The sequence below is a fragment of the Vitis riparia genome, chromosome 12 (assembly GCF_004353265.1).
Source record: "Vitis riparia cultivar Riparia Gloire de Montpellier isolate 1030 chromosome 12, EGFV_Vit.rip_1.0, whole genome shotgun sequence".
NCBI lineage: Eukaryota > Viridiplantae > Streptophyta > Magnoliopsida > Vitales > Vitaceae > Vitis > Vitis riparia.
The window spans coordinates 4740064-4884242 of NC_048442.1; the positions used below are offsets into that span (position 1 = coordinate 4740064).

General features: G+C 34.8%; 6 protein-coding genes, 3 long non-coding RNA genes and 1 pseudogene across 10 annotated transcripts in view; 9 read left to right on the plus strand and 1 right to left on the minus strand.

The window, feature by feature from the left end:
- Positions 1–15463: 15463 nt before the first annotated feature.
- On the plus strand, positions 15464–17628 carry LOC117926376. Its single transcript, XR_004653121.1, has 4 exons — positions 15464–15540; positions 17217–17268; positions 17346–17454; positions 17533–17628. It is a non-coding gene; the product is annotated as an uncharacterized LOC117926376 (long non-coding RNA).
- A 5214-nt stretch (positions 17629–22842) lies between these two features.
- LOC117925906 (putative disease resistance RPP13-like protein 1) lies at positions 22843–24775 on the plus strand. The gene is made up of 2 exons (XM_034845016.1): positions 22843–24462; positions 24720–24775. The coding sequence occupies exons 1-2, from the start codon at positions 22941–22943 to the stop codon at positions 24773–24775; spliced, it is 1578 nt and encodes a 525-aa protein (XP_034700907.1). The 5' UTR covers positions 22843–22940.
- A 76-nt stretch (positions 24776–24851) lies between these two features.
- Positions 24852–33895, plus strand: LOC117925907 (putative disease resistance protein At3g14460). Its single transcript, XM_034845017.1, has 4 exons — positions 24852–25293; positions 25819–26397; positions 33747–33788; positions 33849–33895. The coding sequence occupies exons 1-4, from the start codon at positions 24852–24854 to the stop codon at positions 33893–33895; spliced, it is 1110 nt and encodes a 369-aa protein (XP_034700908.1).
- Positions 33896–47099: 13204 nt separating this feature from the next.
- On the plus strand, positions 47100–52400 carry LOC117925908 (putative disease resistance RPP13-like protein 1). Its single transcript, XM_034845018.1, has 5 exons — positions 47100–51200; positions 51323–51596; positions 51700–51730; positions 51843–51935; positions 52302–52400. Exon 1 carries the CDS (start codon positions 47133–47135, stop codon positions 51129–51131), a length of 3999 nt encoding a protein of 1332 aa, XP_034700909.1. The 5' UTR covers positions 47100–47132; the 3' UTR covers positions 51132–51200; positions 51323–51596; positions 51700–51730; positions 51843–51935; positions 52302–52400.
- A 12108-nt stretch (positions 52401–64508) lies between these two features.
- Positions 64509–68198, plus strand: LOC117925909 (annotated as a pseudogene).
- Positions 68199–68661: 463 nt separating this feature from the next.
- Positions 68662–69289, plus strand: LOC117926128. The gene is made up of 3 exons (XR_004653063.1): positions 68662–69003; positions 69114–69144; positions 69239–69289. It is a non-coding gene; the product is annotated as an uncharacterized LOC117926128 (long non-coding RNA).
- A 1486-nt stretch (positions 69290–70775) lies between these two features.
- Positions 70776–71656, plus strand: LOC117926127. The gene is made up of 3 exons (XR_004653062.1): positions 70776–71051; positions 71129–71237; positions 71316–71656. It is a non-coding gene; the product is annotated as an uncharacterized LOC117926127 (long non-coding RNA).
- A 13637-nt stretch (positions 71657–85293) lies between these two features.
- LOC117926672 (putative disease resistance RPP13-like protein 1) lies at positions 85294–90273 on the plus strand. Its single transcript, XM_034845879.1, has 3 exons — positions 85294–89460; positions 89573–90041; positions 90180–90273. Exon 1 carries the CDS (start codon positions 85413–85415, stop codon positions 89172–89174), a length of 3762 nt encoding a protein of 1253 aa, XP_034701770.1. The 5' UTR covers positions 85294–85412; the 3' UTR covers positions 89175–89460; positions 89573–90041; positions 90180–90273.
- A 4242-nt stretch (positions 90274–94515) lies between these two features.
- LOC117926673 lies at positions 94516–104996 on the minus strand. Its single transcript, XM_034845880.1, has 11 exons — positions 104642–104996; positions 103902–104026; positions 102077–102521; positions 101831–101946; positions 100523–101306; positions 99590–100054; positions 97839–98027; positions 97489–97716; positions 96399–96741; positions 96020–96203; positions 94516–95318 (listed from the first exon to the last, which is right to left on the minus strand). The coding sequence occupies exons 1-11, from the start codon at positions 104837–104839 to the stop codon at positions 94835–94837; spliced, it is 3561 nt and encodes a 1186-aa protein (XP_034701771.1). The 5' UTR covers positions 104840–104996; the 3' UTR covers positions 94516–94834.
- A 31703-nt stretch (positions 104997–136699) lies between these two features.
- Positions 136700–144179, plus strand: part of LOC117926711 (serine hydroxymethyltransferase 7-like) — a 13623-nt gene continuing 6143 nt past the window's right edge. For both annotated transcript variants that reach the window (XR_004653232.1, XM_034845962.1), the window contains exon 1: positions 136700–137958. Coding sequence is in view for 1 of the 2 variants with exons in the window: in XM_034845962.1 (XP_034701853.1) it covers positions 136957–137958 (1002 nt within the window). In the remaining variant the exon portion in view is untranslated. The remainder of the gene's footprint in view (positions 137959–144179) is intronic.

Below are 144179 nucleotides of genomic sequence, written 5' to 3' on the forward strand. Positions count from 1 at the left end.
TTTTGATTACAAGAAGTAGTGCAAAGCTTATTGGTGAGTTCAAGCTAGCTATGATGCAAGTTTTTGAAATGACAGATCTTGGTCTAATGACATACTTCCTTGGAATGGAGATCAAGCAAGGAAAAGATCAAGTTTTTATTTGCCAGAGAAAATACGTAAAGGAGATCTCAAGAAGTTCAAAATGGAAGATTGCAAAGAAATGAATACTCCCATGAACCAAAAAGAAAAGCTAAGCAAAGATGATGGAGCTGAAAAGGTGGAGAAGACATACTTCAGAAGTCTTATTGGCTGTTTGATGTATTTTACAACAACAAGGCCTGGTATATTGTATGTTGTAAGTGTTCTATCAAGGTTTATGCATTATGCTAGTGAGGTGCATCTAAAGGCAGCAAAAAGAGTTGTGCGGTACATCAAAGGAACCGTTGACTATGGAGTTAAGTTTCAAAACATTCCAAATATGAAGCTATTCGGGTATTCTGACAGTGATTGGGGTGGTTCCTTAGATGATATGAAGAGTACTTCAGGGTATTGTTTCAGTCTTGGCTCAGGAAGTTTCTCACGGTGTTCAAAAGAACAGGATATTGTGGCTCAATCTACTGCAAAAGCGGAATTTGTAGGAGCAATTGCGACAGTAAATCAAGCATTGTGGCTAAGGAAAATTTTGGTTGATTTGCATATGAAGCAAACACAAGGTACTGAAGTGTTCGTGGACAACCAAGCTACAATAGCAATTTCTCACAATCTTGTGTTTCATGGGAAAACCAAGCATTTCAATATCAAACTCTTCTTTTTCAGAGGTGTGCAGAAAGATAGAGACATTAATCTTCGCTACTGCAAAACGGAAGAGCAATTGGCTGACATATTCACAAAGCCTTTGTCAGTCACTAAGTTTGAGTTTCTCAGACAAAAGCTTGGAGTTTGCAGTTCCTAAAGCAAAGAGAAGTGTTAGAAGTTTGCTTTTTGGACTGCCACGTTATGTTTTAATTTTTCAAAGTTTGAATAAAACTGAGTCATTGTTAGTTCCTATTCTTTGGGAGATGTGAGTCCACTTCCATAAATTATGGATCATGTACTATCTGTTTTGAATTTGAGATTTTTTTCTCTTTTCAGTTATTTTCCAGTTCTATAAATGTATGCTGGATGGAGGAAATAAAAGAATTGACTTCTACTGATATATTTTCTCTATTTTCTATTGTGTCTTCTTTCCTTAGCTTGTCTTAAAACACCAACAAAGATCCATAGCTAGAAACAACCGAGCTGGGTCCCCAGACATCGGAATAAATTAATTCAAGAGGTTTTGAAACAAAATGAGTTGAAGCAATAAAAGGTAAATCATGGCTTTTAGCCATCTCACACTCAAGACAACATGTTGTCTATTATTAGAACCAACAGGTAATTTATTATTATTAAGCACCTGTCGAGTAGTGATATAGGAAGCATGACCAACACGACGATGTTGGTCACCAGCAGAGACCCAAGCACCAACAAAGACAGAAGAAAGACAGCGTGGATGTAGAGAAGTAGTAAAAGCCATCTGACATAGATCCATTATGAAGGACGTTCCCTGAGTAATGCTTAAGTAGAAAAAAAGAACTGTGAAACTCAAAATAAACATGATTATCATGAGCAAATTTTTTGTAATTTGTGGGACGACGAGAATTTTATCAAGAAGAAAGGTAGACAATGAATTAGAAATAGAAGCAGTTCCAATATGAGTAATTTTCAAACCTGTACCATTACCAATTTGAATTTGATCATTGCCAGAAAAGTCATCAGTTTGGATATTCAGATTACTCATGTTGTTGGTCAAATGGTGCGTTGCACTAGTGTCGGGATGTCATTCTTGTTCATGAGATTGCCATTGAGGTTGGTTGAAGGCTAAGTTGGCTTGTGGATTTGAGCGGGGTGGTGGAGTTTGGAAATGAGAATCAAATCTTTTGTAACAGCGGGAATCTATGTGGCCTTGCTTGTCACATAGTTGACACCATAAGTTGTTGGTGGATCAACCACCTCCACGGGTACCGTTGGATTGAGCACGCCCCCTGCCTTGAGGAGTGTATGAGTGACCACGACCTCGTCCTCCTAAAAATTATTGTTTGGTGGCAACATTTGCTAAAGCATTGGGCAAGGATAGAGGTTGATAATTATGTTGAATGTGGGCCTCACACGTCAGGAGCATGAAATAAAGATTTTTCAAGGTGATGGAGTTAGCACGGTGAGAAACCAAAGACACAAGGGAATCATACTCTGGACCTAGTCTAGCAAGTAAATAAGTGATAATACCATCAGAGTGCAAAGGTTGGCCAGCAATGGCCAACTCATCCGTGAGGCATTTGATCATCATGAAGTAATCAGTGCCAGATTGATTCTCTTTCTGTAGAGTAGAAAGTTGAGATCGAACATGTATCGCTTTGGCTCAAGACTATGATGCAAAGGCAGAGTTTAAAGCTGACCAAACTTCAGCAGATGTGTTGCGATGAGCAACCTGGGTTAGCACTTCCCCCGAGAGGGAAGAATTAATGTAGCTAAGGATAAGATTATCTTGGGTTTCCTAGAAATCATAGGCTGGGTTGGGTAGGGAGGAGGCATCAGAGGAAGAAATTGTTTTAGTAGGTTGTTGGTGGGTGCCATCGATATTGCTAAAGACTTTTTGGTCTTTGAGGTAGGGTAACATGGTGGCTTTCCATGTTGGATAATCGGTACGTGTGAGTTTGGTAAGATTCATGGAGGAAGAAGGGTTCAAGGTGGGAAGGGTGGTGTTTAGGGAGGAAGACATTTGGGAAAGGATCAGTTTAGACATGAGTCTTGTTGGCTCTAATACCATGTAAAACTTAACAGAGGAGAAAGTGAAAATATATTTCCATTCATACGTGAGTTAATTTTGAAACTTATTGATAGTTTCCTAGTAAAAGATATTCTTGGAAGTGGGTTTCCAATTATTATAGGAAATATCCTAATACGAGATCTTCTATTTAGGAAAAGGTATCTTTGACAATTATACACTTTGTTTCCTATATAGAAACTTCCTTTGTAATTAAGAAAAAATATAGGAAGAGATTTTTGACCAAAATAGTAAGTCTCTTTTCGGGTATAAATTGAGGCTTTGAGATTTGAGAACTTCAAGAATTGTAATCTCCTTTAACAATAGTAAAAGCTTTTCTTCATCTTTGCCCGTGGATGTAGGCTTAAGGCCGAACCACATAAATTGTTGTGTATTGTTTTCCTTTTTCTTATTCTTTTTTCCTTATTATTATTCTTTCTAGTGATTTGCACAACAAATTGGTATCAAAGCTAAGGTTATTAGACCTAGAATGGGGACAAAGTTTGAGGTTGGGAAGTTTGATGGAAGAAACGATTTCAATTTGTGGCGCATTAAGATGCGTGCCTTATTAGTTCAATAGGGGTTGTCCAAAGCATTTAAAGGTAGAGAGACTCTACCAACAACGATGTTTGATGAAGAGAATGATGAACTTATGGAGAAAGCACATAGTGCTATTCTATTGTGTTTGTGTAATGAGGTGCTTCGTGAGATTATAGAAGAAGATACAACTGCCAAGTTATGGTTGAAGCTAGAGAGTCTGCACATAACGAAGTCTTTGACAAATCGCTTGTATTTAAAGAAGCGATTGCACACTCTTCAGATGAAAGAAAGCATGTCCATTAAAGACCATTTTAATGAGTTTAATAAAACTATCATGGATTTGAGGAATATTGATGTTAAAATTGATTATGAAGACCAAACCATAATTTTAATTTGTTCCCCACCAAATTCTTATGAGCACTTCGTTGATATTATGATGTATGGTAGAGATACTCTCTTCATAGAGGACATTAGAGTAGCCTTGAACTTAAGGGAGTTGAAGAAAATGGTGTTCAAAAGTAAAATATGACACAGGTGAAGGTTTAGTGGCTAGAGGGAGAACAAGAAAGAAAAATAATGGTAGAAGAGGTCGATCTAGATCAAAGTCCAAGGGAAACAACAAATGTTTCAAGTGTAAAAAAGAAGGGCACTATGTGAAAAATTGTCCAGATCGTAAAGGAAAAGAAAATGAGAGAACGTATGATTCTGGTGATGCAACATTTGCAGAAGAAAATTCAATTACTATAAATGTTCTTTTAGTTATTGTTACAAACTCAGATGATGAGTGGATTCTTGATTCAGGGTGCTCCTATCATATGTCTCCCAATGGGGATTGGTTTAGTACCTACCAACCCATAGATGGTGGGAAAGTTCTCATGGGAAACAAGGTAGCTTGTAAGGTTGTTGGGATACACACAATTCGAATTAAGATGCATGATGGCATTATAAGGACATTAACTAATGTAAGGCATGTTCCGAAATTGAACAAAAATTTGATTTCTTTAAGGACACTTGACTCCAATGGATGCATATATAAAGCCGGAGGTGGAGTTTTGAGGGTTTCAAAGGGTGCTCTTGTTGTGATGAACGGAAAAAAAAATTAATGGTCTGTATACATAGTAGGGTAGCACGGTAATAGGTGCAGTTGTAGTTTCAACCTCAAAATCAATTATAAAGACTACTAGATTGTGGCATATGCGACTTATGCATATGAGTGAGAGAGGGTTGATAGAATGGATGAATAAAACTCTTTTAAAGAAAGCTCGATGCATGCTTTCAAATGTAGAGTTGTCAAAGGAATTTTGGGCTGAAGTAGTAAATTTAGCTTGCTATCTTGTGAATAGATCTCCTTTAATTCCTATTAATTGTAGGACTCCTGAAGAGGTATGGTGTGGTTCTCCTAATTATGCTAATTTAATAATTTCTTTTTTGTCCTGCTTATGCTCACATGAATGAAGGTAAGTTGGAACCAAGGGCAAGAAAGTGCATATTCTTAGGATATGTCGATGGAGTGAAAGGGTATAAGTAATGGTGCCCAGATCTAAATTTTTCCAAATTTCTTATTAATAGGGATGTGACTTTTAATGAGTCTGCAATGTTGAGTCCTAGGAAAGAACAACTTAATACAGAAAACGACCCTGGCGTGAGAAAAAAATGGTGAAGTTTGTGACTAAAGCTTTAGAAACCATAGAAAAAACGATTTCGATAAAGTCAAAGAAGGAAGAAGTGCAACATCTTAATGATAAAGAAAATGCACCATAAGAACATCAATATTATTTGGCTAAAGATAGAATAAGAAGGCATATGATACCACCACAAAGGTATGCTTATGCAGATTTGGTTGCTTATGCACTTAATGTGGAAGAGAGCATTGAAAATGAGGAACCTTAAACTTATCATGAAGCCATCATTAGTAGAGAGTCTACATAGTGGATTGTTGCTATGAATGAGAACATAGAATCTCTTCAAAAGAACCATACTTAGCAACTAGTTGAGAAACCTAAAAATCAAAAGATTGTTGGTTACAAATGGGTCTTCAAAAGAAAGGAAGGAATTCTAGGAGTGGAGGATGCTAGGTTTAAAGACATTTGGTGGCAAAGGGTTACACACAAAAAAAGGGTGTGGACTTCAATGAAGTGTTTTCTTCGATTGTGAAGCATAACTCAATCAGAGTGTTACTTGCTATGGTTACTTTATTTGATTTACAGTAAGAGCAACTTGATGTCAAGACTACTTTTCTACATGGTGAGTTGGAAGAACAAATTTATATGCATCAACCAGAAGGATTCATTATTTCAGGAAAGGAATACCATGTTTGTTTATTGAAGAAATCTCTTTATGGTTTGAAGAAATCTCTTTATGGTTTAAAGCAATCTCCTAGGAAATGGTATAAAAGGTTTGATACTTTTATACCATAGAAGTGAGTTTGATAATTGTGTTTATCATAAGTAAGTGTTTGATGGTTCTTTCATTTATTTATTATTATATGTTGATGACATGTTAATTGCTTGCAAGAATATGTTTGAGATAAACAGTTTGAAAACTTAACTTCAAGAAGAGTTTGAACTGAAAGACCTTAGAGCTATGAAGAAAATATTGGGTATGGATATTCATAGAGACCAAAAAGAAGGAAAATTGTACTTATCACATAAAAAGTACATTGAGAAAGTATTAAAACACTTTGGAATGCAAGGGTCAAAACTAGTGAGTACTCTATTCGCAGCTCACTTCAAACTTTCTAGTGCTTTATTACCACAGACTAAAGAAGAGAGAGAGTACATGTCACATGTTCCTTATGCTAGTGCAGTTTAGAGCATTATATATGTCATGGTTTGCACTAGGCTAGATGTTTCACATGCAGTTAGTGTGGTGAGTAGATATATGGATCACCCTGGAAATATCCATTGGCAAATAGTGAAATGGATATTTCGATACTTGAGAGAAACACATATGTTGGCACATGTTGGCTTAGTATATGATAAAAATATTGACATCTTTGGGGAAATTGTTGGTTATGTTGATTTTGATTATGATGAAGATTGGGACAAAAGAAGATCTTTAACAGGGTATGTATTTACTTTATGCGGTAGTGTTATTAGTTGGAAAGCAACTTTACAATCTATAATTGCTTTGTCAACCATTGAAGTAGAATACATGGGAGCCATGGAAGCAGTGAAAAAAGTTGTTTGGCTTAAAGATTTGGTTGGTGATTTAGACTTACAACAAGAGTTGATTGTTGTGTATTGTGATAGCCAAAGTGCCATACATTTGACTAAAAATTAGATGTTCCATGAGAGGACCAAACATATTGATGTCAGAATGCATTTTATTAGGGATGTGATTGCATAAGGTGCTATTGTAATGAAAAAAAAATCCCTACAACTAAGTCTATTCCTATAATTAAGTTCAAGAATTGCTTGGACTTAATTGGTGTTAGTAGTATCTGAAGACCCCTATAGGGTGTGGGAGCGAAGTAACTTGAAGATTTTCAAGTTTGTTTTAATCTTGGGAATTTGAGCCAAGATGGAGATTGTTGGAAAGTGTCTCAAATTGTATTTTGAGTCGATTTGGAAAGTTATTGATAGTTTCCTAATAGAAAATATTCTTGAAAGTGGGTTTCCTATTATTATAGGAAATATCCTAATATGAAATCTTCTATTTAGGAAAAGGTATCTTTGACAATTATACACTTTGTTTCTTATATAGAAACTTCCTTTGTAATTAGGAAAAAAATATAGGAAGAGATTTTTGACCAAAATTGTAAGTCTCTTTTAGGTATGAATTGGGCATTTGGGATTTGATAGCTTTAAGAGTTGTAATATCCTTTAACAATAGTAAAAGTCAATGTTTTCATAACTGGAAAAGTTACAAGTTCACGGTTCACTAGTCGGACCGACGATTGAACCGCGGTTGAATCGATGACATCATAAATATATAATTTATAAATTACTAAAATTTAAAATAATTATAAAAATAAAAATAATAATACATTATTTAAAAATTAAAATTTTATTTGAAAATAAAAAAAATTAGTCTCAAATTTAAAATTCATTTTTAAATAAAAAACTTATTTTAAAATCAGAAATTGATTTAAAATTGTAATTGATTTAAAACTGTAATTTTTTATTAATTTAAATTAAAATCATATGTTTGAAACATGAAATAAAAATTAATAAATATAAAAATAAATAAATAATATAGAGATGAGATAAAAAAAATAATTAAAAAAATAAAACAACCTAGAATAAGGGATGAGAGGGTCGGGCAACAAGGGAATACTTTTTCCAGTGTGGGGGTCACTGGGAGGAGGGGGGTTTTCCTCCAATAGCAGCAACACGAGGTTGGGGGTTTGGGGGGAGCAGGGAGAGGGGGGTTGGCTTTTCCTAGGGGTTCCTGGGAGTCGTGTGGGGGTGTTTTGAAGGGCAAAAAATGGAAGCTTTTCTAGCGGGGATGAGGGTGGGGGTTCCAATAGGGTCATGAAAAAATGGGGTTTCTAGCACAGGGGTGGGTTTTGACGGGCAAAAAGGGAAAGATTTTCTAGCACGGGGGTGTTGTCGGCAAGGGACGACGACAATGGGAGGAAAAAATTAATTTTAATCGAACCGGCCGGTTTAGATAGAACCAGACGGTTCGTCCAATTTACCAGTTGGACTGTCGGTTCAACCGATCCGACTCTGGTTCATACCATTCCGGTCCAATTGGCCAGACCGGACCAGAACCGTGACCAGTCGGCGGTCAGATCGACTGGTCCGATCTGGTTTTCTAAAACCATGGTAAAAGTTCTTCTTCGTTTTCGCCCATGAATGTAGGCTTAAGACCGAACCACATAAATCGTTGTGTGTTTTGTTTTCGTTTTTCTTATTCTTTTCTCCTTATTATTATTCTTTTTCATGATTTTCACAACATAATGTCCATTGATTTCTAATGTTTGTTAAACAAATCCACCACACTAATGAAATCCAAAGTTCAATAATTCAATAATACAACAAGTATGAACACCTTGTTATACAAAATGTCCTTCCAAATAACCAACAAACTACACTTTGCAATACTTGTACCTAATATTTCTATCATAAATATTTTTACTAAGAATCAAAATTAATATTTTGAATATAAATAAGAAAAAAAGCACCTTGAAAGTATTTTTAATAACAAAAAAATATTTTTTTAAAGAAATTTTTATCAAATATTAATTCAAAAATCACTTTAAATGACTTTTTGAATTTTGAGCAAAAATACTATATCTTAACAAAAAAAAAAAAAAAAAATCTCAAACTAAACCTTCTACCAAAATAATTCTCAAACTAATGCATCTTAGCTACTTAAATATCCACAAGACCTAAGAACTTTTTTTTTTTTTTAGTCACAAAACTATATTTACTAATTTTGAATTTTTTTTAAACATATATAAAACCGTAGTTAATGATTATGATTTTAAATTTAAGTTTAAAATCATAATCACCAACTACGATTTTGACCATTTTTAAAAAAATTTAAAACTATAGTTTTATGACACACTAATTTAAAAATAATTTTGACAATCAAATTACTTTGTGGAATTTTTGTTTTAAAGAAATCATTTTTGCCTAAAACTTTGATTTTTTAATTTTTTTTTTTTAAAGCTTTGTTTGATGCTTTATTTTTTAATGAATGCGTTTTCAAGTTTTAAAAGTGTCTTCAAGAATCTTTGGTCACAGTTGAATGAATATCCACAAGTGAAGCCTAGTCTAAACTTGAAGGGCAACCAAGGTCATAATGTGGGGCCGGATAAACCCCTCAACCAAAGTTTCCAAAGTGGCTCAGAAAAGATAAACTACATGAGTAGTAATGGGCCACCAAAGAACTACTGTGGAGCATTGGAAGTAAACTTAAAGACATGTGCTAAAGGGACAAAATGGAGGGTTTACAATTATGTATGTCATGGTCTGCACTAGATCGGATATTTCACATGCAGTTAGTGTGGTAAGTAGATATATGGATCACCCTAGAAAGATCCATTAGCAAGTAGTGAAATGGATACTTCGATACTTGAGAGGAACATCACTTGTTGGCTTAGTATATGATAAAAATATTGACATCTCTAGGGAAATTATTGGTTATGTTGATTTTGATTTTGCTGAAGATTTAGACAAAATAAGATCTCTAACAGGGTAAGTATTTACTTTAAGTGGTAGTGTTATTAGTTGGAAAACAACTTTACAATCTACAGTTGCTTTGTCAACCACTGAAGCAAAATACATGGCGCCACAAAAGTAGTGAAAGAAGTTGTTTGGCTTACAGGTTTGGTTGGTGATTTAGGCTTACAACAGAAGTTATCTATTGTGTATTGTGATAGCTAAAGTGCCATACATTTGAATAAATATAAGATGTTCCATAAGATGACCAAACATATTGATGTCCGAATGCATTTTATTAGGGATGTGATTGCACAGGGTGCTATTGTAATGAAAAAAAATCCCTACGGTGGACAATCCCATAGATATGATGACTACGTCTGTTCCTACAATTAAGTCCAAGCATTGCTTGGACTTAATTGGTGTTAGTAGTATCTGAAGGCCCCTATGGGGTGTGGGAGCGAAGTAACTTGAAGACTTTCGAATTTGTTTGAATGTTGGGAATTTGAGCCAAGGTGGAGTATATTGGAAAGTGTCTCAAATTGTATTTTGAGTCAATTTGGAAAGTTATTGATAGTTCCTTAATAGAAGATATTCTTTGAAAGAAGGTTACCTATTATTAGAGGAAATATCCTAATATAAGATCTTTTATTTAGGGAAAGGTATCTTTGACAATTATACACTTTGTTTCTTATATAGAAACTTCCTTTGTAATTAGGAAAAAAATATAGCAAGAGATTTTTTACCTAAATAATAAGTCTATTTTTGGGTATAAATTGGGGCTTTGGGATTTAAGAGCTTGAAAAGTTGTAATCTCCTTTAACAATAGTAAAAGTTCTTCATTTTTGACGTGGATGTAGGCTTAAGGCCAAACCACATAAATCGTTGTGTATTTTGTTTTCGTTTTTCTTATTCTTTTCTCCCTATTATTATTCTTTGTCATGATTTGCACTACATAAAGTCCATTGATTTCTAATGTTTGTTAAACAAATCCACCTCGATAATGAAATCCAAAGTTCAATAATTCAATAATACACTGCTATAGTGCAACAAGTATAAACACCTTTGTTATACAAAATGTCCTTCCAAATAACCAACAAACTACACTTTGCAACACTTCTATCTAATATTTTTATTAAGAATCAAAATTAATATTTTGAATATAAATAAGAACAAAAACACCTTGAAAGTATTTTTAATAACAAAAAAAATATTTCTTAAAAAAAATGTTTATCAAATATTAATTCAAAAATCACTTTAAATGATTTTTTGAGTTTTGAGCAAAAATACTGTATTTAAAAAAAAAATCTCAAACTAAACCTCAAAATAAATCTCAAATTAATGCATCTCAGCTACTTAAATATCCACCTAGCTTGAGAATTTTATTTTTTTTAAGTCACAAAATTGTATTTACTAATTTTGAAATTTTTTTTAAACATATATAAAACCGTAGTTAATGATTACGATTTTAAATTTAAGTTTAAAATCATAATCACCAACTATAATTTTGACCATTTTAAAAAAAATTTAAAACCACATTTACCAACTATGGTTTTTTGACACACTAATTTAAAAATGATTTTGAGAATCAAATTACTTTGTGCAATTTTTGTTTTAAAGAAATCATTTTTGCCTAAAACTTTGATTTTTTAATTTTTTTTAAAGCTTTGTCTGATGCTTTATTTTTTAATGAATGTGTTTTCAAGTTTTAAAAGTGTCTTAAACCCTATAACAATATTTATTGATTTGTTTTCAAGTTTTAGATTTGTGACTTATTTGAAACAGAAATAGAAAATGAGAATTTATGAAATTAAAAAAAGGGATCCCTCCAAAAAGCCTATTATTCAATTTGTTTTGGTTAACTTTTTAAGTCCTATTTGTGTTGATTTGGAATGGCTTGATGCCACTGTCTTCTACTTTGCCCCTTTCCTTCACCCTTACATTGTCATCATACAACATATTTAGGTCTTCTTCTATTTGTAGAAGTCAAAGCGCCTCTAAGTTCTAGTCATTGGGAATTGTTCCATTTCAATCTTGCCAACTAAGCTCCATCCTTGACAAAAGTGGATCTTCAACATCTTGTACTTCAAGACTAAGATTGGATTGTTGGTTTTGGTATCAAGTCTCCCTATACACAAACTTTTTAAGATGTCGTTGCCTATGGTCATAACACCGTGCCAATCAGCTCTCCGGGTATAATATGTGACTTGTCTTATTGTATATACTCATGAGGCTCTAATTCTGTTCCATAGACTAATCTATCAACATTTACTGCATCAGTCCATTTTCTGAGGGCACAACAGGGGAGACTCTTTTTAATCTGCAAATTACAAGTTGTTCATACATCATTTTGTAGGTTGTATGAGATTGAAGTGTGTGATAACTTATACGTAACCAAAAAGAAACAAGCATGTTTTCTTTGGGCTTATACTTTTCAATAAGTAAGGCATTTGTTGCTTTAATTTGTAATAAAATTATTTCAAAGGTTGTTGGGGATGGAAGATGGAGGGAGGAAGATTGCTGCTCTTTCAATGCCTGAAAACTTTAACTTGCATCAAATAGGGAGATGGCAAGTACACTACTACAATTTCTTCTATGTTTCTGGTACTGAATTGGTTAAGTCAGATCATACTTGATTGCGGTTGCTCTGTTCTGCTAGCATACAGGGAGAGCTCACCGATTAGTCCACATTTAACAGGCAAGGATATAGGAATATAAGATATTTTTTATGCATTTGCTGCATTTGTTTCTTTCCTAATTCTTATGTCATCTTGTTCTTGTTTTGGTTTTTCTTAAGTCTTCCATATACGTAGTGTTGCCATTGGGATGATCACGTAGATCACCGTCATGTACCCGTACATAGTGTTGCTGTTGGTATGATCACTCAGATCACTGCCTTGGGAGCTTTTGCAGCCCACATAGCAAATTATTGGCCACTGTCTGTTGGCTCCTCACAATTTTCAAGATGTGAAAGATGCCACATCAGTGGCAGTGAGGTGTTTGTATGCCAGGGCTTCTCACGATTTGCTTCCATTGGCAATTTTGGCCACACGAGCCTGGTTCAGCTTGATAAGAGAGCGCGGGAGGCCACCAAGGTTGCAGCAGCTGCAAATCCAGCTTCTAATTCTAACACACCTGTCAAAGCTAAGAAACTTGAAGTTATTTTGGTGGCAAAATGATATCTTACTTTGAAGCTAACATTTTTTTAATGGATGCATACATTCTTATGCACATTTTCTTGATGTGTAAGCTTGTGGCTTTACTTTGATTTTATTGCATTCAGTTTCTCTGCGGGGGAAAGAGTGTTGAAAGTGCAGAGGATGCGTTGCTATTGTTTTTCATATTCATATTGGTGAATGGTGATTTCCTCTGTACCCTTTAGAACAAATTGTTTATTGTTATGCTCTTAAATTGATTATTAGATTCTTTTTCTGTATAAACATTTGATTCATTCTTTAGTGGTTTAAGCTTTCCAGCTTGGGTAGGAGATCCTTCATTCTTCAATCTTGTTGACCTGGGGCTTCAGAATTGTAACAATTGCTCGTCATTGCCACCACTCGGACAGCTACCCTCTCTTAAACATCTTTCTATCTTACAAATGAAAGGAGTTAAAATGGTGGGTAGTGAATTTTATGGGAATGCTTCGTCCTCCAACACAGTTAAGCCCACCTTCACGTCCCTACAAACTGTAAGATTTGAGAAGATGTACAACTGGAAGAAATGGTTATGTTGTGGATGCAGACGTGGAGAATTCCCTCGTCTTCAGAAGCTTTGTATAAATGAATGTCCCAAACTCATTGGCAAATTACCAAAACAGCTTCGTTCATTGAAGAAACTTGAAATCATTGATTGTGAGTTGCTTTTGGGCTCCCTCCGAGCTCCTCAAATCCGTGAATGGAAAATGTCGTATCATGGTAAATTTCGCTTGAAAAGGCCAGCTTGTGGGTTCACTAATCTCCAGACTTCAGAAATTGAAATTTCACACATCTCTCAATGGGAGGAACTGCCACCACGAATACAGATACTAACAATCAGAGAATGTGATTCGATAGAGTGGGTATTGGAGGAGGGAATGCTACAAAGAAGCACATGTCTTCTCCAACATTTGCACATCACAAGTTGTCGTTTCTCCAGACCCTTGCACAGTGTTGGTTTGCCCACTACATTGAAGTCACTCCATATCTGTAAGTGTACCAAACTGGAGTTTCTCCTGCATGCGCTATTGAGATCTCACCATCCATTCCTTAAACGTTTATCCATATCTGATGTTAGCAGCTGTAATTCTTTCTCATTATCTTTCTCATTAAGCATCTTCCCATGGTTGAACAGTCTCAACATCTCTGATTTTGAAGGGTTTGAATTCCTCTCCATCTCCCTTTCTGAGAGGGATCCCACGTCTCTTAATTATTTAACTATCGAAGACTGTCCTGATCTGATATATATTGAATTGCCCGCTCTCGAGTGTGCACGCTATGAGATCTCCAGATGTAGGAAGCTGAAGTTGCTGGCGCATACACGCCCATCGTTGCAGGAATTGCGGTTAATAGATTGTCCAGAATTGTTGTTTCAGAGAGATGGTTTGCCCTCCGACCTACGTGAACTTGAAATTTCATCCTGCAACCAACTCACATCTCAGGTGGATTGGGGTTTGCAAAGACTGGCCTCTCTTACAATATTCACAATCAATGATGGATGCCGAGACATGGAATCATTTCCCAATGAGTCCCTACTGCCCTCCACACTTACCTCTCTTTACATATCTAATCTTCCAAATCTCAAGTCTCTGGACAGCAACGGGCTTCGACATCTTACCTCTCTAACAACATTATACATCTCCAAGTGCCCTAAGTTCCAATCCTTCGGAGAAGAGGGGCTTCAACATCTTACCTCTCTTGAAAATTTACAGATGTACTCACTCCCTATGCTTGAATCCTTGAGAGAAGTAGGTCTTCAACACCTCACCTCTCTTAAAGCATTGTCTATCTCCCGCTACCATAATCTCCAATACTTGACAAACGAGAGACTGCCAAACTCGCTCTCTTTCCTGGAAATCCAGAGTTGTCCTTTGTTGAGGCATAGGTGCCAATTTGAGAAAGGCCAAGATTGGGAATATATAGCTCACATTCCACGCATAGTAATAGATCGTGTGCTATACTAATGACTAATGAAGGTGGTGATTCCTCATACATTAAGACTTGGGTGTGCCATACAGTCAGTCAGGTACTTGTCCTACACTCCAAAAAAAAAAAGAAACACTGACGTGCCAATTTATTAAAGTAGCCAAACTTGTGCGTCTGAATTTCTAATCATTTCTATTGTGGTAACATATTGATGTTTCTCAGGTTAACACAAGTCTCCTTATACACAAACTTGTAAGATTCCATTGCCTATGGTGAGACAGACAAGGTGCCAAGTAGCCCTCCACGTATCAGAGACTTGTGTTCTTGATATATGACTATGATCTTTCCAATCAAACAATATTTCATGAGTCTCCCCCTGGAAAGGCAGCAGCAAACACACATCTGAGACTATTCCATTGGAAATTTACAATATGCCCTGCGTCAATATTTCCTGCCCTGTTGTTGGAGATTTGAGGGTGCAGAATACTCTGCCCTTTGACTTCAGATATTTTCTCTTATGCTACAAGCCTGAAAACAAAGAAGTGAAGAGGTGTGGAGGAAGACTGACAATAGGTGCTTGCATTTTAACATAGATGAGTGAAATATTTCAATGGCTTGGTCAATTTACCTTTATAATGGGCAGAGGTGATTGCTGAATTTATCCATATATTTCTGTGATACAGGCAAACATGGAGGAATTTCTGGTAGTTTATGGTCAGTTAAACATTTTAATTTCTTTATTTCTTTTTTGTGGCCTACTTTAGATTTGTACTTGTTGATCCTTTTTCCATCCTTAAAAATGGAGATTTAACTTTCTGCCAAACTTACAATCATTTACACATCATTCTACAGGTGCTATGAGGCTGGTGTATTTTTCACTTAAAAGGCCAATTTTGTAAGGACAATTGCAACATTTCCATATTGTAAGGCAATGCCTAACAAAAAGGTACCATTACCAAAGATTTAATTTGATGACATTATTAACCTTGTTTGGCCTCGAAGTTACATGAATATTAAGACTAAAAAGGTTTTGCAAGTTTATGTATTTGCTTTGGAATATCAGTGATTTAAACACTAGTACATCTTCAAATACCTTAGGTATGGCCTATTTGTATCTCTGGTCAAATGTGCTTGGAATTTTACCTGCATCACAAATACACTCTAGATCTAACCATTGCATGAAAACAATTTAGAATTATATGGGTGTTTATTTGGAGCCTTTTGCAAGTTATTTTTTCAAAGGAGTTGAATTAGAATCAAGATATTGTATCTTTTCTCCCTTCCATATCAAGTTAATCACCGTTTCTCCTCTCCCGTCTCATATTAAGTATCTAGGAAGAACATGAAAGATTTCTTATGAGAAACACATTTTTGTTTTGATAAGGAGAAATATATCAAGTGACTATAAATAATTTATATGAATTTATTTTACATTTCTGATTGTGAAACAGAATTAGAATATAAGAATTTATGAAATTAGAAAAAGGGGATCCCTCCAAAAGGCCTATTATTCAATTTGTTTTGGTCTCTATTTTAAGTCCAATTTGTGCTGATCTGGAATGGCCCATTGCCTCAAACTCAAAATTTCATCCTTTGACTTGATGCCACCATCTTCTACTGTGCCCCCTTCCTTCACTCTTACATTGTCATGATACAACATATTGAGGTCTTCTCGTATTTGTAGAAGAAAGACTTCAAAGCACCTCTTAGTTCTGGTCATTGGGAACTATTCCATTTCAATCTTGCCAAGTGCAGGTCAGTTGTGTGTGACATCTACTTGTCCTGAGCTCAATCCTTGAAAGAAGTGGATCTTCAACATCTTGTGCTGCAAGATTAAGATTGGATTTTTGGTTCTAGTATCAAGTCTCCTAATACACTAACTTTTAAAATGTTGTTGCATATGGTCATAGCACGTTGTGCCAATCAGCTCTCCTATAATAAGTAACTTGTCACATTATTTATACTCATGAGTCTCTAATTTTGTTCAATGGACTAATTTATCGATATTTACTACAGGCTTTCAATATGTTTTTCTCATTAGACATTTGGCAGTGATCTTTCTTTCCAATGAATCCCCATGAAAGACAGCAGCCAAGACACATACCCTCAACTCTTTCATTGGTAATTTTCAATGCCTAACGTCATCACTTTTCAACTCCCCATGGACAATCACAATAATTCTTACCACCTTTTGCACCCATAAGGCTTGTAACATCTTCACACACTTCTCAACTCTACTCAAGAATTGTACATTAACAAAAGTCGATTTTATGCTTTGTTTGTTAGGTTTAAGATTATTATTATTATTTTTTTATTTTTTTATTTTTATCACTCTACAAATCAAGAACAAAGATATCAACAGTGAAGAAAGATTTGAACTCAGGTAGCTCATACTAAAAAAAGTCACTTTTATATTCTCCAAGACTCAATTAAGTTACCTTCAAAATGGGAAAGTCTGATTTCTGATTTTCTCTTACCTAAGCATGCATGGATGCATTTTTGTTTAGCTAATTTATGGTTAGAGAAATAATTTAATTGCTTTGGTCCATTTTCTGAGGGTACAACAGAGGAGACTCTCTTTGTTATCTGCAAATTACAAGTTGTTCTTACATCACTTTGTAGGCTGTATGAGGTTGAAATGTGTGATATCTTATACCTAACCAGAAAGTAACAGGTATGTTTTCTTTTGGCTTCTACTTTTCGATAACTAAGGCATTTGTGGGTTTAATTTGTAATAAAATTATTTCAAAGGTTGTTGGGGATGGAAGGTGGAGTGAGGAAGATGCTGCTCTTTTAGTGCCTGAGAACTTAACTGGTATTGAACAGGGAGATGGCAAGTAGAAGATGGTGTTTGACTGAGGTTGCTTCTATCTTTCTGGTACTGAATTGGTCAAGTTAGGTCATGTTTGACTGAAGTTGCTCTGTTTTGGTTTTGCAGTCAGCATTTTACCAGAGATGGTGTTTACTGTGCTTCTGCTTGCATAAAGGGAGAGATCACCAATTAGCCACATTTGAAAGGGAAGGATACAGGAATATAGCATCTTTGTTATGATTTTACTGCATTTGTTTCTTTCCTAATTTTGATTTCATTTTGTTCTTGTTTTGGTTTTTCTTATGTCTTCTGTATACATTGTGTTGCTGTTGGGATGATCACTTAGATCACTGTCATGTACCCTATTCGAAAATAGGATCCTTTTCTTAAAATTGACAATGTTCCTGTTCTTCTCATTGGAGGAAGTCCCATTGCCATCTTGGCTCTCATTGTTTGTATCAGCAGAGTCAGATGTTTATTTGAAAAGAAAGACGAATACTGTAATTTGATTCATTCTCATTTAATTTCCTAATTTTGAATAGAAGGAATGAAGAATATGATGTTATGTTGAGCTTAGAAGGAATGAAGAATGATGTTATGTTGAGCTTCTTCACTCTCTTTATGCAATGGACAATTCTGATCAAGTTCTTAGTTAGAGTACCTAATATGCAAGATTTGGAATTTCCAGAACTCTGTTAGTGATGAATTACAGGGATCACACCAGCTTTTCCTCGTTTCCTTGTCCCACAATAACTATGTACTTTTGCTTATGGGTCATGAAGGATTAAGCAATAAAAGACAATAGGAGTCATCATCATCACAAGTCACAGCATATAATAAATAAGAAATAGAAAATTAAAGGTGAAAAATGAAATTGATTAACTTATACTCCAAATGATAGCAAAACATGCCTCTGACTAGTTATTCACAAACAATAATAAACATGTCTTCTGTTTCACATATCTCAGCCAGCCCTTTGATCATCCCTCATGAGTCACCTTCATTAACTGGTGCTCAGAGCTTCTGCAAATGCACCTGAAGATGCTGCTGTTTTAGTGCTAGGAACATGATTTGTATTAAACAAGGAGACGGCGGGTATGCTACTACCAAAGCTAAGAAACCCGAAATCCTTTTGGTTTTAAAATGAAGTCTTCCTTTCAATTAACCATTTGTTGATGGATACATACATTTTATGTGCATCTGTCCATGTCTTCGTGATTATTTTCTTTCAGGTGGTTATGACCTTTCCAATTCCAATCACGCTTTAACTCCATCTTCTTGAGTCAGGCACCCCCTCCAATGGAAAACAGATGTCTGACTCAGTAGTCCTTTTCTCTTTATTGTTTGGTGTCATTGTTTCATGCAAAGTTGTGTTTTGCAAATAATGATGAACTATTAGATTGATGGATATCCTTTTGGTTGAGATGGTTCAGAGCTTCATGATACAAAAAACTGTTGGGAAACTAGCATCTTATAATAGTCTTGATGTGTGTACGTGCTAGATCTTTAAAGTGGACGAACAAGGGGATTTTCTGGTTGGTGGGATTCAACTTACAACTTAGGGGATTTGTTGCTCTGGAAGGGGTATGTAAAATTTGTTTATCAGTGTTTTTTCTCCCCTTACTTTTCTAGAGACAGATTGGTTCCTCAAATTCAAAATCTTTGTCTGTTGAATGTCTTCTTGTACTTACCAATGATTATGTGGATTTTTAAATATTTTCTTCCTTATAAGGCAGGGACATAGAAGAAGTCAAAGCACCTCTAAATATATGTGTTGATCTAGCCAATTTCAGGTCAGTTGTGATTGAAATCTAACTGATCCTTTAAGGACATATCTACTTACCCTGAACTCCGATCCTTGACAGAAGTTGATGTTCAACATCTTGTTCTTTAATATTAAGATTGGTCTCAAATGTCCTTATACACAAATTAACTTTAAAGTTGTTGCCTATGGTCATAAGACATGGTGCCAGGCAGCACTCCAGCTATAATAAGTGACTTGTCCTCTTGTTATATACTCATGAGCCTCAAATTCTCTTCCATGGACCAATTTATTGATATTCACTGCAGGCTTTCAATTTGATTTTCTCACTAGACATTTGGAAATGATCTTTCTTCCCAATGAAACAGTACCCCATGGCTCTCCCCATGGAAGACAGTGGCAAAGACACAGACCATCTTGATATATGAACAATCAAAATAGTTCTAACCAACTTTGCACCTCGTAACTCCTAATATCTTCATACACTGCAATAATTTATATCCTAAATGTACAGCCACTACTATGTACAGGTGTGTTCATTATTTTCTTCTTTCCACCTTATAATTAACTTCATTCTTCTTCATGTCAAACCAATCACATGTTATCAGTCAGATATGTATACCATTGCCCATGAAAATTAACTGACACCGCTGCTGCCACCAATATTATAGTAGCTGCCACCACTCTTCTAATAGAAGTCCTTCTGTTTCAACTGTGACTATGAATTGAATGAATAAAGAAAAGGGATGAAATCAAGAAAAAGAGCGAAGAATTCAAAAAAAAGAATGGTTTGGAACAAAGAAATGGGGAAGAACTAAAGTCGTATGGATTCACAAAGATGCCATGTATAGGAACCAAAAAAGAAATATCGAAATAGTTCTGATGATTCAATAATATTATTACTTCAATTCAGAACCCTAATGAACCTAAAAAAAGGATAAAGGCACTGGTTTAGATCGATCTTAACCGGATGATTATGAATTACCCCCATTTTATTTAATTTAATGAAAATGAAACCCGGTAAGAAGATATCAGTCTGATCAACAGCTCCCATCCGCCATAGTGCCATTTCTGCTAATTTTCTTCCTTGAGGGCCATTCCCTGCAAGCACCACTCCTCTTGCGGCCAAATAAACAAGATGGGGTACTCTCTCAAACATGGGTGCAGGCTCTTCACCAACATCCTGCTCATAACTGCTTTCCTTGCTTGAAGCTTGTTGCTGTTGGAGGCTTCCTCACCATCTCTTGAAAATTTTCAACAATTTCTTCAATTCCTGCCTCTTCAGAACGGTCCAGGAGCTGTAAGAGTTGTTCGCCACACCTAACTACAATGTTTTCCATATCCACAGGGTTGGCTAGTGCTAGCTTACTCATGAGGATTTGTCTGGCAAACAAGAATGCTGCATGTACGTTATTTGAGATTAGCATCCATTAGTGCTTAGAAAATTAAGGAGAAAAAGAATGAACTCCAAAAGTGGAAAAATGAGCAAGCAAATATAAGGATGGGTCATTGGAACTTGACTAGGATAAATTTTCCTTTTCTTGGAAAATTCAACTGTTTCAAGGCAGGAGCCCATTTGTCTCAGTAATGTGGAGAGCTCTAATACCACCAGCTTATATATTCATGGCAGAAGTGTGTCGACAAATATTAACCCGTAAGGAATTTTGTACAACATGGCTTTGACATGTTGAAGATTTTGGTTGAGGCCAAATGATGGAACAGTGTGCCCACAAAATATTTCTCAAGGACCAAGCTAATAACAGTTCTACTTGTTATCCAAATCACTGAAAATATATGGAGAATAAATGTGTATAATAAATATACAAATAAAATGAAGTAGAAAATTGGAACCCACAAATAAGGTTAATCGAGGCTAGAATTTGACTTTATATCTTTTAAGACAAATTTGTCTCATTCAAGTGCTTACAGTTTATAGATAATCATCTCTCAGGATGGATACAACAATCACTTTCTTGTGATAGCAACGCTCCAAATCATAAAAAAATAGTGAATCACTTGGTAATTTATACTCTCTTGAATACAAAATATTATTGATTAGACTCAAAGCTAAGGAGGACTTGAATGACAAGAAAGGAGAAAGAGTGAAGAAAATGGATGAATGAATGTCATAAGGGGTCCCTTGATGGGGACCTATAGAGAGACCTCTTTAAAATACTACACACATCCTTTGATGGGTTGTGCCTTAAGACACCAAACACGTCCTTTGGAAGAACACGTGTCTTTTAAATACAAGACACATCCTTTGAAACAAGTTGTGTCTATTAAGAAACAACATATCTTCTAAAAAAAAAAAAAAAAAAAATCTTAATTTCCATTTACCTATATAAATTCCAACAATGGCTCGTTCTTTATCACTGTCCTTTTTCCCTTCGTGGCCCTCAAATCCTAAGTACTCTGAATTTATAGATAATCTATAAAGGGCCATCAAATGATGTGGAACGAATGTCTATATGTTAAACTATAGATTCAACAAATTGGGCTAACCCTGTGAACACCTAGCTGCACGAGCAACCTTCTTGCTTGCACATGGGTTTAATAATGGTTGTGATGTTAATAATAATTTGAATCTTGTTGGAGACTTAGATTTGCGAATGCATCATTTGATTGATTGAAGATATTTTCTTAAGTGACAACCCCAACAGTCAGTAACAAGGATTGATAGGATTCAGGATGACATTGGTCTACAGTCGCCCTAAGCTCCAGTACCTGATAAAAGTTATTGATAAGAGTCTTCCTACCACCACCACTTGCCTTTCACATTTGGCCTTTATTTTCCTTCATCTCTGGTAGGTGAATATGAGGTCCATATGGGTTGATGTGAATTCCCAAGTCAACAACCAAGTCTACGAAATAATTTCAATCAATGAAAATGGTGATGAATGACCAAATAAAAAGAAATTATTTATTTTAGAAGGCCTTGACCCATATATTGTATGCAAGGTTATGATATTTTTTATGATTTCAAATAGTATTAAAAATACCCTTTTTTTCTTTTTCTTTTTTTCTTATTTTGTCCAAAGCATCCATAGCAACATAGGCTTGCTTGGTAATGGTTCTTGAAAATAGTTTTTTATTTTCATAAAGCTTTTTTTGTTAAAAAAAAAAAAAAAATTTGAGAATTTATTCTAAACATAAGTTTTTATAACAAATTTGAGATGTTTTTAGTTATTTTTTATGCATGCTTGAGTTGTGAGTAACAATCGAAAAGATGTAAAATACTTTGAAAACTTTTGGAATTATAGAACTTTTATGAAAAATAAACCAATAAAACTATTTTTCATATTTTCATTTTCAAATAGAATTTTATCCCTCAAAATAACTTTTGAAAATGTTTTATAATATCTATATATAAAATTTTTTGATGCACTAACAATTCTATTGTACTTTAATACAAGAATCACAATCTATCTAGAAATTGCATGTGATTGCTTAATAGTCAAGGTTTTGAAAATAGAATCCAATTGAACAATTCAACTTCTTGGACTATTAACTAATCATCCTACCATTGAAAAATTGAACAATCTCATCATTTAAATTGACAGAGAACCACTTGAGCTATCAACCTTGTTAAACAACCAATTTTTCTAAAAGTTTAAACTTTTATGATTTAAATTCAATATGCATATTACAAGCAACAAGTTGCATTTTCTCTATACAAACCCATCTTTTTCTGGTTTGGGGGTTCCATTTTGGATCTGCTTACCTTCATTTTCCCTCATTCACCTTTCACTTCCTTTGCAAAGAAACAGACATGGCTGCGGCTTTGGTTGGAGGTGCTTTTCTCTCAGCTTCTCTACAAGTTCTATTTGACAGGTTGGCTTCTCGCGAGGTGGTGAAATTCATCAGGGGACACGAGCTCGATGATGCACTCCTCAAGAAGTTGAAGAGGAAACTGCGGACTGTCCATGCTGTGCTCAATGATGCGGAGGCCAAGCAAATTACAAACCCAGCAGTCAAAGAGTGGATGGATGAGCTCAAAGTTGTTGTCTATGATGCTGAGGATGTATTGGATGAGATCGCCACTGAAGATCTACGATGCAAGATAGAAGCTGCGGACACCCAGACCAGCATGTCTACCTGGGTTCATCCTCCACTTGATATTCAAAGCATAAACTCTAGGGTGGAGGAGATCATTGGTAGACTAGACGATATCGCACAAGACAGAGACGTCCTCGGGTTGAAAGAAGGCGTTGGTGAGAAATTGGCACAAAGGTGGCCTTCTACTTCTTTGGTAGATGAATCTCTAGTCTATGGCAGGGCTCAAATTAAGGAGGAGATGGTTCAACTGTTGCTGTCTGATAATGCAAGGAGTACTGATGCCATGGGTGCGATCTCCATAGTCGGCATGGGTGGCACGGGCAAAACCACACTTGCCCAGCTGCTCTACAATGACCAAAGGGTGAAGGAACACTTCGAAATCAAGGCATGGGTTTGTGTTTCCAAAGAATTTGATCCTATCAGAGTTACGAAAACAATTCTCGAGGCAATCAATTCATCCATGTCCAATACCACTGATCTAAATCTACTTCAGGCTCAACTGAAGGAAAGAATTAATATGAAGAATTTTTTACTTGTACTGGATGATGTTTGGAATGAAGACTCTTGTGACTGGGATACGCTACGAACTCCACTCATAGTCGGGGCAAAGGGAAGCAAGATTATTGTAACTACGCGAAGCACCAAGGTTGCATCTGCCATGCGTGCAGTCCATACTCATTGTTTAGGTGGGTTATCCTCTGAAGATGGTTGGTCCCTGTCCAGAAAACTTGCATTTGAAAATGGAGACTCAAGTGGGCATCCACAACTAGAAGCAATCGGGGAAAAGATTGTCCACAAGTGCCAAGGTCTACTGCTGGCTATAAAAGCAATGGGGAGTCTCCTACACTCCAAGGTTGAAGCAAGAGAATGGGATGATGTATTAAACAGTGAATTATGGGATTTGCCCACAGATACTGTTTTTCCTGCTCTAAGGTTGAGTTATTATTACCTTCGTTCACATCTAAAACGTTGGTTTTCTTATTGTTCAATCTTTCCAAAAGACTACAAATTCGAAAAGGAGAAGCTAGTTTTGTTATGGATGACAGAAGGTTTATTGGAACAATCAAAAAGCAAGAAAAGAATGGAAGAGGTAAGTAATTTGTACTTTCAAAAACTTCTATCAAAGTCATTTTTCCAAAATTCAATAAGAAATAAGTCATGTTTTGTAATGCACGACCTTGTTAATGACTTGGCACAATTGATATCCGGAGAATTTTCTACTTCTTTGGAGGATGGTAAGATATATAGAGTCTCGGAGAAAACTTGTCATTTATCATATTTGATTACTAAATATGATGTCTATAAGAGATTTGATCCACTTTCTCAAATTAAGTGTCTCCGGACATTTTTACCAAGAAACAAATATCGGTACTTTTCACTTCATTACTTAAGTAATAGAGTTCTACACCATCTATTGTCAGAAATAAAATGTTTACCAGTGTTGTGCTTGAATGATTATTGGATTACTGATTTGCTTCATTCAATTGAGAAGTTGAAACACTTGCGGTACCTAGATCTCTCCATGACAAGGATTCAAAAGTTGTCTGAATCAGTTTGTAATTTATACAATTTACAAACATTGATGTTATTGGGATGTCATTGTCTTGTTGAATTACCCTTAAAGATGGAAAAATTGATTAATTTGCGTTACCTTGATATTCGTTATACTTTGGTGAAGGAGATGCCAAGTGATATGTGTAAGCTAAATAATTTACAATCACTTTCTACATTTATTGTGGGCCAAAATGGTGGGTTAAGATTGGAAGCATTGAGGGAGCTTTCGGGAAGTCTTGTCATTTCAAAGGTGCAGAATGTTGTATGTGATAGGGATGCATTAGAAGCTAATATGAAGGATAAAAAGTACCTTGATGAGTTGGAGTTTGAGTGGGATTATGAGAACACTGATGTTGGTGGTGTTGTGCAAAGTAGAATGGATATACTCAGCAGCTTACAGCCACATACAAACCTCAAGAGACTCCATATTAATTCTTTTAGTGGTTTAAGCTTTCCAGCTTGGGTAGGAGATCCTTCATTCTTCAATCGTGTTGACCTGGGGCTTCAGAATTGTAACAATTGCTCGTCATTGCCACCACTCGGGCAGCTACCCTCTCTTAAACATCTTTCTATCTTAGAAATGAAAGGAGTTAAAATGGTGGGTAGTGAATTTTATGGGAAATGCTTCTTCCTCCAACACAATTAAGCCCTCCTTCCCGTCCCTACAAACTCTAAGATTCGGGAAGATGTACAACTGGGAGAAATGGTTATGTTGTGGATGCAGACGTGGAGAATTCCCTCGTCTTCAGGAGCTTTGTATAAATGAATGTCCCAAACTCACTGGGAAATTACCAAAATAGCTTCGTTCATTGAAGAAACTTGAAATCATTGATTGTGAGTTGCTTTTGGGCTCCCTCCGAGCTCCTCAAATCCGTGAATGGAAAATGTCGTATCATGGTAAATTTCGGTTGAAAAGGCCAGCTTGTGGGTTCACTGATCTCGAAACTTCAGAAATTGAAATTTCAGACATCTCTCAATTTGAAGAACTGCCACCACGAATACAGATGCTAACAATCAGAGAATGTGATTCGATAGAGTGGGTATTGGAGGAGGGAATGCTACAAAGAAGCACTTGTCTTCTCCAACATTTGCGCATCACAAGTTGTCGTTTCTCCAGACCCTTGCACAGTGTTGGTTTACCCACTACATTGAAGTCACTAATTATCTGGGAGTGTACCAAACGGGAGTGTACCAAGGAATGTCGTATCCATTCCTTGAACATTTATCCATTCTTGCTGTTAGCAGCCGTAATTCTTTCTCATTATCTTTCTCATTAAGCATCTTTCCACGGTTGAACAATCTCTACATCTCTGATTTCGAAGGGCTTGAATTCCTCTCCATCTCCGTTTCAGAGGGGGACCCCACGTCTCTAAATAGTTCGGAAATCAAAGAGTGCCCTGATGTTGAATATATTGAATTGCCTGCTCTGGAGTCTGCACGCTATAAGATCTCCAGTTGCAGGAAGCTGAAGTTGCTGGCGCACACACACTCATCGTTGCAGGAATTGAGGTTAATAGATTGTCCAGAATTGTTGTTTCAGAGAGATGGTTTGCCCTCCGACCTGCGTGAAGTTGCAATTTTATCCTGCAACCAACTCACATCTCAGGTGGACTGGGGTTTGCAAAGACTGGCCTCTCTTACAAAATTCACAATCAATGATGGATGCCAAGACATGGAATCATTTCCCAATGAGTCCCTACTGCCCTCCACACTTACCTCTCTTCACATATCTAATCTTCCGAATCTCAAGTCTCTGGGTAGCAACGAGCTTCGACATCTTACCTCTCTAACAACATTATCCATCTTCATTAAAAAACAGACTTATTTAAAACAAGTCTCGTATAAAAGATGGCAAGGATATGTACTCATCATTGGACCAGCGAAACAATATCCATGAATCTTACTTTGGCTCAATGCATACAAATATTATAGATCAAAAATAAACTTGATAATCCTAGTCAAATAAATAGATAAATAAATTAACTAGGCAAAACAAGCCTTAAACTCTAACAAATTGAAGTCTTTTGTACAAATCCTTTTCTGTCATTCAACTCTATCTAGAGTCAAATTAATGTCAAGTCTAGACTTCAAGAAAAGATAGGTCTCCTTGAAGGAAAGGAACAAAAATAAAGTAAATGCGCACATTAGTTGTTAAAGAAATGCAGTTGGCATTGATTACATTAGAAGTTGAAATCCAATAGTACTAAGCTATGTACCATCCTAATATTATTTGCTTTAATTAAAATAGTTTATGTGCTATCATAATAAAATCATGCGATTTGTCCAAAGGAGAGAAAAAAAAAAATAGAACAATTGGTCATTGACAAAAGCATCACAATATCTATGCTCTTGATCTGCCAACTCACTTGGGACTGGTTGAAATTTTTTTTAAAGAATGACATCAGGAATCAACAACTCTTAGAATTTAAAAGAGTTAAATCCAAAACAGAACTTTCAAAAATTTCCTGAAACAAAGTTTTACTAGATTCTTAATTTCTTTGAAGGAATCAATACAATATTATATTAAAACTAATCATTCCTCTTTCATTTGGTTCTTGGCAATGCAAAGTGAAAGAGAGAAAATTATGAATCTTAATTGCAACAACCAATCTATAGAGGAGAGTGCATCATCAAATTGAATACAAATGATAAACTACCACAGGAAGTGGGGAAAAAGAAAAACAGAGAAATGTATAAGTTGAATTATTATGCTTACAGTTGTGAAGTTCATGGGTTCCATTGGATTCCAAGAAATGGAATTAGTTCTTGCAACAAGAAAATATATGTTAGAGTTTGTATTAGAAAAGGAAAATACGTTAAAATTGATAAAACTACCAAATAATATTTTGGTTTCAACTAAGAAAATTAGCATATAAAATGCTCCATAAGAGAAACATAACAGTATTTGTGTGAAACCATGTTTATTTGTTTTTCCTTCTCTCTTTCTGATCATGAACAACAAAAACCATTAATTAATGATAAAAAAAGGACGTAAGGGATGACCATATCTTAAAGAAAGAAAACTAAAAATATAATTGAATCAACAAAATACAACTGAACCAGCAGAAGACAAGGACGACCAATTGCCCCAGTTCCAAGGGCCTAAATTTTCTAAGAAACTTGAGACATAACTATGGTTGAATCACCCACCACTGAGAAGTTGTTAAAATCCAAAGAAATGGTATAAATCCTCTAACTAATGCATGTTTTTTTAATAACAAAATTTTGTCTGGAGGCTATTCATGTAAAATGATAGAGTAGTTGTAAATTTCTTAATTAGAAAGAGTGATTCTTCAACATTTCCATGTCCATATTTGTGTGTGTTTCTAATATCTATCTATACATATGGATTCCCATATATATATATATATATATATATATATATATATATATATATATATATATATATATATATATATATATATATATATATATATATATTCAAAGTTTCAAACTCCTATGAATTTGAGTTACCAAGAATGAGCATTCTTCTTATTAGCATTGTAAAAATATTTGCTCCAGTCAGATACTGTTTGAGGTTTTGTTCTTTCACTTAATTCCAAGGTGAGGTAAGGTTGGATGCAGAAATTTATGTGAGAGGTTCTCAAGTGCTCCAGAGTCCTGTTTTGGGAAGTCCATACATCCAGGCTACCATAGTCAGAGCAAGCCTAAAGGCAGAAATTGATGTGAGAGGGTTTCAAACTAGTCTTATTTTGGGAATCCCATGCCCCCCAGCTATTGTTGTTAAGTTTTTATTTTTATTTATTATTATAGAGGATTCCTATGTTAGTTTTTTTTTTGTCAAAAAAAAAAAAATAGAGGGTAAGTTTTTTATTCAATCAAAGAACTTTGTCTATAGTGTGAAAATGAAGTAGAGCATATTGATTCAAAGGGGAAATTTGAGCTATGAATTATTTCCTTTATATTGGAATCATGATAATCAAGATGGGGAGAATACTTAGCTAGTTCAATTAGTAATCCTAAATTATATGGTCAATGTCTGTAGTTTATTAGCAAAAAAATTAAGATTCAGTTAGTAATTAGTACAACTGCAAGCTTAATGCAAAAGGTTTTCTGGTAATATTTACCTTACAGTAGCAGTGAAGGGCTGGTGATTATTATGAAATATGTAAGCCAAAGAGAAATGCTTAGTCTATTGAATCATAATTTCTTGCATGCATAGTTTCAAAGAGGCCTGAATAATAGGGTTCAGACACATGCTTATTGAGAGTAGATTCTTTAGTGGTCAATTCTTGGGCCACCTCAATTAATAAGGGTTCTTAATGGTATGTCATTACTTGAGAAAGGTTCTAGGGGTAAGTTACAGTTGAATTCCTAGGTAAGCCAATTAGGATGTTGAATTCTTGGCAAAAAGAGGTCAAATATTGGGAATTTTAGAGAAGATCATCTTCCCCCTTAAGTGGTTTTGGATGGCTCCTTTGTTTGCTTTGTATTATGTTTTTATTGAATTTATTCTTGGTTGCTTTGTTTTGAAGGCTTCCTATCTTTTCTTATAGTTGCTTTTCTAATTTATCAATTAACTTTCTCATTTCTTATCCCAAAACAATCAAGAAATAAGTAAATAAAGAAATAATAAAATAAAGAAACTAGTAATTGATTTGGAAGCTGCCAAGACATCTGGTTCTTTAGGATTAAATCGAATAGATATAACCTTGTCATTTTCCCATTGAGAAGTGTTGACAGGTTGAGACCTATTTATACAAGGCACATCAACATTAAAAAGATAAAATCACATTTATTTAAATAGTTTTTAAAGGATAGAGACAAACATAGAAAGATGATGAAGCTAATTGGGATAAGCATGTTTTCCTTTATGGCTTTTAAACTAGATTTTTGTAGTATGCTTCCTAGGAACATATCCCAAATAATTGCAGAACAAATATATGGCTAGGACAAAGTGGTTATGCTCGTGTACCTTTAAATCCATTCCAGAGACTTATGAATTAAATTAAGTCATGAAAAGCATATGACTTTCATGTGAGCACCCTTTTTTCAATCCTCTTACTACTTATAAACTGGGCAATGAAATACCTCAACTTTTTTCTCAAGCCTACTCTGTTTTTTCTCAAGCAATGAAATACCAGTTTAAAAGAACATACCTACCTTCTTTGTTTATTTTTCTCCAAGAAACAAAATATAAAGGAACATTTATAAATCTATATGAAAATCTTACCTGAAAATACACTTAACCTCAAGGAGGTGCTCGTACCAATTTTTGACAGCCTCGTGATATTCATGATGTTTCCATTCCCTTGGGAGAAGTTGTGCAACATATAAGATACACTAGCTTATTCAACATTTTAGGATGAATATAATGGAAACAATTTTAAACTAAGAGGTTTGTTGACATTACATGGGACTATCAAAGTCCTAAAAATAAACTAACTTAACAGCATCTAATTAAGTTAGGATGAAATGATAGAAAAGTTTTTAAAATAAGAAGTTAGCTGACAATACAGTGGAAATGATAGAAAAGATAGTTTGTAAGTGATTAACATGGTGAAGGCAAAGGAACTAGTACTAGTGGTCTGATGGTAGAGAGATGTTACCAGAATGTGCTATCTACCCAGGGTTACTGATCAAAACTAATAAACAGCCTGCTGCAGAGAAACTTAACTCTTGGAGCCCACTTTGAACTTGGCCAGGAAATGACAGAGAATCAGAACCATCTTCAAGCCTAGACATATTTTGAGACTCCAAAGGTTCACAACCATCATTTTGAGGGCTCACCTCTCTCCTACTAACCATAGATGTAGAAGAGCTAAAATCAAACCTAATGGTTCTTTTCTCCAACTTGCTATTGTAAGATAACTCATTGATTATGCAACTGCTATTATTTGATTCTTCAACTACAAAAACAAGAGCAAGGTTCTCCACTTAGGTTTTGTACTAAAACCATTACAACTTTCTAGTAGGCTTTTCTAAGAGAAAAATTCAACTTGGAAAAAGGCAAACACACTATTGAATAGGAATTGTTGAAATAACCAGAAATCAAAGTTCTAAAAAAAAACAACTTTAACCTTTTGCTTAGCTAACAAACTTTCATTTCTTTCCTATAATGAAATATGCATAAGACTGCAAGTACACAAACACAAAATGTGAAAGAGATTAAAAATAAAAATAACCAACTGTAAGCCTCCATGAGGGAAAAGAATATTTAAAAAATAATAATGAACAACATCAACCAAATTTTGTTATCTTATCAATCAAAGGAAAAAAAAATTTGAATTTATCATGTTACTTTAGAACTTGGCAAGTGTGAACCATTTTGTGAAAGTATTACAGTTGACCAACTGGTTCTAATGTATTCATAAACAAGGAGTAAGTCATGATTCCTCAACAATTGCAATTTCAAGTGGGTTCAACGCAAGTCATAAAAAAATTAAAAACAAAGATTTTTCCAATGAAGTTTTATAGCATGTTTTCATGGTTTGTGGGTAAACAAAGTGTGTGCCACTTGTTAATGTGCCTTGTAGAGTTGCTTGGGATTGTGATGCAGGGTTATTACCAAATTTAATGTTCTCACCCAAGTTGTGCATGTTTTCCACTACCTACCAATATTATTATGTATTCAGCAAGACCATTAATCTAAGAATTGTTCCCAATCATGTCAATCCATTCACAAATTTTAATATTCTCTACCCCACTTTTAGTAGCTTTTTGTAGATATTTTTTTTCTCTCAACAAAATTATATGATGAAGGCATGTTATCATTATATATTTCTTCTTAAACTAACATTATCTTTAATCAAATATTAAACATCTTAAGATTCATTTATTTTTCTAACTACTTAAATCCTTAGAATTTAAGATCATTTGGCAGGGTATCAAACTTTTCTTCTTAAAGATTCTTGATTTTAAGTGATCCAAGTTCTAAAATATAATAAAAATTATAGCTTGGTTGGTTTGGTTTAGCCAAAAATATACAAATTTTGAAGTGAACCCATTCACACCAAATCAATCCTTATCTAAATATAACCACACTTACAGAAAAATATCTATCCAGGATATATTAAAGTCAAGCCAACAAAGTTTCCATTGAACCACAAACCAACCTTGTAAACCACTGTCTTTATAGCATATGGGGCACCAAATGAAAATTTCAAACATCAGTTTCATGTCTGACTTCAGTTCTGAATATTAACAATCCAGCCGCTCAAAGTTAGTTTTTCTTGCTTCAAAAGTTAAAATAGGCATTAAATTCCTGCTATTGAAATCTTAAAAATGAATTAGGAGACCTTAGATAGGAAATTCAAGAATTTAAAGTAATACTGAGAAAACTATAAAATTCTTTCAAATCCTAAGATGTTTTATATGATATAGAGAAAAATAAGAGAAAATTTAGAGCATTAACCTGACATGTCATCTTTGGCATAAATATTCAAGCCAAATCGTATGTATAAAGTAAAATAGTTAGGGCTGAACAATAAAAAATAAATTAATTAATTAGTTGTAAAACAATAGTTAGGGTTGGACAGAAACTATAAGAATACTTCAATGCTTCAAGTGGAAAGGATGAGAAGAGAATATTTACTGACCTTAGACAAAGTTTGAAAGTCTTCACCATGAAGATGTGTTAAAAGAAAATGACCTTGGCAATGGTGGATTTGTTTCATACAGATTTTGCAAGGAATAATTTTGCTCACTGGCTACTCGTTGTAAGTTCGATTTCTAGTCGATTGCTGGAACCTTGAACTTTAAGAATGGGGCAATTTGTTGTCATAGGTGTTTCAAAGAAATTGCTAGTAGACTGCCCCTGGTGTGGGTGTCAGTGTGAAATACACTCTCCAGTAGGTCTTCAATATCTGGTTGTAGCATGAAAGTTCTTCTCAGAGTGAAAGAGAGCTCGATATGTCTTGGTGGGTTTGAAAGGGAACTCGATTTGTTCGGGGACATGTTCGGCGGTGTGATGAAATTTCAAAAAAGAGTACATATAATATGTTAACAAATGACACTTTACCAAGTGTCTTAGATATAAAAAAGTGAATTTTTTAAGGGCGCTTTTATAAAGCGCCAAGAATTTATACAATAAGCGCTATTATTACCCAACCTTCTAGCAAGCACCATTGTAGGTTGGAAATGTTGACACTTTTTAAAAGTGCCAAGAAAGTGAACGTCATTGTATACAATTTTTGTAGTAGTGAATGAGTGACTTGTCTTATTCCATATACTCATGAGCCTCTAATTCTATTCTAGGGACTAATTTATTGATATTTACCACAGGCTTTCAATATGTTCTCACTAGACATTTGGCAATGATCTTTCTTCAATGACTCCCCACGGAAGACAACACCCAAGATACATGCCCTCAACTCTTTCATTGGTAATTTTCAACACCCAAGGTCAACTCCCCTTGGACAATCACAATAGCTCTACTCATGGACAATCATAAGAATCTTTATACACTTCTCAACTCTATTCAAGAATTATAGATTAACAAAAGTCAATTTTATGCTCTGTTTGTTTGGTACAAGTCAGGAACAAAGATATCAAGAATGAACAAAGATTTCTTCCCAAGTAGCTCATACCAAACAAAGTCACTTATATTTTCTCCATGACTCAAGTACATTACCTTTCGAATGGGCAAGGCCGATTTCTGATTTTCTCTTACATAAGCATACATGGGCACATTTATGGTTAGAGAAATATTTTAATTGCTTTGGTCCATTTTCTGAGGGTAAAACAGAGGAGACGCTCTTCGTAATCTGCAAATTACAAGTTGTTCTTACATCATTTTGTGGATTGTATGAGGTCAAAATGTGTGATATCTTATACCTAACCAGAAAGAAACAGGTATGTTTTCTTTTGGCTTATGCTTTTCAATAAATAAGGATTTGTTGCTTGAATTTGTAACAAAATTATCTCGAAGGTTTTTGGGGATGGAAGGTGGAGTGAGGAAGGTTCTTCTTTTTCAGTGCCTAAAACCTTAACTGGTATTAAACAGGGAAATGGCAAGGACGCTACTACAATGGCTTCTATGTTTCTGGTACTGAATTGGTCAAGTCTGGTCATGTTTGAATGAGGTTGCTCTGTATTGGTTTGGCAGTCAGCATTTTACCAGAGATGGTGTTTGTTATGCTTCTGCTTGCATAAATTGAGAGATTAGCAATTAGTCACATTTGAAAGGCAAGGATACAAGAATATAACATCTTTGTCATGATTTTGATGCATTTGTTTCTTTCCTAATTTTGATGTCATTTTGTTCTTGTTTTGGTTTTTCTTAGATCTTCTGTATACATGGTGTTGCTGTTGGGATGATCACTTAGATCACTCTCATTTTCTTAGAATTGACAATGTTCCCGTGCTTCCCTCATTGGAGGAATTCCCATTGTTTGTATCAGCAGAGTCAGATGTTTAGAAAGACTTTGACATCCTGGCGAATACTGTAACTTGATTCGTTCTCATTCAATTTCCTAATTCTGAATAGAAGGAATGAAGCACGTTATGTTAAGCTTCATCACTTTCTTTATGCAATAGACAAGTCTGCTCAAGCTCTTAGTTCTAGGGCACCTAATCTGCAAGAATTGATCAAATATTACTTTAATTGGAATTTTCCAGAACATTGCCAGAGATGAATTACAAAGATCACACCAGCTTTTGCCTTTTTTTCCATGTCCCACAACAGCTATGTACTTTAGCTTATAGGTCATGAAGGATTAAGCAATTAAAGAAGATAGGAGTCATCATCATCACAAGTCACAGCATATAATAAATAAGAAATAGAAATTTAAAGGTGAAACATGAAATCCATTAACTTATACCCCAAATGATACCGAAACATGCCTCTGACTAGTTGTTGGTTTTAGAATCTAGAAGTGCTGGAAGCAACAACCAAAAGTTGTATATGAGACAACGAAAATGTCTACTCTTATTGAATGATAAATGTAACATTTATACACAAGTTTGCAATAGAAAACAATAGAAAAGCAGCAAAAATAGCTGGAACTAACAGCTATTTCTTATAAAATAGCAACAACAGCATAACAGCTCCATGAAACTCTATCAGGTTCATTGACTAAGTTGTTTTATGGTTGTAGCCTCAATTTCAGCATCTCTTGACACCTCAACAGCCTTCTTAACAGATTCCTAAGCTTCCTTAATTCAAAAACAACTTTCACACGTCTTCCAGCATGTTTGTAGCTACTAAGGCATTTTGCTCAACACTCCTCCTTGACTTGGGAGCTACAAACTCCAAGTCTTTCTCTGAGAAATTCAAACCTAGCTCTTGGTAGAGCTTTTGTTAGAATATCAGCATTTTGTACTTTTGTTTTACAATGTACCAAAGTTACTTCTCTATCATGTTGTATTTCCCTTAAGAAATAAAACTTGATTTTGAAGTGCTTTGTCTTGCCATGGAATACTAGATTACTTGCAATTGAAATTGCAACTTGACTGTCAACAAAGACTTGCGTGCTCCCAGTTTGCTCCATGTTTAAGTATGTTAGCAGTTTTCTTATCCAAAGTGCTTGATTTGCAGCAGTAGCAGCAGCAATGTACTCTGCTTCAGCTGTGGATTGTGCCACGATATCCTATTTTTTAGAGCACCAAGAGAAAAAACCTGAACCAAAACTAAAGCAATAACCTGATGTGCTTCTCAAATCATCAACGTAGCCAGCCCACTCACTATCAGAAAATCCATGAAAATGAAAATTCTGCACCTGCTTGAACTTAATGCCAAAGTCAATAGTGCCTTTTATATATCTCACAATACGTTTTGCTACCTGCAAGTGAATTTCACTAGCATAATGCATGTATTTTGAGAGTAGACCTGGCCTTGTTGGAATCAAATACATCAAGCATCCAATCATGCTTTTGTATAACTCTTCATTTACTTTTTTAGCACTATCTTCTTTGCAAAACTTTTCTTTTTGATTCATAGGAGTGGTTGTGGGCTTGCATTCCTCCATCTTAAACTTTTTTAGAATTTCCTTTGCATACTTCTATTGACAGATGAATATCTCGTGCTGATTCTGATGCACTTCCATTCCCAAGAAATAAGACATGTCTCCAAGATCTGTCATCTCAAAGACCTCCTCCATTTCAGTTTTGAATTTATCCATTAAACATTGATTGCTTCCTGTTACAAGCAAATCATCAACATATAATGAAATAATAAGTATGTCAACATCAATTTTTCTAATGTAGAGTGTGGATTCACTCTGACTTTTTTTAAACCCCAGACCAAGCAGATGTACATTAATCTTGTTGTACCAGGCTCTAGGGGCTTGCTTCAAGCCATACAAGGCTTTCTTTAGTTGATAAACCTTGTCTTCTTTGTCTTTTACTGCAAATCCTTCAGGTTGCTCCACAAATATTTCCTCCTTAAGGTAACCATTTAGAAAAGCTAATTTTACATCTAGCTGATAGATTTTCCAACCCTTTTGAGCAGCCAAAACTAGCAACATCCTTATTGTATCCAACCTTGCTACAGGTGCAAAGTTTTTGAAAAATCCACACCGAATATTTGAGCATAACCTTTGACAACCAACTTGGCTATATGTTTGTTTACAGAACCATCATAATTGAGTTTGGTTCTATTAACCCACTTGACACCAATGGCCTTTTTATGTGTTGGTCTGTCAACTAGCTCCCAAGTGTTGTTTTTCTCTATCATGCTGAGCTCCTCCTGCATTGCAACCCTCCCTTTTTTATTCTCAACGGCTTCATTAAAACCTGCAGGCTCAAACACAGCCACATTACACCTTTGATAAATATTAGAAAGTGATTTGGTGCCTCTTAAAGGAATGTCATCAATATTTTCATCAAGAAACTTAAAATTTTGATTTTTTTTAGCATCCCAACTCCATTTATCATTCTCCATGAATTTGACATCTCTGCTAACAATGACTTTGTCAGCATGAGGCATATAGACTCTATAAGTCTTTGATTGGCTGCTGTATCCTACAAAGATCCCAGCTTCTGCCTTTTTATCCAACTTGTCCCATTTAATCTGAGGCACATAACAAAAACAAAGGCAACCAAATATTTTTAAGTTTAACAATAGAGGTTTATATCCAAACCAAGCCTCGAAAAGAGTCTTTTTTTGCAAAGCTTTGGTTGGGAGTCTATTCAGTAGAAACACTATAGTGTTTGCGGCTTCAAGCTATAACTTTTTTGGTAGTCCTTTCTCATGCAAAAGGCATCTTGACATCTCCATTATAGTCCTATTCTTCCTCTCCGCCACTCCATTCTATTGTGGTGTGTAAGGTGCAGTCAATTTGTGCTGTATGCTTGCTTCTTCACAGAAATTGTTGAATCTTTCAGAAGTATATTCAGTGCCATTATTTGTCCTTATAACCTGTATGATGGCACCACTTTGGTTTTCTACTAGGGCCTTGTACTTCCAAAATACATCAGCAACCTCAGATTTAAAATTTAGGAAAAAAATCCAACAATATCTGGTATAATCATCTATAAAGGCAATGTAGTACTTACTACCCTTCAGAAATGGTGTTCTCTGAGGTCCTCCAACATCAGTGTGTACAAGTTGGAGCTTGTGTGATGATCTCCATGTAGATTTCTTTGCGAAAGGAAGTCTGGATTGTTTTCCATACTGACAGGCTATGCAAGTAGGAAGATTTTGCTTCAGGTTAGGTAAACCTATTGCAAGTTGATTCTTCTTCATGTAGAGCACTCCATTATGATGAAAATGCCCCAATCTCTTATGCCATAAAGCTGTGACATTATTTTCTTGAGAAACAGCAACCTACTCTTCCTTAAGCATATTCAAGGCAAAGTTTTTGCCTCTCATCTTGATCTTGAACACATCTTTTCCATTTCCATCCTTGATCATATAGAACTTGTCCTCAAATAGCACCTTGAAACCTTTCTCAAGTAGCTGCCCAACACTCAAGAGATTTTGATCAATATTAGGAACAAATAAAACATCAGGGATAAGTTTCAAACCTGAGAGACTTTCAATGGCAACAGTCCCTTTGCCCCTTGCTAAGATGTATTCCCCATTTCCAATTCTTACTTTGGAAACGGTTGTTTTGTCGAGTTCCTTGAAAAGCCATTGATCATAAGTCATGTGGTTTGTGCAACCATTGTCTATGAGCCAACTTTCAGACGCGTTTTTGCTGGAAAAATAGGTGGCAACAAACAACTGTTCTTCATGATATTGATCAACAGCTGCAACCTTGATCTCTCATTCTTGTTGTGTTTTGCATACCTTCTCCATATGGCCTAACTGACCACAATTGTTGCACTTGACATCTGGCCTCCACCAACACTTTTGTGGAGGATGATTTGTTTTTTTGCAATGAGGGCAAGGTGGATGGGCTTCTTTCTGATTCTTTTTATTATTGCTTGACTTGTTGTTCTTCTTGTTTTTCTTTCTGTCTTTGCTGAAATCATTGTTTTGTGATTTGGCTTGGAATGTTCCCTCAACAGATCCTTCTTGTCTCATCATTCTCCTTTGTTCTAAGGCCTGCAAAGCATTAACAATTTCTGCCAAAGATATACTTAACAGATCTTTAGAGTTTTCCAAGGAAGAGATTGTGGCTTCATATTTTTCAAGCAGAGTTACTAAGATTTTCTGAACAATTCTTTCATCAGAAAATTCCTTACCATACAATCTTACCTTGTTTGCTATGCTAAGTAGTTGTTCAACATAATCTTTGATAGTTTGAGACTCTTTCATTATGCTCATTTCAAATTCTCGGATTAAATTCATTACCTGCATATTCTGCACCCTTTCATTCCCCTGGTACTCATTTTTTAGATACTCCCAGATTGCTGCAGCAAACTCCATTTGCATGATTCTGGTGAGAATGGAAGGTGAAACTGCAGAGAAGAGGCAGGCCTTGGCTTTCGCTTTTCTTGTGTTTCTTTCCCTGTGAATCTTCATTTGATTGATACTTGGATTGTCTCCAAGTGTTGGTACTTCATAATCTTCTTCTACTGCCTCCCAAATATCCAAAGCTTCAAGGTGGATTGTCATTCTAACAGCCCATGCTTGATAATTATCACCATTGAAAACTAGTACGGACAGAAAGCTTGTATCTCCATCCATTTGAAGGTATTTTGGATTCACTCAATCCTCACAGGTCCCTTAAGATAGAAGGCTCTGATACCAATCGTTGGTTTTAGAATCTAGAAGTGCTGGAAGCAACAACCAAAATTTGTATATGAGACAACGAAAATGTCTACTCTTATTAAATGATAAATGCAACATTTATACACAAGTTTGCAACATAAAACAATAGAAAAGCAGCAAAAATAGCTGGAACTAACAACTATTTCTTATAAAATAGCAACAGCAGCATAACAGCTACATGAAACTCTATCAGGTTCATTGACTAAGTTGTTTTATGGTTGCAGCCTCAATTTCGGCATCTCTTCTCACCTCAACAGCCTTCTTAACAGATTCATAAGCTTCCTCAATTCAAAAACAACTTTCACACGTCTTCCAGCATTTTTGTAGCTACTAGGGCATTTTGCTCAACACTAGTTATTCACAGACAGATAATAAACATGTCTTCTATTTCAGATATCTCAGCTAGTCCTTTGACCATCCCTCATGAGTCACCTTCATTAACTGGTGCTAAGAGCTTCTGCAAAGGCGCCTGAAGATGCTGTTATTTTAGTTCTAGGAATATGATTTGTATTATACAAGGAGATATTGGGTGTGTTACTACCAAAGCTAAGAAAAATCCTTTTGGTTTCAAAAATGATGTCTTCCTCTCAATTAACCATTTGTTAGTGGATACATACATTTTATGTGCATCTGTCCATGTCTTTGCAATTGTTTTCTTTCAGGTGGTTATGACACTTCAAACTCTAATCACCCTTTAATCTTCTTGATTAGGGCATCATCTCCAATGGAAAACAGATGTCTGACTCAGTAGTCCTTTTTTCTCTGATAAACTAAACTGGCATCAATCTTTATTGTTTAGTGTCATTGTTGCATGCAAACCTGTGTTTTGAAAATCATGATGAACTATTAGATTGATGGATATCCTTTGGGTTGGGATGGTTCAAAGCTTCATAATACAAAAGACTGGCATGGGAAAGTAGCATCTTATGCTACTTTGCCCCCTTCCTTCAATTAGAGGGTTTTTTTTTTTCTTCTTCCAACACAGCAGTTGAAAACAGACACAGAATATTGGGGTCTTCTTGTACTTACCAATGATTATATGGATTTTTTGAAGTATTTTCTTCTTTGTAAGGCAGAGACATAGAAGAAGTCAAAGCACCTCTCAATATGTGTTTGAAGTACCATTTCAATCTAGCCCATTTCAGCTCAGTTGTGGTTGACATCTAAGTGTTCCTTTTAGGGCATATCTACTTGCCCTAAATTCCAATCCTTCACAGAAGTTGATGTTCAACATCTTGTGCTTCAATATACAAATTAACTTTGAAGTTGAATTGTCAATTCTGGTCTCAAATGTCCTTATACACAAATTAACTTTTAAGTTATTTCCATGGTCATAAGACATGGTGCCAAGTAGCTCTCCAGGTATAATAAGTGACTTGTCTTCTTTATATATACTCATGAGCCTCAGATTCTCCATGGGCTAATTTATTGATATTCACTGCAGGCTTTCAATTTGATTTTCTCACTGGACATTTAGAAATGATCTTTCTTTCCAATGAAACAGTACCCCATGGCTCTACCCATGGAAGACAGTAGCAAAGACACAGGCCATCTTGATATATGAACAATCACATAGCTCCTAATATCTTCATACACTTCTCAACTCTATTCAATAATTATACATTCATAGCCGCTTGTATGTTCTCCAACCATGGAGACTATCCTTCCAATCTACAAATTACCAGTTGTGTTCTTAAATCATTTTGTAGGTTCTATGTGGTTGAAATGTATGACATCTTATTGCTAACCAGAATGTGACTGGGTTGTTTTCTTTTGGCTTATACTTTTCAGTAGCTAAGGTGTTTGTGGCTTTAATTTGTCATAAAATTGTGACAAAGATTATTGGGGATGGAAGGTGGGGAGCACCAAAGTGAGGAAGTTGCTGTTGTTCATTGAAGGAATTCCAATTTCCATCTTGGTTCTCATTGTTTATATCAGTAGAAAGATTCATACATCATGAAGAATACTGTAACTTGATCCATTCACATTTAAACTTCCTAATTTTGTATAGGAATGAAGAATGGTGTTATGTTGAGCTTATTCACTCTCTTCATGCAATACAAAATTCACTCCTCTATGCAAGTTCTCATTTCTAAGGTACCTAATCCACAAAAAAAGCGGTCCAACATTACTTCAATTGGAATTTCCAGAACTATGTTACCAATGATTTACAGATATTACACAAGCTTTTGCCTTGTTTCCATCCTTCCTTACTTGAACCAAATCCATTCTAACAACTATGAACTTTTGGTTGTAACATGAAAGCAATTATTTATATCCCAAGTGTTATTAACAGACATACAGACTGACAGACTTTATTTCTCTAGAGTCTGGACAGAAAATAAAAGGAGTTGAATCAGAATAGAAAAGAAACATTCAATTCAGTTATAAATATTATTTACAACATCCCTTTCTCCTATTCATGAAATATTTCTTCATATTAACAACCTTCTATCCTGTGTTCATACTTAAAACATAAATGTACACCCACTACTATGTACAGGTGTGTGCATTATTTTCTTCTTTCCACCTTATAATTAACTTCATTCTTCTTCACGTCAAACCAATCACATGTTATCAATCAGATATGTATACCATTGCCCATGAATATTAACCGACACTGTGGTTGCTGCCACCAATATTACAGCAGTTGTCTCCACTCTATCAATCAGATCAACAGCTTTCACCCGCCAGAGTGCCATTTCTGCTAATTTTCTTCCTTGAGGGCCCTTCCCTACAAGCACTACTCCTCTTGCAGCCAAATAAACAGCATGGGATATTCTCTCAAACACGACATCCCCAGGTTGCAGGCTCTTCACCAACATCCTGCTCATAACTGCTTTCCTCGCTTGAAACTTGTCGATGTTGGTGACTTCCTCACAATCTCTTGAAAATCCACTCATGATTTCAACAATTTCTTCAATTCCTGCCTCTTCAAAAGGGTCCAAGAGCTTTGAGACTTCTTCGCCACACCTAACTACCATGTTTTCCATCTCCATAGGGTTGGCTAGTGCCAAACGGTTTAAGATTAGCATCCATCAATTCTTAGACAATTAAGGAGGGAGAGAATGAACTCCAAAATTGCGCAAGCAAATATAAGGACGGGTCATTAGAACTCAACTAGGACAAAATTTTCCTTTTCCTGGAAAAATCAAATGTTTCATGACAGGAGCCCATCTGTCTCAGTAATGTGGAGAGCTCTAATACTACCGGCTTATGTATTCATGGCAGAAGTGTGTCAACAAATATTAGCCTGTAAGGAATTTTGTACAACATAGCTTTGACATATTGAGGATTTTGGTTCAGGCCAAATGATGGAACAGTGTGACCAAAAAATATTTCTCAAGGGCCAAGCTAATTACAGTTCTACTTTTTTCCTTTTTTACCACTGTCTTTTTTCCCTTCATGGCCCTCAAATCCTAAGTACTCTGAATTTATATATAATCTATAAAGGGCCATCAAATGATGTGGAAAGAATGTGTGTGTGGATGTTAAACTACAAATTCAACAAATTGGGCTAACCCTGTTAACACCAAGGAAGAAAATATCAGGATATATCGGTAATATATCGCCAATATATCGTGTATCGGAGAAGGTGGATACGATATATAGGTAAGATATATCATCTGATGGAAATATCAGTAAATATCAGTGTCATAGATACATCGGTGATACAAGCAAAATATCGATCCTAAATGGGAAAAAATAGCTAAAATTTCAAAGATATATTGGATATAATATATCGGTGAAAAATTGGTTAAAAAGTAAATTATTATAAATAAGTTAATTTTAATTATCTTATAATTTATTTTGTATACTAATTAAATATAAAACAAATATAAAATCATAAATAAAATTATCAATATTTTAAAATAAAAATATTTTGTATCAAAATGTACCAATATTTTAAAATAAAAATCATAAATATATTTAAATAACATAATTAGTAAATTTTCAATAATTTAGTTTTAAATTAATAATTTTCTTTTATTTTGATATTCAAGTGTAATAATAGTATATTGAGAGTAAATTAACTTAGTACATTTTTAAATTAATATAACATTGAATTTAAATTAGTATATTTTTACAATTAATTAATATATTTTCAATAGAGGTAAGTAAATTAACTTAATATAGTAATATATTTAAATTATATAATTAGTATATTTGTAATAATTTAACTTCATAATGAGTCTACACTTAAAAAATTCACATTTCTTATTAGCTGACACTATATAATTAAATTTAATATCGCAAATCATATCATACATATATTAATTTTTCAACAAAACAACTTTAAAATGTCTATTATACTTCTAATTTCATTTTTAAGAGTTTTTTTCTTACATTTTCATAAGTTTTGATGAATTTTTGGTCTATCGATATTTTGTGCCAAAATATCCGTCGATATATCCCGATATATCCGTAAAATCCAAGTACTGATATATCCATGATTACTGATATTTTCATCCTTGGTTAACACTTAGCCGCACGAGCAGCTTCCTTGCTTGCATATAGGTTCAAAAAAGGTTGTGATGTGAATAATGATTTGAATTTTGCTGGAGACTTGGATTTGCGGATGCATCATTTGATTGATTGAAGATATTTTCTTAAGCTATAACCCCAGCAGTCAGTAAGAGGGATTGATAAGATTCGGGATGACATTGGTCTACAGTCGCCCTAAGCTCCAGTACCTCACAAAAGTTATTGATAAGAGTCTTCCTACCACCACCACTTGCCTTTCATATTTGCCTTTATTTTCATTCATCTCTGGTGGGGAATCTGAAGTCCATATCGGTTGACGTCAATTCCCAAGTCAACAACCAAGTCGACGAAAGAATTTCAATAAATGAAAATGGTGCTGAATGACCAAATAAAACAAATTATTTTTTTGAAAAGGCCTTGACCCATATATTGTATGCAAGGTTATGGTCCTTTTATGATGTCAAATAGTATTAAAAATACCATTTTTAATAACATTAATTATTTGAAATGAATATATTGAATATTCATGTAAAATTTTAAAAAAGAAAAAAGAAAAGAAAAAAACTTCTTCTTTTCTTGACATATAGTATATTTTTTAATAATTAAATATTATAATTTACAAACTAATAAAATAAAAATATTAATAAATTTACATTTTATTTTTATCATGATTTAATATAAAAATGGTAAAATATTTCAACTGTTTTATTGATAAAAGGATATAGGATTTGTAAGTTCACATATCCATATATGACTTTTGTTTACGTCCCCTTTCCTTTTCTTCCTTTCTCCTTGTATTCTTTTCGTGGACCACTTAGCTATGATGTTTTGTCAACAATAACAATGTAGAAGTCTGGGCTCTACCACGATGTCCAATAATTCATTCAACCATTGGAAACCACATGTATCCTCTGTAATATTTTCTATCATATTGTGAAATGTTATCTCGCATCTGTGAAGGTAGGCATGATTGATCGAATCACAATAAAATCCTATACACCTTTATATATGGAAAATTTCAGTTTTTGCCCTTCTATTAATGTGTTGCAATATTAAATCTTTTCCTTACGCAACATATAGTTCTTATTTTAATGTACTAGTACTAATCATTTTTCACCTTCGACAAAAAGGGATAGTTGATTTAGATATATCGATAGAGTTACATGTAGCAGCCATGGTTTTGCACATTACATTTTCTGCTAAAACTACTTCAATCCAATGAGGGAAACTAGGATTTGATGCTACAAGTGTTGTCTTAATGAAAAAAGAAAAAAAATAATAATTATGTCGGCTAAACAATTGCACAAAGAGTCATTATTAATTTCTACTTGGATTACACAACACCCCATGGCCCCTTATTAAATAATGATATTCAAGCAACTAAAATATGCAACTTAATAATAATTTAACATTAATGGAAATTTTTTTGAAAAAATAATAGAGAAAGGATAAGGTGAAAATCTAGTATGCGAAATTTGATTCTTGTTCAAGACTTGGGTTTGCTGGTGTATCATTTGTTTGATTGAAGATATTTTCTTAAGCTACAACCCTAGCTGTGAATTGATAAGATCCTTAGTAACATTGGTCCATATGGCTTGATGTGAACTACTAAGTCAACAACCAAGTCTACCAAAGAATTTCAACCAATGAAAATGGTGACGAATGACCAAATTCCTAATTAAACCTTGAATCCCAAGTTAGATATCCAAATAAAAAGAAATTATTTTTTTTTAAAGGCCTTGACCCATATATTGTATGCAAGGTTATGGTCTTTTCATGATTTCAAATGGTATTGAAAAATACCATTTTTCTTTTTCATTTTGTCCAAAGCATCCACAGTAGCATAGGCTTGCTTAGTAATGATTTTTGAATTTTTATTTTATTTTTATAGAACATTTTTTTATATAAAATAATTTTTTGAGAATTTATTCTAAAAATAACTTTTTTATAATAAATTTGAGATGTTTTTAGTTATTTTTTGTGCATGCTTGAGTTGTGAGTAATAATTGAAATAACATTTTTCTAACTTTTGTATCAAAGTATTTTTATACCCTAAGTTTTTTGAATAAAATTAATCAAATAGATATATGAATTGTTATTAAACTTTAAAAAGAAAATTTTGACTTCTTAAAAGTCAATCCTAACAAGATTTCTTCTTGATAAAGCTAAAAAAAAAAAAAGTTAATCGTATTCCCCTTTTTTATTTTCAACTAAAAGAACTAACTTAATTAGCATTTTCAACTTAAAATTGAGAAAAAAAAAATACAATCCTAATCGATAGGCTAGATGTATGAGAAAACCAAAAACTAATAAAGGTAGGATAAGACACTGTAAATTAAAATTGACTATTTTTTATTATTATTATTTATATCAACCTCCTTTTCTTGGAATCGACAAATAATCAAATAAGGCTTCTTTTTTTTCTCCCTTTAATAATCTTAAAATGGGTCTATTTTAAAAATAATTCAAGTTTTTTATCTTCATTCATCAAAGATAATGCATAAGATAGTAAAAAATAATACTTATATCATTAAAAAAAGTATCTTGACGATCAAGTACACGGAATACCTTACATAGTAAAATATTTAAATTTTAATTATTTTTAAATATGTACAAATTAAATTTAAATTTTACAAACTTGAGTTATTATTGTATGTTTTTTTTCCTTACATATGTACGTGGAAGCACTTTTTTATTTTTATTTTTGTCCTTTAATCTGTTCGTGCAATGAAGTGTTGGCATAAGGTGTCGGTGGGAAGAGTGATTGTGATATCATTTTCCACATAGATGCTGGATCCAGTAGGTCGTGGTGTAACCCCATTCATAACGCTACACAAAAGGACCGCACGGTTTCATTACTGGAGTCTGGACCCCCCACCCCCATACTCCCAGGCGACCTCAACTCCCAATCCTTTTCCATTTATTTTCCGCTAGAATCCAATACTATCGCTACTGTACGGATATCAAATATTTTCTTGCAAGTATTTTTTTATAATATATTCTTTCAATAATTAAATATAATATTTTCACTAACTAGTAAAATAAAAATATTAATAAATTTATATTTTATTCTTATCACGATTTAATATAATAATATTAAACATAAAATGGTAAAATATTTCAATTATTTTAAATATTTATAAATAATTTTAATTTTTATGAGTTATTTTTAATTGATATATAAATTACATATTTATAATATCATTCTCTAATCATGATCCCCCAAGATTTAACCCTTGTTCCAAATCATTCCAAATCAAAACCTGATAATTTTTTTGGTTTGATGATCAATCCGATGAGAAAAATATTTATATTAATCCTAAAAAATTGTTAGTTTCACCTTACTTGTATATTAAGCACATAATAAAAGTAAATTTTCATAAATTTTTTTATATAAATCTCATTTAATTCTCAAAATACCTTGATTTACAACCAAAAATTTTCATTTAATCAATAATGAAATCCAGAAAAAGTCAGAAGATGGCTTTCATGAAGCTTCAATTAAGTCCACGTTTTTATCACAATGTACGAAGGTTGAAAATCTTCAATCAAATTTTCATTTTGTTGTCAGCAAAGAAAGCTGGCATATGGGGGTCTACCATGAAAACTTTGGAATTCAAAGTTCCTTTACCGTCAACAAGTTGCATTTTCTCTATAATTTTTTCTGGTTTGGAGGTTTCACTTTGGGTCTGCTTACTTTCTTCTTCCCTCGATTCATCTTTCACTACCTTTGCAAGAGAAACAGAAATGGCAGGGGCTTTAGTTGGAGGTGCGTTTCTCTCAGCTTCTCTCCAAGTTCTATTTGACAGGTTGGCTTCTCGCGAGGTTGTGAGCTTCATCCGGGGGCAGAAGCTCAGCGATGCGCTCCTGAAGAAGTTGGAAAGGAAGTTGCTGGTCGTCCATGCAGTGCTCAACGATGCTGAGGTCAAACAGTTTACAAATCCATATGTGAAGAAGTGGCTGGTCTTGCTTAAAGAGGCCGTGTATGATGCGGAGGACATATTGGATGAGATCGCCACAGAGGCTTTGCGACACAAGGTGGAAGCTGCGGAGTCCCAAACCAGCACAAGTCAGGTGGGTAACATCATGGACATGTCAACCTGGGTTCTCGCACCATTTGATGGTCAGGGCATAGAGTCTAGGGTGGAGGAGATCATTGATAGACTAGAAGATATGGTACGAGACAGAGACGTCCTCGGGTTGAAAGAAGGCGTTGGTGAGAAATTGGCACGAAGGTGGCCTTCTACTTCTTTGGTAGATGAATCTCTTGTTTATGGCAGGGCTCAAATTAAGGAGGAGATGGTTCAACTGTTGCTGTCTGATAATGCAAGGAGTACTGATGCCATGGGTGTGATCTCCATAGTCGGCATGGGTGGCACAGGCAAAACCACACTTGCCCAGCTTCTCTACAATGACCAAAGGGTGATGGAACACTTCAATCTCAAGGCATGGGTTTGTGTTTCCGAAGAATTTGATCCTATCAGAGTTACGAAAACAATTCTCGAGGCAATCAATTCATCCACGTCCAATACCACTGATCTAAATCTACTTCAGGTTCAACTGAAGGAGAGAATTAATATGAAGAAATTTCTACTTGTCCTGGATGATGTTTGGAACGAAGACTCTTGTGACTGGGATACGCTACGAACTCCACTCATAGTTGGGGCAAAGGGAAGCAAGATTATTGTAACTACGCGAAGCACCAAGGTTGCATCTGCCATGCGTGCAGTCCATACTCATTGTTTAGGTGGGTTATCCTCTGAAGATGGTTGGTCCCTGTTCAAAAAACTTGCATTTGAAAATGGAGACTCAAGTGGGCATCCACAACTAGAAGCAATCGGAGAAAAGATTGTCCACAAGTGCCAAGGTCTACCGCTGGCTATAAAAGCAATGGGGAGTCTCTTACGCTCCAAGGTTGAAGCAAGAGAATGGGATGATGTATTAAACAGTGAATTATGGGATTTGCCCACAGATGCGGTTCTTCCTGCTCTGAGGTTGAGTTATTATTACCTGCCTTCACATCTAAAACGCTGTTTTTCTTATTGTTCAATTTTTCCCAAAGACTACGAATTCGAAAAGGAGAAGCTAGTTTTGTTATGGATGGCAGAGGGTTTGTTGGAACAATCAAAAAGCAAGAAAAGAATGGAAGAGGTAGGTAATTTTTACTTTCAAGAACTTCTATCAAAGTCATTTTTCCAAAATTCAGTAAGAAATAAGTCATGTTTTGTAATGCACGACCTCGTTAATGACTTGGCACAATTGGTATCCGTAGAATTTTCTGTTTCTTTGGAGGATGGTAAGATATACAGAGTCTCGGAGAAAACTCGTCATTTATCATATTTGATGAGTGAATATGATCTATATGAGAGATTTGATCCACTTTCTCAAATGAAGTGTCTTCGAACGTTTTTACCTAGAAGCAAATTTGGGTCTCTATACTTGAGTAATAGAGTTCTACACCATCTATTATTGGAAATGAAATGTGCACGAGTGTTGAGTTTGAATAATTATTTTATTATTGATGTGCCTCATTCAATCGAGAAGTTGAAACGCTTGCGCTACTTGGATCTTTCTAAGACAATAATTCAAAAGTTGCCTGAATCAGTTTGTAATTTATACAATTTACAAACAATGATGTTATCGAGATGTTATTATCTTGTTGAATTACCCTCAAAGATGGAAAAATTGATTAATTTGCGTTACCTTGATATTCGTTATACTTCGGTCAAGGAGATGCCAAGTGATATATGTAAGCTAAAGAATTTACAATCACTTTCTAAATTTATTGTGGGCCAAAATGGTGGGTTAAGATTGGGAGCATTGAGGAAGCTTTCGGGAAGTCTTGTCATTTCAAAGCTGCAGAATGTTGTATGTGATAGGGATGCATTAGAAGCTAATATGAAGGATAAAAAGTACCTTGATGAGTTGGAGTTTGAGTGGGATTATGAGAACACTGATGTTGGTGGTGTTGTGCAAAATAGAAGGGATATACTCAGCAGCTTACAGCCACATACAAACCTCAAGAGACTCCAAATTTATTCTTTTAGTGGTTTAAGCTTTCCAGATTGGGTAGGAGATCCTTCATTCTTCAATCTTGTTGACCTGGAGCTTCAGAATTGTAACAATTGCTCGTCATTGCCACCATTCGGGCAGCTACCCTCTCTTAAACATCTTTCTATCTTACAAATGAAAGGAGTTAAAATGGTGGGTAGTGAATTTTATGGGAATGCTTCTTCCTCCAACACAATTAAGCCCTCCTTCCCGTCCCTACAAACTCTAAGATTCAAGAAGATGTACAACTGGGAGAAATGGTTATGTTGTGGATGCAGACGTGGAGAATTCCCTCGTCTTCAGGAGCTTTGTATAAGTGAATGTCCCAAACTCAGTGGGAAATTACCAAAACAGCTTCGTTCATTGAAGAAACTTCAAATCATTCGTTGTGAGTTGCTTGTGGGCTCCCTCCGAGCTCCTCAAATCCGTGAAAGAAAAATGGGGTATCATGGTAAATTTCGGTTGAAAAGGCCAGCTTGTGGGTTCAGTGATCTCCAAACTTCAGAAATTGAAATTTCAGACATATCTCAATTGGAGGAGCTACCACCACGAATACAGACGCTAATAATCAAAGAATGTGATTGGATAGAGTGGGCATTGGAGGAGGGAATGCTACAAAGAAGCACTTGTCTTATCCAACGTTTGCACATCACAAGTTGTCGTTTCTCCAGACCCTTGAACAGAGTTGGTTTACCCACTACATTGAAGTCACTAGATATCTGGAAGTGTACCAAACTGGAGTTTGTCCTGCGTGCACTATTGAGATCCCACCATCCATTCCTTGAATTTTTATTCATTGGGGGTATTTGCAACTGTAATTCTTTCTCATTATCTTTCTCATTAAGCATCTTCCCACGGTTGACTAATTTGAGCATCCATGAAGTTGAAGGGCTTGAATTCCTCTCCATCTCCATTTCAGAGGGGGATCCCACATCTCTTAATGATTTTCGAATCCATGGGTGCCCTGATCTTGTATATATTGAATTGCCCGCTCTCGAGTCTGCACACTATGAGATCTCCAGATGCAGGAAGCTGAAGTTGCTGGCGCACGGACTCTCGTCGCTGCAGCAATTGAGTTTAATATATTGTCCAGAATTGTTGTTTCAGAGAGATGGTTTGCCCTCCAACCTGCGTGAACTTCAAATTACATCCTGCAACCAACTCACATCTCAGGTGGACTGGGGTTTGCAAAGACTGACCTCTCTTACAAAACTTGCAATTAGTTATGGATGCCGAGACATGGAATCATTTCCCAATGAGTACCTACTGCCCCCCACACTTACCTCTCTTTACATATCTAATCTTCCGAATCTCAAGTCTCTGGACAACAACGGGCTTCGATATCTTACCTCTCTAACAACATTATCCATCTCCAACTGCCCTAAGTTTAAATCCTTCGGAGAAGAGGGGCTTCAACATCTTACCTCTCTTGAAAATTTACACATGTACTCACTCCGTGTGCTCGAATCCTTGAGAGAAGTAGGTCTTCAACACCTCACCTCTCTTAAAACATTGTCTATCTCTAACTGCGATCAGCTCCAATACTTGACAAAAGAGAGACTGCCAAACTCCCTCTCTTTCTTGAAAATCCAGAGTTGTCCTTTGTTGGAGTATAGGTGCCAATTTGAGAAAGGCCAAGATTGGGAATATATAGCTCACATTCCACGCATACTGATAGATCATGTGCTATACTAATGACTAATGACTAATGAAGGTGGTGATTCCACATACATAATGACTTGGGTGTGCCATACAGTCAGTCAGGTACTTGTTCCACACTTTAAAAAATAAAAAAATAACTGATGTGCCAATTTATTAAAGTAGCCAAACTTGTGTGTTTGAATTTCTAATCATTTCTATTGTGGTAATATATTTATGTTTCTCAGGTTAACACAAGTTTGTGGCCCTCCACGTATAAGAGACTTGTGTTCCAGTGAAACAATATTTGATGAGTCTCCCCCTGGAAAGGCAGCAGCAAACACACTTCTGAGACTATTCCATTGGAAATTTGCAATATGCCCTGCGTCCATTTTTGCTGCCCTGTTGTTGGAGATTTGAGTGTGCAAAAATACTCTGCCCTTTGACTCCAGATTTTTTTTCTCTTATGCTACAAGACTGGAAACAAAGAAGTGAAGAGGTGTGGAGGAAGACTGACAATAGGTACTTGCATTTTAACATAGACGATTGAAATATTTCAATGGCTCATTCAATTAACCTTTATAATGGTGATTCCTGAATTTGTCCATGAATTTCTGTGATACAGGCAGGCATGGACGAATTTCTGGTAGTTTATGGTCAGTTGAACATTTTAATTGCTTTATTTCTTTTTCGTGGCCTACTTTAGATTTGTACTTATTGATCCCTTTTCGTGGCCATTCTTACAATCATTTGCGCATCATTCTACAGGTGCTATAAGGCCAGTGTATTTTTACTAAAAAGGCCAATATTGTAAGGACAATTGCAACATTTCCATGCTGCAAGGCAATGCCTAAAAAAAAGGTATCATTACCAAAGGTTTAATTTGATGACTTTATTAACCTTATTGGGCCTCTAAATTACATGAATATTAAGACGAAAAAGGTTTTACAAGTTTATGTATTTGTTGTGGAATACCAATACATAACCTAAAGATTTCTTATGAGAAACACATTTTTTTTTTTATAATGAGAAATATATCCGGTAAATAGAAATAATTTATATGAATGCATTTTACATTTGTGACTTTGAAACAAAATTAGAATTTGAGAATTTATGAAATTAGAAAAAGGGATCCCTCCAAAAGAGCCTATTATTCAATTGTTTATTTGGAATGGCACCTGCTTCTACTTTACCCTCTTCATTCACCCTTGCATTGTCATGATACAGCATATTGAGGACTTCTTGTACTTGCAGAAGAAAGTAGCCAAAGCACCCCTAGGTTCTGGTCATTGGGAACTGTTCTATTTCAACCTTGCCAAGTTCAGGTCAGTTGTGCATGACATCTACTTGTCCTGAGCTCCATCCTTGAAAGAAGTGGATCTTCAACATCTTGTGCTTCAAGATTAAGATTTGATTATTGGTTTTGGTATCAAGTCTTCTAATACACAAACTTTTAAGATGTTGTTGCCTATGGTCATAACGCATTGTGCCAATCAGTTCTTGAGGTATAATAAGTGAATTGTTTTATTAAATAAACTCCTAATACACAAACATGCCCTCAACTCTTTCATTGGTAATTTTCAACACCCAAGGTCAACTCCCCTTGGACAATCACAATAGCTCTACTCATGGACAATCATAAGAATCTTTATATTCTTCTCAACTCTATTCAAGAATTATAGATTAACGAAAGTCAATTTTATGCTCTGTTTGTTTGGTACAAATCAGGAACAAAGATATCAAGAATGAACAAAGATTTCTTCCCAAGTAGCTCATACCAAGCAAAGTCACTTATATTTTCTCCATGACTCAATTACGTTACCTTTCGAATGGGCAAGGCTGATTTCTGATTTTCTCTTACATAAGCATACATGGGCACATTTATGGTCAGAGAAATATTTTAATTCCTTTGGCCCATTTTCTGAGGGTACAACAGAGGAGACGCTCTTCGTAATCTGCAAAATACAAGTTGTTCTTACATCATTTTGTGGGTTGTATGAGGTTGAAATGTGTGATATCTTATACCTAACCAGAAAGAAACAGGTATGTTTTCTTTTGGCTTATGCTGTTCAATCAATAAGGATTTGTTACTTAAATTTGTAACAAAATTAATGCAAAGGTTGTTGGGGATGGAAGGTGGAGTGAGGAAGGTTCTTCTCTTTCAGTGCCTAAAACCTTAACTGGTATTAAACAGGGAGATGGCAAGGACGCTACTACAATTGCTTCTATGTTTCTGGTACTGAATTGGTCAAGTCTGGTCATATTTGAATGAGGTTGCTCTGTATTGGTTTGGCAGTCAGCATTTTACCAGAGATGGTGTTTGTTGTGCTTCTGCTTGCATAAAGTGAGAGATCAGCAATTAGTCACATTTGAAAGGCAAGGATACAAGAATATAGCATCTTTGTTATGATTTTGCTGCATTTGTTTCTTTCCTAATTTTGATGTCATTTTGTTCTTGTTTTGGTCTTTCTTAGGTCTTCTGTATACATGGTGTTGCTGTTGGGATGATCACTTAGATCACTCTCATGTCCCCTATTCAGAAATCAGAACCAGGATCCTTTTCTTAGAATTGACAATGTTCCTGTGCTTCTCTCATTGGAGGAATTCCCATTGTTTGTATCAGCAGAGTAAGAAGTTTAGAAAGATTTTGACATCCTGACGAATACTGTATCTTGATTCGTTCTCATTCAATTTCCTAATTCTGAATAGAAGGAATGAAGGACGTTATGTTAAGCTTCTTCACTCTCTTTATGCAATAGACAAGTCTGCTCAAGCTCTTAGTTCTAGGGTACCTAATCTGCAAGACTTGATCAAATATTACTTTAATTGGAATTTTCCAGAACATTGCTAGTGATGAATTACAAAGATCACACCAGCTTTTGCCTTTTTCCCATGTCCCACAACAGCTATGTACTTTAGCTTATAGGTCATGAAGGATTAAGCAATTAAAGAAGATAGGAGTCATCATCATGACAAGTCACAGCATATAATAAATAAGAAATAGAAAATTAAAGGTGGAACATGAAATCCATTAACTTATACCCCAAATGATACCGAAACATGCCTCTGACTAGTTATTCACAGACAGATAATAAACATGTCTTCTGTTTCAGATATCTCAGCCTGTCCTTTGACCATCCCTCATGAGTCACCTTCATTAACTGGTGCTAAGAGCTTCTGCAAAGGCGCCTGAAGATGCTGCTGTTTTAGTTCTAGGAAGATGATTTGTATTATACAAGGAGATGTTGGGTGTGTTACTACCAAAGCTAAGAAGCCCTAAATACTTTTGGTTTCAAAAATGATGTCTTCCTCTCAATTAACCATTTGTTAGTGGATACATACATTTTACGTGCATCTGTCCATGTCTTTGCAATTGTTTTCTTTCAGGTGGTTATGACACTTCAAACTCCAATCACCCTTTAATCTTCTTGATTAGGGCATCATCTCCAATGGAAAACAGATGTCTGACTCAGTAGTCCTTTTTTCTCTGATAAGCTAAACTAGCATCAATCCTTATTGTTTAGTGTCATTGTTGCATGCAAACCTGCGTTTTGCAAGTCATGATGAACTATTAGATTAATGGATATCCTATGGGTTGGGATGGTTCAAAGCTTCATAATACAAAAGACTGGCATGGGAAAGTAGCATCTTATGCTACTTTGCCCCCTTCCTTCAATTAGAGGGTTTTTTTTTTTTTTTTCTTCCAACACAGCAGTTGAAAACAGACACAGAATATTGGGGTCTTCTTGTACTTACCAATGATTATGTGGATTTTTTGAAGTATTTTCTTCCTTGTAAGGCAGAGACATAGAAGAAGTCAAAGCACCTCTCAATATGTGTTTGAAGTACCATTTCGATCTAGCCAATTTCAGTTCAGTTGTGGTTGACATCTAACTGTTCCTTTTAGGGCATATCTACTTGCCCTAAATTCTGATCCTTCACAGAAGTTGATGTTCAACATCTTGTGCTTCAATATACAAATTAACTTGGAAGTTGAATTGTCAGTTCTGGTCTCAAATGTCCTTGTACACAAATTAACTTTTAAGTTGTTGCCATGGTCATAAGACATGGTGCCAAGCAGCTCTCCGGGTATAATAAGTCACTTGTCTTCTTTATATATACTCATGAGCCTCAGGTTCTCCATGGGCTAATTTATTGATATTCACTGCAGGCTTTCAATTTGATTTTCTCACTGGACATTTGGAAATGATCTTTCTTTCCAATGAAACAGTACCCCATGGCTCTCCCCATGGAAGACAGTAGCAAAGACACAGACCATCTTGATATATGAACAATCACATAGCTCCTAATATCTTCATACACTTCTCAACTCTATTCAAGAATTATACATTCATAGCCACTTGTATGTTCTCCAACCATGGAGACTATCCTTCCAATCTACAAATTACAAGTTGTGTTCTTAAATCATTTTGTAGGCTCTATGTGGTTGAAATGTATGACATCTTATTACTAACCAGAAAGTGACTGGGTTCTTTTCTTTTGGCTTATACTTTTCAGTAGCTAAGGTGTTTGTGATTCATGCCTAATTGGTGTCTCAGCTGATGTATGTCCAGCTGGTGCTCCTTGATGGCAGTTGTAATCAACAAAATTTTTAACCTATAACACCATGAACTAGGGTAGCAAATACAAAGCTACTATAGCATAGTGGCTCTAGGATCGTTCCACTGGGAAGGGTACTCAAGTTGAAAATGATACCAATTCAAAGTGAATTGGTGCTGTTTCATTTAAAGATTAGCTTAAGAAATAAAACATGAACTTTGGTTGAGAAAGAGTTGGACTTAGATTAACAACACAACAAGTGATGAAAATAACTTAAGAAGAAAAACATTCCTTGGAGATTCAGGTATACAGGGGAGGTTCCTCATGCAAAAGCATAGCTCCGGTCACTTAGTTCACTTCCTCACATTAGAGAATTAACTTAAAGTCAATTCTCTAACAGGTGCTGCATAAATGCATCCCTCAATTGGATTTCAGTTTTAATTCTCTCACTGATGCAACTTGCAATGGTTTGAGCCTCTCACTTGCCTTTTACCATTCAAGGTGATCTTTAACCTTGGATTACCCGTCAAAAGCTCGCAAGAGGTAACTAATGGATGTCTCCTAAGAGTCCAAAAGCTTACCAAGTGTTGGCTATTCTAGAAAATCCTACCTTCAAGTCACCTACCAGAGGCTCGCAAGGGGTAAACTAGTGCATCTCCACGGTTAGAGATCACTTGCCTTACCAAGTGTTGGCCCAGGTAACTCCAAGGTGTTTTAAGTTAACTAAAAACATTAGAAACCATTCACGGGACACACTTACTCTTCATTCATAGCTGAAACCACAAAGCTTCTGATTCTTGCACTTGGAACCTTTCCCGGCAACCTTAACTCCAAGGAACTAAAAGGTTTAGCTACTCATTCTCTGGGGAAAGCTCCTCAGAGAGTGCATAACCAAGTTAAAATAAATATAATACAATCAAATTGACCAGGTAAAGCAAAACTCAAGCTTTGTATATTTCTTGTTTTGAAACTTTTTCGAAAGGTTCATCACCCAGCCCCTTAGAACAGGCTCCTCGGGCTCCATTTAAACCAAAAATATACAATTACAGCTATCCCCTGATATTTTGCCAAATTCCTAACTTAAAAGCTAAGGAAATCTATCATTGGTGACTTACAAGGAGAATTTAGGCATTTAAGCAACAAAAATCTAATGAAAAATATCTCCAAGAGTCGGTTACAAATATCAGGAAGCACTAAGGACCACTTCGCAGGTGAAAGATGAGGCCTGCGAAATTTCGCAGGTACTCAAGAGGAGCTGCGAAATTTCTTCATAGCAGCCAGCTGCTTCAACACCTTTGCAAAGTGGACTTCCATCATGTGGTGTTTGGCCTCCATCGCGGCGTGAAGCTTCAGGGGAACTCCATAGCACTGTGCAAAAAGGCTGCGAAACCATTCCGCAACAAGAATGGTGATTTCGCAGCACTTTTCTGAAGCCTTTCTTCCTTCAGCTTGGAGCAGTTGTCTTCCAAAGGCTGTAACTTCCTCATTTCAAATCCAAATTGCACACGGTTTGAAGCATTGGATTGTTGACTTCCTAAGCTTTCAAATGACATATTGTATGCATAAATTGGACATCAGGAAGTGCTCCAAAACTAGCTGCAGTGACTGTCATCAAGAGTGCTCCACAGCTGAATCCTCTTTGCTTCCCCTTTTGCACTTCCACTTTGCTTATGGCAAAAGAGCTTCAAGGCTTTGATTCTTCATTCCTCTAAGCTTCCCATTAATTGCCAAGGATTCCATATAACTCTCCTCAATCTCATAATGCTTTGGTGATCAAAATACTAACAAAAACACCAAAACTTACACAATTTGATTAGAATTGATTGAAAGGGGCCTTAACATGCTAATTGGGTTAAAAGGCACTAACTACTACTCAAAAGTGCTTAAAAGGATTAATTATAAGCTATCAAATAGCACTTTTTGAGTAGTAATCAGTTTGTAGCTTTAATTTGTCATAAAATTGTGACAAAGATTGTTGGGGATGGAAGGTAGGGAGCACCAAAGTGAGGAAGTTGCTGTTGTTCATTGAAGGAATTCCAATTTCCATCTTGGTTCTCATTGTTTATATCAGTGGAAAGATTCATACATCATGAAGAATACTGTAACTTGATCCATTCACATTTAAACTTCCTAATTTTGTGAAGGAATGAAGAATGGTGTTATGTTGAGCTTATTCACTCTCTTCATGCAATACCAAATTCACTTCTCTGTGCAAGTTCTCATTTCTAAGGTATCTAATCCAGAAAAAAGTGGTCAAACATTACTTCAATTGGAATTTCCAGAACTATGTTACCAATGATTTACAGAGATTACACAAGCTTTTGCCTTGTTTCCATCCTTCCTTACCTGAACCAAATCCATTCTAACAACTATGAACTTTTGGTTATAACATGAAAGCAATTATTTATATCCCAAATGTTATTAACAGACATACAGACAGACATTATTTCTTTGGAGTCTGGACAGAAAATAAAGGGAGTTGAATCAGAATAGAAAAGAAACATTCAATTAAGTTATAAATATTATTTACAACATCCCTTTCTCCTATTCATGAAATATTTCTTCATATTAACAACCTTCCATCCTGTGTTCATACTTAAAACATAAATGTACACCCACTACTATGTACAGGTGTGTGCATTATTTTCTTCTTTCCACCTTGTAATTAACTTCATTCTTCTTCATGTCAAACCAATCACATGTTATCAGTCAGATATGTATACCATTGCCCATGAATATTAACCGACACCGTGGCTGCTGCCACCAATATTACAGCAGCTGCCACCACTCTATCAATCATATCAATAGCTCTCACCCGCCAGAGTGCCATTTCTGCTAATTTTCTTCCTTGAGGGCCCTTCCCTACAAGCACTACTCCTCTTGCAGCCAAATAAACAGCATGGGATATTCTCTCAAACACGACATCCCCAGCTTGCAGGCTCTTCACCAACATCCTGCTCATAACTGCTTTCCTCGCTTGAAACTTGTCGATGTTGGCGGCTTCCTCACAACCTCTTGAAAATCCACTCATGATTTCAACAATATCTTCAATTCCTGCCTCTTCAAAAGGTCCAAGAGCTCTGAGACTTCTTCGCCACACCTAACTACCATGTTTTCCATCTCCATAGGGTACGCTAGTGCCAGACGGTTTAAGATTAGCATCCATCAATTCTTAGACAATTAAGGAGGGAGAGAATGAACTCCAGAATTGCGCAAGCAAATATAAGGACGGGTCATTGGAACTCAACTAGGACAAAATTTTCCTTTTCTTGGAAAAATCAAATGTTTCATGACAGGAGCCAATCTGTCTCAGTAATGTGGAGAGCTCTAATACTACCGGCTTATGTATTCATGGGAGAAGTGTGTCAACAAATATTAGCCTGTAAGGAATTTTGTACAACATAGCTTTGACATATTGAGGATTTTGGTTTAGGCCAAATGATGGAACAGTGTGACCAAAAAATATTTCTCAAGGGCCAAGCTAATTACAGTTCTACTTTTTTCCTTTTTTACCACTGTCTTTTTTCCCTTCATGGCCCTCAAATCCTAAGTACTCTGAATTTATATATAATCTATAAAGGGCCATCAAATGATGTGGAAAGAATTTGTGTGTGGATGTTAAACTACAAATTCAACAAATTGAGCTAACCCTGTTAACACCAAGGAAGAAAATATCAAGATATATCGCCAATATATCCTGTATCGGAGAAAGTGGATACGATATATAGGTAAGATATATCATCTGACGAAAATATCCGTAAATATCGGTGTCATAGATGTATCGGTGATACAAGCAAAATATCGATCCTAAATGGGAAAAAATCGCTAAAATTTCATAGATATATTGGATATAATATATCAGTGAAAAATTGGTAAAAAATTAAATTATTATAAATAAGTTAATTTTAATTATCTTATAATTTATTTTTTATACTAATTAAATATAAAACAAATATAAAATCATAAATAAAATTATCAATATTTTAAAATAAAAATATTTTGTATCAAAATGTACCAATATTTTAAAATAAAAATCATAAATATATTTAAATAACTTGATTAGTAAATTTTCAATAATTTAGTTTTAAATTAATTATTTTATTTTATTTTGATATTCAAGTATAATAATAGTATATTGAGAATAAATTAACTTAGTACATTTTTAAATTAATATAACATTGAATTTAAATTAGTACAGTTTTACAATTAATTAATATATTTTCAATAGAGGTAAGTAAATTAACTTAATATAGTAATATATTTAAATTATATAATTAGTATATTTGTAATAATTTAACTTCATAATGAATCTACACTTAAAAAATTCACATTTCTTATTAGCCGACACTATATAATTAAATTTAATATCGTAAATCATATCATATATATATTAATTTTTCAACAAAACAACTTTAAAATGTATATTATACTTCTAATTTCATTTTTAAGAGTTTTTTCTTACATTTTCATAAGTTTTGATAAATTTTTTATCTATCGATATTTTGTGCCAAAATATCTGTCGATATATCTCCGATATATCCAATATATTCATAAAATCCAAGTACCGATATATCCATGATTATCAATATTTTCATCCTTGGTTAACACCAAGCAGCACGAGCAGTCTTCTTGCTTGCATATGGGTTCAAAAAAGGTTGTGATGTGAATAATGATTTGAATTTTGCTGGAGACTTGGATTTGCAGATGCATCATTTGATTGATTGAACATATTTTCTTAAGCTATAACCCCAGCAGTCAGTGACAGGGATTGATAAGATTCAGGATGACATTGGTCAACAGCCGCCCTAAGCTCCAATACCTGACAAAAGTTATTGATAAGAGTCTTCTTACCACCACCACTTGCCTTTCATATTTGCCTTTATTTTCATTCATCTCTGGTGGGGAATCTAAAGTCCATATGGGTTGATGTGAATTCCCAAGTCAACAACCAAGTCGACGAAAGAATTTCAATAAATGAAAATGGTGTTGAATGACCAAATAAAAACAAATTATTTTTTTGGAAAGGCCTTGACCCATATATTGTATGCAAGGTTATGGTCCTTTTATGATGTCAAATAGTATTAAAAATACCATTTTTAATAACATTAATTATTTAAAATGAATATATTGAATATTCATGTAAAATTTTAAAAAAGAAAAAAGAAAAGAAAAAAACTTCTTCTTTTCTTGACAAATAATATATTTTTTAATAATTAAATATTATAATTTACGAACTAATAAAATAAAAATATTAATAAATTTACATTTTATTTTTATCATGATTTAATATAAAAATGGTAAAATATTTCAACTGTTTTATTGATAAAAGGATATAGGATTTGTAAGTTCACATATCCATGTATGACTTTCGTTTACATCCCCTTTCCTTTTCTTCCTTTCTCCTTGTATTCTTTTCATGGACCATTGAGCTGTGATGTTTTGTCAACAATAACAATGCAGAAGTCTGGGCTCTACCACGATGTCCAATAATTCATTCAACCATTGGAAACTTTGCCTGAACCAATCTTTTCTAGTTTGGAGGTTTCATATTGGGTGTGCTTACTTTCTTCCTTGATTCATCTTTCACTTCCTTTTGCCAGAGAAACAGACATGGATGGGGCTTTGGCTGGAGGTGTTTTTCTTTCAGCTTCTCTCCAAGTTCTATTTCACAGACTTGCTTCTCGCGAGGTGCTCAACTTCATCATGGGGCATAAGCTCAATCATGCACTCCTCAAGAAGTTGAAGAGAAAATTGTTGTCTGTCCATGTCGTGCTCAATGATGCCGAGGCGAAGCAAATTACAAATCCAGCGGTCAAAGAGGAATATTATATAAAATGTTTCCTAGGTTGATATGTGATCGTAATTAGATTCTTTATAGAATAAGTAAAGCAAATAGGAGTATCTCTATAAATATTTTAGGTTATGATCAAGTTGAAAAAGTTATGAGAAGAGATATGATAGAGGTCAGTTTGTAAAGACTACATATTATGGATAGAGATGTGAAAAAGAGTAAAAGACATCTGATAGAGTAAGAGGCCTTACGGTTTAGGGTGTAGATACGAGGAAGAGTGGGAGACACCGAATGGAGCAAAATAACTCATGATTTAGAATGAAAATACAAAGAGTGGAAAACGTTAAATATTTTGAAATCCAATAGTTGTAATTATTTGTATCCTCTGTAATATTTTCTATCATATTGTGAAATGTTATCTTGCATCTGTGAAGGTAGGCATGATTGATCGAATCACAATAAAATCCTATACACCTTTATATATGGATAATTTTAGTTTATGCCCTTCTATTAATATGTTGCAATATTAAATCTTTTCCTTACGCAACATATAGTTCTTATTTTAATGTACTAGTACTAATCATTTTTCACCTTCGACAAAAAGGGATAGTTGATTTAGATATATCAATAGAGTTACATGTAGCAGCCATGGTTTTGCACATTACATTTTCTGCTATAACTACTTCAATCCAATGAGGGAAACCAGAATTTGATGCTACAAGTGTTGTCTTAATGAAAAAAGAAAAAATAAATAATTATGTAGGCTAAACAATTGCACAAAGAGTCATTATTAATTTCTACTTGGATTACATAACACCCCATGGCCCCTTATTAAATAATGATATTCAAGCAACTAAAATATGCAACTTAATAATAATTTAACATTAATGGAAATTTTTTTGAAAAAATAATAGAGAAAGGATAAGGTGAAAATCTAGTATGCGAAATTTGATTCTTGTTCGAGACTTGGGTTTGCTGGTTTATCATTTGTTTGATTGAAGATATTTTCTTAAGCTACAACCCTAGCTGTCAGTAACAAGAATTAATAAGATCCTTAGTAACATTGGTCCATATGGCTTGATGTGAACTACTAAGTCAACAACCAAGTCCACCAAAGAATTTCTACCAATGAAAATGGTGATGAATGACCAAATTCCTAATTAAACCTTGAATCCCAAGTTAGATATCCAAATAAAAAGAAATTATTTTTTTTAAAGGCCTTGACCCATATATTGAATGCAAGGTTATAGTCTTTTCATGATTTCAAATGGTATTGAAAAATACCATTTTTCTTTTTCATTTTGTCCAAAGCATCCACAGTAGCATAGGCTTGCTTAGTAATGATTTTTGAATTTTTATTTTATTTTTATAGAACATTTTTTATACAAAATAATTTTTTAAGAATTTATTCTAAAAATAACTTTTTTATAATAAATTTGAGATGTTTTTAGTTATTTTTTGTGCATGCTTGAGTTGTGAGTAATAATTGAAAATATGTAAAATATTTTAAAAACTTTTGAATTATACATAAATGTACAATACTTTTATAAAAAATAAATTAATAAAGCCTTTCTTTTATATTTGAGTTTTCAAATAGAATTTTATTCCTCAAAATAACTAAGAATTGTTTTTCAAAATTTTCCAAACAAATCCATAGTATCTATATAAAAAAAAACTTTATGCATTAACGATTCTATCGAAATTCGATACAAGAATCATAATCCATCTAGAAATTGCATGTAATTGTTTATTAATTAAGGTTTTAAAAATCGAACCCAATTGGATAATTCGACCTGTTGGAATATCGACCAATCATCCTACTATTGAGAAATTGAACATTCTTACCCAATGGACCACTTGAACCATCGATCTTGTTAAACAACCAATTTCCCTAAAAATTAAGCTTATACGATTTGGGTTTAATATTCATATTATATTCTTAACACCTCCTATCAATGAAACCTCCTATAAAATCAAGTTCTGATGTCATTTTGAATAATCAATTTACTAAAAGCTTAAGCAAGTCTAACCGTTCAAATTGGTTGGGCTAATAAGAATTAGACCAACCTTTTCCCTACTGTTGGGTCTTTTTTTTCTTTTTCTTTTTTTTTTTGGTCATTTTTCTTTTATTTCTTAGGTTCTTGTACCTCATTTTTGTATTTAATAGGAAAAAAAAAATACAAACTACGTTGCCCCCACTTGCTTTCCCCTTAAATGTAAAAGTGGCAACCATTTCCATTTTCCCCCTAAACATGGTTTTTTATATATATATAAAATGAGTGGATATTCATGTATATATTCACACTAAAGTATTAACAAGATTTATACAATATAAAATGAAAAAAATAAATAGCAAAATCTTATTCTATTTTTATATATATAATATATTCTTTCAATAATTAAATGTAATATTTTCACTAACTAGTAAAATAAAAATATTAATAAATTTATATTTATTCTTATCACGATTTAATATAATAATATTAAACATAAAATGGTAAAATATTTCAATTATTTTAAATATTTACAAATAATTTTAATTTTTGTGAGTTATTTTTAATTGATGTGTAAATTACATATTTATAATATCATTCTTTAATCATGATCCCCCAAGATTTAACCCTTGTTCCAAATCAAAACCTGATAATTTTTTTGGTTTAATGATCAATCCGATGAGAAAAATATTTATATTAACCCTAAAAAATTGTTAGTTTCACCTTACTTGTATATTAAGCACACAATAAAAGTAAATTTTCATAAATTTTTTTTTATATAAATCTCATTTAATTCTCAAAATACCTTGATTTACAACCAAAAAATTTCATTTAATCAATAATGAAATCCAGAAAAAGTCAGAAGATGGATTTCATGAAGCTTCAATTAAGTCTACGTTTTTATCACAATGGAAGGAAAATCATGTACGAAGTTTGTTGTCGGCAAAGAAAGCTGGCATATGGGGGGTCTACCATGAAAACTTTGGAATTCAAAGTTCCTTTACCGTCAACAAGTTGCATTTTCTCTATAATTTTTTCTGGTTTGGAGGTTTCACTTTGGGTCTGCTTACTTTCTTCTTCCCTCGATTCATCTTTCACTTCCTTTGCAAGAGAAACAGAAATGGCAGGGGCTTTAGTTGGAGGTGCGTTTCTCTCAGCTTCTCTCCAAGTTCTATTTGACAGGTTGGCTTCTCGCGAGGTTGTGAGCTTCATCCGGGGGCAGAAGCTCAGCGATGCGCTCCTGAAGAAGTTGGAAAGGAAGTTGCTGGTCGTCCATGCAGTGCTCAACGATGCTGAGGTCAAACAGTTTACAAATCCATATGTGAAGAAGTGGCTGGTCTTGCTTAAAGAGGCCGTGTATGATGCGGAGGACATATTGGATGAGATCGCCACAGAGGCTTTGCGACACAAGGTGGAAGCTGCGGAGTCCCAAACCAGCACAAGTCAGGTGGGTAACATCATGGACATGTCAACCTGGGTTCTCGCTCCATTTTATGGTCAGAGCATAGAGTCTAGGGTGGAGGAGATCATTGATAGACTAGAAGATATGGCACGAGACAGAGACGTCCTTGGGTTGAAAGAAGGCGTTGGTGAGAAATTGGCACAAAGGTGGCCTTCTACTTCTTTGGTAGATGAATCTCTTGTTTATGGCAGGGCTCAAATTAAGGAGGAGATGGTTCGACTGTTGCTGTCTGATAATGCAAGGAGTACTGATGCCATGGGTGTGATCTCCATAGTCGGCATGGGTGGCACAGGCAAAACCACACTTGCCCAGCTGCTCTACAATGACCAAAGGGTGAAGGAACACTTCGATCTCAAGGCATGGGTTTGTGTTTCCGAAGAATTTGATCCTATCAGAGTTACGAAAACAATTCTCGAGGCAATCAATTCATCCACGTCCAATACCACTGATCTAAATCTACTTCAGGTTCAACTGAAGGAGAGAATTAATATGAAGAAATTTCTACTTGTCCTGGATGATGTTTGGAACGAAGACTCTTGTGACTGGGATACGCTACGAACTCCACTCATAGTCGGGGCAAAGGGAAGCAAGATTATTGTAACTACGCGAAGCACCAAGGTTGCATCTGCCATGCGTGCAGTCCATACTCATTGTTTAGGTGGGTTATCCTCTGAAGATGGTTGGTCCCTGTTCAAAAAACTTGCATTTGAAAATGGAGACTCAAGTGGGCATCCACAACTAGAAGCAATCGGAGAAAAGATTGTCCACAAGTGCCAAGGTCTACCGCTGGCTATAAAAGCAATGGGGAGTCTCTTACGCTCCAAGGTTGAAGCAAGAGAATGGGATGATGTATTAAACAGTGAATTATGGGATTTGCCCACAGATGCGGTTCTTCCTGCTCTGAGGTTGAGTTATTATTACCTGCCTTCACATCTAAAACGCTGTTTTTCTTATTGTTCAATTTTTCCCAAAGACTACGAATTCGAAAAGGAGAAGCTAGTTTTGTTATGGATGGCAGAGGGTTTGTTGGAACAATCAAAAAGCAAGAAAAGAATGGAAGAGGTAGGTAATTTTACTTTCAAGAACTTCTATCAAAGTCATTTTTCCAAAATTCAGTAAGAAATAAGTCATGTTTTGTAATGCACGACCTCGTTAATGACTTGGCACAATTGGTATCCTTAGAATTTTCTGTTTCTTTGGAGGATGGTAAGATATACAGAGTCTCGGAGAAAACTCGTCATTTATCATATTTGATGAGTGAATATGATGTATATGAGAGATTTGATCCACTTTCTCAAATGAAGTGTCTCCGAACGTTTTTACCTAGAAGCAAATTTGGGTCTCTATACTTGAGTAATAGAGTTCTACACCATCTATTATTGGAAATGAAATGCGCACGAGTGTTGAGTTTGAATAATTATTTTATTATTGATGTGCCTCATTCAATCGAGAAGTTGAAACACTTGCGCTACTTGGATCTCTCTGAGACAATAATTCAAAAGTTGCCTGAATCAGTTTGTAATTTATATAATTTACAAACAATGATGTTATCGAGATGTTATTATCTTGTTGAATTACCCTCAAAGATGGAAAAATTGATTAATTTGCGTTACCTTGATATTCGTTATACTTCGGTGAAAGAGATGCCAAGTGATATATGTAAGCTAAAGAATTTACAATCACTTTCTAAATTTATTGTGGGCCAAAATGGTGGGTTAAGATTGGGAGCATTGAGGAAGCTTTCGGGAAGTCTTGTCATTTCAAAGCTGCAGAATGTTGTATGTGATAGGGATGCATTAGAAGCTAATATGAAGGATAAAAAGTACCTTGATGAGTTGGAGTTTGAGTGGGATTATGAGAACACTGATGTTGGTGGTGTTGTGCAAAATAGAAGGGATATACTCAGCAGCTTACAGCCACATACAAACCTCAAGAGACTCCAAATTTATTCTTTTAGTGGTTTAAGCTTTCCAGATTGGGTAGGAGATCCTTCATTCTTCAATCTTGTTGACCTGGAGCTTCAGAATTGTAACAATTGCTCGTCATTGCCACCACTCGGGCAGCTACCCTCTCTTAAACATCTTTCTATCTTACAAATGAAAGGAGTTAAAATGGTGGGTAGTGAATTTTATGGGAATGCTTCTTCCTCCAACACAATTAAGCCCTCCTTCCCGTCCCTACAAACTCTAAGATTCAAGAAGATGTGCAACTGGGAGAAATGGTTATGTTGTGGATGCAGACGTGGAGAATTCCCTCGTCTACAGGAGCTTTGTCTAAGTGAATGTCCCAAACTCAGTGGGAAATTACCAAAACAGCTTCGTTCATTGAAGAAACTTGAAATCGGTCATTGTGAGTTGCTTGTGGGCTCCCTCCGAGCTCCTCAAATCCGTGAAAGGAAAATGGGGTATCATGGTAAATTTCGGTTGAAAAGGCCAGCTAGTGGGTTCACTGATCTCCAAACTTCAGAAATTGAAATTTCAGACATATCTCAATTGGAGGAGCTACCACCACGAATACAGACGCTAGTAATCAGAGAATGTGATTGGATAGAGTGGGCATTGGAGGAGGGAATGCTACAAAGAAGCACTTGTCTTATCCAACGTTTGCACATCACAAGTTGTCGTTTCTCCAGACCCTTGAACAGAGTTGGTTTACCCACTACATTGAAGTCACTAGATATCTGGAAGTGTACCAAACTGGAGTTTGTCCTGCGTGCACTATTGAGATCCCACCATCCATTCCTTGAATTTTTATTCATTGGGGGTATTTGCAACTGTAATTCTTTCTCATTATCTTTCTCATTAAGCATCTTCCCACGGTTGACTAATTTGAGCATCCATGAAGTTGAAGGGCTTGAATTCCTCTCCATCTCCATTTCAGAGGGGGATCCCACATCTCTTAATGATTTTCGAATCCATGGGTGCCCTGATCTTGTAAATATTGAATTGCCCGCTCTCGAGTCTGCACACTATGAGATCTCCAGATGCAGGAAGCTGAAGTTGCTGGCACACACACTCTCGTCGCTGCAGCAATTGAGTTTAATATATTGTCCAGAATTGTTGTTTCAGAGAGATGGTTTGCCCTCCAACCTGCGTGAACTTCAAATTACATCCTGCAACCAACTCACATCTCAGGTGGACTGGGGTTTGCAAAGACTGACCTCTCTTACAAAACTTGCAATTAGTTATGGATGCCGAGACATGGAATCATTTCCCAATGAGTCCCTACTGCCCCCACACTTACCTCTCTTTACATATCTAATCTTCCGAATCTCAAGTCTCTGGACAACACCGGGCTTCGATATCTTACCTCTCTAACAACATTATCCATCTCCAACTGCCCTAAGTTTAAATCCTTCGGAGAAGAGGGGCTTCAACATCTTACCTCTCTTGAAAATTTACACATGTACTCACTCCGTGTGCTCGAATCCTTGAGAGAAGTAGGTCTTCAACACCTCACCTCTCTTAAAACATTGTCTATCTCTAACTGTGATCAGCTCCAATACTTGACAAAAGAGAGACTGCCAAACTCCCTCTCTTTCTTGAAAATCCAGAGTTGTCCTTTGTTGGAGTATAGGTGCCAATTTGAGAAAGGCCAAGATTGGGAATATATAGCTCACATTCCACGCATAGTGATACATCGTGTGCTATACTAATGACTAATGAAGGTGGTGATTCCACATACATAATGACTTGGGTGTGCCAAACTTGTGCGTCTGAATTTCTAATCATTTCTATTGTGGTAATATATTTATGTTTCTCAGGTTAACACAAGTTTGTGGCAATATACACAAACTTGTAAGATTCCATTGCCTATGGTGAGACAGACAAGGTGCCAAGTAGCCCTCCACGTATAACAGACTTGTGTTCTTGATATATGATTATGATCTTTCCAATTAAACAAGATTTGATGAGTCTCCCCCTGGAAAGGCAGCAGCAAACACACACATCTGAGACTGTTCCATTGGAAATTTGCAGTATGCCCTCTCGTCAATATTTTCTGCCCTGTTGTTGGAGATTTGCGCGTGCAGAATACTCTGCCCTTTTGACTTCAGATATTTTCTCTTATGCTACAAGCCTGAGAACAAAGAAGTGAAGAGGTGTGGAGGAAGACTGACAATAGGTGCTTGCATTTTAACATAGATGACTGAAATATTTCAATGGCTCGTTCAATTTACCTTTATAATGGGCAGAGGTGATTCCTGAATTTATCCATATATTTCTGTGATACAGGCAAACATGGAGGAATTTCTGGTAGTTTATGGTCAGTTAAACATTTTAATTTCTTTATTTCCATCCTTAAAAATGGAGATTTAACTTTCTGCCATACTTACAATCATTTACATATCATTCTACAGATGCTATGAGGCCGGTGTATTTTTCGCTTAAAAGACCAATTTTGTGAGGACAATTGCAACATTTCCATATTGTAAGGCAATGCCTAACAAAAAGGTACCATTACCAAAGATTTAATTTGATGACTTTATTAACCTTGTTTGGCCTCTAAGTTACATGAATATTAAGACTAAAAAGGTTTTGCAAGTTTATGTATTTGCTTTGGAATATCAATGATTTAAATACTAGTACATCTTCAAATACCTTAGGTATTGCCTATCTGTATCTTTGGTCAAATGTGCTTGAAATTTTACCTACATCACAAAAACACTCTAGATCTAACTATTGCATTTAAACAATTTAGAATTATATGGGTACTTATTTGGAGCCTTTTGCAAGTTATTTTTTGAAATGGGTTGAATTAGAGTCAAGATATTCTATCTTTTCTCCCTTCCATATCAAGTTAATCACTGTTTCTCCTCTCCCGTCTCATATTAAGTATTTAGGAAGAACATGAAAGATTTCTTATGAGAAACACATTTTTGTTTTGATAAGGAGAAATATATCAAGTGACTATAAATAATTTATAGGAATTTATTTTACATTTCTGATTGTGAAACAGAATTAGAATATAAGAATTTATGAAATTAGAAAAAGGGGATCCCTCCAAAAGGCCTATTATTCAATTTGTTTTGGTCTCTATTTTAAGTCCAATTTGTGCTGATCTGGAATGGCCTAGTGCCTCAAACTCAAAATTTCATCCTTTGACTTGATGCCACCATCTTCTACTGTGCCCCCTTCCTTCACTCTTACATTGTCATGATACAACATATTGAGGTCTTCTCGTATTTGTAGAAGAAAGACTTCAAAGCACCTCTTAGTTCTGGTCATTGGGAACTATTCCATTTCAATCTTGCCAAGTGCAGGTCAGTTGTGTGTGACATCTACTTGTCCTGAGTTCAATCCTTGAAAGAAGTGGATCTTCAACATCTTGTGCTGCAAGATTAAGATTGGATTTTTGGTTCTAGTATCAAGTCTTCTAATATAGAACTTTTAAAATGTTGTTGCGTATGGTCATAGCATGTTGTGCCAATCAGCTCTCCTATAATAAGTAACTTGTCACATTATTTATACTCATGAGCCTCTAATTTTGTTCAATGGACTAATTTATCGATATTTACTACAGGCTTTCAATATGTTTTTCTCATTAGACATTTGGCAGTGATCTTTCTTTCCAATGAATCCCCATGAAAGACAGCAGCCAAGACACATACCCTCAACTCTTTCATTGGTAATTTTCAATGCCTAACATCATCACTTTTCAACTCCCCATGGACAATCACAATAATTCTTACCACCTTTTGCACCCATAAGGCTTGTAACATCTTCACACACTTCTCAACTCTACTCAAGAATTGTACATTAACAAAAGTCGATCTTATGCTTTGTTTGTTTGGTTTAAGATTATTATTATTATTATTTTATTTTTATCACTCTACAAATCAAGAACAAAGATATCAAGAGTGAAGAAAGATTTGAACTCAGGTAGCTCATACTAAAAAAAGTCACTTTTATATTCTCCATGACTCAATTAAGTTACCTTCAAAATGGGAAAGTCTGATTTCTGATTTTCTCTTACATAAGCATGCATGGGTGCATTTTTGTTTAGCTAATTTATGGTTAGAGAAATTTTTTAATTGCTTTGGTCCATTTTCTGAGGGTACAACAGAGGAGACGCTCTTCGTAATCTGCAAATTTCAAGTTGTTCTTACATCATTTTGTAGGTTGTATGAGGTTGAAATGTGTGATATCTTATACCTAACCAGAAAGTGACAGGTATGTTTTCTTTGGGCTTGTACTTTTCGATAACTAAGGCATTTGTTGCTTTAATTTGTAATAAAATTATTTCAAAGGTTGTTGAGGATGGAAGGTGGAGTGAGGAAGATGCTGCTCTTTTAGTGCCTGAGAACTTAACTGGTATTGAACAGGGAGATGGAAAGTAGAAGATGGTGTTTGACTGAGGTTGCTTCTATCTTTCTGGTACTTAATTGGTCAAGTTAGGTCGTGTTTGACTGAGGTTGCTCTGTTTTGGTTTTACAGTCAGCATTTTACCAGAGATGGTGTTTACTGTGCTTCTGCTTGCATAAAGGGAGAGATCAGCAGTTAGCCACATTTGAAAGGCAAGGATACAGGAATATAGCATCTTTGTTATGATTTTACTGCATTTATTTCTTTCCTAATTTTGATTTCATTTTGTTCTTGTTTTGGTTTTTCTTATGTCTTCGGTATACATGGTGTTGCTGTTGGGATGATCACTTAGATCACTGTCATGTACCCTACTCAAAAACAGGATCCTTTTCTTAGAATTGACAATGTTCCTGTTCTTCTCATTGGAGGAAGTCTTGGCTCTCATTGAAGTTCTTAGTTAGAGTACCTAATATGCAAGATATGATCAAATATTACTTGAATTGGAATTTCCAGAACTCTGTTAGTGATGAATTACAGGGATCACACCAGCTTTTTCCTTGTTTCCTTGTCCCGCAATAACTATGTACTTTTGCTTATGGGTCATGAAGAATTAAGCAATTAAAGACAATAGGAGTCATCATCATCACAAGTCACAGCATATAATAAATAAGAAATAGAAACTTAAAGGTGAAAAATGAAATCCATTCACTTATACCCCAAATGATACCGAAACATGCCCCTGACTAGTTATTCACAGACAAAATAAACATGTCTTCTGTTTCAGATATATCAGCCAGCCCTTTGATCATCCCTCATGAGTCACCTTCATTAACTGGTGCTGAGAGCTTCTGCAAAGGCACCTGAAGATGCTGCTGTTTTAGTGCTAGGAACATGATTTGTATTAAACAAGGAGATGGCGGGTATCTACTACCAAAGCTAAGAAACCCGAAATCCTTTTGGTTTTAAAATGAAGTCTTCCTTTCAATTAACCCTTTGTTGATGGATACATACATTTTATGTGCATCTGTCCATGTCTTCGTGATTATTTTCTTTCAGGTGGTTATGACCTTTCCAATTCCAATCACGCTTTAACCCCATCTTCTTGAGTCAGGCACCCCCTCCAATGGAAAACAGATGTCTGACTCAGTAGTCCTTTTCTCTTTATTGTTTGGTGTCATTGTTTCATGCAAAGCTGTGTTTTGCAAATAATGATGAACTATTAGATTGATGGATATCCTTAGATTGATGGATATCCTTTTGGTTGAGATGGTTCAGAGCTTCATGATACAAAAAACTGTTGGGAAACTAGCATCTTATAATAGTCTTGATGTGTGTACGTGCTAGATCTTTAAAGTGGACGAACAAGGGGATTTTCTGGTTGGTGGGATTCAACTTACAACTTAGGGGATTTGTTGCTCTGGAAGGGGTATGTAAAATTTGTTTATCAGTGTTTTTTCTCCCCTTACTTTTCTAGAGACAGATTGGTTCCTCAAATTCAAAATCTTTGTCTGTTGAATGTCTTCTTGTACTTACCAATGATTATGTGGATTTTTAAATATTTTCTTCCTTATAAGGCAGGGACATAGAAGAAGTCAAAGCACCTCTAAATATGTGTTGATCTAGCCAATTTCAGGTCAGTTGTGATTGAAATCTAACTGATCCTTTAAGGATATATCTACTTGCCCTGAACTCCGATCCTTGACAGAAGTTGATGTTCAACATCTTGTTCTTTAATATTAAGATTGGTCTCAAATGTCCTTATACACAAATTAACTTTAAAGTTGTTGCCTATGGTCATAAGACATGGTGCCAGGCAGCATTCCAGGTATAATAAGTGACTTGTCCTCTTGTTATATACTCATGAGCCTCAAATTCTCTTCCATGGACCAATTTATTGATATTCACTGCAGGCTTTCAATTTGATTTTCTCACTAGACATTTGGAAATGATCTTTCTTCCCAATGAAACAGTACCCCATGGCTCTCCCCATGGAAGACAGTGACAAAGACACAGACCATCTTGATATATGAACAATCACAATAGTTCTAACCAACTTTGCACCTAGTAACTCCTAATATCTTCATACACTGCAATAATTTATATCCTAAATGTGCAGCCACTACTATGTACAGGTGTGTTCATTATTTTCTTCTTTCCACCTTATAATTAACTTCATTCTTCTTCATGTCAAACCAATCACATGTTATCAGTCAGATATGTATACCGTTGCCCATGAAAATTAACTGACACCATGGGGCTGCTGCCACCAATATTATAGTAGCTGCCACCACTTTTCTAATAGAAGTCCTTCTGTTTCGTCTGTGACTATGAATTGAATGAATAAAGAAAAGGGATGAAATCAAGAAAAAGAGCGAAGAATTCAAAGAAAAGAATGGTTCGGAACAAAGAAATGGGGAAGAACTAAAGTCGTATGGATTCACAAAGACGCCATGTATAGGAACTAAAAAAGAAATATCGAAATAGTTCTGATGATTCAATAATATTATTACTTCAATTCAGAACCCTAATGAACCTAAAAAAAGGATAAAGGCACTAGTTTAGATCGATCTTAACCGAATGATTATGAATTACCCCCATTTTATTTAATTTAATGAAAATGAAACCCGGTAAGAAGATATCAGTCTGATCAACAGCTCCCATCCACCATAGTGCCATTTCTGCTAATTTTCTTCCTTGAGGGCCATTCCCTGCAACCACCACTCCTCTTGCGGCCAAATAAACAAGATGGGGTACTCTCTCAAACATGGGTGCAGGCTCTTCACCAACATCCTGCTCATAACTGCTTTCATTGCTTGAAGCTTGTTGCTGTTGGAGGCTTCATCACCATCTCTTGAAAATTTTCAACAATTTCTTCAATTCCTGCCTCTTCAGAACGGTCCAGGAGCTCTAAGACTTGTTCGCAACACCTAACTACAATGTTTTCCATATCCACAGGGTTGGCTAGTGCTAGCTCACTCATGAGGATTTGTCTGGCAAACAAGAATGCTGCATTTACATTATTTGAGATTAGCATCCATTAGTGCTTAGAAAATTAAGGAGAAAAAGAATGAACTCCAAAAATGGAAAAATGAGCAAGCAAATATAAGGATGGGTCATTGGAACTTGACTAGGATAAATTTTCCTTTTCTTGGAAAATTCAACTGTTTCAAGGCAGGAGCCCGTTTGTCTCAGTAATGTGGAGAGCTCTAATACCATCAGCTTATATATTCATGGCAGAAGTGTGTCGACAAATATTAACCCGTAAGGAATTTTGTACAACATGGCTTTGACATGTTGAAGATTTTGGTTGAGGCCAAATGATGGAACAGTGTGCCCACAAAATATTTCTCAAGGACCAAGCTAATTACGGTTCTACTTGTTATCCAAATCACTGAAAATATATGGAGAATAAATGTGTATAATAAATATACAAATAAAATGAAGTAGAAAATTGGAACCCACAAATAAGGTTGATCGAGGCTAGAATTTGACTTTATATCTTTTAAGACAAATTTGTCTCATTCAAGTGCTTACAGTTTATAGATAATCATCTCTCAGGATGGATACAACGATCACTTTCTTGTGATAGCAGCGCTCCAAATCATAAAAAAATAGTGAATCACTTGGTAATTTGTATTCTCTTGAATACAAAATATTATTGATTAGACTCAAAGCTAAGGAGGACTTGAATGACAAGAAAGGAGAAAGAGTGAAGAAAATGGATGAATGAATGAATGTCATAAGGGGTCCCTATTTATAAATTTGATGGGGACCTATAGAGAGACCTCTTTAAAATACTACACACATCCTTTGATGGGTTGTGCCTTAAGACACCAAACACGTCCTTTGGAAGAAGACGTGTCTTTTAAATACAAGACACGTCCTTTGAAACAAGTTGTGTCTATTAAGAAACAACATATCTTCTAAAAAAAAAAAAAAAAATCTTAATTTCCATTTACCTATATAAATTCCAACAATGGTTCGTTCTTTGTCACTGTCCTTTTTCCCTTCGTGGCCCTCAAATCCTAAGTACTCTGAATTTATAGATAATCTATAAAGGGCCATCAAATGATGTGGAAAGAATGTGTGTATGTTAAACTATAGATTCAACAAATTGGGCTAACCCTGTGAACGCCTAGCCGCACGAGCAGCCTTCTTGCTTGCACATGGGTTTAATAATGGTTGTGATGTTAATAATAATTTGAATCTTGTTGGAGACTTAGATTTGCGAATGCATCATTTGATTGATTGAAGATATTTTCTTAAGTGACAACCCCAACAGTCAGTAACAAGGATTGATAGGATTTAGGATGACATTGGTCTACAGTCGCCCTAAGCTCCAGTACCTAATAAAAGTTATTGATAAGAGTCTTCCTACCACCACCACTTGCCTTTCATATTTGGCCTTTATTTTCATTTCATATTTGGCCTTTATTTTCATTCATCTCTGGTAGGTGAATATGAGGTCCATATGGGTTGATGTGAATTCCCAAGTCAACAACCAAGTCAATGAAAGAATTTCAATCAATGAAAATGGTGATGACTGAAAATTATTTATTTTAGAAGGCCTTGACCCATATATTGTATGCAAGGTTATGGTCTTTTTATGATTTCAAATAGTATTAAAAATACCCTTTTTTTTTCTTTTTCTTTTTTTCTTATTTTGTCCAAAGCATCACAGCAACATAGGCTTGCTTGGTAATGGTTCTTGAAAATAGCTTTTTATTTTCATAAAGCTTTTTTTGTTAAAAAAAAAAAATATTTTTTTGAGAATTTATTCTAAACATAAGTTTTTATAACAAATTTGAGATGTTTTTAGTTATTTTTTATGCATGCTTGAGTTGTGAGTAACAATCAAAAAGATGTAAAATACTTTGAAAACTTTTGGCATTATAGTACTTTTATGAAAAATAAACCAATAAAACTATTTTTCATATTTTCATTTTCAAATAGAATTTTATCTCTCAAAATAACTTTTGAAAATGTTAGAAAATGTTCGATAATATCTATATATAAAAATTTTTGATGCACTAACAATTTTGTTGTACTTTAATACAAGAATCACAATCTATCTAGAAATTGCATGTGATTGCTTAATAGTCAAGGTTTTGAAAATAGAATCCAATTCGACAATTCAACTTCTTGGACTATTAACTAATCATCCTACCATTGAAAAATTGAACAATCTCATCATTTAAATTGACAGAGAACCACTTGAGCTATCGACCTTGTTCAACAACCAATTTTTCTAAAAGTTTAAACTTTTATGATTTTAATTCAATATGCATATTATGCTTTTAATACCCTCCATCATGTGCAGCTTTGGAGTGATAGACAATTTAGATTACCATTCAACAAGACCTTAGATGTACGATGCCCCCATTTGTTTTCCTCTTTAATGTGAAAGTAGCAGTCGGTTCCATGTTTTACCCTCAGACATTAGAAGTGGCAGCTCCATCTTTTGTTATTATTTTCTCAAACATTGAAAGCAGTGGATCCCAACTATTTGAAAATTCAAAGACACGTCTTTGTTTGGCTTTGGAATTTATGTGTAAAAACATGCTTTTCTAGAAAGAAAAATTAAAAATAGGTTCACCCTGAAACATGGTTTTTTTAATAACACTAATTATTTAAAATGAATATAGTGAATATTCATGTAAATTTTTTTAAAAAATCTTATTCTTTTCTTGACATATAATATATTTTTTAATAATTAAACATTATAATTTACGAACTAATAAAATAAAAATATTAATAAATTTACATTTTATTCTTATCATGATTTAATATAAATATGGTAAAATTTTCAACTGTTTTATTAATAAAAGGATATAGGATTTGTAAGTTCACATATGCATGTCTAACTTTCGTTTACATCCCCTTTCTCTTTCTTTCTTTCTTTCTCCCTTGTATTCATTTCGTGGACCACTGAACTATGATGTTTTGTCAACAATGCAGAAGTCTGGGCTCTACCACGGTGTCTAATAATTCATTCAACCATTGGAAACTTCGCCTGAACCGATCTTTTCTGGTTTGGAGGTTTCATCTTGGGTGTACTTACTTTCTTCCCGCGATTCATCTTTCACTTCCTTTTGCCAAAGAAATAGACATGGATGGGGCTTTGGTTGGAGGTGCTTTTCTCTAAGCTTCTCTCCAAGTTCTATTTCATAGGTTGGCTTCTCGCAAGTTGCTCAACTTCATCACGGGGCACAAGCTCAATCATGCACTCCTCAAGAAGTTGAAGAGAAAACTATTGTCTGTCCATGTCGTGCTCAATGATGCTGAGGTGAAGCAAATTACAAATCCATTAGTCAAAGAGGAATATTATATAAAATATTTCCTAAGTTGATATGTGATTGTAATTAGATTCTTTATAGAATAAGTAAAGCAAATAGGAGTATCTCTCTAAATATTCTAGGCTATGATCAAGTTAAAAAAAGTTATGAGAAGAGAAATGATAGAAGTAAGTTTGCAAAGATTATATATCATGGATAGAGATGTGAAAAGGAGTCAGAGACATTTGATAGAGTAAGAGGACTTACGGTTTAGAGTGTAGATACGAGAAAAAGTGGGAGACACCGGATGGAGTGAAATAGCTCATGATTTAGGATGAAAATACAAAGAGTGGGGAAACGTAAAATATTTTGAAATCCAATAGTCGTAATTGTTTATATCATCTATAATATTTTATATCATATAGTGAAATGTTATCTTGTATCTATGAAGGTAGGCATGATTAATTGAATCACAATAAAATCCTATACACATTTTGTATGTTGCAAACTTTATGTCATTCAATTAATATGTTGCAATATTAAATCTTTTGCTTACGCAACATATAGTTCTTATTTTAATGTACTAGTACTAATCATTTTTTACCTCTGACAAAAGGGATAGTTGATTTAGATGATGGGGACTCTATTGTAAATCCAATAATAGACTGGGATTGCATGTTGAATCATATGAAGAACTTATGCCAGACATCTTTATAGAAATGAGCGAACCTGAGTCCATTTTGCTTTTCAGTTTTGAACAAGGTATGGATCTTCTCATGTTGTAGAGGGGAAACCACCGTCTCCGTATTATCTCTGGCGATGGGAAACGGGAGAGAATGTTTGTCTTATTCAAAAAGATATCTAAAAAATGAACAGATACTTAACCTTATATACTCTCTATGCCTTAGGGGTCATTCCCTTTAAATATTGGGTCATATGTGTCTCAGGCCCATCATCTGAGACACATATAGTATCGGGCTCTACACATGAGGTGACTCATACTTTAGAACAAAAAGAAAACAAATACGCGAATACGAATAACTTAATCATAAACTATATTACATATGTGAGTCCATATTTTAACATTAGATATATCGATAGAGTTACATGTAGTAGCCATGGTTTTGCACATTACATTTTATGCTACAACTACTTCAATCCAATGAGGGAAACCAGATTTGATGCTACAAGTGTTGTCTTAATGAAAAAAGAAAAAAAAAAATGTAGGCCAAACAATTTCTCCAAGAGTTATTATTGATTTCTACTTGGATTACATAACACCCCATGGTCCCTTATTAAATAAAGATATTCAAGCAACTAAAATATACAATTTAATAGTAATTTTACCTTAATGAAAATTTATTTGAAAAAATAACAGGGAAAGGAAAAAGTGGAAACCTGCTATGCAAAATGAATCTTGTTGGAGACTCGGATTTGTTGATGCGTCATTTGTTTGATTGAAGATATTTTCTTAAGCTACAACGCAAGCTGTCAGTAACAAGAATTGATAAGATTCTGAGTAACATTGGTCCACAACTACCCCAAGCTCCGGTACCTAACAAAAGCTATTAATAAGAGTCTTCCTACCATCACCACTTGCCTTCCGTATTTGCCTATACTTTCATTCATACATGGTGGGTGGGTCTAAAGTCCATATGACTTGATGTGAACTACTAAGTCAACAACCAAGTCTACCAAAGAATTTCAACCAATGAAAATGGTGGTGAATGGCCAAATTCCTAATTAAACCTTGAATCCCAAGTTAGATATCCAAATAAAAAGAAATTATTTTTTTAAAAGGCCTTGACCCATGTATTGCATGCAAGGTTATGGTCTTTTCATGATTTCAAATGGTATTGAAAATTACCATTTTTCTTTTTCATTTTGTCCAAAGCATCCACAGTAGCATAGGCTTGCTTCGTAATGATTTTTGAAAATTGTTTTTTATTTTTATAAAACATTTTTTATACAAAATAATTTTTTGAGAATGTATTCTAAAAATAAGTTTTTTTATAATAAATTTGAGATGCTTTTAGTTATTTTTTGTGCATGCTTGAGTTGTGAGTAACAATTGAAAAAATGTAAATTCAATGTTGGAAATTGAATCTACTAAAAATTTTGATGTTTGCCACCGGTTCTAATTATTTGTTGGAAATTCAATGTTGTACTTCAAACTTTAAGCTTTGTTATGATTTTTCAAATAAGAATCTACTTAAATTATAATTTCAAATCTGGTAAGGGACAAGTTTTAGCTCTTTATCTATTCTTTTTATTTTTTCTTTTAATTTATTTAATTATTTAATTACCACTTGGTGCTCTTTGCTTTTATCTTCCCTTTTTTGAAAAAAAAAAAATTATTTAATGTCCACTGATTTATAATGTTTGTTAAACAAATCCACCACAATAATGAAATCCAAAGTTCAATAATTCATTAATACACTGCTATAGTGCACATGCATAAACACCTTTGTTATACAAAATGTCCTTCCAAATAACCAACAAACTACTCTTTGTAACACTTCTACCTAATATTTCTAGGAAAATTCTACGGTGCTACTTCGGTACCTACCGAAAAAACATTTTTGGCCATTGGATGAAGGTGGTTCGATCCAGACCGTCCAACTGGCTTATGTATTTAAAAAAGAAAAAAAGAAAAAAAAGAAATAAGTTACGGGTTGCCGGTAAACTTGTAATAAGAGTGTTGTTCTTCTCTGAAACTAGTATGACCTCTTCCCTATGGTTTTGTGTGTTGTTCTTGGATAATGTTTAGGGGTTTTGGTGAATTTTTTGTTTGTTTGCTTGTTCGTTTTTGTTGATGGGTATTTTCTCTTTCTTCCTTGAGTGTGGGTTTTGGCTGAGTTGATCTGGATCTGTATTCTTTGTAGCTGCATTTTCTTGCTGTTTTAGGGGTTTTGTGGGCTGGGTTTTCTTGGGAAACCTTTGGTGTGGAAAAATGAGGGAAGTAAACACATTGTGGAGAAAAATATGGGATGCTTGCAGAGATGAGAGTTTGATCTGGTTTTGCTGGTGGTGTGGAGGTTTTAACAAGTTGGGTTTGTGGGGAAGTTCCCATACCAGGAAATGAGTCACCTTTCAACTGATTTTTGCTTGCAATTCATGGTTTCATAGTCTTCACATTTTAGTCTCGTTTTCCTTCTCATCTTTGTCACTGATTTACTGTATTATTAAATGTTCTCTCTTTGATGGCAATGAACTTTCTTATTTTGACTTACTTTTTGTTGGAACGAGTCCATCAAGATCTATTTTTCCATTTGGTTTACTATTCATGATGCTGATTGTGTTTGTTCTTTTTTTATTTTTTGTTTTATTTGATTCTTGCAGAGATTTGGTGGGTTGGGTTTCTGAAAAAGAAAAACTCTTTCTAGTGTAGTGGGAAGGGGAAAAAAATAGGATTTTGATCAGACTTTGGAAATGGAATTTCAAAATTGGGGGAAATTTAGGGGTTTCTCAACTCATACTGGGTGTTGCTGGTTGGATTTTATTTGATGGGTTTGTGTTGACAGGTTTGGATCTAACTGTGGATGGGTTTTGGTTCTTGCAGGAATTTGGAGAGTCTGGTCACCGTAAAAAATACATTAAATTTGTGTACAAGAAAAAATGGCTAGGATTTTCATGGTTATCTGTGCTCTGGTGCTTTTCTGCTCTTCATTAACATTTTAAAATATTTTAAAACACATGCACTTCACAATAAAAATAATTATTTCTTAAAATGACCTTTTACATGTGAGGTTAATAACACCATTTGACAATTTTATTTTATTTTTTTACCGTGAGAATTGAGATCAATAAAATAAGAAATTTTAAAATTTTAAAATATAATTAAAAAAACTTTAAAGCTAAAAATATAAAAATAAAATTTTAACTTTCACTTTACTAAATTACACAAGTAAAAAATATAGATTCGAGAAAGAATTAAAAATACAATAAGAGTTAATATTTTTTTAAGTTTTTTGGTTTTAATTATATTTAATTTTTAAGTATTTTAGTTTTAATTGTATTTAAAATTCCTTATTTGATTGTTGATGTCAATTAACATAAATTTTATAGGTGGGTGGATTTATATAATGTTGGACATAAAATGATTATTAATTAGAAAATTAGAAAGATTTTATTTATCACTTGAGGATTTTGGAGAATTTTTTTCAAAATGATTTGCAAATCATAGTATATAATAAAAAAAATTATAATATATTTATTTGTAAGATACTTTTATCAAATTAAAATGATACATTATATTTTTTATAATTTTATTTAATATTATCAAGTAAAAGAGTATTTTAAGAAATAATTATCCGACTTATGAAAAATGACATATATTTATAAATAAATGAAGATAAAAGTAATTTATAAAAATTGAGATTCTTTTTTTTTTTATATTTTTTAAATTGGTAAATTAAAATCCATTTTTTCCAAAATAAATTTTATAATTTACAACCAAGTTTGTACCCCATCTTACAATGTTCGTACCCTCCCTTAGAATGTTCGTACCCTCCCCTAGAAAGTTCATACCCTCTCTTATAAAATTCGTATCCTCTCTTACAAAGTTCGTACCCTGTTTTAGAAAGTTCGTACATTGTCTTAGAAAGTTCGTATTCTCTCTTAAAAAGTTCGTACCCTCTTTTACAAAGTTCGTACGATATCTTACAAAGTTTGTACATTCTCTTGGAAAGTTGGTACCCTCTCTTAGAAAGTTCATACCCTCTTTTAGAAAGTTCGTTCCCTCTCTTACAAAGTTCGTACCCTCTCTTACAAAGTTCGTACCCTCTCTTACAAAGTTTGTACCATCTCTTAGAAAGTTCATACCCTCTCTTATAAAGTTCGTACCCTCTCTTACAAAGTTTGTACCATCTCTTAGAAAGTTCGTACCATGTCCTAAAAAGTTTGTACTATCTCTTAAAAAGTTCGTACATTGTCTTAGAAAGTTCATACCCTCTCTTAGAAAGCTTGTACGCTGTCTTAGAAAGTTCGTACCCTGTCTTACAAAGTTCGTATCATGTCTTACAAAGTTCGTACCCTGTTTTACAAAATTCGTACCATCTCTTAGAAAGTTCGTACCCTCTCTTAGAAAGTTTGTACCTTATCTTAGAAAGTTCATACCTTGTCTTAGAAAGTTTGTATGCTCTCTTAGAAAGTTTGTACGCTCTCTTAGAAAGTTCATACTATCTCTTAGAAAGTTCGTACAATCTCTTAGAAAGTTCATACACTCTCTTAGAAAGTTCGTACTTTGTCTTAGAAAGTTCGTACCCTATCTTATAAAGTTCGTACCCACTCTTAGATAGTTCGTATCATTTCTTAGAAAGTTCGTACCCACTCTTAGATAGTTCGTACCATCTCTTAGAAAGTTCGTACCCTGTCTTAAAAAGTTCGTACCCTCTCTTAGAAAGTTCGTACCCTCTCTTAGAAAGTTCGTACCCTCTCTTAGAAAGTTCGTACCCATTCTTAGAAAGTTCGTACACTCTCTTAGAAAGTTCGTACCATCTCTTAGAAAGTTCGTACCTTATCTTAGAAACTTCGTACCCACTCTTAGAAAGTTCGTACCATCTCTTAGAAAGTTCGTACCCTGTCTTAGGAAGTTCGTACCATCTCTTAGAAAGTTCGTACCCACTCTTAGAAAGTTCGTACCATCTATTAGAAAGTTCGTACCCTATCTTAGAAAGTTCATACCCTCTCTTAGAAAGTTCGTACCCTCTCTTAAAAAGTTCGTACCCTGTCTTAGAAAGTTCGTACCCACTCTTAGAAAGTTCGTACCCTCTCTTATAAAGTTCGTACCCTCTATTAAAAGTTCGTACCCTCTCTTAGAAAGTTCGTACCTTCTCTTACAAAATATTGATGACAATTTCATAACAAATTACTAAATGCTCTCAATTTGATTAAAAATAACTCATAAAAAAATTAAAAAATCTAGATATTATAAATCATTACATATTTAAATGTTATTTAACATGACATTTCTATCTACAATAGTTATATGTAAATGGAAAAAAAAAATCAAATGTTACCTTTTAACACTTGTAATCACTTGACATCCTTCAAGACATATAAAGCTTCATCTTCAAATTTAATTTATGAACAAAAAAAAAAAAATTATATAAAAATATTAATAACAATTTGATAACAAAATTTTATAATAAAATTATAAAAAATTCTAAAATCGTTATTTAACATCACATTTCTTCCTACAACAATTATATTTGGATAAAAAAAATATCAAATATTACATTTGACAGTTGTAATCACTTGAAATCCTTCATCTTCTTCATATAATACAAATTTTAAATTTTCTCTCTCAAAAAGTTTTAAACTTGATCTTGAAATTTGATTCATCAAAATACATCTTATATATTTTGTAATTTGGTAGTTGAAATTATTTAATTTTCATATTAAATTACTATCCTTTTTTTTATATATGAATAATGAGAGTATAAGAGTAGTAGGTAAGATTTTTTTTTTTTAGATAGAGTTAGGTAATGCATTAAATAACAAATTATATTTCATATTTTAATAATAAATTATAAAAAAAGTTGTAATATTTAGATATATATGAAATGCATGTGATTATTTCTTACCAACAAGTCATTTTTACCGGTTTGATAAGTTTTTATGAATTTTTTAATGATATATATTTTACACATGTCATATTTTTATTGGGGGTCAAATGTGGGTAGGTACCCCAAAATGAAGAGTAGGTACCATAGAACAACCCATATTTCTATCATAAATGTTTTTATTAAGAATCAAAATTAATATTTTGAATTTAAATATACATATATATGGAGAGAGTATCTTGAAAGTATTTTTAATTAAAAAAAATAATTAAAAAATGTTTATCAAATATGAATCTAAAAATCACTTTAAATGGTTTTTTGAGTTTTGAGTAAAAATAATGTATTTGAAAAAAAAATCCCAAACTAAACCTCCAAACAAAATAATTCTTAAATTAATGCATCTCAAGTATTTGAATATCCATATTGCTTGAGAATTTTTAAATTTTTTTTTTCACAAAATCATAGTTATTAATTACGATTTTAAAATTTTTTTTAAAATATATAAAACCTAGTTGGTGAATATCGCTTTGAGTTTAAGCTTAAAATCATAGTCATTAATTATGAATTTGACCATTTAAAAATAAAAATCGTAGTTACCATATGGATAAGAATCACAAATTTGAGAATCGTTCCGAGAATCTAATCAAATTGTAGAAATTTTATTTTAAAGAAATCATGTTTTTTTTTTTTAGGTTTTTTAAAGCTTTGTGAGATGCTTTACTTTTTAATGGATGCGTTTTCAAGTTTTGAAAGTGTCTTCAAGAATGTTTGGTCACACTTGAGTACATGCGTAGATGGCGAATCTTTACAGCTGTAAGGTGCATTCTTCCATACTTTCGTCCTTTACCCACAGGATGAATTAGTATTCAAATCCACTAAAGGAGCAACTTTGTTTGGTTTTATCTTTTTTTAATTTTTTTTTTTCCTTTCTTTTGCTTTGTTTAATGGCCCCTGAGTAATGCTAGCGGCATAGGGACCAACACAAATGTAGGAATCCAAAGTTCAACTGTTTGGTTTTGAAGAAAAGCAGAGGGAAGGAAAATGAAAGAAAAAAAAAGGAAAGGAAAGAAAAGAAAGAAAGGGTCAAGTCTATATTTGCACCTCAATGGAATAAAATTATTTCCAACCCTTAAAAAAGCCCAATGAAACAATACTATTAATTATTACAATTTTAAATAAATTTTTTCTTTAACTTTCTTTTCCTATTTCTATTGACCAATGATGTTGTCGGTGCAGAAAGTACCTTGGAATCCAAAGTTATTTTACTAGCATCAAGTTGCATTTTCTCTATACAAACCCATCTTTTTCTGGTTTGGGGGTTCCATTTTGGATCTGCTTACCTTCATTTTCCCTCATTCACCTTTCACTTCCTTTGCAAAGAAACAGACATGGCTGCGGCTTTGGTTGGAGGTGCTTTTCTCTCAGCTTCTCTACAAGTTCTATTTGACAGGTTGGCTTCTCGCGAGGTGGTGAAATTCATCAGGGGACACGAGCTCGATGATGCACTCCTCAAGAAGTTGAAGAGGAAACTGCTGACTGTCCATGCTGTGCTCAATGATGCGGAGGCCAAGCAAATTACAAACCCAGCAGTCAAAGAGTGGATGGATGAGCTCAAAGTTGTTGTCTATGATGCTGAGGATGTATTGGATGAGATCGCCACTGAAGATCTACGATGCAAGATAGAAGCTGCGGACACCCTGACCAGCATGTCTACCTGGGTTCTTCCTCCACTTGATATTCAAAGCATAAACTCTAGGGTGGAGGAGATCATTGATAGACTAGACGATATCGCACAAGACAGAGACGTCCTCGGGTTGAAAGAAGGCGTTGGTGAGAAATTGGCACAAAGGTGGCCTTCTACTTCTTTGGTAGATGAATCTCTAGTCTATGGCAGGGCTCAAATTCAGGAGGAGATGGTTCAACTGTTGCTGTCTGATAATGCGAGGAGTACTGATGCCATGGGTGTGATCTCCATAGTCGGCATGGGTGGCACAGGCAAAACCACACTTGCCCAGCTGCTCTACAATGACCAAAGGGTGAAGGAACACTTCGATCTCAAGGCATGGGTTTGTGTTTCCGAAGAATTTGATCCTATCAGAGTTACGAAAACAATTCTCGAGGCAATCAATTCATCCACGTCCAATACCACTGATCTAAATCTACTTCAGGTTCAACTGAGGGAGATAATTAATGTGAAGAAATTTCTACTTGTCCTGGATGATGTTTGGAACGAAGACTCTTGTGACTGGGATACGCTACGAACTCCACTCATAGTCGGGGCAAAGGGAAGCAAGATTATTGTAACTACGCGAAGCACCAAGGTTGCATCTGCCATGCGTGCAGTCCATACTCATTGTTTAGGTGGGTTATCCTCTGAAGATGGCTGGTCCCTGTTCAAAAAACTTGCATTTGAAAATGGAGACTCAAGTGGGCATCCACAACTAGAAGAAATCGGAGAAAAGATTGTCCACAAGTGCCAAGGTCTACCGCTGGCTATAAAAGCAATGGGGAGTCTCTTACACTCCAAGGTTGAAGCAAGAGAATGGGATGATGTATTAAACAGTGAATTATGGGATTTGCCCACAGATGCGGTTCTTCCTGCTCTGAGGTTGAGTTATTATTACCTGCCTTCACATTTAAAACGTTGTTTTTCTTATTGTTCAATCTTTCCCAAAGACTACGAATTCAAAAAGAAGAAGCTAGTTTTGTTATGGATGGCAGAAGGCTTGTTGGAACAATCAAAAAGCAAGAAAAGACTGGAGGAGGTAGGCAATTTGTACTTTGAAGAACTTCTATCAAAGTCATTTTTCCAAATTTCAATAAGTAATGAGTCATGTTTTGTAATGCACGACCTCGTTAACGACTTGGCACAATTGGTATCGGGAGAATTTTCTACTTCTTTGGAGGATGGTAAGATCTACAGAGTCTCGGATAAAACTCATCATTTATCATATTTGATTACTGAATATGATGCCTATGAGAGATTTGATCCACTTTCTCAAATTAAGTGTCTCCGAACATTTTTACCAAGAAGCAAATATCAGTACTCTTTAAATAGCTTTTTAAGTAATAGAGTTCTACACCATCTATTGCCGGAAATGAAATGTTTACGAGTGTTGTGTTTGAATAATTATCGTATTATTGATTTGTCTCATTCGATTGAGGAGTTGAAACACTTGCGCTACTTGGATCTCTCTATGACAATGATTCAAAAGTTGCCTGAATCAGTTTGTAATTTATACAATTTACAAACAATGATATTATCACGTTGTTTTTTGCTTGTTGAATTACCCTCAAGGATGGAAAAATTGATTAATTTGCGCTACCTTGATATTCGTTATAGTTTTCCGGTGAAAGAGATGCCAAGTGATATATGTAAGCTAAAGAATTTACAATCACTTTCTACATTTATTGTGGGCCAAAATGGTGGGTTAAGATTGGGAGCATTGAGGGAGCTTTCGGGAAGTCTTGTCATTTCAAAGCTGCAGAATGTTGTATGTGATAGGGATGCATTAGAAGCTAATATGAAGGATAAAAAGTACCTTGATAAGCTGAAGTTTGAGTGGGATAATGAGAGCACTGATGTTGGGGGTGTTGTGCAAAATAGAAGGGATATACTCAGCAGCTTACAGCCACATACAAACCTCAAGACACTCCATATTAATTCTTTTAGTGGTTTAAGCTTTCCAGCTTGGGTAGGAGATCCTTCATTCTTCAATCTTGTTGACCTGGGGCTTCAGAATTGTAACAATTGCTCGTCATTGCCACCACTCGGGCAGCTACCCTCTCTTAAACATCTTTCTATCTTAGAAATGAAAGGAGTTAAAATGGTGGGTAGTGAATTTTATGGGAATGCTTCTTCCTCCAACACAATTAAGCCCTCCTTCCCGTCCCTACAAACTCTAAGATTCGGGAAGATGTACAACTGGGAGAAATGGTTATGTTGTGGATGCAGACGTGGCGAATTCCCTCGTCTTCAGCAGCTTTGTATAAATGAATGTCCCAAACTCACTGGGAAATTACCAAAACAGCTTCGTTCATTGAAGAAACTTGAAATCAGTAGTTCCGAGTTGGTTGTGGGCTCCCTCCGAGCTCCTCAAATCCGTGAATGGGAAATGTCGTATCATGGTAAATTTCGGTTGAAAAGGCCAGCTTGTGGGTTCACTAATCTCCAAACTTCAGAAATTGAAATTTCAGACATCTCTCAATGGGAGGAACTGCCACCACGAATACAGATGCTAACAATCAGAGAATGTGATTCGATAGAGTGGATATTGGAGGAGGGAATGCTACAAAGAAGCACTTGTCTTCTCCAACATTTGCGCATCACAAGTTGTCGTTTCTCCAGACCCTTGCACAGTGTTGGTTTACCCACTACATTGAAGTCACTACGTATCTGGAAATGTAACAAACTGGAGTTTCTCCTGCATTCGCTATTGAGATCCCACCATCCATTCCTTGAAAGTTTATCCATTTCTGATGTTAGCAGCCGTGATTCTTTCTCATTATCTTTCTCATTAAGCATCTTCCCACGGTTGAACAGTCTCAACATCTCTGATTTCGAAGGGCTTGAATTCCTCTCCATCTCCGTTTCAGAGGGGGATCCCACATCTCTTAATAGTTTTCAAATCATTCGGTGCCCTGATCTTGTATGTATTGAATTGCCCGCTCTCGAGTCTGCAAACTATGAGATCTCCAGATGCAGGAAGCTGAAGTTGCTGGCGCACACGCTCTCATCGTTGCAGCAATTGAGTTTACTAGATTGTCCAGAATTGTTGTTTCAGAGAGATGGTTTGCCCTCCAACCTATGTCAACTTCAAATTTCATCCTGCAACCAACTCACATCTCAGGTGGACTGGGGTTTGCAAAGACTGGCTTCTCTTACAAAATTCAGAATCAGTGGTGGATGCCAAGACATGGAATCATTTCCCAAGGAATCCCTACTGCCCTCCACACTTTCCTCTCTTAACATATATGGTCTTCCGAATCTCAAGTCTCTGGACAGCAAGGGGCTACAACAACTTACCTCTCTAACAACATTATCCATCTCCAAGTGCCCTAAGTTCCAATCCTTCGGAGAAGAGGGCTTCAACATCTTACCTCTCTTGAAGAGTTATGGATGGACTCCCTCCCTGTGCTCGAATCTTTGAGAGAAGTAGGTCTTCAACACCTCACCTCTCTTAAAAAATTGTTTATCTCTGACTGCGATCAGCTCCAATACTTGACAAAAGAGAGACTGCCAAACTCCCTCTCTATGCTGAAAATCTATGGTTGTCCTTTGCTAGAGTGTAGATGCCAATTTGAGAAAGGCCAAGATTGGGAATGTATAGCTCACATTCCACGCATAGTGATAGGAGGCGTGCTCTACTAAATTACAAATGAAGGTGGTGATTCCACACACATAATGACTTCAGTATGCTGAATACCGTCAGTCAGGTACTTGTTCTACACTTCCAAAAAATTGATGTGGCAATTTATTAAAGTAGCTAAATTTGTGCATCTGAATTTCTAATCATTTCTATTGTGGTAACATATTTATGTTTCTCAGGTTAACACAAGTCTCCGTATACACAAACTTGTAAGATTCCATTTCCTATGGTCTGACAGACATGGTGCCAAGTAGCCCTTCACGTATAAGAGACTTGTGTTCTTGATATATGCCTATGATCTTTCCAATGAAACAATATTTGATGAGTCTCCCCCTGGAAAGGCAGCAGCAAACACACTTCTGAGACTATTCCATTGGAAATTTGCAATATGCCCAGCGTCAATTTTTTCTGCCCTGTTGTTGGAGATTTGAGCGTGCAAAAATACTCTGCCCTTTGACTCCAGATTTTTTTCTCTTATGCTACAAGACTGAAAACAAAGAAGTGAAGAGGTGTGGAGGAAGACTGACAATAGGTACTTGCATTTTAACATAGACGATTGAAATATTTCAATGGCTCATTCTGTTTACCTTTATAATGGGCAGAGGTGATTCCTGAATCTATCCATGGACGAATTTCTGGTAGTTTATGGTCAGTTGAACATTTTAATTACTCTATTTCTTTTTCGTGGCCTACTTTAGATTTGTACTTATTGATCCCTTTTCCATCCTTAAAAATGGAGATTTAACTTTCTGCCATACTTACAATCATTTGCGCATCATTCTACAGGTGCTATAAGGCCAGCATATTTTTTACTAAAAAGGCTAGTATTGTAAGGACAATTGCAACATTTCCATGCTGCAAGGCAATGCCTAACAAAAAGGTATCATTACCAAAGGTTTAATTTGATGACTTTATTAACCTTATTGGGCCTCTAAATTACATGAATATTAAGACTAAAAAGGTATTGCAAGTTTATGTATTTCCTGTGGAATACCGATGATTTAAACACTCATACATCTTCTAATACCTTAGGTATTGCCTATCTATGTCTATGATGAAATGTGCTTGCAATTTTACCTGCATCACAAATAGGCTCTAGGTCTAACTATTGGATGTAAACAATTTCGAATTATATGAATACTTATTTTGATCCTTTTGCAAATTATCTTTTCACAGGAGTTGAATTAGAATCAAGATACTGTATCTTTTCTCCCCTCCATATCAAGTTAATCATCATTTTTCCTCTCCCGACTCACATTAAGTAACCAGGATGAACATGAATGATTTCTTATAAGAAACATATTTTTGTTTTGATAATGAGAAATATATCAAGTAAATAGAAATAATTAGATTTATGACTTATTTGAAATAGAATTAGAGTATAAGAATTTATGAAATTAGAAAAAGGATCCCTCCAAAAGAGCCTATTATTCAATTGGTTTCAGTCACTATTTTAAGTCCAATTTGTGTTGATATGGAATTGCCTAGTGTCTCAAACTCAAAATCTCATCTTTTGACTTGATGCCACTTGTCTTCTACTTTACCCCCTTCCTTCACTCTTACATCGTCATGATACGGCATATTGAGGTCTTCTTGTACTTGCAGAAGAAAGAAGTCAAAGCACCTCTAAGCTCTGGTCGTTGGGAACTGTCAATCTTGCCAAGTTCAGTTCAGTTGTGTGTCACGTCTACTTGTCCTGAGCTCCATCCTTGATAGAAGTGGATCTTCAACATCTTGTGCTGCAAGATATTAAGATTGGATTTGTGGTTCTAGTATCAAGTCTCCTAATACACAAACTTTTAAGATGTTGTTGCCTATTGTCATAACACATTGTGCCAATCAGTTCTTGAGGTATAATAAGTGAATTGTTTTATTAAATAAACTCATGAGCCTCTATTTCTGTTCCATGGACTAATTTATCGACATTTACTGTAGGCTTTCCATATGATTTTCTCACTAGACATTTGGCAATGATCTTTCTTCAATGACTCCCCATGAAAGACAACAGCCAAGATACATGCCCTCAACTCTTTCATTGGTAATTTTCAACACCCAAGTTCAACTCCCCTTGGACAATCATAATAGTTCTACTCATGGACAATCATAAGAATCTTTATACACTTCTTGACTCTATTCAAGAATTACACATTAACAAAAGTCAATTTTATGCTCTGTTTGTTTGGTTTAAGATTCTTATTTTTTCATTTTTCTTATTAAGCTACAAATCAGGAACAAAGCTATCAAGAGTGAAGAAATATTTGAATCCAGGTGGCTCATACTAAACAAAGTCACTTGTATACTCTCCATGAATCAAGTAAGTTACCTTTCCAATTGGCAAGGCTGATTTCTAATTTTCTCTTACATAAGCATACATGGGCACATTTTTTTGGCTAATTTATGGTTACAGAAATATTTTGATTGCTTTGGTCCATTTTCTGATGGTAAAACAGAGGAGACCCTCTTCATAATCTGCAAATTACAAGTTGCTTTACATCATTCTGTAGGTTGTATGAGGTTGAAATGTGTGGTATCTTATACCTAACCAGAAAGAAACAGGTATGTTTTCTTTGGGCTTATGCTTTTCAATAAATAAGGCATTTGTTGTTTTAATTTGTAACAAAATTATTTCAAAGGTTGCTGGGGATGGAAGGTGGAGTGAGGAAGGTTCTGCTCTTTCAGTGCCTGAAAACTTAATTGATATTAAACAGAGAGATGACAAGTACACTACTACAATGGCTTCTATGTTTCTAGTACTGAATTGGTCAAGTCAGGTCATGTTTGGCTGAGGTTGCTCTATTTTGGTTTGGCAGTCAGCATTTTACCAGAGATGGTTTTTTCCTATGCTTCTGCTTGCATAAAGGGAGAGATCACCAATTAGTCACGTTCCTAAGGCAAGGATACAGGAATATAGCATCTTTGTTATGATTTTGCTGCATTTATTTCTTTCCTAATTTTGATGTCATTTTGTTCTTGTTTTAGTTTTTATTAGGTCTTCTGTCTCATGTTGCTGTTGGGATGATTACTTAGATCACTGTCATGTATCCTATTCAGAAACAGGATCCTTTTCTTAGAATTGACAATGTTCCTGTGCTTCTCATTGGAGGAATTCCCATTGTTTGTATCTGCAGAGTCGGATGTTTAGAAAGATTGACATCCTGAATACAAGGAATTCCCATTGTACACAAATAGATAATAAACATGTCTTCTGTTTCAGATATCTCAGCCAGCCCTTTGACCATCCCTCATGAGTCACCTTCATTAACTGGTGCTGAGAGCTTCTGCAAAGGCGCCTGAGGATGCTGCTGTTTTACTTCTAGGAAGATGATTTGTATTAAACAAGGAGATGTTGGGTGTGTTACTACCAAAGCTAAGAAACCTGAAATCCTTGTGGTTTCAAAAATGATGTCTTCCTCTCAATTAACCATTTGTTAATGGATATACATACATTTTACGTGCATCTGTCCATGTCTTTGCAATTGTTTTCTTTCAGGTGATTATGACACTTCCAACTCCAATCACCCTTTAATCTTCTTGATTAGGGCACCATCTCCAATGGAAAACAGATGTCTGACTCAGTAGTCCTTTGTTCTCTAATAAGCTAAACTAGCATCAATCTTTATTGTTTAGTGTCATTGTTGCATGCAAACCTGTGTTTTGCAAATCATGATGAACTATTAGATTGATGGATATCCTTTGGGTTGAGATGGTTCAAAGCTTCATAATACAAAAGACTGGCATGGGAAAGTAGCATCTTATGCTACTTTGCCCCCTCCCTTCAATTAGAGGGGTTTTGTCCTTTTTTTTTTTTCTTCCAACACAGCAGTTGAAAACAGACACATAATATTGGGGTCTTCTTGTACTTACCAATGATTATGTGGATTTTTTGAAGTATTTTCTTCCTTGTAAGGCAGAGACATAGAAGAAGTCAAAGCACCTCGCAATATGTGTTTGAAGTACCATTTCGATCTAGCCAATTTCAGGTCAGTTGTGATTGACATCTAACTGTTCCTTTAAGGGCATATCTACTTGCCCTAAACTCCAATCCTTCACAGAAGTTGATGTTCAACATCTTGTGCTTCAGTATTAAGATTAAATTGTCAATTCTGGTCTCAAATGTCCTTATACGCAAATTAATATTGAAGTTGTTGTTGCCTATGGTCATAAGACATGGTGCCAAGCAGCTCTCCAGGTATAATAAGTGACTTGTCTTCTTGATATATACTCATGAGCCTCAAATTCTCCATGGGCTAATTTATTGATATTCACTGCAGGCTTTCAATTTGCTTTTCTCACTGAACATTTGGAAATGAGTACCCCATGGCTCTCCCCATGGAAGACAGTAGCAAAGACACAGACCATCTTGATATATGAACAATCACATAGCCCCTAATATCTTCATACACTTCTCAACTCTATTCAAGAATTATACATTCACAGCCACTTGTATGTTCTCCAACCATGAAGACTATCCTTCCAATCTGCAAATTACAAGTTGTGTTCTTAAATCATTTTGTAGGTTCTATGTGGTTGAAATGTATGATATCTTATTGCTAACCAGAAAGTGACAGGGTTGTTATCTTTTGGCTTATACTTTTCAATAGCTGAGGTGTTTGTAGCTTTAATTTGTCATAAAACCGTGACAAAGATTGTTGGGGATGGAAGGTGGGGAGCACCAAAGTGAGGAAGTTGCTGCTGTTCATTGAAGGAATTCCAATTTCCATCTTGGTTCTCATGGTTTATATCAGTAGAAAGATTCATACATCATGAAGAATACTGTAACTTGGTCTATTCACATTTAAACTTCCTCATTTTGTAAAGGAATGAAGAATGGTGTTATGTTGAGCTTATTCACTCTCTTCATGCAATACAAAATTCACTCCTCTGTGCAAGTTCTCATTTCTAAGGTACCTAATCCACAAAAATGTGGTCAAACATACTTCAATTGGAATTTCCAGAACTATGTTACCAATGATTTACAGAGATTACACAAGCTTTTACAGAGATTACACAAGCTTTTGCCTTGTTTCCATCCGTCCTTACCTGAACCAAATCCATTCTAACAACTATGCAGTTTTGGTTATAGGTCATATCACAAGTAGCAAAATGAAAGAGAAACTTAGCGTATGAAACATCAAAGCAATTATTTATATCCCAAATGTTATTAACAGACATGCAGACAGACAGACAGACTTTATTTCTCTGGAGTCTGGACAGAAAATAAAGGGAGCTGAATCAGAATAGAAAAGAAACATTCAATTCAGTTATAAATATTATTTACAACATCCCTCTCCTATTCATGAAATATTTCTTCATATTAACAACCCTCCATCCTGTGTTCATACTTAAAACATAAATGTACACCCACTACTATGTACAGGTGTGTGCATTATTTTCTTCTTTCCACCTTGTAATTAACTTCATTCTTCTTCATGTCAAACCAATCACATGTTATCAGTCAGATATGTATACCATTGCCCATGAACATTAACCGACACCGTGGCTGCTGCCAGCAATATTTCAGCAGCTTCCACCACTCTATCAGTCAGATCAACAGCTCCCACCCGCCGGAGTGCCATTTCTGCTAATTTTCTTCCTTGAGGGCCATTCCCTGCAAGCACTACTCCTCTTGCAGCCAAATAAACAGCATGGGATATTCTCTCAAACACGGCATCCCCAGCTTGCAGGCTCTTCACCAACATCCTACTCATAACTGCTTTCCTCGCTTGAAGCTTGTTGATGTTGGAGGCTTCCTCACCATCTCTTGAAAATCCACTCATGATTTCAACAATTTCTTCAATTCCTGCCTCCTCAGAACGGTCCAAGAGCTCTGAGACTTCTTCTCCACACCTAACTACCATGTTTTCCATCTCCACAGGGTTGGCTAGTGCTACCTCACTCATGAGGATTTGTCGACAAACAAGAATGCTGCATTTTCATTATTTGAGATTAGCATCCATCAGTGCTTAGACAATTAAGGAGGGAAAGAATGAACTCCCAAAAATGGAAAAATGAGCAAGCAAATAGAAGGATGGGTCATTGGAACTTGACGAGGACAAAATTTTCCTTTTCCTGGAAAAATCAACTGTTTCAAGGCAGTAGCCCATTTGTCTCAGTAATGTGGAGAGCTCTAATACTACTGGCTTATGTATTCAGGGCAGAAGAGCGTCTACAAATATTAACCTGTGAGGAATTTTGTACAACATAGCTTTGACATGTTGAGGATTTTTGTTCAGGCCAAATAATGGAACAGTGGGCCCAAAAAATATTTCCCAAGGACCAAGCTAATTACAGTTCTACTTTTTCCTTCTTTACCACTGTCCTTTTTCCCTTCATGCCCTCAAATCCTAAGTACTCTGAATTTATAGATAATATATAAAGAGCCATCAAATGATGTGGAAAGAATGTGTTTGTGTATGTTAAACTACAAATTCAAACAAATTGCCCGCATGAGCAGCCTTCTTGCTTGCACATGGGTTCAATAAAGGCTGTGACACCGTGCTAAACAATTGATTTAATCAAAGAGTTTAAGTTCTTAGGTAATAGACCAATGATGTGTATCAAATTAACTTAGGTTAAAGTTATGAGCACAAAAAGTAAGAATTTTAACTCCACTCTGATCCAGTTACCTGGTGGAAATCACAATGATCTTCTGAATCTGGGCTTGAACAGCTCTCAGCCTATTGAGGTTAAGCTTAAGTGTTTCAGGTAAAGATTCCTGTGTTATACCAGATATCCCGCTTACTAGCTTCAACAACCCAAGCCTCACCAACAAATCAACCCTTTCTCCATTGCATTCAGGTTGTTGATTACCTGATCCAATTACAGAAACCCACATAACAATGTGTTAGAAAGAATTTGTTCCAAAGCTTGAATCACATCCTATTTTCAATTCAAAACAGAGTTAGTGTTTCCAATGAATCAAAGACTCCTCCTTGGGAGACCTCAAATGCTTGAAAATATGGGTTGTTTACAGAAAATACTTTATATGAGTTTCACTAATCAAACCTGTACTAGTTGCAGCTGAAGGAACCGAAGTCACTTGGCTTCCATTAGTTTTGACCATAATGCTGCCACCAGTTCTAAGAGTGGTGGAAGGAAGACGCCCCTGATATGAACTTTCACCATTTGTCAAGGCTGAGAGAGAATTTTTGTGATCATTCCACTCTTGATCTTTGCCATGCCATATGGATGAAATCCACTGAGCCGTCAGTGGTAGAGAGGTGAATGCATCAGATGGAGAACCATAATGGTTGGCAAAAGCATTTTTAAGGTAATCAAAACCTGCAGGCCCCTTTAGCAAAGGCTCCATCATTCTTATACGTGCTTTGCTTATCTCCTGCTTAAGTGCCTGTCAGGAATTGCTGCAGGTTGTAAGATATCCAATCAAGCAAATGTGCATTCTTACAAAACTGATAAAATTATCAGATTCCCTGTCTACAAAGAGCGCTTGACACAGGCTGATATCCTCAGAAATACACTTTTTTTTGTTGATTATAAAGATTACAGAAATGCTTTGCAGGACATTAAATAGATATGTATTAATAATACAAGCTCTTGTGGTATGTGGACAAGTGTTTAAGTAAAAACCAATGGAAGGCATAAATCACTACTGACATTCCTACAGTAGACTATCAGAGGTTTTAGTGATCTTGACTAGTAAGTGTGGTTCTAAGAGAAACTAGAGTTGTTAACAGATTCTAGAAGAAAACACCATAGAACCAATATGTTATATTAGCATGCAGTGATAACAAATCATCAACATTAGCAGAACCACTATAATAATTGCTGTGATACATTTAAAACCTAACACAGATGAAAGCATCATCTAAAACTTAAAATCCTGTATGAAGTTAATCTAAACCTTGAACTTGCCAAGGTGCATCCTGATACAAAGCCTAGTATTGACATATTAGGATTAGGATATCTATCATCTGTGGTCTATCACTTGATTACTAAATGGTACTGACATCACAAAAATAACCAAATACTGACATAACAGTAAAGAAATAAAGGTGGTCATTATTCATATACATTGGTGATTTAAGATAAAAAATTATGGCATCACAAAAACTAGAGAAGGGGCAGAAAAACACACCTGAACCTGCTCCAGAACAAAGCGCAGACCCTTGATCATTGCAATAACATGTGAATTCTTCAATTTATCTTCTGTTTCACATATCTCAGCCAGTTCCTTCAATAATCCCTCATGAATCACCTTCATTTCACCTTCATTAGCTGGAGCAGAGAGCTTCTGCAAAGTGACCAGCGCATACTCCAAAATCTTTCCAAGATAATCTATGTCCAGGTTTCCTGACTTCAGCACCTTAGACCCAAAAAAAGAGAAGGGTGAGAGAGAGAGAGAACAAAAAATTATATCCAATCTCCACTAGTTTCAACAATGGTAATAATTTACTGGCTAGGTAATAGTAGTAGTACAATCACTACCTGAGAAAGAATATCTAGATCAATAGCTTCAACAATCTCTGGTTTCCAGCTCTGAGGAGCTACATTGCAGATTTCATCCCTCACTTCCCGCATGAGTTCAACAACCCGATCATAGTTGGGCTCATCCTCTTTCATAGATTCCATAATGCCATCCCAGAAAGCCTTCTCCATTGTCTCTCTAATCTTTGTCTGAGCAATGAACAAATGAAGAAACAGATTAATTCAAGAACTCTACTCATAATTGCCCAGCCCAACCAATTTCTAATGTTAGTTGTTATTAAACTACCAATGGCTCCAAAAGGCTTTAATTATTAAGTAATGGGCTAACAATATATATTGAGCCGGCTACCACTTAACACCTGCCTCACATGCAGCCTCCCTCTCAATTGTATTCAGTTCAATAAATGGGGGAAAACCAATGGAAGGGTCCAAAGCCTCGACCTCATGAAACCAAGACTTGAGTAGCATTTTTTAAAATATCGATTGCCCTAAAGTTTAAATTACCAGACAATAATGCGTATCAAGCTAGCTAATATTTAACAAGATTATGGGGCAATAACCTTATTGAGGTGCAACAATATCATTCTTAAGCCCAAGGGATAGCTCACCCAATGATGGCTCTTAAAATGAATTTGTACAGTGTAATGTTGCATGCCATAAAAGATTTGGTCTACCTCACTAGACACCAATTTTTCAGATGAAATGATCAAAATTCAATTTAAGGATTGGTATCAGAATCAAGGGTTCAAATTAAAAAAGCAGCGGAGTTGTGTTGGTTGTTCAGGTGCAACAATACCCCTCCTAAACCAGTGGATGGGCCTTAGGATATGATGTTGAATGCTGTAAAAGGTTTCACTTACAGTCACTAAATAACAATTGGTTTTCAAATGAAATGGTCAAATCCCATTCCATAAAAATCCACACTAATGAACCATAAACCTATTTGGCCAAACAAGAATTACAGCATGTGATGGGGGAAAGCCTTTTAAAGTTTACTCAAGGAGGAAAGGAAAGAGCTAAGTAAACTTTAAGTAGGATTAATATTAATTAGAATTGAATTAGGATTGGTCTTTGTTGGAATCTAATTAGGATTAGCTAGTTGAGTTATAATATAATTAGAATTTGAGTCATGATAGGTTATTAGAGTCCTAGTAGTCTTTGAATGTTATAATTAGAATTAAATCATAATAGGTTATTAGAGCCTTAGTAGACTTTGGATTTCTTAGAGAAGCCTATAAATAGGCTAATCAATGTAAATCAAAGGGATAAATTGATATTAATAATATTATATTTTCTTACATTGCAAGGTTGCAACCGTCAATGGTGAGACCCCTTGAAGGCCTTAGTGAGACTCTAAGGTTTTCCATCTTTTTTTCATTGTTTCTTCTTTCTCTCTATTTCTTATCTTATAATTTTCTCTACCATAAAATTTATTCCTTATTCCTCTCCTTACACCCTAAAAATAAAACCCTAGCCCACCTACCGTTGAGTGTAGGCAACCATCCTAGGGTTGTCCTACATCAGCATGCCTCAGTCATGCATTACATTGACAGGACATGAAAAACATGTTCATTCATGTCAGCTTCAAAGGGAAGAACACCACCAAAGCATTTATTAATGAAAGGGGCATTTCCTCTATTTCTCTTCACATATACGAGAAAATGTTAAGATTTGGACTTGTCAGGTTCTACTTCTACCATGCATGCTGATTATTGTTTTAGAGAGAATTATAATTAAGAAAATATACTAACCTTCATATTCCTTTGCTCTTTGTCAGCAACACTCAAGCTATCAGCAAAAGCATAGTGCTGCTCATGAACAAGTTCATTTACAATCAATTCATTTTCTGCTACCAATTTTTTGGCAGAAGAATCCAACTGACCGTCTAAACTGCTTCTAGGAGAAGAGAGGCCAGCTATTCCGGGCTGGGAAGAAGCATCTTCTCCAAATAAGGAGCGAACTACATGGCTTGACTTCTCACTGCCCTCAATCAGGTTACTTCTTTTCTCTGGACTAGCAACAGAAGGTGCATCTGAGGAACTAGGCAGGGTTGGAGATAAAAATTGCACAATTGGCGACCCTATCGAGATTCCTTTCTCCATTGCTTGAAAGTATTTACTTCGTGTCTCGGAAAGAGCACATTCCATACGCTCAATCCCAGCATCTCCACTCAGATGTTGCACTTTTTCCCTCAGAAGTTTCTGATCTTCTGTAACCTGTGTCAACATAAATGCAGTGACAACCATTAGGCATATACGCCAGAAAAAGGACTACTGAAACCATTGGTTGTCAAGAAGTTCTGGTCAGTAATGGAAGCCTAAATAAGAGGATTGACCTGCTAACACAAACATCTTGCACCAACAAATTTTACTACATTTAAAGCCTCCTTTTAACAGAAAATTCAAAATGCACTTTAATTTGTAAGCTTAAATAGCTGGATTTGAATTTTTATATGAAGCTTTTGGTCACAGAATGATTTCTAAAGGCTTAAAAATAAAATAATAAAAATAAAAAAAAGAAAAATTATTTAGTGCGAAAGAACATGGGATACTTGATTTGCTAGTATTTGGTGGAATCCTGTTGGATGCCCAAACCCTTTTTCTTTTTTCTTTTTTTTAATTTTAGTGGTCAAGCATGTTTGATAATTTTCCCAAAAAAGATTATTCATAAAGTGGGTAAAAAACCTGCTTCTGAATTGCCTTCATGTCATGAGTAAGAGCACCATTATCTCCTTTTGGAGTCATCTTGCAAGTTTGAATCATAGAGAGCTCAAGCTGGCAAGCTGCTCTCACCAAATCCTCCTCCAATGACCGAGCATCCTTAACTTTCCACACCACAAAGCAATTCAAGTAGGCGCACCAGGCTTTATCAAATGCCACAAGCTGAGACCTGAAGGCCCAACGTCTTGGCAATGTGGGGTCAGACTCTTCATCAGAACTCTGCATGGGCCCATCTAAAATAATCTTTATCAGTAATTCAAACTCTCGTACAAAACTTTTAGCTGACTGGGCCAGTGCAATCTCACACTCTCCTTGACCACTGAAAACAGCATCTGGATGACCCAATATCATGTAAGCACAGAGCACCACTCTCACTTGATACCTTGATAATTTGGCTGGAATTTTGGCTGCTTGTCTGATGGACCCCTGTTTCTTTGTGCCTCTGCTCCTACTAGAAGTCCTAGGTGTACCCCTTCTATTTGGGGAAGCGACTCTCTTTAGAAGGTGATCGATGTTATTCCAGCTGGATGGACTAGTGGTAGCAGCAATAGCCTGTGAAAGCTTAAAGCGACTCTCAAACCGGTCTAGTAGAGCTTTTACAGTCTCAAGGGTAGCAGTTGATTCAATCAGAAGAGCAAGCTGCTCAAATGGCATTGACTTAACACATTCCCCATTAATTTTCAAGGCATCAAAAGCTTTTGCCAAGGTTAACGTAGTTCCCTTCAGCTTGAGGAACCGTCTCCAGCACCTAAATTGCAATAATTTTTCAGGATGAAAAATATAGGTAGCTTTGAAAAATTAAAGAAAAAGAAAAAGGAAAGAATGATAGAAGAAAGAGAAAGGAAAAAAGCAAAAAAAAATTCATATCCAACTGAATCTGCAGGCAAGTTTACAAGTATGAGAATATTGCCAAAATCAAAAGGACCGTTCACCTATAGAGCAAGGAATAAACACATCTTCACTTTATTATTTTCATTTTTTATTTAGATCTTCATATAAACATCTGCAAGGTTATGATGATGGTAAAGAAAACAGTTGTTCACAATGAAATGCATGAGTCATTTGATAGAACAAGCTAGGCCATGAATATTATAGTACTCCCATCGAAGTAGGGAAGTAGCAAGCTAGGCCATGAATACTCTCCTGATGAGCTGACTTGTGACTCGAGAAGCTAAGAAAATATACATAACTTCTGTAGAAAAAATAAAACCAGTTCAAACAATGGTAAATGAATGTAAAATATACTATGGTGGAAAAACATGCTAGCTTTACCTCGCTAGTTTCCTTGAAAGGAGATCTGCCTGCCTGTGCATCTTCTTCAAATTCACACGCGCAGAACCATGTAGTCTTCCTCTCTGCCTCAGATATTCTGCTCTCTGCCTCTTTGCCTATTTATCAAGAATTCCATGAGAAAGCATGTAGTATTATAACTAGCACTAGAAGTGATCACCAAGTCGCAGAAGAACAATTCCATTTGTTGAAAGATCTTATTCAAAATTACTGAAAATTAGTAAGTACCCTTTGTAGTCGATCTTCCAACTGATCTTTTATTCTCCTCCTCTCAATTTCTCGTTGATGAGAAACAGACTTAGCTACCCGCCGCACTTGCAATACCCGAGCACGTGCTCTCTTCTTCTCTGCTTCCAGCAATCCTAAGCGCTTCTTCTCAGCAGCAACACGCTTCTGGTGAATTGCAGCACGCACACGCTCCTTATACTTGCTCTCCCGAGCCATCCTCCTCAATAAGGACTGAGATGTTCTCTCCTTTAACGTGGCCCTCCTCTGCCTATAAGCCTTTTGGATGAGCATTCTATTTTCTTCTGCCTGCTGAACCCGTGATTCCACTTTTGTACCAAGATTCTTGCGCTCCTTTTCAAAACGCATTTGTACCTCTATTTTAGCAGCTTGCCGAAGCTCATCCAACCTAGCCAGCCGCATCTGAGCCTTTGCCAAAATGCTCAACCTGTTGGTTAAAAAATTAAGTAAACAAGTACCATAAAATTGACTAGCATCAACTAGATTTAGAATAGATTAGAGTTACAAAACTTTCCTACATATCAAAAGCAGCAAGCTACAGTAATATCAAAGAATTCAAATTCAGATGTCATACTAACACACCTAATTTACATATATACATAAATACATGCATACATACATACATACATATATATATATATAAAGAGAAAGAGGGAGAGAGAAACAAATGAATCCCTTCTCTGGGAAATCTAATTTCAACATATGTTGTAAGTTATAGTTTTCTGTTTGGAGTCAATAATTTGCAAAATGTCCCTTACTTATCTTTTCCATCATCAATCGCAGTACCCAAATGACACAAAAAATGAAAGCATACTAGTTATTGGATATTTTATTTTGGACAAGGTTGGCAAGGAAACCAATGAGATGGACATTCATATACACATACCATCAACACCATGAATGAGGATGTGGAGTTTTTTTAGGCAATTACTAAAGAGAGATTTACTGTGTACATAAAAATTTAAGCTTTCCATGGTACATAGCTTTTATTATTATAGAGCAATGAACAAGACAATTTGAGAAGTTCTTGAACTAGAATGCAACTGTCATATTTGTGGATGTCTACTACTTAAAAAAGCACTAGGGGACATGTAATTGAGCCTATGAAGATGGTATGGTCATGACCAAGCATCTAAATGGTACTCGCAAGAAATGTGGTGGTTACACACTTTTCAAGCCCAGAAAAGGAGAAGGATGATCAAAAGTATATGAATAGATTAGCATCACAGCCTACATCATTATCATTATACACAAGTAGGACAGCAATGAGCCAGATACCAAACCACTTCAGAGAAACGATGTCTAGGAACAGTTAGTTATCACATGATAGACCTTTTGAAACCTAACCAATGATAGGTACCTAAATTGTTTTGTTTGGAAACAAGATTTGCCAACTGCCCAACTGAGATATACGAATATAATCTCTAGCACATAACCATACCTTAAATCATCTCTAGCATAACAATGGCAATAACAATTCAAGCCGGCCATTAGAGAAATACAACACAACACAACACAAGTGCTCAGAGACCATGCTACAAAATTTACAGCCCATTTGGGAGTAATTCTGGTTAGCACTTTTGTTAGTAATGCTTTCATTAGAAACGCAAACTGCTTTTAAAGCGAATTATTCAGTGATTGATTGGATATAAATTAAAAAAAGTGTTTTAACATATAAGAAAGCAGTGGTTTTTGGAAGAATCCCTACCAAGTAGAATCACCTCATTTTTAAAAGTGATTTTTAAAAAAACTGTCAAACATCCAAGGAAGCCCTTTTAACACCTATCAAAATCACTCCCAAAAGTACCTTTTCTGCTCAGCTGCTTGGAGCTTTGCTTCAAGACGCTGACCAAGGTCTTCCTCATTGGAGGAAGACCGTGACGGGCTTCTCATCTTTGGCCGTGCCTTGCTTGACAGCCTCTCGTAGAATTGCTGCACCAGGAAATGGAAATTCGATCAACTCAAAACCAGGAAAGGGAAATTGGAGAAAAATAAACGGCAATAAAAAATAAATAAAAATTATAGTTCCCATGAAATTGAAGTCACGGGTAGCTACAAAAAAAATTAAAATTTCACCCAAATTGAAAATACAAATGACCATGCTCATATCATCCCGGAATTCACGGCAAACAAGAAAGGCATAGATAGTTTACATTCATGACCAAACGTAGAAAACCAAGAGAAAGAAGAAGAAGCACCCACCCCCACCTAACACTATAAATAACAACCTTCAAAGTAAAGGTACAATTCAAACAGTAACACCTAAAAAAACAAAAGAAAATATATATAACCTGTTTGGATGCTGAGAAAATAATGGAAAAAAAAAAAAGAAAAGAAAAAGAAATTCCCGTTATTTGGAACCGGGAAAATCAGAAAACTCCATTCAACAGAGCCTAAGAGCACTATCTCGCCCAATTGACTTGAACCTTTTTTTTTTTTACTTCAAAAGCAAACAAAAACAAAAGAAAAATCCCAAAATTCTACTCTTTTATCCATTTCCTCAATTTTCCCAGAGGCCTAAGACACGATCAAAAAAAAACTGAAGACCTGTCTCCGACGATCGGCGTCCCGAAGCTTGGCTTCGATTTCCTCAGCAGTGGACGGACTCCTGCTCTCCACGAGCCTCCTCCGGAGCCTCGGTGGAACCCTCGGAGGCGAAACAAACGCCGCCTCATCCGACACCGGAAAATCCATCGCAATTCCTGTCACTGTAGCAGGGTCCGACGAGTCCACTCCGGCAACCATTTCACGACGACGACCAAGAGTGTTCTTGAATTTGAATATCGATTCCGATTCCGATTCCTTCAAATTCAAGAAAGAAAGGAGGAAACGAAGGAGGAGAAGAAGATATTGCTTTCGGTGTTTTTGTTTCTTGGGATTGTTTTTGCTTTGTGTGCTTTTGAAGAGCGTTTTGTTTTTGTTTTTGCCTTTTGGTTTTGCGTTGAGAGAGTAGAGTAGAGAGAGAGAGAGAGAGAGAGGAGAATGCGTGTATTTTATGTGTGTACAAATATTTACTTATCCAGTACGTTTTCTGCCACGTCACCGGAGCCCCCCAACGGCACTCTTTTTTTTAGTCTTTTCTGGACTATAACTACCCTTTCACCTACCTAATTTGGCTCTCATACCCTTTTTTTTTTCTAAATTTTAAATTCAATAATAATAATAATAATAATAATAATAAAATTATTAATAAATATTGACGTGTAAAAAAATTATTAATAAATGTTGACGTGTAATTGATTTTCTGATTTATAAGTAATATTTTTATTAAAATTAAAAATAATTTGAGAATTTGAGAATTTTAATTAAATAAAATTTTCTTCCACCATGGCTTTTAAGGGAATGTATTAAGAAATGTGGGGTGCCGTTTAAGAATTTTATTCATTTTATACATAGCTTTAATGTTGGCTTTTTCTTTCAAGAAATTCTCACTTGAATGGCGTCCAATTTTAAAAATCATAAAAATGTTTGAAGCATTTTCCAATTATAATTTTCCAAATTTAAATGATTGTGTGTATTTGATAAAAAAAAGAATAAAACAATTATATATAACATGTTTGATAATCGTTTTTTAAAACAATTCTGAAAAATAGTTTTTGAAAATTATTTTATGATGTTTTGTAAAATAAAAATCTATTTGAAGATTTAAAATATTTTTAACTTATTTTTAATATTTTAAAATATGTTTTAAAAATAAATTTTATATCTAGTGTTTTATTTTTAATCGTTCTATATGTTTATATAATTATTTCTTAAAACAACCTTCAGAAAACAATAGAAAACAATTAAAAAATGTTATGTAAAAACAACATGTTTTCTATTCTTAAAAATGGAATCATAAAATAATTTTTGGTTGTCGAATGTGTTTTTTTATTTAGGAGAATAAAAAACCGTTTTAAAAAACAGTTCCCAAACAAGTCCTAAAATGTTTTTTTTTAATATTTTTAAATATGTCTCAGTGATAAATTTTTATGTCTAGTGTTTTATTTTTAATTATCCTACATATTTGTATAATTTTTTTAAAACAACCCTCAAAAAATAAATGAAAACAATTAAAAAATGTTATCTAAAAATGCAATATTTTATGTTCTTAAAAACAGAAACAAAAAATAATTTTTTATTGTCAAACCTTATTTTCTATGTTTTTTGCTCTGGATAATAGAAAATGGTTCCCAAACAGATCTTAAAATATTTTTAACTTATTTTTAATATATTTTAAAAATAATTTTTATATATAATGTTTTATTTTTAATTATTTTACATGTTTGTATAATTATTTCTTAAAATAACTCTTAGAAAATAAGTAAAAATAATAAAAAAAAAATAACTAAAATATATTATCTAAAAACATATGTTTTATATTCTTAAAAACAAAAAACAAAAAAAATAATTTTTAATTGTCAAACTTATTTTATTTTTTTGTTTTAGAAAATAAAATATTGTTCTTGAAAACAATTATTAAACAAATCCTTTATTTTTTGCTTTTTAGTTATCAAACTCATTTTCCTTTTTTTTTTAAGAATGAAAAAAAAATTGTTTTAAAAAATAATTAGCAAACATGACCTCATTTTTTTTTAAGGATATGCAATGAAAAATAGATTTTGTTTCAAAGTTAGTTTTAATTATTTTTTAAAAAATATATTTTAAAATATAATTTCCCCAAATCAAAAAAAAAAAAAATCCTAAAATTGAGAACTGGGAGTGGCAGCTACCACAAACAAAAATTAAAGCCTATAAATCAATGGATAATAACCTTTTCTTTTCTTTTTTGTGAAGAGAAAATGGATAGGTATGGGGACGAGCAGCCAATATTGATGAGTAGGATGATGAGAAGATATTCTTTCTATAGAAAAAGCAAGGATCTTGTCAAAGAGAGACACATGTAATGAAGTGTTCCCACATTTGAAGTTATGGCATCCAATAATTATTTCATGCTTTTTCATATTCTCTATGTTTCATTTCATGCCCCTATAATTACACCTTGCTACATCAATAATTTAATAGAGCCTTTACCAATGTTAATAGCATATATGCTTTATAAAAAGTATTTTATATGTAAAAGAATTCAAATCGTGTTAAAGGTTATGTTTGGTTATGGGAAATTTGAAGGAAAAAAATAGAGTAAAAAAGTATAAGGAAAGAAAAATAAAAAATAAAGTTAAAGACGAAAAATTATTTTTTATTTATTATTTTAAATTCATTTTATTTATTTTAACTCATCAAAATAAAGATTAAACAATTTGAAAATGTATAAGTTTCTAACTATTTTTAATTATATTTTATTTTCTTTAGATTTTTTCAGATGACAACTAAACATGAAAAAATTATTTTCCTTTAGGTTATGTTTGGTTCGAGAAAAATATTAAGAAAAAAAATGTAAAGAAATTTTTTTTTCTCATTTTTGGTTGTCCAATGAAAAATATCAAAGAAAATCAAATATAATTAAAACTAGTTATAAAGTTATGTATTTTTAAATTATTTAATCTTTATATCGATAATTTAAAATAAGTCAAATGACTTTGAAGTAGCAAATAAAAATAATTTATCAACTTTTAATCAATTTTTTATTTTCTTTAACATTTTCTTTTCTTCTATTTTTCTTTAATATTTTCTTTCACTTCCATTTTCTCTCAAATTTTTTGGGAACCAAACATAGCCCTAATATTTTTTTTCTTTCCCTTAATACTTTTCCAGAACCAAATATAACCTAAATATTTTCATTATTTTATTGTTTGACTATTCTTCTCTCCCAAATAAAAAATTTTCTTAAGGGGATTATTTTGACTAAAATAGTGAGTCTCTTTTTTTTTTTTTTTATGTAAATGGAGAGATTTAAGAAGTCTGAGATTTTAATCTCCTTCAATAATAGTGAAAGTTCTTTTTCGTCTTCACATGTGTATTTAGGCTTAAAGTCAAGCCATGTGTTTTGTTTTTGTTTTCTTATTCTTTCCTACTTTTATTGTTTATTATTTTTTTTCATGGTTTTTCACAACAATTTAAATTTAAAGTATTAACAAAGAACTTGCATTTAATTTGAAAGAAAAACTAAGGGGAAAGACGCAACAAATGAATTAAAAATGTTTTTATGTTCATTACAATTTGAATATATGTTCTTTATGTCAGTTTTTAAAATAAGAAACATAAATTATTTTTAATTATATTTTAAATTTTTATAAATGCTAAAAGTGTTTTCTAATTCCTATTTTGTTTTTAGTTACATATATAATAATTATACAATGAGAAGCACAAAAACCTTTTTTTCTATTTATTATTATTATTATTATTATTTTGAAAATTTCGACCATTTTTCAATGGTCAAAGGTGAATTGGCAAATGAGTCATGATTATTACTTTCCAATTTTAAAATTGTAGGAACAAAATTTTTGTCATGCCTTATTTTTAAAAAATTATTACTATTAAATTTTTAAAAATGAAATGAAATGAATTTATCAAGTATGATTTTCAAAATTATTTTTAATTTTTTCAATTTTTAAAACAAAAATTTAACCAATCTTACCCCAAAATTTACTTACATAGGTCTACAAATTATTATTTTTTTCTTCCATATAAACTTCTAAAAATTTTAAATTATTTTTGTCATATTTTATTTTCCTTATAAAAGAAGCCTTAAACCTTAGGTGTAAGAATACATATATCAGTGTTTATATTCAAAGTAGTTTAAGAGTGTATTTGGTAGTGTTTTTATAAAGTGTTTCTACAATTTTTAACACTTGAAATTTTTTATAGTGCATTTGACAATGATTCTAAGAAGTATTTTTAATACTTGAAAAATAAATATTTTTAAGTATTAAAAAGGCTAAAAACACTTCTAAAAATGCGTTTAATAGTTATTCTAAAAAGTGTTTTTACCATTTCTAATACTTAAAATTTTTTATTTTTTAAGTATTAGAAATATTAAAAACACTTCCCCAAATTATTGTCAAATGCCCTCTTTCGTGCATTTGGTAGTGATTTTCTTTTAAGTGATTTTATATTACAAGTGATTTTCCAATATTACAAATAAATTTTCATATTTTTAATAGAATTTTTAAAATTTTGTCAAACACTTTGAGCTTATTTGACAACTATTTTCCATAACAATATTATATTCTCCAAAACCAAAAAACACAAAAGTGTGTTTAATAATTAAAAACCGTTTTTTGTTTTCTATTTTTAAGAATAGAAAATAAAGTGTCTTTAGAAAATATCTTTTAATTGTTTTATATTATTTTTACTTTTTTTAAATATAAAACGATTAAAAATAAAATACTAGATATAAAAATCATTTTTAAAACATATTTAAAAATATTAAAACAAATTACAAATATTTTAAATTTTCAAACAAATTTTTATTCTACAAAACATTATATAATGATTTTTGAAAACTATTTTTCATAATTACGTTTGAAAACAATTATCAAACATACCCTAATTTTTTTTTTTTTCAAAAACACTTTTAAAGTTAAAAACGAATTTTAGAACCATTTCACTCTAAAATATGCACAAATTTACACAAATGGATTTAATCAAGGGTAAAACTTGCTTTAAAAAACATATGACATCATGAGGTGAGGTCACCTAGTGGGTTGCAGTGATCCTTATGGGTTATTTAACACATGGGACTAGTCTCATTTTTGGGTATTAACAATTGCAAACACATATAAAAATTCCCACAATTTCTGTTGTTTTCACCATGATGAATTTTTTTAGTCTAAATTAAAAAAATATAATTTCAAAATGGGTATAATTAAAGGATGAAAAGGGTCCAAACCTGCCATGATTATGACAAATAATACTAATTAATTAAGCCAATTGCTTCACACCACATTTTGTGGGGGTTTGGTCAATGAGAAGATACACTTTGATTTTGATTTTGATTCACATTGCTTCATACTGTTTATACTTTGATTTGAAGGGTCTGACCCTCACACAATATGAATAATTATGGAATGTGAATTTTTCTTTCTCAAAATTCAAAGAATCCAAGAGATGAAAATGTTGAAATCCTATATTTCAAGGCTTTCGTACCTTCGTTTCTTTTTCAAATTATTTTTACTTGAAAGTGAATAAAGAGTCCATTACGCAATGAGTTTAAAAAGCATTTTTATTATAAGAATTAAATTACCACGAGTTAAGGTACATGCTCATGGCATGGGTCATGACATCGGTGATGATAGCAAATATCATAGCACGGGTCATGACACCCGTCATGATATTAGTTTTGGCATGTATCATGACATGAACGATTGCATGGATCACATGTTTTGGCCATCTCATAACCCTTTTATGAGTTTAAACAAATTTTAATAAAATAAAAACAATTTTCTTTAATTATTTTTAAAAATAAAATTATAATTCAAAACTCCAAAATTTGAAAAATAGTTTTTTTCATCTATTTTCATGAAAGTGCTAAAACAATTTATAAATTATTGTTTATATTTTTTATTTTTTTAAATATTGTGAAAAAATATATTAACATACCTTAAATCTATTTTAAGAAATAAAAAAAATTAAAATGAATTTTCAATAAAAAAAATTTCCACCAAACTATTTTCTAGCCTTTTAAAAAATAAAAATAAATTCCGACCAAACTATTTGCCACCCAACTTTTGGTGGGGAGCACAAAGGTAAAATGTTGAAATCTTAGGGAGAATATCGTAATTCCACTTTTACATTTTATTATTATTTTTGAAAAATCGCTCAATAACTTAAGGAGGCGACCGCCAAAGCTGTGAGGATGACTCCTCCTTACGCCACGTCATCCAAAGAGTCGTCTTGGTTGATAAAAGCGTAAAGCAAAGCTCTCCTCGCCACTCGCGAGAGTACTAAACACAAAATGCTACTCGCCATCTCCTTCACGTACCTGTCCATCAGTCAATTAAGGAAGAAAATTGACAAACCGGGTGACGCGTCCAGAGACATGTGGGGACGATCACGGGAACAACTGTGGTCCGCGGAGCGGCGGACACATTCTCTGAGGCGGCCACGCAGAGAAAGATGAATTATGGCACGTGTCCGTAGGAAGCCAGGTGGAATTCCGACCACAGAAACTACTGTGGAGAGTGGGACCCATATGTGGGCCCACAGTATTTAATGTGGGATGTTGTGGTGGTGAGCCACTCAAAATGTGACGTGTACCCATAAAGTGTAGAAGGCCATAGAATATTACTCACACCCCAGCATGTCACTTTCCATCGCTTCCCTTTTTCATTTTTTATTATTTTTATTTTTATTTCTATTTAGTTTTAATAATTTAAAGTGTTTTTTCCCCCAAAATGAGGTGTTTAATAGAAATTTAAAAAATTTAGTAAACAATTTGAAGAGATTTTAAAATTAATTTTTGATAATTTTTTTAAAATTAAATTATTTTATATAAAATATTGTCAAGATCATTATGAAAAATATTTTTATGATTTATATACAAAAAATAATTCATTCTTAATAGATGGGTAAATTTTTCTTGTTGTAATTATTCCTAAATAAGTCCATCAACCGTGTACTCTAATGTTATTAGGAGAGGTTTTAAAATTTTGAAAAATCATTTTAATCTAAATCTTATGTCATGTTTGTTTTTTTATCAAAATAAAAAATTGAAATATTTAAAATTTTAAAATATCAACTAATATAATTAAATTGAACTTATTGATAATAACTTTATTTTAATTATGGTGGTTGAACTTAACTGATTACTTTTAACCGAATAAAAAAGTCAAATATTTTAACTTTTTCTATTCAACCAAAAAACAAATATCACCTTAAAATTGATGCAGTTTTTTTTTTTCTTATTTTTTTCCTCAAAAATTGCTTTTTTGTTATATGACTTATTACAAAAATCATTGCTAAAAATAATTTTGCATATTTATATTCAGACATTAAATAATTTTACATAAAAATGTTTTTAATAACTAACAAAAGTTTCATGAGTTAAAAAGAGTTTTTACTAGAATTACTACTAAATGAGTGTTATAGTTATTTGAGGGACTTGTTTTTGTATATTTAGTTTTCTTGTATAAATATATGCCATATGAGCCTAATATTCGAGGAATTGAGCTTTTGTGATATATTTGCCATGTTTCTCAAAAATATTTTTTTTTCAAAAATAGTTTTTTATAACAATTTCTAAAAATGGATATTTATGGTTTTCATAAGTAAAATTTTATATGAAAGTATTATGTATTTATGTAAGATTTTTAAAATATTTTTCATTTCTTCAACTATTTCTCCTAATACCATTATTGTCCTCTTTGAATCAAGGTTGAACTAAGCATCACTTTCTTTGTGGATATCTCTCTCACACACACACACTATATCTATATATATATATATATATATATATATATATATAAGAATAGGTTACCTACTACTTATGAATATTTAACTAAATTTGCACATCCAACATTTAGCTTTTGAGTAAATTTTGTATGATATGAGAACTTTTGTGGGTAGTCAACATTTGTATATGTAGTTGAGTCAATTGAAAGAAAGGCTTTTGAATTAGCTAAGGAAATTGCCCAACAATTCCTCCACATCAAGAGCAAGCTCTGCCGTAAGGAATTTGATGTCAACACTTAGAGATCCTGTTATAAACACAATAAGTACACAATCAATCTTGAGTTGGGATACCAAAAAGAGTTAACGTAGATTGACGGTGGAACCCCTCTTCTTAGGGAAAGAATAGGGTGGGAGATAGATAAAAGATAAGTAGGGTTTGCCATAACATTATTAACCTTAACTTTTCAATTGTTTTTCCTAATACTTTTGTTGTGTCCTCCTTCAAGCAAGGTCGCACTAACACACACACACACATACACATATTCTTCATGAAAGCATTATGCATTTATGTACTAGAATGTAAAGTTGTCAAAATATTCATCTTTTTCATTGTTTCTCCTAATACTCTTGTGTCCTTCTTCAAGTAAGGTTGAAATAGACATCATTTTCTTTGAGAAGGGAATGGATCAATTAGACTAACTCCTCTTTGATGGTAAAAAAGTAAAGCACAATAAATAAAAAATTGAACTATTTGTGTGTAACTTGTTCTATAACTTAGGCCTCCTTTTATAATGACCTTTTGATGAATGGATTATGGGAAGGTAATAAAGGGAGACATCAATTACACAATGTGACAAAAAAGTTTTCAAGTTATGTTTATCTTTAAGGCTCTGACTATTATACAATTATTATATAATGACCTTTAAGTTTATGATCCTTATGAGATTAATATAGGGGTTATGATTGTTATGTAGTTAATGTAAGGGTTATTCTTTAGGAGGCTCATGTTTTACGAGCAAGTAGTCTTACTTTATGAATGGTAGTCATCCTTTATACAAGAATAACCCTTATTGTGGTGTGATAATGATGATAGTCTAATCATATTTATTATGTTGCAATGTATTGACTCTCGTAGTAGTGTCATTGACAATGAAAGTAGCGTGCCGCCTTTTTTTCTTTACCTTGTGAAAGAAGATTTCTATGTACCCACTATTAGACATAAATGCTATTTACTAGATGGATAATATACATGAAACCAAAAATAGACATAATGCAAGAGTTATGTCTACTTTATTGCTACATATTTTCACTACAATAAAAAAAAAAAAATACATAGTAATCTCACACCTTACAATAATCATCTTTCCTCAATTTTCCTACACTAAAAACTGGTTGTTCTAATAATTCTTCTATAATATTAAAATTAGGATAGACAAATATAGAATATATATATATATATAAAATACCTAAAATGCCCCTTAAATTGTTCCTAATAATTGCTGACATAATGCAAAAATTAGGTTGATCATGATTGTGCCAAAAATTTTACAATATAATTAGGCTTTACATGATTCAACACCCATGACTCTATTTTTATTTAAGCTATGGCCTTCTTTGAATTTCTTCCTTGAAATAGTTTGTGTGGGGGCCCTCCACCATGTGCTTGTCCACATGTACCTTCACGGTCTGTCCACATGGCAGTACCCTTGTCGGTCCACATTTCATTCCCTTTGGTGCTGCCCGGACAACCATCGAAGTGTCCAAGAACACTATATCCAGATCGCATGGGCTCATTGAATAGACAACATCTTCCTGCCAGCCCCCAAATCCTCCCTGATACGTGAAATGACGGCCACTTGACATAGGAGTGACTGATGAGACCTTCTTCCATTCCTATGTCTACATCAATGGACTGTCGCATCCTACCACATACCTTCAACAAGTTGAAACAACAGCAAGCTACATCATGACGTACTGTTTGACAAAGCTACCATCCGCCCTAAATTGCAATGATTGCCCTGTCACTTGCTAGACAACCATCATTGCAGTTTAGGACAAGGTGCCAACTCAACACTAAAGTGTTTTCCCCTTAAGCATTATAAAATCCCTCCTGAAGAAGAATCTAGGTACGCAAGATCGGAGGGCTCCCTCATTTACTCTTCTCTCTAAAAGTTCCTACTCCTTTTGTGCCTAACTTGAGCTTCGGAGGGTGTGCCCGGACAACCTATTCAGACATCCTTTGTGCATGGAAGAAGTTGGCCCCGTCTCTAGTTGCTGGGAATAAGCTTTCACTGTCACAAACAAGGGATAATCTATCTTCAATTGACCTGGTATCAACAGTTTGGTCATGCCACCTCTTAGGCTTCATCATAGCACAATTGGTATCAATGTAGGTATCAAGCTTCATTTCTCCCCTATTAATGGGACTAATTCCAACAAATTCTTCAAAATCTCTATAATTTTCCATGATGAGGTAAACACGCTAGTATTTTAAATCAATATATATTTCAGGTTTAGTAGCTTAATTATCAATCACATATGATAGTAAGTGATGAAGTAATATGAGTAGATGTAGGTAATAGAGCGTCCAATTCTTCATTTTCCATGATCCGGTAAAGACGCTAATATTCTAAATCAATATTTCTTTCAAGTTTAGCATGCTTAATTATCAATCACATATAATAGTAAGTGATGAAGTAATAGGAGTAGATGTAGGTACTAAAGCATCTAGTTCTTCGTCACTTCCATCTCATTCATCATCTTCTTCATTATTAATTTTCCATTTTCTCATTACCATTTAGAGGAAGAAGAAAATGAAAATGAAGTTTACACAATTACAAACTTGAAATAAACGGATGAGTAAAATTCTTCAAAAGTTCCTCAATTTTAAAGGTGGTAATTTATCAATTTAATTTTTAGAAAATCAATGAAGATAATTTTCGATCAAAATTCAAGCAGAAATCTCGCTCTAATTCATTAAAAAATTACTCCAATTATTATTTAGTTTATAGTAGGGGATTAATATTGACATATTATATTTAGGTTAAGTTTGAATTAAGTTTTTTAAACTCAAAATCAATTTGGATTGGGCTTGAGTTAAGGTTCAAATAACCTGAGTTTAACTTCAACCCAATTTAATATTTTTATAATATTTATAATGTTTATTATCTTGTATAATAATATTCATTTTTCCTTTTAAATTCAAAAAAATAGCAAATTATAATTATATGATATACTTTTTCATTTTTTTTAAAATATATATAAGTTTTTTTTTTAATTGTTGTTTGAAATTTTGTTTTTATTTATTGTTGAATTTTTGGTATAAATTTATACAAAACAAGCTTTTTAAAAAACTACTGTGGATGGATTTTGAGTCATGTAACCTAATCAATAACTTGATCAATCCGAGTTTAACCTAACCAATCAGAGCTTAACTCTCTACCAACCCGAATTCAACTTGAGTTTAAAAAAATGAGATAAGATTGAACTTAAGTTGAGTAACTCTGGTAAAGTTCATTTGGGTTGAGTTTGGATTAATTGTTTCTTAATTCAATTAGACTCAGGTTAATCAACTCACCTAAATTACAACCCTATAACTAACCATAACTGTAATTTTTGGATTTTTAGGAGTTGCATTCAAGAGAAGACATTCCACCATGGTTTCAAAAACTAGATCGGATTGGCCGGTCCGATCGTCGACCGGTCACTGTTCTGGTCTGGTCTGACCAATTAGACCGGAATGGTATTAAACCGGGGTCGGACCGCTTGAACCGGCGGTCCAACCGGTAAACCGGACAAACCATCCGGTTTTATTCGAACCGGCCGGTTCGATTAAAATTAATTTTTCCTCCCATTGTTGTCGTCCATTGCCGGCAACACCCCCGTGCTGGAAAAAAAAAGCTTCCTCTTTTTGCCCGTCGGAACCCACCCCGCGCTAGAAACCCCATCCTTCCACGACCCCGCTAGAACCCCACCCCCATCCCCACTCTCGTTGGAAAAGGTTCCATTTTTTGCCCGTTGGAACACCCCCACACGACTCCCAGGAACCCTTGCCCACACCCCGTGCCGAAAAAACCAACCTCCCATCTTGTGCTGTTGTTGCTGGAGGAAAAGCCCTTCTCCTCCTAGTGACTCCCACTGGAACCCCCCACTAGAAAAAAATGGCCCTTTTTTGCTCGACCTTCTCATCCCTTCTTCCAGATTTATTTATTTATTTATTTATTTTTTTATTTCATCTCTATATTATTTATTTAATTTTATATTTATTATTATTTTTACTTCAGGTTTTAAACTTATGATTTTAATTTAAATTAATAAAAATTACAATTTGAAATCAATTTCTGATTTTAAAATAAGTTTTTTTATTTAAAAATGAATTTTAAATTAAAATTATGATTTTAATTTAAAATTAAAATTTGAAACTAATTTTTTTATTTTCAAATAAAATTTTAATTTTTAAATAGTATATAAATTATTATTTTTATTTTTATAATTATTTTAAATTTTAATAATTTATAAATTATATATTTATGACGTCACCGATTCGACCGCCGGTCTGACCAGTGAACCGTGAACCGGTAACTTTTTCTATTCAATGACATGTCCGATTCTAAAAACGTTGCATTCCACCCACTTGTCTTGTAACACTAGAAACAACAAATTTTACATAAAAAATTTCATACTATCTATTTCCAAAATTTAAAAATTGCTTAGAAATTTAAATGAAGTGAAATAAAAACATGGAAAACTCATTTAGAAAAACTATCAAATCAGAAAAATAGCAGTTGAAAAAAAAAATTAAAGTCAATAACCCCACCTTATATAGTTTTGTGGATGGACACTCTTATGAACAAATTATTGAATTGAATAAATAAAATAATAAATAATAAATCAGAATAAATGAATCGGTTTGTCGAAAAATGATCTTATTAAATGGTTTGATGAAAAGTTACATATCACGTGAGCAAGTTTCTCAAAATATTTTATTTGCTCTCTTAAACTTATGTTTTTCCAACAAAAATGTTATCTTAGATAAACATGAATAATTCAATAAATGTAATTATTTTATTCTTGGAGGGTGTTTGGTAAAATTTATTACTTTTTACTTAACGAATTAAGTTTACTTTAAGTTAAATCATACGTAAGTTGTTGATTTAAAACTTATTACTTAATTTTTACTTTAAGTATTAAGGTTGTTTGATAAAATTAACTCAAAACTTATTTTAAATCATCAAATTAATATATTTATCCTCATAAATTATAATTAGGGTAAAGGAAGTTGAGTAACAATGGAAGTTGTAGAGTAGCAAAGGAGGTCGTGGAAGTAAATAGGACAAAGGAGAGTAAAACGGTAAAATGAAGATATGAACTTAAAAATAAGTTAATTGCTTTTATTTATTACTTAAAGTTGTTTTTAACTTTAAGTCATACCCTTAAGTTATTTTACCAAATATACTTAATTTACTTTATAACTTAAATTAAGTTGTTAAGTCACTTTAAATTATTAAGTTGGTTTACCAAACAACTATTTATTGTCTACTTTTTTCTTCTTTTTTTTCTTTTTTGTCAAAATTATTAAATTTTTATAACAATTACTTTCTCACTTTCATTGTCCAAATAAATTTGTATATATATAAAAAAAAAAATTTTAATAAATAAATGCTTTATGATATTTTGCAAAATTGCCCCAACTATCCAAGATTTTTCAAATTGAAATTATATATATATCCATTAATCCCCTAAACTAAAACCTAAACAAAGGTGAATCAACAAATTAGAGCTTAACCAAGACATATTATTATTCTAAACCTAAAAGTGTCTAGCAACCCTATGAAATAGACCGCCCCCCAACCCATGCAATTATATTTTGCCTTGAGAGAACATTAAGGCATTAAACTAAGCATGAAAAGAAAAAATGGTCAAGTAATATGTGTATGAGGAAATAAGAGAGGATGGGTGATGAGAGGTGATTTGGAAGTGTCATTTCGATATTGTGTTATTAAGCCATCATGACCTTAAAACACATCGTGTAGATATTATCTATTTTAGGCTTAATGTCACGGACTTAGTATTTTCCTAAGCCTGTGTGGCACTTAGACAAGTCAAGACCCTTGATCTTGCTAAGTCAACCTTATTCCCAATGCTTAGTTTGTTAAGCTAAGATGTACTCGACTTAGAAGCTTTAGAGGGCGTAGTAGGCAACACTTAAAGAATGGAAGCTTTATTGCTTTCAAAAGAAGCTATACAATGCTTGGAAGCTCACTTGCTTGGTTAGGAAGTGATTTTGGGTGGTGCCTTGACCAAATAAGGCTTTTACCTATTTAAAGGCACCTTAGGATATCTCTAAAACCTTGGAGGGTTCCTTACAAATCAAGAATAATTTAGAAGCTCCTACACTAGTCTATGTACAAGATGCATTTGGAAGACTTTAGAATACCCCACACTATTCCAGTGCTTTCTTAGCCAAGTGAGAGATGTGTGGACATCTCTAGCCCTCTCTAAAAGCTTCCATACTCTTCCACCTTGTAACTAAGTGTAGATGTCTCCAGGGATCTCTAGAAGCTTCCTACCTCCTATAAAAGCCCATGATGAGGGTCATTTGAAGCATCTTGTGACACTCTCCCCCACCCATGTCTTTAACATTCCTGTCGTTGCCTCTTCTTGAAATCTCTCGATGTATTTCCAAAACCTTCTCAAGGCATCCGCATGTTCCTAGATTGCCTGCCTCTTAAGTAGTCATTTCCATTAGACTAGATACTCTATCATAGGAGGAACCCTTTGTCTCCTAGTGACCTATTTAGCTAGGATATTCTTCATCTCTTTCTCCCGTGAGGCCTCAGATAGATGCAAACACCTGCACCTTTGATGCTTGGAATGTTGTTTCCTCTTTCCCATCAAGTTCACATTTCCCTTGGTGACCTTGTCCATGTGTGTGCGGGCTACCTTAGCTTGCTCCCCTTTTGCCTCCTTTACCTATACCCTTGATAGTAAGAAGGTCTTAGGCGTACTAGGCTTTGGGTTGACTTAGAGGACATCTAGTAACTGCATCGAGGCCATATGTGCTTCGTCTTCCTATTCCATCTTCTCGATCATGGCACTAAGCGCCTTTATTTTTGGACAATTTTGTGCCTAATGTGGACTGTCACACAGGAAGCATTTGATTTTAGGCGTAAACTCCTTCCTTTCCACCTTACCTCTTCTTTCCCGGATGTTAGGCATTTTGCCTAATCCCATTCTAGGAGCATTGTGGCCCCTTAAAACCTCGTCTTCCCCACTTGTGGTGTGGCTATCTTCTAAAAACTTAACCTTGGAGAAGTCTCTCATCTTGTAATCCGTTAAAGACTCTGATATTGCCATAGAAGTGACTAAGTCTTGAACACCTTGGCGCCTTAATTGTTGCTCGACCTACCCTTATAGGTTATCCATGAAGTTGAATAACAACTTCTCCTTAGTTATATTAAGAATCTCAAGTATGAGTGAAAAGAACTCCTTAACATAGTCATGAATTGAGCCTGTGTGCTTGAGACATCTTATGTTTTTCTTAGCTAGGTAGCCCACGTCTTTGGGGTGAAACAACCTTTTGATTTCCCTCTTGAAGTCCTCCCACGTCTCTATCGTGCAAATGTCTTTCTCCATATCGGCAAACCTCCAGCGCCACTATAGAGTAGTTGTGTCAGTAAGATAGAGGGTTGCAGTCTTTACCTTAGTCGCCTCATCAGTCAGTGCAATAGCCTCAAAGTACCTCTCCATGTGCCATAATAAGTTGTCCAACTCCTTGGCATCCCTTTTGATACTGAATGTGTGTGGTTTTGGAACCTCCATCCTTGGTGCCTCATGAATGGCCATGACCAATGCTAACATATGTTTATATAAAAAAATATTTTGTAATATATATATATATATATATATGCATATATGTATGTATGTATTATTCTATAATATATTTTATAAATTTCTTTGAATTTTTTTTAATCACAAATTTAATTTTTAATCAAATTTTTTTATTTTTTAAAATAAATATAATATAAAAATTGATTAAAAATAGATTTATAATATATGGATATGTATATCCTATATTTTAACTTAGGATAAGTATAAATTTAATTTTTTAATAAAAAAATTTATTTTACAAAGTAAGTAATATAAAAAATAAAAATAATGAAAAAAATTTTTTTTTTTTATTCACAGATATGTATATTCTATATTTTAACATCAAAAGATAGTGGATAATATATCCGTCCACTTATCATATCTCATATTTGATTGAATATAAGATAAGTAATGAAATATATTATTTTATTCCATCACTAACCAAACATAAAATATGGTATGTTATCATTTTTTTTATCCTATCCCATGTTATATCCAATAAACAAAACATGACTTAAAAGAAATATTCAAGAAGATATACTAAATCAAACACATAAACAGCATAAAACAACACGAATACACTCCATCAATATTTTCATTAATTTTAGGATTGTTTTTAGCTTTAAATCAATAATAAATATTAAATTTTACCAAACACTCCCCTAATTTTCACTTTAATCCAACATATAAGAGTGACACATCCTTGAAAGGAAATAAACAAAATTCAACAAGCAATGCCCACTCATTTCATTGTTTAGTCTATTTCCACTTCATGACACCTCAATTCCATAAATACATAAGGATATGGCCTAATTCCTTACATTGTTTTGGTCATTTCCATATTCCATGGGGTAAATTGGTCATGGCTTTCTCTCCACATTGTTTGGTTTACTCCATGCATTGTATGTGTCTCACCATTATAAAATCGATTATTTTCTCGGCATCCAAACAAAACACAAAATAAGTACTGTAGTTCTCATCCAATTCTTGAAAAATGACAAAATGTTAGGTATGTGCCCTATAAATGGATTAGTTTAAGAAAATCATAGGATATAATATGAACTACAAAACAAAGTGACCTACACATTGCACCTCAAAGTTCACAAACTTTTGTAGTTTATGGATTATGATGATTATAATATCAACACCTTAAATTGACAAGAGTTTGTGTTTTCATGGATGTATTTGGTTTATGAGTGTCTTAATATTTTATGGGGAATTTGATTTTTTTTTCATTTTTAAGAAAATAAGATAAAAAGAAAGGTCTTCATTTTAGAAAATATAAGAAAACTATTTTTGAAAATTGTTTTAAAAAATTAGGGTCTGTTTGACAATGCTTTTTGAAACTTGTTTTTAAAAGTAGTTTTAAAGTTAAAGAACAAAAAACCAAAAATCTTTTTTGAAAACAAGTTTAAGAAAACATGACTAAATGGGTCTATATTTTCTTTTTGTTTTTTTTTAAAATACAATAATTTTTATTTGTTCTTTAAAAATTATTTTTTATTTCACTTTTTTTTTTAATTATTTCTAAAGAATAATTGTTAAATAGTATTATGAATTTTTAAAAGTATTTTTTTATTTTTAAAAACAAAAAATTGTTTTTAAATCACACAGCTAAATAGGTTCTTAAGGTCCATTTGATCATATTTTTTAAAACTTTTTTTAAGTTAAAGAATAAAAAATAGTTTTAAAATCAAGTTAAAAAAAACATAGCCAAACGGGACTATGTTTTCCTTTTGTTTTTAAAAATGGGTGAAAATAACTTACTTATTTTATAAAAAAAATTCTTTATTTCACTTTATTTTTAAAATTTATTTCCAGAAAACAATAATCGAATAATATTAAAAAAATTTAAAAATATGATTTTATTTTTAAATGGGAGAATTGTGTTTTGGGTCCAACTAGGCCCAAAAATTAACATTTGGTCCATAGTTGTTACAAAATTAATAGAAAGACTATAAGATATTAACTGACCAATATACCCTTCAATATTTCCAAGTCAGATGGTTATAAATTAAAATGGGTTTCACAGGTGTTAAACTTGAAATGTCATGTCACCTGATTGAAAAATCTGAAATAAAGGGCAAAAAGGGTCACCACCTTCCTACTCCTTTCTCTCATTCCGTAAACACCATGTTCAAAGACGATGTCGATTGTGAATGTCCCCCAATCGGTTTCTTCAGCAGCCGAGGATTGTGAGCAACTTAGAAAAGCCTTTGTATGTATTTTATCATCATCATTCCCAAATCAAAATGACGGTGGGTGTAAATTATTTTTTCTCACATTTTAATTTGATCATGTTGGTTCCTTTGATGATGTGGTGGATTTTTTATTACTGGATCAGTACAAGGTTTGAGAAAAGGCATCCGTTTTGATCTCGTGTTGGGGTGTTCTTAAAAAATTTTGAACTTAATAACACAGTGTTTTTGGGTGAAGAGTGGGGTATAAATGAGGCTTTGATCATATCCATCTTGGCTCATAGGAATGAAACACAACTTAAGTAAATTGAAGAAACTTACAGTTAATCTTTTGGAAAAGATCTAAAAAATGGCATTTCACCTATTTGAAAATTCTTCACTTTATAATCTGGTTGTTGGGTTTATAGTCTAGAGAATAAATGGGTACGGTGCAGACAGTGAGCTGTGAGGATTAGTTAGTGCACTTATGATGAATAGGAAACTAAATTGGGTTTCATTTTCCCCATTTTCACTAAGCCATGACATTGGGAAGTGGTTAACACGCCCATATGCACTCGTTAAGTTGTAGCTAGGTCGAATTCCTGCAATTGTACAAGGCATTTACACGAAGTGTACAAGGCCAATGTATTAAATGTATAAGGGTGTGTATCTTAAGGGTTTTCAAGTGATTTTGAAGAACTTACTCATTTACTTTTTCCAATCGTGAGGGACATTCCTCACACATATTGCTTGACAACACACTCATTGCACGCATTTTATTTGATGTCTACCATGTTAATTCATTCTTTTAACTCCCCTACTAATGATGCATATGAACCGAAACAAGGGTTAACTTTTTCTTCATTTTCCCTTATCCATGAGAATGGAAACATTGTTTACCCACCCATATGCACTTGTTTGGTCATCCCTATGTTGGATTTCATTACTGTACAAGGCATTTACATTAAGTGTACAATGCAAATGTGCTAACTGTACAAGTGTGTACAAGGCTACCTATCTTGAAGGATTTCAAATTTTTTTCAAAAAATAGTTTGCTCATTTTTTTTTCCATAGGGGGACATTCCTCATAGTCATTCCTCATTTCCCTTCGTACACATTCATTGGAATGTGCTAGCACACTTATGTTGCATAGGAATCTAAATTGGGTTTCATTTCCCTTTTTTCACTCAGCCATTTCATTGGAATGTGGTTAACCCGCCCATATGCACTCATTGAGTTGTAGCTATGTCGGATTTCTCCAACTGTACAAGATATTTACACCAAGTGTACAAGGCCAATGTACTAAATGTACAAGAATGTACTAAATGTAGTATACAAGGGTGTGTATCTTAAGGGATTTCAAGTGATTTTGAAGAACTTACTCATTTACTTTTTCTAATCATGGAGGACATTCCTCACACATATTGCTTGACAACATACTATTGCGGCATCACCTAGTGGTAGATGTAGCTTATGTTCCTAAAAGTTAAAAGATTCACCATTTATTGGATCCTAATTAGTAGAGCAACCTTACAAAAAGATTAGTATGACTGGATGTTTTTGTCATATAATCTCTGGTGATTTTGAGATCTGTTAAGAGTGTGCATGCAGATGGTTTAAAACTTTTTTTTTTTTTTTTATAGGAGCAGATAGTTTAAAATTCATCCAACCATATTAGTTTTTGTGACATGTGATCATTTGGGACATACTGGTTAGTGTGTCCGAGTTATTAGAAAGTTATGTCATATGCTTATTGGCAATTCAATAATGGAGCAATGATGTCATGTTTTATCATGCCTCATTGAGCGTTGAATTTTACATAGCCTCCAAAATTAAGTTCTTGTAGTTGTAAAGTTTCCATTAGTGTCTACATAACCATGCATGCCTTCATGAAGTTCCTAGAGTTTACACCTGCAAAGGCAATGGTCTGTGTGTAACTTAGTGTGTTGTTGTTCAACCTGTGCCTAGGATCATGGATTTTAAAATAGGTTGTTTGTAGGTTTAGCATATCACCTTGATGCTTTAGTTGGTTATTTCTAGATTGATGGTTGGACCAAGCTTGGTTTACAAGCTGAACCAGATTGTAGCATTGTACCATGCCCAAATTGTCCTAATTGAGCTTATTTAAGGGTGGTATAAAGTACTAAAAACTTCCAAAACATTGTAATGTACCTTTGATTAATTAAAACTATATTCTTTCAAACATTCCTTCTTCCTATGCTCATCTTCTTTAGTTTCCATGTTACATAATGTTGCCTAGCATGACAAACTAATTTCGAGTGATTTAGTAACTTCAAAATGCCTTGATTTATCTAAATGTTGTATGTGTGCTTAAAAAACGCCAAGAAAACACCCAAGTTGTGACAGTAGGCCATATTAAATTAATATGACTAAGTTATTCCTACAAATTCAAGGCACCTTGGAGGATGCGAGACTGACATTACCCTATTTGTTTTGTTCCCTTTCATATTGAAATTTTGCTTGGAAAAATAGAGAACTTTGATGAGTTGATGGCTGCTACAGTAGAGGAAAGGGAAATTGGAGACTATAAGGAACAAAACTAAATTAAGATGTTCTGATCATACTTGTTTTAGGAGTTTTTAATTAAAGATTAAAAAAACGGTATCAATTGATATAAAAAATTCAGTATGTTTTTTCATTATTACCATAGCTTCAGTTTTCACATTTGCATTATTAATAAAGCTTCAGTCCCACATAATGGACATGTTGATCGATTACTTGCTGTATTTAGCATCTTGAAAATTTATCTGAATGCATTCTATAACCACATTATAATTGGATATAACTGGAAGGACCCCTTCTATATACGATTGCATAATTGAAGTAACCCGTAGCCATCGTGTGAGGGCAGTGATAACTTTGGAATGGTGCCTTGTATTATCCCCTTCATTGGCCCTACGTCAGGCCCTTCTGACATGGATCTAAGGCCAATCATGTCCCAACCATAGAATTGGTCTGATCCTAGTATTGTGCATACGCTGCCGCCCATAACCAAAAAAATAAATAGTCATTTTTAGTTCTTATTTCTGCGTCATCACAACCATGGTAAATCAATCATCACTTCATGAGGCAAGGCCACATTCTAACAATTTGTAACAGAAGCATGTAATAAATTATTGCATAGCATCTGTCTTCCATGGAATGGTTACAACTTAAAAAGCCATCTCATTTCAACAACCATTGACCTTCATCACATTCTTCAATTACTAGTTCGTAATTTAACCCAATAAAATGCAAAACCAAAGGCATAAAATTTTTACTCGACCGACTGTCGATTGGGAAACAGGCCACTCCAACTGGGAAGAGGAAGCTACTGGATGAGAGAGAGGGTTTGTGGCACATTCCTCAATCGGAACTTGACCGGTCAAGGGTAACCGATCGACCGGTTAGAGCCGGTTGCTCATACCCTCGATCAGCACAACCTTCCTCCACTAGAGTCCCCCTAACATGAATCAGATCCATTTTCAACTATTAACAACAAGAACAAGTAAACATATGTCCTAAGGCAACATCAAATAGAGCTTAAAAAGAAATTCTCTCTCTACCTTCAAGTTTCATATTATTGCAGCTCTCAACAACCTGCTTCCTCTACAAACCTCATTCCCTACTTTTTCCTGCATCATGGAGCATAGAGGTTTGAGGATTAAACACTGGTGTGTGAAAGAACAAGGACATTCATATATGATAACTTGAATGAAGTAATGATGCACTTTGTCCTTTATATCAAAATATTTTAATATGTCTTCTTTCTTCATTCCTTTTGAAAATGGCATGACCCTTTCTTGCTTCAAATAATATATCAAAAATACCAATACAATTTTCTAAATCTCTTTCAAAACTATCTTCAAATTAATCTTAACTTGAATAATGATGCTAAATCATCAAAGGAACTCTTCTTACCTCAGCACTGGAACCCCTGTAACTAGGTTCGTTAAAATCACGACCATGGTAGACAGAATTTATAAAATAACCTATAATCAAACTAACTAGAAATCACATAGTTTAGACTCACTTAAAAGTATTAGGTAGAAATAGAACTTAAAACTGATAATCATGGGTATCACCCTCAATCTCCTGACAAAGTATTTACATCAATTATTTATTGAGTGTAAATAATCTTCATCAAAACGTAAATAATCCAATCACAAATAATGGATAAGACATAATGTAGAAAAATCACTTAGTAACCTTAAATGTAAAAAACCACGGATGACCTGTCAATTACTAAATAATTGTCTAATTATGAGGAAAAAGATATATAGTTTTAGTTGATAAAATTAATGTTCATGCTTCCTAAGGTTTTAGGGTTTATGAAAGTTGTATTTCTTTCTTAAAAAAAAAAAAAATTGGTCTATTATACTTGAAAATCCTAACTTGGTAATATTAAAGAGATTACAAAAGTTTTGCAGAAGAAACAACCTTCATCTAACTTCGATCGTTCTTTTAAAACTCTTTCTCACTAGCTCTAACATTGTTTTGGTGCATCTTGGATCATCTAATTGTTATATAGAGGATCGCAATTGTATCATGTATTTGTTTAAAAGATTTTTGAAACATCATAAATCATATAAATAGGATATCATATATATATATATATATAGTGAAGTCAAATGTACATGAAACATAGACATATGAAACAAATATGACAATGATCTGCATATAAGTCTGCTAATCCTAAATATTTCTCCCTATTTTGCAACATAAAAAATAAATGACGGGGTCTTGATGCTATCAAGGCTGAGGAAGTGGAGATGGAAACACGGAGCGGAGGTACGCCATCATCTCCTCATGTGGACTTTCCTGGCGATCAAGCCTCTGTAGGATATGCTCAAACGTAGCTTGCTATTGATCCATGTGCTCCTCAATACTTTAAAATCTCTATTGTAGACACTCGAACCGATATGTGAAGCCAGTCTGATAATGATCCATGCGATCCTCCATGGAGTAGAATAGCATATCGCTGACAACTGTAAGCTCCTCCATGCGAGTTCCAAGTGAGCTGATCTGAGTAGCTAAATCCATCCAAGGTGCATGATCAAGAGCGTTAGGAGCCTAATGAGGTGATGTTTGGGCGTGAGGAGACTTAGTGAATGATGGTTGAGAAGATGGTCCCGTTGTGTAAACCGGCTCAGACATCATCAGCTTCAAAAAAGTCGCCTCAAATTGGCCACCCTCAGACTGGAGTGGAGGGATATCAAACTCAGGCTCTCTATGGTCAAAATCTCTCTGAGGGTCTAGCCCACCCTCCATCTCTCGAATCTCGGCCACCTCCTCTACTGCAGGATGCACCTTTCCCTGTCCCCGAGGCTGTGGTACTGGTTGTTTCGCTCTCCTAATCCATGAGCCATTGGGGGCCTTCTCAAACTTCTTCCACCCCAATGACTGCTCATCATATGTATCATAACTACTCGGGGCCTCAAAGTCCTGCTTCCTGCTCAAATGAACCCCCGCATCCTTGAATACTCGTGTGAGGAAGCGACCATAGGGGAAAACGCTGGTGGAGTTCTCACAGCACGCTATCATGTGCATCATCATGAGATACCCGACGTCAATCCATCTCCCCGTCATAATCGAATCAATGAGGAATGCCTCCAGATAGGAGACCTCATCTTAGTGGCCGCCTCATGGCAAGAGAATGTACAAGATCATGTGGTGAAGGACTTGGCAGCTCACTGTCAGGCTATGTGCAGATGGTTTGCCCATCCCCTGGGCATCTGCAATGCCGCACATCCTCTAAATAGCCTCTGTAGGCTCAAAACCCGCCATAGTGGGCCAAGCCTTGGACTCATAAACCTTGAGTCCAACTGGAGTAATGTCTAAAATGGGCCAGATGCTCTCCGGGTCCAATTGGATCTCAACACCTCTAATGGTGGAAATGATCGATCCTCCATGTCCATATGTCACTCATGAATAGAATGCCCTCACTAATGTCGAAAATATCAGCTCTGAAATAATCACTAAGGGCAGCTACCCCATCCGTGCGAAGAGTCCCTCAAAGCCGAAATGTTGTAGTTGAGATAAATTAATATTTCTTTCTGGAACCACCTTCCTCTAGGCGAACTTCTGCTTGTACCTCTGATATTCCTCTATGGAAGTGAAAAGGTCAGTGTCAAACCTCACCTTTGGGCAAGCCTCCACCTGACCTGGCTGAGATGGCTCAACAGGGCGTTTGCCCTGTGTCCTAGAGTAGCCGTCTCTCTCTTAGGCGCCATCAAAGAGTCAAATAGAAGGGGACGAGGGTGGTAGAGAAATAAGCGAGCAGACCAAAGTGAAAACAAAGCCAATCAAAGAGCCTTGGCGCGCAGAACAGATGACAAACCGATTGTGACACACGATGAAGGAGGAGTCATCCCAAAACCCACGCCCTATGTCCCAAATATCAGTCTACACCCTTCAAAAGTCACTCTGAAGCCCTGAAATAGCTGCAATGGCGTCGAAAGTCGGTATTTCAAAGCTGAATCGACAGAACCCTTCAAGCATGAGAGGAAACGACTGAAAAATGAAATGTGGGAGGGGTATTTCAAAAGACAACTCGACGAACCGGACGACTGGATTAGAACCGGTTGACCGTCTGCTTGATCAGTTTCTTTGTTTGCTTAAAATTAATCACTCACTTTTATTTTGTTATATGCAAAGAGGTAGTTAATTAAACCTATTTTTATATTTTTATATTTTTATATTTTTTCTAATTGAATATGAGAGGACATATTTTAAACTATTATTAATTTGATCTTTTTAAAATTTATTAATTATGAAAAGAAAATCAAAGATGCCACTTTGTCAAATTCAATGGTGATTTTTTTCTAAGAGAAAGATTGTTCTATCAAATTTGTTGAATCAACCGGCAATAGTCTAATAAAAATGCATACCCAAATCTATATTTTTTTTTAGCTTAAAATCTTAAAATCTTGATTTCATATTTTAATGGTCGGTACTTGGATATATATTTTTTTTTGTGCAATAATAGTGGTGTTAGGATCCAATCCTAAACTCTTCACACTCAAAAAAATCCATGTTAGTTTAGGCATTTATTCTCCTTGATGAACATTGCAGACTAAAGTGTTGAATGCAATAAGGTCGGGCATTGTGTGAGTTTGGGGGTGTTTTAGTAATTGGGTGTTGGTTCGGTCAACTTTGTCTTTAGTGTTTTAATGTTTTGTGAAGGGCATGTGTTATTAATGAATAAAAAATGGGGGGTGGGGTGGGGTGTGGTGCGGTGTGGGTTGGCCATGGTGTCTGCTCTGATCTAGTGTTGGCGTGGTAATTGAAGCTCACCTGTGGCCTATTCAAAGGCTAATGCTTTGCTCTCAATTCCAGTCATTTCTAATTTTATTGTTCCGTCATTTTATATGTCAACAATCATCTCTCAATATTTTCTAGACATCTAAACATGAAATGGAATTGATATATGATAATAACATTTGTTTATGAAAGGGAACTGAGACTATACTGCTCTTCAAGTTGCAAAAATTTGGATATTGAGGTGTGTGGATGGGAATAAGAAAGAATGTATGGTAATTCAAATTTAAGCACATTAATAACCAAGTCATATATGACTATATTCAAATTTAGGTTATGGTAAAGCATGATTATACAATATAAAAGGATTGGGGATAACCATGTCAACATTTAATGGTCCTTGTCAATGATTATTCCTACTTTCAGGGCATGTACCAATTACTTCCCCATAGTCCATACTAATCATAAAAACAATAATATGCACATTCAATCTTAGTACAAAAAGTTAATCATAATCAACTCTTTTCTATTTCAGTTGTACATAATAAAAAATATATATATTATAATGTTCAAAAATTTATTTATTTCTTCTTTTTAGTCATTGAGTACAGAAAGGTGATGAAAGAAGAAAAAACTGATAGTCTATCGCATTGAATAAATGACAATAATTACGTAATGGAGTTGCACCATGGAAATAAACATATGTGCATTCATTACTTGCTGTTAGTGATGTTAACAATTAAAAAGTGACCAAGTAATGAATGTAAAAGAAGGGCAATACCTGGAGAAAAATGATGCAACCATGTACCCAAACACTGTTCCATTGCTTAAATCGTCTTATACCCTCAACAAGCTGGTCAACAACAAATTGGCCCCAATTAACATCGTTTCTGAAACCATCTTCATGGATGGAATGCCACAAGTTTCGGCATCCATCTATCCTTGATGTGGACGCCAATATCGTCGCACATGCGTAGTAAAGAAAGCATCTACGAAACTCCTACCCGACAAGTAAGTTGAGGAGTCTCTTCTCACATGTGTTGAGTGTATCGAACAAATAATTAGATGGGGTTGATGCAACTTGTAGAATCCGTCCAGTTGTCGGAAGGCCAAAGACAAGGCCCACATCAGCAACTATCAAATCATAGCTTTTGTCGGATGATATGTCTATGCGTCTGAAGCCAATGTTAAAATGGTCGATCAGCCATAGACATATATTATGTCATATCTTCTTGCAATTTAAGTTTAGAAGACCTTCAAACTAAAGGTCTCGAACCACTTCCAATTTCTCAACTGGGAGCCTATTGCATAGTTTTAGGAATCTTGAAGATGAACAACGTGTGAACAATCTGGTGGTCTGCATTAAAATTGTTGGAGATCATTAGTATCTTACACATGAATTTTAGTAATCAACAAAAAAATAAAAATAAAAAATAAAAATCACTATGAATACATAAACGTGGTAAAAAAAGCAATACCATTGAATGAACTAACAAACAAATTAATGTGGATGAATAATTTACTAGTGGATGTTTATGTAATAATGAATCTTTAACACCCAAAACAAGTAACTGTCTTAAGTAAGTTAAAATATTAAGTTCCCGAAATAAGTGATGAAAATTAAAAAACAAGAAAGAATGCATTACCTCTATAGTGGCCATTGAAGAATGAAATTATTGTTGTAAGCTTGAACCTTGGAAGAACCGATAACTTCAAATGGGTGCTATAGTAGTTATCGCTCACTTGGAGAAACTAATAATAAAAGGAAAGGTCATTTGACTATTCATACCATTAATCAGTTGGATAAATTTGGTAATGGTATACATATTTAGATTTATAAGGTAAAAATAAATGAAATAAATAACAATATGGCAATTTAGGAAAGCGCTCATAGTTTGGAAGCAAACACGTGTATGAACTACTATCCTACCGACAACCGACCATATAAATTATTAGATAGTAACTGGAATGGTTACAATGTGTGTAACAAGTATATCTCATTGAAGACAAATTGAAAGACAATTTTTATTACGTGTTAGGAATTCATGACACATTCAAATAGGTGCAACCAGAACATGATGCAATAGGAAGCAAAAACAAAAAAATGGAAATAACAAAGGGGAAGTCTTCCTTTATTGAAAAAAAACAAAAATTGTGAACCCCAATAAGTGAATAAATTAATAAAAAATTGTCATCCTCATTTAGGCTCCAAACAAGAAATGCTTGATAATGTAGACACATTGATGAAATTAAATAACAAGTGAAAAGAAACCACATTCAAATTGCACTTTCAATTAATTTGGTTAATCAAAGCAACTCTAAATCTTGAAAATAACAAAATAGTGCATCGTGCCTATAATGAGGCCAATACATAAGAACGAAAATCAACAACCCTGTACCATATACCCTACAATAGAATGTATGGGATGATACAAAATATGAGAATCGTACAAGCACAAAAAAGGCACATGTCACGACAACGGATTATTACATTTAGAGCGGTTATGACCTATGCCATTGCAAACTGTGACTCAATGCATCTTTGTTGGGGTCTTTCTGGAGAACGTCTCACATGAGGGGTTGGAGAGCAGGAAAGAAGTTGCCCACACAATCTTGCAAACTCCCATCGTCACAAATTTTTGGCATATTTAGTGTTGGTAATGGTTGAAACTGACTCGAGTAAATCAAATGTTGCGTGGAGACCTGAGAACATGGGTCAATATACTGATACATGTTGTGTCTCAGTGTGCGGATGACAACACATACGTGTGAACATGGCAAGTCGGACATTTGCCATGTCATGCAAGTACATGCACGTTGATTCATATCGACAACCAAATAAACATCCCCAGTAAACACCTTAAACGTCCCCCCCAAATAGGGCAACACACTAATCAGACCAGACCTCATGATATTTGACATTAGCTTATCTTCAGTTTTCGGTCCGACCACACTCTTCTACTTTTGTGTACCACGCATATGGGTGTCCAACATGGCTACAAGCTTATCCATGTGCATTAACAATAACGTATAAATTGTTTGGTGATGCTCATCTCTTAACCACACATTAAAGGACTCTGCAATGTTAGTTGTCATTTTATCCCATTGTTTTTGAAGAAACTTTGACATTGCCCAATGTTCGAGATTGTTTTCCACAACCCATTTTGCTAGGCTGTCATTGAAGCGCACAAGTTTTTCAAATGTCTTGTTGTAGTCTATATCCAACCTAGCATACGCAATGTTGTCCAAAAGTTACAAAGCGTCTTCTTTCCCTTTCTTTCCTCCAATGTTTTGCTTATTCGAGAAGCTAGAAAAGTTTTCCTTCACATGTTGATAACAATATGCATGATTTCCTATCCCGAACAACTCGAAAACACTATGCAAGATTCTGTGATGTCTATCTGATATAATAACAACTTCTTTCCCATTTAAGACTCCCTTTAATTTCTCCAAAAACCAATATCAATCCTCATAATTTTCTGAACTGATCACACCAAGGGCTAGAGGGAACATTCCATCATCTGCATTATATGCAATGGCGAACAATAGAGCTCTCTTATATAGATCGCTTAGGTGGCAAAAATCAATAGCCAATACTGATCGACACCCCATGATGAAACCTTGAATTGAAAATGCATGGGCAATGAACAATTGCATGAAGTGACCTTCATGGGAAGTGTACTCCGCAATAGTGTCAGGGTTGATTTCCCTTAGCCTATGGCATAACCGATGGACAAACGTGTAGGACTCACATGGAGCTCCATATATGCGCTCTTTTGCCTTCTCTTTAAGGTGCCATGCTTGGTTATATGTCAATTGAACTCCATGATCACGTTCAAAATCCTTACAAATTTGACGGGAAAGATAGTCTGGAGTGGTTCTAAACACATCTTCAACAACAACCATGCCTATCTTTGAAGAAACCTTGACCTTATATGAACACTCATCTCGAGTTATATGATTATGATTCGCTTGGTAAGTATGAATTCGCAAGATAACATTTTCCTCTACAGCGTGAGCTGTTATCTTCCAATGACAACCCTCAACCGAACACTTTACAGACATATGCGTAGGGGAATTTTTCTTGTACTTGTATTCAAACCTTCCACCTAATGACATCTGATAAATTGCATTGTGAAACTCCTCAACATTTTTAAATGTATGTCCCAACCCTAATATTGCCTGATGAAAACGAATCGATTCCAAAGGGGTGTACTCACTATCTGCACAACACGACGCAAAACCTCTTGATAGCATCATAGTATTAGGAATTGCATCGCATGATGCATTAGAGGAAGGAAACGTGGCACGTGGACCTCTGCATTTACATACATTAACATAATTATACTATGTGATGCGTAAAATTGATATTCATAATATTTTAAATAGACATTCATGTTAAAGTCCATTACCCAAATGCCAACTCTGTATTCGGTATATTTGCTTCAATGGCTTCCACACAGGGTAAGTCTACTAGGTATACATTTGCAAAGTCATCACTGTGGGAAACCACGTTATCCAAGTCATCCTCATCTTCTAAATCTTGGATGACTCTGGGATTGAACTTGAGGGTGTAGTGCATTTTCATCGCATCAAAGGAGATGTCGAATTTCTCTAAGATTTTTTTGGTGAATTCTTCAAATGGCATTCCTTTATATATGTGAATACCTTTGCTTCTTCTACCCACGTATTCCCATTGCCCATCATTTTTTTGGACAGGTTTGCCTCCCACGAAAATGTAACAATTTATCCTATTAGTTGCATCCATCAACCTATACAAACATAACACAAATTTCATATTATAGAACAAATAATTATGCATATTATAGAAAATGGGGTTGATCTTTTCTCCCATGTGGGCTTTTGCTTTGAAGTTGACATTATTATTAGTCTCCATGTCTAGTTTATCAGCCATCGTTTATACATATACTTTTCCTTTTGTTACTTTACTTATTCTATTTTTTAACAAGTTGGTTGACTCTTTCTCTGTTTTTGTAGATTGCTCTGACCCTATGGATCCCAATGGGAACATCACACTTACTTTTGACACTCATAAATGGACAGATGATGGCTATGTGGTTAGTGTTTTGGCTCATGCTCAATAGTTAGCTTCAAAGTTCTCTGAATTTCATTCTGGTTGAATTGTATGCTGAAAATAATATTGACTTGCATGCGTTTGATATTTAGCATCAGTGAATAGTAAACATGGAAGGAGGTGTTTGGGCACTAGAATGATTGTTGGAAACCATTTTGGATTTCAATGAGAAATCCCTTAATTGATTTGTTATGTATTGAATCCCTAGTTGCTGGTCTGATTTAATAGAATTAAGGGTCATTGAACTGACTTTGAACTGGTTTGTTTCTTTATTTGCCATTTATATTCATGTTAGCTACAGACTTCATGAAGTTGAATATGATAGTCTATCTACACATACTAAGTAGCCCATAATATCTCATATTATAGGGTGACCAAAACTTGGGTTTTATTGAAGAAAATTAACAAACGAACTATCATACTGAACTAGACTACCTCACGAGGAAGTAAATAGAATGCTAAAAGATTTGATTTGAACCAAAGGAGGAAAAATATGTCTGTAAAAGGAAAATCAATTTGCATTGACTAATCATATATTAGAATCAAATTGCACGTATAAAACAAACTTCTAAAATGAAAACAAATTTCTAAAATGAATATGCAATGCTAAATCAAACAAACATCAGTGAACCAAGTAAAATGTAGGCAAAATCAAAATATATTTTTATGTCATCTTCATCATCACCATTATCGTTCATGCCAATCGCGAGTTGTCATATTGATGGAGAAACAAGTCAATCATGGTGACATCACAGGTTAATAAAAAGAAGTGGGTTTTGCATGTCAAGGCTATCAATCATGTAAATTGAACACAAACATAATTATCTAAACAAAAATTATTGATACCAGGACATGCAACTGCAATTAACCCATGAAGATCCTCACTATTTCAAACTGTGAGCCATGTCTTAGAAACACCATAACCCACAATGAAAGATGGCTATCAAGAGATCAAGTCATCCACACAAAATAAAGAGTTGATAATCATAATGCTAAATCAAAAACTACCCATAAAAAATATATGTTAAACCAAAAAACATCAGTTACGGGGTTTAAGCTTAAAAAAAAAAAAAAACTGCTTTACCTTATGGTAAGAGAAGCTCCCTCCTCAATTCAGACAGCAAGCAACCTCCAAAAAGTCCCACCTAACCTCAAATATCCAACAATGCTCAGCACGGAGGGCACCGTCGGTGGGGATCGATGAGGGAACAATATATGACAAACTGAAATCGTGAGATAAATTAGGGCAATGTATTTGGGCTGAAATCAAATGGTCCGGATAGCTGAAATGAAGCATAAAATGAAATTGCTGAACCTACTAACCTCAACTATCAACTACTTCGTCGCGGAGGCCAAATCCAATGGTGATCGTCGACGACAATGGATCGATAGAGATGAAAAACTCCACTGCCTACACTTAAAATCAGATGGTCGGGAAAGACGAGATCGAGAGATAATGAGATTGGCATAGAGGATTAGGGCATTCTTTGGGCGGAAGCAAGGGACGAAGTCGGGAATGTGAAAACGCCTAATGTAGACTCCAATTTAGGGAAAACAAAGGGAGAAATCCAACGTGGATTTTTTAATACACAGCAAAAGGCATTTTCGGCAAATTATATATTGTATATCCTTCTTCTCAAATTTGAGACTTTGTTTGGGTGTTGGGCTTAATTCTTTAACATTTATGGACCAAATGTTAATTTTTGGGTCCAGCTGGGCCCAAAACACAATTCTCCATTTTTAAATCACACATCCAAAGAGGCTCTTATTTTAAAACTCGGTAATATTTTGGTATTTTTAAATTTTTTAGGGAGGAATTTCATCAGACCCTAAAAACGGCGTCGTATTAAATTGGGCGTTCGAGCGACATGCGGGTGATCGAGGCTTCTGGTGACCACATGCTAGCTAACCTCCAAAACAAGTCCAGGTGCATCGGTCCGGAATTTCACCACCATCGTCAATCCTACGCATCCCTGTGACGTTTCTAGGGTTAGGGCTAGGATTTGGGTTGGGTTTTCTGAGAATTCCATGGAGGCTGCTTCGACCTCTAGAAGACCGCTCTTCCGCTACTGTTACTGTAACTGCTTGAAGCGTTCTTGTCGTTGTTTCTGCTGTTGCTACTGTTGTTCACGCCCTTGAACACATTCCCAACTAGGGTTAGGGCTAGGATTAGGGTTTTGCGTTTTATAATGGATTTGAACTCCAGCTCCAATCTCTCTCTTGGGTTCTCATCGTCTTCATCGGTGCAAATAGCCGACGATTCTATCGCTTTTCAGATTGATTCCAGCTTCCGCGAATCCACGAACCCGATGCCAACCGCGCCACTGCAGTTGTTGGAGGAGAATCACAGGGGCGAGAATGGTGGAGGCGGGGGAGAGAGCGCGGATGAGGAAGAGAAGGTGGAGGAGTTCAGGATATTGGGGCATTCGATGTGCTTGAAGAGGCGGAGAGACGGGGAGGTCACTTGTTCGGCGGTGAGAAGAGATCCGATGGAGGCGGAGCTCGAGGCGCGGCGGAGCGCTGTGAGGGCGTGGGGAAACCAGCGGCTCTGCGTGGCCGATCCTGATGTGTTTGATATTATGGAAAAAGAGAAGCGGAGGCAATTCAAGGGAATTGAGTTGATCGCTTCGGAGAATTTCGTGTGCAGGGCGGTGATGGAAGCCCTGGGAAGCCATTTGACGAATAAGTATTCCGAGGGAATGCCGGGTGCTAGGTATTACTGTGGGAATCAGTATATTGATGAGATTGAATGGCTTTGTTGCAAGCGCGCATTGAAGGCATTCGATCTTGATCCGGAGAATTGGGGAGTGAATGTTCAGCCATATTCATGTACTTCTGCAAATTTCGCAGTTTACACAGGTTTACTTCTTCCGGGTGATAGAATCATGGGGTTGGATACTCCATCAGGTGGAAATACTAGTCATGGGTACTACACTCCTAATGGCAGGAAAGTTTCGGGGGCGTCTATCTTCTTTGAGAGTTTACCCTATAAGGTGAACCCACAAACTGGGTATATAGATTTTGATAAGCTTGAAGAGAGGGCGCTTGATTTTCGCCCCAAGATTCTTATTTGTGGTGGGAGTTCATATCCTCGTGAATGGGATTATGCTAGGTTTAGACAGATTGCTGATAAGTGTGGAGCAGTGCTTTTGTGCGACATGGCTCAAATTAGCGGACTTGTTGCGGCTAAGGTGTGAATTTTGCTGCCTTTTGTTTATGATTGAAATTTTGTATCTGCATGGTTCATGACTTGCTTTGCTGGAACTATGTTGTATATAATTTTGTTTTGGTTGGTCTTGTTAGCTATGTGGTCTGGTTTCTCATTTGGTCATGACTGATGAAATCTATTCGAGTTTGGGATTTGAAGGTTTATCCTGAATTAGAGATATCTTGCTCTTGTACTTTCTTAACTAAGATTAAAAACCATAGATGAAATAGTTAAAAATTTGGATTGCAGAAGGCCTTTGTTTTGGGAGAATTGAATTTCTTTATCATGGTCCCTTGTTGAGGGATAAGTCTCCTTCATTTTCTTCTCTTTTTGAGATGAGGTCCTTAGGTTCTAGAAGTGGGTTGGTGAGTAAGTTGTTAGAAGTTGTTCTTGGTTAGGGACATTTGCATCTGTCGAAGGTGGGGACTTCCGCAAGGCTCATGGGAGTTGAAATTTGGCCGTCGATGATGGTGCGCCAAGATGGCACGTCTAGGGTGTTTCTAGAAATGTGGGGAGATTAATGAGAGTATGGAGGTTAGGGGAGATGGATGGGTTAAAAGAGACCCTTAGCGCTGTTCAGCGGGATAGGAGCCCCCTTTCGAATGTCTCTTTTGCAAGTTGGCAACTTTTAGTAGCTTTGTCAAGATGCCAATGGTGGGCTTTGGAATTGAGGTAATTTCCCTTTTGAGGAAGATGGAGGCTAAGAGTGGCTATTTTTTTTTGATAAGTAAACACACAGAAAATATATATTAGAAAGAAAGGCACTTAAGGCTGACCCAAAAGCATACATGGGGTATACAAGAGGCGCCTAAAAGCAAGAACAAAAAGAAGAGGGGATACAAAAAATCATCAGCCCTCAACTATAATCCAACCAATCAAAAAAATTGAATAAAAGAAGAGGTCCTTCATTTACAACTAACTTAGTCCAAAACCAAAGGTTACATCCAAAAGAATTTTTCAACCTATGAATTGAAAGCTCCTCATTTTCAAATGCAATCCTATTTCTCTCCTTCCAAACTACCCAAAAAAGACACAAAGGGGTTGCCTTCCCCACCTTTCTACGCTTCTTGCCCATGTTAATACCATGCCAACCAAGAAGGGTATCTCTAACCGAATAAGGAAGGACCCAAATTACGCCAAAAAGAGCAAACAATAACTCCTATAAAACTCTTGCGTGCAATGAATTAGAATATGATCAATATACTATTCTTCCGCACAATAAAGGAAAGATCTATTAGCTAAAGTCCACCCCCTCTTTTTAAGTTGATCCCCAAGAGGCTTCCCAAGCAAAAAAAACCCACTTTAGTAGGAACACAGGGACTCCAAATGATGCTATTATGAAACTGAACAACACTTCTTGAGACTAGAGCATTATAAATAGAATTAATTGAGAAAATCCCATCCTTAGTCTCTTTCCACAACACTCTATCTTCCAAATTAGGATTAAGCCTCCTTCCTCGGATTGTCAAAAGTAATCTCTCCACCTCCTCCACCTCCCAGTCATTGAAAGGCCTAGAGAACGTAGGGCTCCCAAACCCCTTCCTCTCCCGAAGAGTCCCACAACTCCACTAACCAAGCCTCTTTAAAAGTCGCAAAAGCAAACAAAGAGGGGAAAGGATTACAAAGAGCGAAGTTCCCACACCATTTATCTTTCCAAAATTTCACTTTTCTACCATCCCCCATAGTAACTTCAACTTTGTTTTGCAGAAGAGACCCTTCCTTCCTTATTTTCTTCCAAAAACCTACTCCAAAACCCTCCCTTACTTCCCTAGTATACCAACCCCCTTCTTCCTCCCCAAACTTCCTATTAATGACATGCCTCCAAAGAGTCTCCCTTTCATTTGCAAAGTGCCAGTTCCACTTATATAATAGGGCCCTATTGAGAGTAGAAAAACGTCTAACTCCCAAACCACCCTTCCTTTTGTCCAAACAAACAGTATCCCATTTTACTAGATGAGGCTTCCTATCTAAAGCTCCCCCTCCCCACAAAAAATCCCTTTGAATTTTTTTCAATCTTAAACTAACCACTATTGGAATACGCAGTAAGGACATCAAATATATGGGCATACTTGACAATGTGCTTCGAATTAGAGTGATTCTCCCTCTTTTAGAGATAAATTGCCTTTTCCACATGGCAAGCCTTTTCCGAAATCTCTCTTCCACCTCATCCCAAACAGCCATGGACTTGTGATGTGCACCCAAAGGAAGCCCCAAGTAAGAAGTTGGAAGCCTTCCCACTTTACAACCAAACTCAAAAGCCAAAACCTTCAAATTCTCTACTCTCCCTACTGGCAAAATTTCAAAGGCTAAGAGTGGCTATCGAGGAAGTTAATATCAATATCTTGGTTTAAGAGAGAGCTCTAGAGGTTGGAATGCTTGGTCAATTGCAAAGGCTTTTCCAAAAATGAAAGGGGTTGTGGGAGGTGCATTTGGGAGCCGACCTAGGTTGCATGAAAAAATTAAAAATCCTTTCTTGGAAGGTTAGATAGGCCAATGACGAGGAGAAGCTGTAGATAATAAAGTCATTATTAAGGTCTCAAGATGCAAATCTAGGTTGCGTCAAGAAATTGAGATGTAATAGATGTCTATGTAGCTAATGGGGAGCTTGGGAGTGGGATGATTTTGGAGTGGGGACCTATGGATGTCAAAGGTTTGTTAGGGGCCATAATACTCTTTTGGGACTACAAAGTGCTGGAATTTATTGTTATGGATGCTATGTTGTTCTCTATTTCTTGTCAATTCAAAAGTTGTGAAAATGATTTTGACTAGGTATTCTTTAGAGTCTATTGACTGGTCCAAATTGAGGAGAATGGGGTGAGGGGAAGGGGGAAGAAGAGAGAGAATTTTTGGGTAGAATTAGGGGCCGAAAGGGGTTTTTGTGACAACCCCTAGTGATTAGGAGGGAATTTTAATATGGTCAGAATTCTCGAGGAAAGGAGAATTGCCTAAGAATGCCTTTTGATATGAGGCGCTTTTTGAAAGTCATAGAGGACTTGAACTTAAGGGATCTTCCTCTAAGTGAATGGCCACTCCGTTGGTGTGGTGGTCAAAATTTTCTATCTTCTTTAAGGCTTGATTGCTTCTTAGTTTCAGATGATCAAGAGGAATTTGTTTCCAACCTAATTCAATGTGTTCTATCTAAACTGATTTCTAATCATTCCTCTATAGTTCTAAATGGTGGTGAGATGAGGAGGGATAAATTTGCCTTTAGATTTGAAAATATGTGGCTTAAATTGGAAGGTGTTTCACATATCCAACAAGGAACTAGTGGATGGTTATAATGTGAGTGCGTTTGTTTAGTCACATTTTGGTAGCAAAACTGAAGGGCCCTTAAATAAGATTTAAAAACATGGAAAAGAGTTCTTTGGGAATATTGCTCCTAAATCAAATCGCCTTTTGGGATTCTAAGGAGAGAAAACAGTCCTCATTGTTGAAGAGTTTGAGGCTAGAAGGTTAGTAGTTGAGTTTAGCAAGTGGGCCTTGTTGGAAGAAGTGATGTGACACTTCATAAAAACCGAGGTGATGCGTTTCTTCAAGGAGTTCTTTAATAACAACTCTTTTGAGAGAAGGTTAAATGCTACTTTCTTGGTCTTGATTCATAAGATATGTGAAGTCAAGGACTTGAAATATTTTAGACCCATTAGCTTAGTAGGTGGGTTATATAAGCTTCTAGCTAAAGTTTTGGTTAATTGACTCAAGATGAGGTGGTTTTAATTTACCAACAAGCTTTCATGTAGGGTAAACAAATTTTAGATGCAACCCACATTGCCAATAAGGCCTTAGATTCAAGGCTAAAGAACACCGATAGTGGTTCATTTACAAGCTAGAAATTGAAAATGCATTTGATCATGTGAATTCATATTCTTATTAATGGTTTTAGAGAAAATGAGCTTTGGCCAAAAATGGGTGAGATGGATAAAATGCTGCATTTTTATAGTGAAATTCTCAGTTTTAGTCAATGGGGTCCCATCCCATTTTTTCTAGAGTTTCAAGAGGGTTTTGGTAGGGAGATCCTCTTCCCCTTACCTCTTTTGGCAATGGAGGCACTTAGTCGTACCTTGAGAATGGCCAATGAAGGAGGTTTCATCTCAAGATTTGGAGTGGGAAGGAAAGGTGGGGAGGGAATGGAAGTGTCTTATTTTTTATTCAGTGATGACACCCTAAATTTTTGCGATGCTAACCAAGAGCAATTGATGTATTTAAGCTAGACCTTCATGCAATTTGAGGCAATATTTGGTTTGAGAATAAATATGGAGAAAAGTGAGGTAATTCTGATAGGGAAGTCACAAATGTGGAGGGTCTAGCCTCAATGTTGGTTTGCAAGGTAGGTAGCCTGCCTGCCTTCTACATACTTGTGTCTACATTTAGGTACTCCTCACAAATCAATGAGGGTAGGAGATTTGGTGTATGAGAGATTTTAGAGAAAGCTAGCCTTGTAGAAGAGGTAGTACCTATTAAAAGGAGGGAGACTTATTTTGATCAATAACATGATGTCAAGTCCACCAATAATACAATACTCGTTTTACTGATAAAAAAAAAAATGATGTCAAGTCCTCCAATTTATTTCATGTCCCTATTCCCATCCAAAAGGATTTCCTATGGGGCAGGGCTTATGGAAAAGCCTCGTTTGGTTAATTGATCTACTGTTTACATGGTAAACAAGGATAGAGGGTTTGACGTTAGAAATTTCCATACTCTTTTAATAAGGCTCTTCTTGGTAAATAGAGCTAGAGATTTTCCTTTGAGAGAGTCTCCCTTTGGAAATGGGTCATAGCAAGGAAGTATGTGACAAAAGAAGGGAGATGGTTCTCAAAAGTGGTAAGGAATGACTATGGGATGGGGTTTTGGAGGACTACTATAATCGGATGGGAAGTCTTTAGAAATAGGGCATGCTTCATTGTAGTTAATGGCACATGGGTAAAATTCTGGAAAGATGAATGGTGTGGAGAAAGTTCTTTGGAAGAGTCCTACCCTGAATTATTTTCTATAATCCTTGATAGAGACTCTTGGATAGTAGATATGTGAGAATAGGTTGGGGAGGGGGCCGATGGAGTTCCTATTTTCATGAATAGTTACATATTGGGAATTGTAAGGAGTGAAGGTCTTTTTTCAGTGACCGCAATCAACCTCAATTAGAAGGAATGAGGAGGATAGATTGGTTTGGAAGAAAACAAAGAGTAGCAAGCTCTTTGTCAACCCTTTCTATGTATCCTTGGCGAAAGGAGGAAGTGAACTTTTCCCCTTAAGCAAAGTAGAAAGTGGGTTTATTTGTTTGGGAAGGTATTTGGGGAAGGGTTTTAATGTTTGATTAGCTAGAATGAGGGCATGGAGTATTCCAATAGATGTTACATGTGTAAAAGGGATCAGGAGGCTGCTAATCGCTTGCTTCTCCACTACCTTAGTGTGAAAATCTTGTGGTAGTTGTTTAGTTTTAAAAGGGACGCTAGGCCTAAGGCACAACCACTCCTAGTCATAGTGCCTTGCTTGCCAAGACATGCGCATTGTTGAAGAGGCGTGCCTCATCTACCTTACTTCCTATATATATATATATATATATATATTTTGATAGGTAAGTGCAAATTGTATAAAAACGCCAAAAGGGGTGCACCAAAGTACACACAGTGTATACACCAGCTGCCTAATAGCACTAAAAAGGATAGGGAAAACAAAAGTACTCTCCCCTCAATCCGTCCTCAACCAATGAGTAAAATCAGTTAAGGACATAGAAGTATGTTTTATAAACCAAGCTTGTCTAAGATAATAAGCTGCATAAAAACACGAACTTCAGCCTTTGGACAGAAAGTTCCATATTCTCAAAAAATCTTCTATTGCTCTTCTTCCAAATTGTCCAAAAAAGGCACAAAAGCGCTGCTCTCCACACTTTCATCCTCTTTCTTCCAATGAACGAACCATACCACCCTAGAAGGGTCTCTCTAATGGAAGCATGAATCACCTGTCACACCTTGAACAAAGAGAACAAGAGCTCCCACAACAGTGTTGCCTTTTCCAATGCAATAGTATATGGTCAATTGACTCCCCATGAGCATAACAAAGGGAACATCTATTGGCTAAAGACCACTATATCCTTTGCAATTGGTCTAAATTCAAAACTTTTCCCCATGTTGTCTCCCAAGCAAAAAAACTAACCTTAGGAGGAACCCAAGCATTCCACACAATACTAGATGGGAAAGGGCCTACCCTTAC

Coding starts and splice junctions, on each gene's coding strand:
- LOC117925907 (XM_034845017.1), top strand. CDS start 24,852: ATGGAAAAATTGATTAATTTGCGTTACCTTGATATTCGTTATACTTTG. Junction 26,398..33,746: donor CACATCTCAGGTGGACTGGG/GTTTGCAAAGAC, acceptor GGTATTAAACAG/GGAAATGGCAAGGACGCTAC. Junction 33,789..33,848: donor CAATGGCTTCTATGTTTCTG/GTACTGAATTGG, acceptor TTGGTTTGGCAG/TCAGCATTTTACCAGAGATG.
- LOC117926672 (XM_034845879.1), top strand. CDS start 85,413: ATGGCTGCGGCTTTGGTTGGAGGTGCTTTTCTCTCAGCTTCTCTACAA.
- LOC117926673 (XM_034845880.1), bottom strand. CDS start 104,839: ATGGTTGCCGGAGTGGACTCGTCGGACCCTGCTACAGTGACAGGAATT. Junction 101,307..101,830: donor CTTTCAAGGAAACTAGCGAG/GTAAAGCTAGCA, acceptor ATTGCAATTTAG/GTGCTGGAGACGGTTCCTCA. Junction 96,742..97,488: donor TTGTTCTGGAGCAGGTTCAG/GTGTGTTTTTCT, acceptor AATTCCTGACAG/GCACTTAAGCAGGAGATAAG.
- LOC117925908 (XM_034845018.1), top strand. CDS start 47,133: ATGGCAGGGGCTTTAGTTGGAGGTGCGTTTCTCTCAGCTTCTCTCCAA.
- LOC117925906 (XM_034845016.1), top strand. CDS start 22,941: ATGGCTGCGGCTTTGGTTGGAGGTGCTTTTCTCTCAGCTTCTCTACAA. Junction 24,463..24,719: donor TTCTACTTCTTTGGAGGATG/GTAAGATATATA, acceptor TCAATTGAGAAG/TTGAAACACTTGCGGTACCT.